The sequence below is a fragment of the Magallana gigas genome, chromosome 4, assembly GCF_963853765.1.
Source record: "Magallana gigas chromosome 4, xbMagGiga1.1, whole genome shotgun sequence".
Lineage (NCBI taxonomy): Eukaryota > Metazoa > Mollusca > Bivalvia > Ostreida > Ostreidae > Magallana > Magallana gigas.
Window position 1 is genome coordinate 14,560,537 of NC_088856.1, and position 137,910 is coordinate 14,698,446.

Below are 137,910 nucleotides of genomic sequence, written 5' to 3' on the forward strand. Positions count from 1 at the left end.
CTGGGATATATCAAGTCAACGTAGGTATGGAAATAACAATTGTTCATTGATAATGCGTCGTCGATAGACCTGAAAGTTAAGTTGAAGGCCACAGATAGTGATTTATTTTTTTCACGTACATGTTTTTGAATAAATTCTGCTTCATAAGAATACAAAAATAGCTCTGTTAACAATGCGGCACAATTGGTACCCAGGGGAATTCCAACAGATTGTTGGAAGACTGTATTTCCAAAAACTACGTAGATTTTGTCTACCAGAAACTCAAGCATCTTTTTATTGTCAACTTTAGAATACTTCTGTGTGCAATCAGAATGGTTTTAAACAAAATAATTTTTTAGATTTCCAATGACAAGGTAAGCATTTTTACAACATCCATTTTTATTGAAGAAACAACTGTCAATGCTATCAAAAAGCCTAGATTTTAGTTTGTCAAGGGGAATGGTTGCATAAAGCGTTGAAAAAATCATACGTTTTGATGTTATTGATTTTATTAAGTTTTTTTATGACTTCAAAGTTTCAGCGTTTTTAAGTATCCACATCTGATTCACACCACTTCTGGGGTATATTGTTGTACAGAATTCTTGAAGTTTCTCCGTCACTTCTGTAAAAATTTTAGTAAGTAAGGACTTTTATGAAGTTTAGGAATCCAGTACAAATAAGGTAAATCAAATTTATTTTGTTTATTGGGGATATTAAAGATATCCAAAACTGATTAATGATTTTGACGTATAATTTTATTGGGAATATTAAGGACATCCAAAACTGGTTCTTGATTTTGACGTATTTCCACCTTTGAGAGGCTGCTATGGGTGTAAATAGGATTTCCAAGTGTAGAATTGAAATCTAGTTCTTCGAAAATGCAATTGATATAATGTGCCTTACAAACAAAGACAATGACAAGGTATCAAGGTCTTTTTTTCAGATATTGCCAATCGTTTGGCGTAATCTTCATCAGAATTCATGATGTGTATAAAATTACAACGCCATGGGAAGGATCTAGGCTCGTTATTTATCGAACCGAATATGGATTTTTCAAGATGTATGTTAAAAGAGGGCCATATATCGGTCCATTCGAAAATAGTTATGTGTACTTTAAAAACACTGTGTAGTGTTATGCTACTGATGTTCCTGATTTAAAATCATTTGAGCAGGTTGGATTTTAACAATTTTTGTTGTTCTTAAAAAGAAATAAAAGGAAAAAGAAATTGTTGTAATTTTGCTATGTGTAAACATGTGTAATCTTTAAAACACGTCTTTAAAAGGTGTTTTCAAAATGTTTATGCTCTAAAAAGCATATTAATACTGGTTTAAAACATTTTCAATTGCAATCCGAATTTTGTGTTAAAAGTATTAACGTCGGGCGCGAAAATTATGGATCAGTCAGGTTGTCTATGGAAACACAGTTTTTGGGGCCTATATATTTTTTTTAAATTATCTTTTATAAGTATTTCTTTTTTGGTATTTATTTTGTAGATAAAATTCTTTGGGATGTATCATTAATTAAGTCTCCCAAACGAAATTTCTTCGTCTTTTTCGTCTTTCTCTCCTCTGAACGTGTCCATCGCGTTTCTTAAAGATGGCTGTACAGAATTGCACAAAACTCTAAGGTATGATATCTAGTTGTGCATTCTGGGTTTTTTTTAATTTGGGGTTGGTCAAGACCAGACGTTTTGAAAACGGACGAGATCCCCACCCCTTAACCATCTACATGTATGTTTTTGTTCCTTGCGTTAAGGGGAAATCAAATGGTATGTATGTTATGGGCTCCGAGGATGGTCCTCACCCCTTCGAACAGGAAGTGCCCAGATAGTCTTGAAAAAGGTTGAGATTCCACCCTAAACTATATATATTCTTGTTCCTTGTGTCTAGGGACATCGAATGGTATATAGGTCATAGCCCGGGCATGGTCCTGACCTCCTTTGAACAGGAAATGCCCAAATATTTTGAAAACAGTTGAGATTCCTACCCAAAAATCATATTCTTCTTCCTTGGGTCATGTCAGTTCACCTCATATACAGTAAATGACCATTGGGGAACATCGTCTAATTTCAGTAAGAAAAATATTCAAGTATTAAATCTTTTTGTCTGTAAAGTATGACCCAGGTAGGTCATCTTACCCCCAATGATGGCCTCACTCGTTTTGGAGACTTTATAATCGCCCCGATTACGATTACATCTTATCTGTACTTGTAAATTAAGACATTTGCATATAAACTTCAAAACTGCTTTTACCTTTCGTATATCAAACGTGTGATGCCCGTAAGCTATTATGAATTTATCTGACAAATGATTATTGAGAAATAAATAGAGAAATAAATTAAACACCTATCAGTTTATATAAACCAGCCCGGAATAGCAATATCGAGAGTATGGTATTGGACAAGCTTTGGCAGATCCAAGACAGTTGTAGTTTTCATTCAAATATTTATATGCTTGCGATGAATTGAAATGGAATGATTTCATAAAAAGTGAATATATTTCCTTGAAACTTATTTATGGTATACATAACAATTGGGATTTGACGAATGATAAAATAATAAAATTGTTTCTTGAATGCGCGATTTTAGTTTTGATGAAAAGAACGTCCCAGGACGGGAGTGCCGAGGAACGCGGTTAGACTATACGTCATGGTGAAAAATGAAGGGCACGTTTAACCATTGGGCAGATACTTTATATCTGACAACTTTGGTTTCAAATACTAGTATGCAAATAAATAGAAATTTTTAAATATTGCACATATTGTGCCAATATCAACAAATGCTGTATGCATTAAACTGTTAAGTTAAAAGGGGAAAGGCAATTTTTTCTTCAAAACAAAAATTATCAAAAAATATGATTCTATATATTAAGCGTTGTATCACTTTATTGTGTAAAGTGTTAATTCCCTCGCTTTCGCAGGTGTTTATATATATATATATATATATATATATATATATATATATATATATATATATATATATATATATATATATATATATATATATATATATATATATATATCGTTTTATGCCTAACGAGGTGATATTTCAATTTCCTCCATTCGTCCTTTTGAAAAAAAAATAGACACTGAAGTATGCACAAATTGTTGTATTTTTCCAAATATTATTGTAGGACTTATCAACCTTAAATTAAATAAAAAGTCATAAACATTAATTAGAAATGTCTTGATATCTAGTTACTTACAGCGAAATGTTTCGCTGATAATCTATTTATTCATTCCATTAAAAAAAAACCCTATTAAGAATAACGTTTTTGTTTCCAATTTGATCACTGTTGAATGATGTAGGAAGAAATCCAATGGCTACATGATTAATACGAGCAAGACCTGAATTGTACAGTTTCAGCTTTATAAAATATTTCGCCGTTTGAAATCAGGAGTCCGTTATTGTTTGCCTGATTGCATATCTGTCCCTAGTTTGTATATGTTTATTTATATTGTTGATTTGAAATATATACATACATGTATATTATGATATTTATATATTTGTCATTCACGACAATCTTACTTCTGTATGTTTAAATAGGATAACGTTAACAGGAACTAAAACTAGCCCTTAGGGGAAACACATATATAGGCCAATGTAATTATATGATCCCAGCATATTCAAGGAAAATATATACGTGCTCACACGCTTGTGTTTTTGTTTCTTTTGTTCGTACTTGTATAAAGGAAAATGTTTGCTTTACTGACAAGATATCCTTTCCTTCGTAAAACAATAACAATAATGAAGGTGTTGAACCTCCACATGTTTTTGTACAATAGTCTAAATTTAGCAGTCAATATCACGTGATAGATTGATATTCATAAGGAGGCATTACTCTCCTGGCAGGAAAATGAATATTTTTTATTGTGTAAAATTTGTTACTTGATCAAATTGAGCATTGATTTATAAATAACAGGGTAACTTTAATAAGTAATCAAATACATGCATTTTCCCCGTTATTCAAAATTTACGCATATTTTAGCGTATATAGCTTTAATATGAGTCAAAAGTCTATAGCTTTTCATAATCCCATTACAATCGTGCAAAATATAATCGTAACGTTAAGCGGATTGATACACCATCGACATATAAACATGTTTTATCAAGTGGCCAAGTTTTGATCTATAGTTGCTTTTAAATATACAAATGCATCAACGTTTCTCGAAATTCAAATGCCCCTTTTATTTCTCATGATCAATTTTTTAATGGCATACACTCATGGTGCTGAACAATTTCTTTACTACATTTGAAACAGGTTTCTATTAATCATACGTAGAATGGTTTGAGACAGTAATAATCCAACATCATTAGCAGGTTGTTGAGCATGAAAAATGCACATGGATAACCTTCAAATGATAATCATATCATAATGATTGTGAAAATCCGCTTTAGATTTCTTACAAATTATAATAAAAAAGTAAAATGATAGATTTACAAGGAACATGTTTTATTTAAATGTGTTACTTTTATTCTAAATCCCTAAAACATAAAAACAACATTGAAAAAACGATTTGGTCTTAACTGATTGTGATAAGCTCATGTAAAGAATATATACACAATAAATAATACATGTATTATTCATTAATAAACATTTTTGATTTACGAAATAGCGTAGTCGCTATATGTATTAGTTGAAAACATTGTCTAAGGCATTCAATTTTACAAATTAGTTCAACCATTGTAAAGAACATACAACGTTCACTGAAAAACTAATATGAAACTCATGAGTAAAGAAATGCACAAAATTAAAGAAAAGAAACAACATGTACATGCATATTACCACATCAAATTGTTTTGCTCAGACGAATCATTTTTACCAGGAATACACACATTATAGTTTAACTATAAAGGAATGACTGTTATATCCCTCCACGTAGCAAAGAATGTTTACAATAGTTACTTTACGTGCGAAATGCAGATGCCTTATAAATGATGATTTTAATATGACAGACAAGGCAGCCCAAAATAGGTATGACATGTAGCAATTGATTCTCTAAGCATTTTGTATTGTGGGGGGGGGGGGGGTGTCTTCTCTATTTTTCATCTGCCTTTTTTGTGGTTTTTGTGTCATTCACTACCACACTTTTGAATATATTATATATTTTCCCTATTAAACATAGAATGAAAATTAGTAAGAAAAAAATGCAAAGTTTATCATCCAAGTAAAGCTTCATTTTCTTCCAATCCTTGTTTTGTTGCAAACGTACTATCTCTGCCTTCTTCTGCTGGAATAGCAACATTTCCTTCCGATACTTGTTTTCTTACAAACCTGATATTAGTGCCATCATCCTCTGGCAGAACTTCTACACTGACTGTTTTACCGTGGTAATTTTGTAAAGCTTCCTTAATTTGAGCTTCAATATACTCATCATTCGATTCTTTAGCTGCGGTTTCTAAATATTTTTTTCCAAACCCCAATAACTCATTATATTCGTTTAACAAGAAGTTGACGATGCTTCTGTTTCGGTGTTCACATGCTACTCCCAGCACAGTGAGTCCATCGACTGTAGTAGCATATAAATCTATTCCTCCGTGTACTAAAATAGGAATAAGATTTTTTTCTGTTCCGTCTTGCCTTTCTTCTACGGCGACGTAATGAGCAGCCGTCCAATTTCTAAATTCACCCGTGCTATTAATAATGGCTTTATATGATTTTTGATTGCATATGTATTGGCAAATTTCAACTCTGTTATTGATGCAAGCTATATGTAAAACTGTTCGTTTGTCACGTGTTGTTTCGCACAGACGCCCTTCAAAGAAAGTTTCCATTTTCTTAAATATTTCTAAATTTCCTCCTTTTGCAGCATAATGGAGCACATTCCAATCTTCATCATCTTTGTCATGCACCATTTCCCCAAAAAACTCTAATATTTTTTTACAGATATCCTCGTGTCCATATTCACAACATACGTGCAAAATAGTTTTTTGGTTTTTAGTTTTTAACATTTTAATTTTTTTTGAAATCAAGTGATTAAATATGACTGTGTTTCCAACCATTGCTACAAAGTGTGCAATTGTCCATCCACATGCATCAGATTTATCTAATAGTAGACTCAAATCCTCACGATCTATCAGATCTATACACATCTTTGTGTTGTTGTGTATGCATGCAATATGAAGAATATTTAATCCATTTACCGTTTCCGTTTTAATGTCTAAATTTTTACTTTCTAGAATTTTCATTATATGTATGTCTCCTCCCATAGCAGCAAAATGCGCTGCATTCCAGCCTTGTACAGATTTTTTGAATAGAATTAGATCTTTATATTTATCGTCCAGCAATAAACATGTACAAAGAAATCTATGCCTTTTCTTGCAAGCAAAATGCAATACTGACCGACCATCATATGTTGTATCGTCTATATTTATTCTTTCATCAATTTCAAAGTGCTTATTCACCTCATCCACGGCCTTCATCAACGCATTCACAATATCTACAGAACCCCCTTCTGCTGCACAATGCAATAAAGAAAAGCCATCATTGTCACGTGTTGTTAGTATTTTAAGAAGATTAAGGTCATATACATTGTTTTTCTTCTTCATTATTCTCTGCTCCAACAAATATATGAAATTTTTAAAAGCACCATTTCGACAATGCCTCCTTAGCAGCAACGAGAGATAAATGTTGTCAAAGACAAGCTCGCCCTCAACTTTCTTTAACACTTGTAGATCATCTGTAAAAAACATTTTTATCGATTATTTATCAAAATGACTTATCGCTTAAAATGATTTAAAATTACATTGATAATATCTTGCACACTTACAGCGATCAATAAGGAGAATTCAAGGAGGTTGAACACACGAAAAACAAATGTGAATCAATTAAACAGCTAACAAAAGGTTTGAATAATCTTTTGTTTATATGTCGGTCATCGTTTTCTTGTTTCTTTGTTTATCTGTCTGTTTCATATAAGTCATTTTACTTGACAATTAAGTTACTATCAATAGACCAAATGACACGGTTTATGTTGTATTCGCTTCCATTAAATATTAAACATATAACCAATATAATAAACAAAAGCAAATTTCAAGAAGTTTTTATAGCGCAGGTTTGTGCGCATTCAAGTCTACTGCGTTTTTATACCTGCTTTTTTCTATTCCATTTATTAGAATAAACACAATAAAAATATATATATTTTTAAGGTCTTGCACTACATCAATTTTTGATGACGCAGTACACAAAAAAATACACTTCGTAGAACGTATTTCCGGGAACGATTGTTTTTGTCGGGGACGAATTGTATAGGTACAGCTCTTTTAAAAAAGAGGAAGAAAACTATTGAAAGAGATCTTAATCTTTAAAACGTTTTTGAAAGAGAGATTTTGATTACGAAAAAAAAAGAACAAAGTTACATTGAGAGCAACAAGACAGCAATGAAATATGGACACGCCCACGGAGTCGGCAAACAGAAATGTGTGTTTACTAACTTTAGGTGACATTACGGATGGACAGCTTGAGAATATAAGTAAAGAACATTGTTATAGCAGAGGTATGATGTGTATATAAAATAAGTTTGAAATTTTAAATAATTATAGGCACACAGAACATTGCATTAGTTTATTATAACATTTGTTACATTCAGAGACAACCATGAAATTTACATTTTGCTAAAATTCTATCTAGGTCTAAAACGTAAATACTTGGAACTACATGATGATGTAGATGGTCAACAAGAACATAACCAGTCTTTGTCACCAGGTAAATTAACTACTTTTGAATGCACCATGATTTTTGCAATTACTGAGTATTATGATAGACACAAAAATGAACTAAATGGCCAACTGAAATTCGATCTGACTGAATATTGATTTATATCATAGCAGATGATTGCTTTGATGACAACTATGATGCATGTCAATCAGAGATTGAAAGCGAAAAAGACGAGGATGAGGAAGAAGAGGATGGGGCTCTTGGAGGTCGCAGGATTGTAGAGTTGAGTGTTTTGGCTGCAAAATTAGATGAAGGCTGCAGTGAATGCTCTACAGATCTAAAACTTTCATCCTGTGTTGGAGAAACCAGATATGGCCTAGGTATCTAAGACATTAATTAGTTTTCCTCCTATTTATAATTATCTGAATATATGACAATATATCATTTAATTTAAAATATATCAATCTTTAAAATTATAAGAGAGGGTAGATAACTTACAGTTTCAAAATACACAAGTTGTTGAACATTTCTTTTATTATAGGCAGCCTCCTCAAAATTCACTGCAATAATTGCAATGAAATTAATAATGTACCTACTGGCAAGAGACATGGTCAAAATACATGGGATATTAATACAAAATTGGGTGCAAGTATTATATTAACTCTATTGATTGATAGATAATTGTTAAATTATAAAACATGAAAGAAAATTAATAATGGATTTCTAATATCAAATCTTGAAAAAAAATGTTATTTTCATTGCAGCTGTGGTATTTTGTGGACTTTGAGAAATGACCGTTAACAATTTCCTTGCTGCTTTGAATATTCCCACTGTAACTGGGAGAGAGGGAGGTTGGCAGTATTTGTGAAGCTGTTGCAAATGAGACTTGTAATGAAGCCCTTGCCGAGGAGAAAAAAAGGTTCAGTAGAAATGTTTTTTTACTGATTTATTTCAACATATGATATTTTTTCAGTGACTTGATAGGTTGAAGATTATTTATAAATTGATACAAATTTCAACATAGATCACAAGATGCCGAACAATTTTCTGTGTCCTTTGATGCTGGATGGCAGACCAGAGGTAGCGGTCGAAACTATGCAAGTTTGTCAGGTAACATCCATCATTCATTTTTTATATTTTGCATAATTAATCAAGCATCCCAATGCTACATAAAACCTAACAGTATAGCAGTTTTTGTATTTAAAACAAAGTAGTTCCCTTAAGGGGAGATAATAAACAGTCTTGTAAGTAGGAAATACATGTACATGTATACTGTTGGATTTACTGGTATTGAAATATAGCAATAAGACAAAGTGTTGTTGCTTTTTAAGGGCATGCGAGTATGATTGGAGAGAAGACAGGAAAAATTCTGTCATATGCTGTTCGGTGCAAGAAATGCAGGTAGGGCTTTTAGTGTGCTCTCTTCTCTTCTCCCCCTCCCCTCTCTCTCTCTCTCTCTCTCTCTCTCTCTCTCTCTTGATTTAGATGTAATCAGATAAAAACATGTACTGATAAATTGATTTCTTTTAAATACAGATTCTGTGATAAAGCACCAGTATCAGCAGAAGTGAATAAACATGATTGTAGAAGAAATTGGGAAAAATCCTCAAAGGCAATGGAACCAGATATGGCTTTAGAAATGTTGCATGACTTAAAAGCGCGTGACTTCCATGTAAAACATCTTATAATGGATAATGACTCAACAACCTTAGCCAAGGCAAAAATGTCTTTTGATCCAAATATCCAAAAAATTTCTGATTTTAATCATACAAAAGAAAATCTGGCAAGTAAACTCTATGACATCAAGAATGAGAAAAAGTATCCTCTTCTAGGTCCAAAATCCATACAACATTTACTAAAATGTTTTTCATATGCTGTGAAATCTAACGAAGACACAGACACTTTAAAGAGAAATTTAGACTATATTCCTGTCCATGTATTTGGAAACCACAAGAAATGTGAAAAAAAAGTGGTGTAAATATCTACAGGACCCAGAAAATTATAAACCCATAAATTTACCATATGGAAAATATCTTTCTGGAGTGGATTTTCTCAAAGATTTACAGCATCTGTTCAGTGATTTTGCTAAAAATGCAAGTAAACTTTCCAATATTGGAAGCACTCAGGCAAATGAAAACTTCAACAAAATAGTGGCCTGCAAAAATCCCAAAGCATTACATTACAGTGGATCTGAGAGCACATCCTTTAGAGTAGCAGCTGCTGTTGCACATAAGAATATTGGACATCTGACAATTGGAAAGGTATATCAGATGTTACATAGAATAATTACTATAGTATATATCATTATAACAGCTAGTTACAGAATAAGAAATGTATGCATGTAATATGTATATGAAATGTAATTATTGCTCTCTGTATATTTAATTTAGTTTTTCATCAGGTTTACGATACTTTGATGCTCTCGCCAGGGATGCACACAAATGTACATGAAAGGAGGGTTTCTCGAAAGAGAGAAAAAGAAAAATTGCGACAAAGCACTGTTGAATGCAAGAGACGAAGACATGAACTAAAGAAATTGAAATCAAGCCAAGTAAGTTGAATTGTTCTTATTTTTTCTTGTTAAGTGTAAAGATTTAATTTCTTTTTACAATCAATTAACATTGTTATATTCCAAACAATCCATTAGCAATGTCAAATTAACTCACATTGTAAAATTTTATCAATAGATATCAACTTCAGAAATAAAAGAAGGAACAACCTATGAATCAGGTGTTGGATTGTCTTGTGCTGATGCTGTAATAGAAGAAATCCCAGATTGCACCCCTGCTTCCAAGCCTGTTTCAGTGCCTACCCATACAGACTCAAACCTTCTTTATTTTGACCTGGAAACAACTGGACTAGGTTTGAACAATCATTTGTTTTAACACTGGAAATGACATTTCATGAATGAATCATGCAGACATATTTTACTTATTATTATATGTTCATTGCATTAAAATAATACATGAATTTTATTGTTATTGGGCACTTACAGTTAAACAAAATTTTATCAGCACATGTGAACAGTTTGCTTTAAGTAACATTGCTTTTTATACATTATTTATTGTTAAAATTTAATTCAAGGAAGCATAGCTCGTATACTTCATTGTAATTAATTTATTTCATAGGTACATCAGCAGAAATAACACAGCTTGCTTGCATATTTAAAGAAGAAACCTTTAATAGGTATGTTCTTCCCAAATCCCCCATTTCTGCCAAAGCAACCGCAGTTACAGGTCAACATGTTGCCAGTGGACAATTGTTTTACCAACAAACAAAAGTGAACTCAGTTGACATTCAGACTTGTTTGACAGAGTTTAATATATGGCTGAAAATTTTTCCAAATCCTATCCTAGTTTGTCATAACGGAAAGGTATTTGATTCTGTAATTCTAATGAGATCTGTTATGCAGTATCCAGAGAGTGGACTAAAATCAACAATAGCTGGATTTGTTGACAGTCTTCATGTATTTAGAGAAATATTGCCAGAACAACACTCCTATAAACTACAGACACTGGTACAAGATACTATGGGACTGGCTTTCAATGCCCATTCAGCATTGGAGGATGTTAAGGCCTTACAATCTTTGGTTCTACATCATAAAGTTTCATATGAAATTATGCTGAAGCACAGTTTTGGTGTAGACTTTATTATTTCTTCCATTGAAGGCAAGAGTAAAACTAATGAATTGATTGCTACACTAGCTCCCCTCTCTTCATGCATATCTCCCTACATGCTTTAAAAAATTACCTTGTCTGGACTGTCTTATGACCATCTTAGACTTGCTATTGAAAGGGGTGGTGCTGATGGTTTAAAGATGGTTTTAGGAGAAAAGACCGAGCAGGGCAATGTTAGGGTAACAAAAAACAAAACTGTAGTTGGAAAAATTTATGATCACTTTTGCTAAACTTATTTTGATAGTTATGGCTTGTTCTGAACATTGATTTTAATAATATATGTAGAATTTATTAATGTATAAATATTTTTTAATTTGTTCCATAAATTTTTAGATGTATTATACAATTGCAGATTTTAACATGTTTAGTGACATCGTTGAGGAAAAACACACTATTTGTAAGTATGTCGATCATGTTGGTTTGAAAAGCTTGTGTTTCCATAGCGTATCAACTTGATGTTCATCATGTAAGTATTATGTGTGGTGTACTGTTTGTGTTCTTTGTGTCTGTGTCTGTAGTACATGTTGTTGCATGCAAGCTTTTTAAATATAAAATATATATCAGTATTTTTATAATTCCTATTTTTCTTTTGTATTGTCCTTTTTTTCTGTTGTATTGTCCATTGCATGCATTTGTGTGTAAATTTATGTGAGTTTTTTTTTAGAATAAAATTTTCTTTAATAATTTATTAACTCATATTATTGATCCTTCATTGTACAATAGTTTGCAAAGAGTACTTGCTGAAATATGTAAGTAAATTTCTTTTAATGTGTGAAGGATATATATATATATATATATATATATATATATATATATATATATATATATATATATATATATATATATTTATATATATATATAAATATATATATATATATATATATATATATATATATATATATATATATATTGTTTTCTTTTCTATTTTCTATTACAATCAAAAGGTTTAATTTCTAAATTCAATTACCAGTAATTTTCAGTTTATACTTTTTATTTATATTCTAATAATTAAACAAAAAATGCAGCAAATTTACATTATTTCAAACAAAGTATTGAAAATAGTATGTTTTAGACATGAAATAGTCCCATGGTGATTCAGTCCGTAGAATTAGGAAAGATAACTCTTACAAGTGGATCTTTCATACCATATTATTTTTTGAAAAATTATTTCAATTATTTGTAACATTTTTCATTCAATTTTTTATATTGTATTCATTTTGTTACACTTCTTTACTATTTTTAACAAAATTTCTAAATTATTCATTCACAGATTAAGAAGATACGAACATTGATTGTTTTGAGGAAAAACACAAATAATTTTAATAAAAATATATTTGAACTAGAGCAGAGCTCGTGGCAAAGCCACGAGTAGGTCTTCCGTTGTTGCTGCGAGTTGAAAATATATGTGATATGGTGTCAAACGATTATAATTACTAAACTTTCAGTTCTGCTTTTGTTATAAAAACGTGTTGTGATTGAAAGCCTGCATATAAAACGTGTTTTGAGAAAGAAAATAAGAAAATGTTTTAGGAAAACTATTTGTCGCACACAGTTTATGTAATCGTAACAAACATTATTTAAAAAATGAGATATTTAATGGCGAGTTAAATTTTCAGAGGGTAGCAAGCATTGTAATAAACAGTATGTACTCATGTGTCATGTCAGGAATTGTGTTGTTTTTTTTTAAACCGAACCCGTTTACAAAACACGTAACCTTTTCTCTAAGATAACTTCTTTATTTAAATATTTGTAAATTTTTGAAGACAATGTGCAACTTAGAATTGTTGCGTGCTGACAAAATTTACAGACCCTGAAACGTACTACTATACAACAACAAAAAAGCGTGCGACTTACGTGCGAAAAACGTTTCGTAATAACCGTTTAGCGTTTCGTGTGAATCGTGAAGCGTTTCGTGTAAACCGTTTAGCGTTTCGGACAAAGCGTGCAGAATTTCGGACAATGCGTTTAAATCATTTCGAACAAAGCGTGCGAGAACCATGTGAAACGTTTATCAGATTTCATTCGGAACTCTCTGACAATTTGTTTCAAAATGGAGCCCGTGTTTTACATTACATGTACTTTAAACTGTTTGTGATTGGCAAAACTCTCTTGTAGGTATTTTCATGAAAAAAAAATCTAGAAGAAATGATATACTTATCTTTTAACAAAATTGAATTTATTTTTAACAAACAAAAGAAAGGTATATGTATTAAAAGACGACTAGTTACAGAGTACATGTATATATAACGTTTTTATACGATGTTTCAGTACTGGTACAGTTTTACCGGTAACGAATATTTGCCAGTATCGAATAATTTTTAGAAAAATTATTGGTGGAAGACAAAGTTGAGGTTTTAAAAAATTCTAGCTAGGTGATTATAACACAGAAATAAATATTATATCAGTACGTGAAGTTGTTTGCCATTTGCACGATTATTTACCGAATTGTTTACAAATTAAAAATGTGCCCCAGATATGAGCTACCGGATGTTCAAAGCAGAAAAAACGAAAGTGTGAAAACAATTAAGCCTTACTATGAAAATAAGTTTGTTATTGATCCCTATTTAGTGAATAATTAGTAAATATAATTCATTTAAAAAGATAATACATCATATCAAATAATAATGGATCTTTGAATGAAATTACGACTTCAAATAGAACCACGTGTAGTTTTCCTAGTTACGGTTCATTGCGACAGCAGTATTATTTGGCTGCAAAAATTGATAGATATACGGGAAAAACAAAGGAAAATGGCAACTACTTATCATCAATTACTATTATAAAGTGTTTTTATGAAACGGAAATGAAAACTGTTTAAGTCCAGTTTCAATTTGACCGGAAAACGGTATGATAAAAATAACGATCATATAATTTGTTTAAATGACATATTCCCACAATCGTTTTTCCTTGTTCATTTATAAGTCCATTAACATGTACCTCTAGAATATTTTTGAAATTAATTCGCCTCAAAATATTCGGTCAGAAGTGATAAAGGGCGCTTAATTCGATACTGGGAAACGAATTCGAAACTAGGAAACTGGAGGGGGTGTTGAAATTACTGTCTCCGTAATTCATCCTTTATATTTTCGGAAGTTTGATACAGTTTAGAAGGACAAAGAAACGCGATTTAAACAAAAAATAAAAAAAATTGGAATTTTGATAATAATAGTTGCATGCACGAGAAACCGCATACTGATTCGTTACCGGTAAAATGACTGTACAATATTAAAATTCGCTATACATAAAAAATATTAAATACAGTTAGCAAAACATGATTTCTGTTGGAACAAGCCTTAATCAACTTTAACTTACACGAACATGTTTTGATAAGCATGTATCTTTTTTTAATTTATTTACATCGATAACTCTTATTGAGACCACTCGCGGCACACATAACCTCGGACATCGGGTGAGACCTGCACCTGGCTGAACCTGTCAATCAAACTCTGTGTATTTGTTTTCATTGGATGGTCAAGCGTCTCTTTTTTTGTCAATAGCCAATGAAAAAATTAATGACTTCAAGGTAATTGGAATCAGTATCTGATGAAGCACACAATTTAAATGATAGAAAATTTATTAATTATTTGAACAAAATTAAATGTAAACATAGAAAGAAAACATACTGATCATTTCTATGAATTGCGGGAAGTAAGTTCTTTAGAATCCCGATTATAGATATTTTTACAAGTAATTATTTTAATTACTTAAACCACTGTTAACGGAAAACAAGACGTAATTAACGCACAGGGATTTGCCTACAATGTACACAGTCATGCAATAAATTATTAAGGGAATCTTTACGAATGGAACTTAATTCAAATAGATCATGATAATCTATATACACTGAACGCCGTTATACATGTAAGGAGCGCCGGTAATATATACGAAGATTGAGTCAAAAATTTAAATCATTTTTATTTCTTGTTCTTTTCAATACAATGTTAAATTACTTTGAAAAAAATCCGAAATAGTAATTACAACTTTCTTTTTTGTTTAATCATTTGAATTTTTTCTTAGGTACATGGATATGTACAGAACATATTTATTTACGCGAATGATACGACATAGGAAAAAAATTATCGGATGTTTGTATAACATTGTTTTCTAACGAATGTGACTAATTTAATTTTAAATATTTTTCAACATTATCAATGTAAATAATATCAGATTTATTTACTGTTTGTATTTTTACATCGTATTCTCTGAAACCAATAAAAATACTAATGTTAGAAGAAAAAATCAAATCCCGCCGAATACTGAAAAACCGATTTCAGTTTGTAATCATACGGATTTTTATTTTTGGTATTGACTATTGAGTTACGGTAACATTTTTTCTGGATGATTTTTTTATTTATATTTTATGTAGTAAAAGCACCATTCCAACTGTTACTCAATTACATAACAATTGATGACCCGGGGCTATATATGTTCTGAGCTGTGTGCGCTGAAGCGACACAAAATTCTCGGTCGCACGTGGCGATTGAATTAACACAGACTGACCGAATAAACAAACGGTTGGGAAAGTGAAACAAAATGTTACACATAAGAAGAAGCCACCAAAAATGATTTTCGACAGATCTTGATATCGTTTCGCCCCCCCCCCCAAAAAAAAATACAGCGCGAGCTCCTGTCAGCGGGGCAGGAGGAGGGGGGGGGGGGCAGCAATGAGTTCGCTTCCGTAATGAAACGAACATGTAGAAAAACTACAGAAGTGATTAATATGTGACCGACAGAATCTAATCTAAAGTTGTTTAAAACTCATGTGAATATTCTTTTAAATAATCATCGAATGCCTCAACTCAGGACATTCTTTTATCGTGCTAGCACCTACCGCAAACATGTAACATGGAACTTTGATTATAATTTGATTTGATTTTTAAACTACCTTGTACGCTATCGTATACACCAATGCTTAATCAACTGTACGAGTAAAATAAATTTATCTTTTCATCTTAAACCAAAATAATAGTTGAAAACATAATAAAATATAGTTGTGTCCGTGCAAAATGCCAAAATATGAAACATGAACGCGTGATAAGGTACAAGATCACGAACCGACCGCAGATCACTTGTCCAATCGTGCCGGATCTCCTCAGCCATGGGCGATGGATGATCATCATTTAAATGTTTAATATTTAGGGGGGGTTGTTGTTGTTGATTTAAAACATTATTTGTACAGTTTATAAAACATTTTATATAAACAAACCAACCATTAATTTATGTCTGACGATGTTTCCGATTTGGGTTAATATCGTTCATTAATATTCATTTACACTCAAATTTAATTAAATAAATACAAAATGGACAAACTTTTATAACATAAAATTTAAAACAGTTCTTGTATTTACGACTATATTAACTCAAACACGTTCATATGCATGGAAGTGTGCGTCTCGGTGTGCGAATCTTGTGTATAAATAACCGCTATGTAGTGCAGCCGTGGCTGAGATCCTCGGCCGTGGGCGAACGATAGATTACGTAAAGGTACAACGCACAGACCCACACAGCTCAGAACCCAGTAAGCCTTGAAAATTGCAGTATAATGACCTTACTCTATCAAATAGAAGTTATTTATTTTAAACTTAAAACCCACAATTTATCTATATCTATTATTGCTTTAGATTGAGAATGACATTGCTTTTATTAATTAACTGAACGATTTCTTAATTGACACCCAATCGTTTAATCCATAAAAAAACATGTGTAATCAAAACGAAAACAATTCTTGGGTTTGCGGATAAATAAAATCATATATGAGAGACGCAACTCTCGTGTATTAGATAACCCCTGACCGCTAGGTAGTCCAGCCGCGACCATGGTGACCGATTTTCTCGGCCGCGGGCGAGGGAGAGCTTACGTAATGGTACACACCAGCTCTGAATCAAGGTAGATTTTAAATGTATGGAGTTAATAACTAAAATGTAATGCATAGATTTTTTTTAATTCCATATTTTGTGGTTTACTAGAAAAGAAAAACAATGATTTGTTTTCCAAATCCCGTTTTTAAGGGTTGAGTATTATAAGAACTTAACAACAATGACTTAAACTCCTAAAAAAGCACGTATATTCTAAAAAAAAACAATTCTTATGATTTAATGCCGTTTGTATAAACCAGCATACTTTCTGCGGTGACTTTATGCCAGTTGTACGCGCAAAGACTTTCGTTAACTTGTCAAATGAAAAAGGTACATGTTAACATGTAAAGCTTTTTACACTCATACTACACAAATCACATACAAAATAACATTGTAGCAACCTTTATGAGATCCCAACAAACAACTTTTCCAGCGACAGCCATATCAAAATCCTAACCGTTTTTGAGTTATTAAGCAAACTTTTTTAGGGGCCATTGGCCCTTAATTTAAGGGGCCAGCCCTTTTTTATTGGTGTCAAATGAAAGCCCTCTATATTTTGCACAACTTTTATTCTACATGTCTTAACAAAATATTTTTCGTTTAAAAGATATAAAGGAAAATATGTCTAAATTTTCGCACTTTTTTTAATCCTGTTTTTTGACCCCCTACCTTTTCCTAAATAATAAACGTAATCTAAATACAAAAACAGATGTGCACAAGTACAATGTCTCTGTTATTCAAATTCGTTGGATTCCCATTCCCTGCTATCATAGTCTCGGAGCCTTTGTCTGGAAACAAAAGGCCCTAAAAATTTTTAAAAGGGGAATAACTCTTTAACGGAAAGGGAATTCTAAATTTTATGAATTGCTTAAGATACTGTTTTGTAAAGTACATTAGCCCTGAAAATTTGAGCAAAAACCGTTCAGAAATAAGCAAGATATGAAGCCTCAAAGTTCGCGTCTAGGAAGAAAAAAAAAAAAAGAAAAATAATCTTTCCCGCACAATAATAGAAAGGTCTTCCGTTGGAAACGGAAGACCTTAATGATATGAGGTGTTGTATTTTTTTTTAAGTGTCTTAGGAAATGACCTATCTTTTGAAACAATTACTTCTTCTATTTTATTGACTATGTACTGGAAATATTTTTTAAAATGAAAATCACAAAAAACATTAAAAAATTATTTTAAAATACTTAAGACATTACTATCATCACATGGATATTTGATATCTGTCTAACTATTGGTACTGTAATGAAAAATGAAATAAAATGTTGGTGTAGTGAAGTACCTTAAATGATTTTTCCGTTATTTGGTAGTTGAGTGTAGTCATTGTGCTTTTATGGCTTTACGATAAAATGAAATTTTGTATAATTCGCTATAATTAATAACATAAGGAGAAAGTAAATATCGTACGCCTTCGAGATTTTATACACAGAGTAATGATATCTTCAGAGTTATTTGACAATTTTCATTAGTAATTATGTAATTCTATATTTTAAAATATATTGCATTTTGATATTTTGAGATGACTCTTAAAAACGCAGACTACAGAATATTTCTTTAATATTAGGTAGAATATGCATACCTCTAATCTCATATTACACTTTAAGGAAAATTGCCAACGTAGTGTTTTTTTTAAATCTGCTTCAAAGTGTGTAAAATGACAACTTTCTATATATAAGATTTTATAGATTTCTAACCTTTGAATTTATATTAACTTGTATGAACTTTATCAGATTTATTTAAGTCTATATAAATAAACATAAAAGATTTTGTTTCATTCAAAACTAAAATGTGCTTTTATTGTTCTTCATAAAGGTTATTGTATAAAATTGCAATATTTATATTAATATTACGCGTTTATTCGCGAGAGTTTAGAGTAAAATCGCGAAAGTTTCGTGTTATATCGCGAAAGTAACGTGTTTATTCGCAAAAGTTAAGCGTTTATTCGCGAAAGTAACACGTTTATTCGCGAAAGTGACGCATTTATTCGCAAACGTTTCGCGTTATATCGCGAAAGTATCGCGTTTATTGGTGAAAGTTTCGCGTTATATCGCGAAAGTTATGCGTTTATTCGCGAAAGTTATGCGTAAATTTGCACAAGTTTCGCAACAGTTCGCGAAAAAATATTTTTTTCCTTACGAAAATAAGCTCAATGGGCTTTCGTAAATTTTAGCTATTTGATTTAAGGACGTTGTTTTCTCAGGGTTTGAGTTTTTTAAATTCGGATTGTTATCATAACGTGTTATAAAGTTATACCTTTCATGATTAAGATATGTTCTAAGCACAAAACGTATTAATGAAATGAATTATTATTGACAAACCATTCGATATCTTTACCATATTACGGCTCAAACAAAGTTGGACTTTTAGCAAAACAGGAAATTCGGACTAAAATTTTCAGATTAAGTTTTTTACTGAAAAATATTTGGTAGTGCTGTAATATTCACCGTTAAGATTTTATTTGTTAGTCGACATAATTTTGTATTTTGTCTGTTTGGCTTTATCTCACTTTTTCGTTTAGATATTCGAATGGCACATACTACAATAATAATGAAAATGCTTAAAAACGATAAAACACACCATATCTCAAAATTTTGATCATTGACCTCATATAAGGTTTTATGCCTGCAGAGAAAGGTCATTAAACTACTTTTTTGAAAGTGAAAAATATCACTTCCATGATGTGTCTTTAACAAAAAATAGATGGTTTTCCATTATCATCAGTGGGATTTTTTTTTCATTTTGATTAAACGTATACCTTAAGCGAAAAAAATTATTTAAGTAAATGTAAAAGGGTTTATCACCTTCAAAAAATGGAAAAATATACTCATGGCTAAAAAAATTATTTTCTTTAGATTTGATAGAGCGTTTTAATTGAGATGATATGAAGGAAAAGCTAAATCCTGAAATGTCAGGCTTTACTTGGTGTGATGCCAAAAATGCTCCATAAAGTCGAATTGATTAGGCATATTAGATACATTGTTCCATTATGAATTAACAAGTATGAAGATTGGGAAAGATTGGGAGTTCCCTGGAACTCACTCAAACGGAAGTGAAATGAGCTACCATAGATTTCTACAATTTATTAAAGATATAGATAATACAAAAATAGGACCGGGAAAATGGAAATGAAATGTCTTTTATCTAATCTCGAAAATGAAAATTATAAAAAAGGAATTAGAGACATCATATTTATCATATAGTCAGATATCTAATATAAACACTTTTTTGTAGTACGAAATTCACTTCTATATTGAGCTGATCACAGCACAATATAAAATATATTAAACAAGAAACCTTTGTTTTTATTAGTCAATTTTGGAAACCAAAGGCTTTTAATGCTTTTTTTTTTACTTTCGGTATCAATATTTAAAAGCCCGCCATAATGAACATCATTTATCAAAGTATTACGTTTTATTCGACCTGTTTTATCCCAAAAAAGATTGTAAACTGTGTTAGCCGTTGAAGATTTTGAATACATTCTTTGTCAGGAAAATTAAGTATTGTGGCAGCATATGTAAGTTAAGATATAGCAAATGTATTGACAATAAATGATTTACCAACTAAAGCCAATTTTCTTCTCCTCCAGAATTAAAAAAAATTTTCGATATCATGGTAAAGTTTCATCCAGTCATTATAATAGCATTCTTCTTCATCGTGACCATTAAAGATTCCTATAGCTAGACCCCTGCCTACTTTACTTGTAATTTTAACACAAAAAGTTCATCATAGAGATTCTTTAGAGTTCCTAATAAAATGCACTCTGTTTTTTTCACAAAATTCATAAGGTATGTCAATAGCGCCTTCAATTGAGATTTTGACTTTAAAAGCTAAACTTAAATCATCTGCATGATGTATGTTATTAATAACGCTGTTATTAATTGTTATTCCTCTTATATTTTGGTTACAGTTTATCTTAAAGGGACGTAATGAAGCACAAATCCATGATTTAGCAAATATCGAATTTTTACACGATTTCCACATATTTTATATCTTATATAAAAAGATGAACGTTGGGTCAGCATAAAAATAATGAGTTTTTCTACCGCTTCATAGCCACGCAAGCGCAGGGGAATGCAAATATTGCAGCGTGACATACATCATCCGGCAGAAGCCTCTCATTGAAACATGATGTTTTCAAGAACTGTATATTTATTAAGATGCATTCTCTTTTATGCATATTTCTCACCACAGACATCGAATAGCTTCAAATTCATATTTTTTCAGTGTGTCAATCCCACTGTAACTATTTTTAGACAGAAATTGCAATCACGTGACACCAAACCAATGTCCAAAACAACTCGGTTTGTTTACATATGCAATTTTCGGATGAGTTTTAATAACTTGTATATTAATAAGTGATGCCCTATCGTGCGTGAAACCTCCCGTATGAAGAAATATTGAGTAGCTCTTCCTATTTCCGTTGTCATAATCAAAAATTAAAACATCTGTATTGAGTCACCGTGCCACTTAAAAGATAGAATTTCCGCGATAAAATCAATAAGGTGATTTATGGCGAAAGCTGAATACGTTAGACTCGATCAAGTAAACGCTAAATAAAATCCCCAAAACGAAACAAAATTTCAGCAAGTTGAATTTCACACAATACAGCATTATATTGTGAGACCATAATTAATTACTTGATTTTCTACGGGTTTTTCCGTTTTCCCGATTACGGAAAAGAGCACACGGCGCGTGTGACCGGTGTCGTATATTTTAAGGTCCGCCCCGTAAAATGCCGGACCTTTAATGTTAACATTTAAGGTCCGGCTTTCCCCTATAAAAAAAGGTCCTACCCGTAGTCACTTGTTAAAATTTCTCTTAAAGTAATTGTCCTTTTTGCTCGTGTACTTGTATTTTAAATATGTCTTTGTTTACAGAATCCAGTCGGCCATTTGCGTATTACTTTGTGGAATATCAAATATTCATAGCAGATTAGATTTTGACCAATTGTTTAAGAATCTGAAAAAAAGAAAACCAAGAGTATTTTGACAATAATTTGTACACACCATTTAGTCCCTTTGTTTTTACATCTCTTCCGGTGTATATGTATTAGCAGAGGGTTTCATGACAGGTAAACACAGGTAAAAAAAAAACAAACCCTGCAGGCAATCACAATTGTGTTAATCAGAATACACCCCTTAACTGAGAGAGAAAAAATGTCTCCGCTGTAGTGTTCTACGCAATTAAGATTGGCTTTTTAGCTTTTGCTTTGTTTAATTTTCAGTTATCAGAAACTTATGATAATTTACTATTAACTTATACGTCTCTAGGTAGATTTATCACAAGTTTAAGATAATTAATAAAAGGTCGCATATGTGGATTACCGTAACAGAGGGTATACGTTGACAATATAGTGTATATACATGTACGTACTGTGGTACAGTATTCGATCACCTCATTATTCTAAAAGACTTATTCCCTCTTTCTTTCATCAAACTTACAATACTTTTATATGTATATAATGAAGCATACATGTAATTAAGCAAGGATTTAGAAAAAAAGTAAACATTAGTCTTATATTATAAGTAAATCCGTTTCCATCGATAATGTTTAAATTCTATATCACAAAGCGCTTTAATGCAGAAATATATTTGTAAACTGCCTAAAAAAATCCTTGTATGCGTATCTAAACGGAGTAAAATATTGACGCCCTTATCAAATGGATAGTGTCTAGAGTAGCAATCCTGCATTGGTATAAATCAATAACTCCGAAATGGTCCGCCACGTTGAAATACTGAATGCAGATAATTAATATCCATATGATGAATATCCGTATAAATGCTTGTTTTGATTTATCCCTATAATATTTTAATTTAGGGCTAGGACCTAATATTATGGCACAGAAAAAGTCCACTTGTTGAAATACCCAATGCAGAAAATTAACATTCATATTGATACTTGCTTTGATTGACCCCGATGTTCTTTTAATTTAGGGATAGGACCTAGATGTAATATTATGGCTCGTTTAGAAAAGGTCCGCCCCATTGAAATACTGTTTGCAAAACATTCACAGTATTTTGACCCGATGACCTTTCATTTTAGAGGTAGGGCCCAATATTATAGTTCAAGAAAAGGTCCACCTCGTTAAAAGAACTGCATAGTCATGCATGAATGTAGTGAGTTTGTTATAGATTTTTATTGTAATATCTAAAAATTAAAGGAAAATCAACGATAAATGTACCCCCCCCCCAACCCATTGCATATGAAAATGAAAAGATCGATATGCAGGTTGGGGTTGTTTTAAATAAATCGGAGCCTGTTGTGTACATGACTTTTAAGGAATTTCTACCAAAACAGTGTCAACTACCCCAGGGGTCTAAATTCAAGGGGGGGGGGGGGGTCCTGTCCTCAAGCACCTGTGTTTGAAAATCGGATCCCTTAAAAGTATGTCTTTAATTTCTTATAAACAAATCCATTCCTTTGGATACTCCCCTTCCTTGATTATTATAGTCCGATCCAAATATAAAGTTTCAAATAGAAAGAGGGATTGAAGAACTAAATAATTTATAATAATTAGCATAACTTTCACTTAATAATATGCCCTAGTCACAGGGGCGTCGTATCTCTCTCTCTCTCTCTCTCTCTCTATATATATAAATGTATTATTTATATATATGTCATAGAGAGAAGAGTGGATACGATGCCCCTGTGCCCTAATGCAAAAAAAAAAGTAGCAATGATATCGCTTGCATGTACCGTTGTAATTGAATTGTAAAGAATATTTGATTTTAAAAAGGGCAACGTTTTTAAGCGTGTATTGTATTGGAAAGATGTGGAAAAAGAGGACTTTGGAAATTTCCATTGTTTACATGATTATTTCAAACAGTCAAACACCTGAAAGTGTGAACCCCTCACACCTGCAGGTTGGTTCATGCCATTGTTTAATTAATGACACCAATCAGTTTCATTACCTGTTTATATATGATAGACCGGCAAAACTAAAGTTGAAATGAGAATCCAGTTTTAAACAGTAATAATTTTTGTGATTTATTTGTGTTCACCAAGCTACATGTATAAGTATTTTCATTAAAACTCTGTGCTAGATATTTACTGACTCACCTCGGGTAGGCACTCCTTTATAAGAATTACAAAATTATACCACTTACTAAGTATTTTGTAACAAATAAGTCAAAATTTAAAAAAATATAAATGAAGAAATATACCCCGGACCTTTAATGTTAGGCGGACCTTTTCTTATACGGGCCGGACCCTTTTAGAGGAAAGGCGGACCCTAAATGTTAACATTAATTGTCCGCCCCGGACCATTTTACGGGGCGGACCTTAAATTATACGACACCGGTCAGAAGAGGATGCTCAATCCTCCTTGGCACCTGATCCTACCTTAAATTTTTTAGAGGTCCGTGTATGCTCTGCTCCACTTTTTATTATCACCACATGCTATCTATTGTCCCGATATAATAAGAATATATCTGATTAAAGACCATTTCCGATAGAAATACAGAAACATTCCTCTCTTGTATGTTCTGTTATTCCCTATGGGAAATATTTTGAGGAAAATCCTATAGGATTATTAATATTTCATGTAAGTAAATATTCATTCATAGCAGTTATAAATATCTATAAGCTTATTAATTTTGAAAGGTGTGAGACCCGCGAAAGAAAAAAGTGATTTAATATTTTCTAAGCAATTTTCTATCTTTTTTGGTTTTATTATGATTTTTACAAAACTGCACGCACATTAATCAGCTTAAAAATGCTACCTTGGCATTGGCATAATTATCAGGCACAGTATTTTAACGTCCAATGAAGCGAGAACGTTTCAATTGTATTATGCTATATACTAAAATATTTCTATTCTTTTTTTCAAAGTTCTGAAGATCCAGTAAATGAGTTGATTGTTGTTTTAAATATGTCGTATCATTACTTTACTATAGATAATAAATCATGTTGCTTTTTTAACAAATAAAGATTATCTGTCCCTCCTGTTTAAAATTGCACATATAGTACTAGTCAGACCCAAGCTTACACAAGAACAGACTCCAACTAAACACCGGGTTTACTTTCGGGGTTTACTTGAGGTATGCTTTTTTAAAATTGCGTCAACTGTGGGATTATTTTGGGTTTACTCGGGGTTTACTTTGGGTTTATTCAGAGTTTGCTTTTGGGGTTCAGTTTAAACACTGTAAGTGAAGTAGACCCGTCTTTTATGTTACGATTGTATCAGCTGCAATTCACACCCCTCGTATATTTCAAATACACATGTGGTGTCTGCTTTCAGGGCTAAACCTCTGATCGGAATTTACTCTCTGTGTCCACTCTGCAGGGTTAACTGGATCCCCCCAACCCGAGGGGGGGGGGGGGGAGGTGGGATCTCTGGGTTAACTCTGGGTCTTCTCTAGATAACCCAGAGTAAACCCCGAAAGTTAACTCAGGGTTTGGATGGTGTCTAATCTGATATGGTGGGTCTGATCATTACTGCATTAAACTAGCCCAGCTTTCAGTTCATTCAATACTTGGATTTTATCATAGATTGCGCTTTTACGAAGCTTTAGGATTGCGAAACAGTGTTGGTGAAGCGATATAAAGCGTTTAGCGTACACGCTTACATTTTAAAATTGAAATAAAAAGATTTTAAGGAACTCTTGTTTTATTATCTGTTATACACAAACCATTAAAAACCTCTTAATTTCTCACAGTACTTGGTAAAATAATTCATTTAATCACCAGAGACTTTGAGACACATTCTTTATATAGATACTAGTAGTCTTAATCGTTCTGGCATTGTATTATCAAGCCGAACTCCGGTGTTTACATACTGTTTATTTTTTTTCTTCGGCTATATTATGCATTTCAACTTGAAAGATGTTGAATACTTTAATTGGTTGAGACAAGATTGAATTCTTTAAGATTTTATTGTTGTATATTATAAGCCAAAAATCATTATAGGTATCATAGAAAACTTTATATATGTTGTCGTCCATATATTGTATTTTTTTTTAGTTTTAAAGTAAAAGCAGGCAAAATTTACAAAACGTTGCACATCTGCAATCTGCAAGGCATCCTAAAGTTAGTTTCTTAATTCCAAAAGATAATTTGGCACCGTCGTTAAATAATAAATTCTTGGAGCCATGGTCTTGAAGGGGAACGCCATTTATATATATATATATATATATATATATATATATATATATATATATATATATATATATATATATATATATATAAAAGCTTAAAGACACCAATTTTATAACACGAGATGGTTTGATTTCTGTGGAAATACATATTAAATTTGGAAACTATATTTTTGAAGAATAAGTTCATTAAAGTTATTATTATTATTTATATCTAGATGGAAATATATTATTTTTAAAAATTGAATCATACTACAGGACATCCTACATTTCAAGAGATAATTTGGCAACATCTTAATCAGTTGAAGAAGGATTCTAGACACCGGGTTTTTCGGATGAACAAAAATTTGCTTTCCATTCACTATTTAACGCTAGGATTGAATTGTAGAATTATGAAATTGTATTGCGCATTTACAGTATACAATATGTGATAAAAAGCAAGAGGAGTTTTTTTTAATTAAGGTAAAAAAAAAAGGGAAAAAAGAAAAATACTATTTACCCGATATGCCAACGTCTGGTTTCTTTTCAACTGAAAACGTAAAGAACTTATTTAAGTTAAAAGGATTGTTTTGGGAATAATGAACAATTTCAAAAATATTTTGACCTACATGCATTTCGAAGCTATCACAATAACGAAAAATAGCATAATTTAAATATTTATCAATAAATACCTTATTTACAAGTGTAGTTAAACCTAAAGTTATAAAAATTCAGTCATTTACGTCTACTGCGTACACATTAACACTATGCTTTTTTTCTTCCTTTGATTTATATATTAAGGCTGCATTTGTCCGATTTTATGTCAAATTTTGTTAACGATTTTAACCGATTGTTATGCTTGTATGTGTATTATAATAAACATTGCGGTAGTTTTCCCGGTCTATAAATATGTACAATTTTGTAAACAAAACAAACATAAAAAGGGTATCGCATTAGTTCGCCTCATTTTAAAATCGCCCCCGACGACGAGGTGGAGATAGTTGTATTATGTCTTTGGTATCGCTTTAAATAGAGTCTAAATATAGGTAGTTTTCCGGCAAATCAAAAATTAACACGTGTTTGCCGTAGATTTCCTTCGAAAAAAAAGTGCAAACACCAGAACAAACGGCAAACACTACCATGACAATGCAAGTATTATTGAAAGGATAGAACTCCCTTCACAATATTTTGTTTTACAGTATTGATATTGTCTTGATATTGTACTCATCTCTGTTGTTCTTTAAACCTATTATTTCTGAATTTTGTTTTGCTTACAATCTATGCATAACATCCGGTTAAATACACCCAATCATTCGGGGAACGAAACCAAACGGTTCTCTTTTCTAAACATTCCCCAGATGCATTTTGGTTTGTGTTTTTGTATGCCCATAAAGAAGTATTCTTGTCAACTTTGAATATTTTAAACTTTGATAAGAGATCAATTTTGCTGGTGTAAATAGACGAATGTCTATAACTTTCTATAATAATCGGTTTAAATTGAAAATGGCTAAAAAAAAATTGGACTATGCAGCTTTAAGAGTATGACGTATTACTGAATTGATTATTCCCTGGCAAAAACAGAGTAGAAGTGCAAACTTTATATATTTACCTTTATTTTCCTGTTCTTTGTAAGCTAAATCTGGAATAAGTATAAAAGATAAAAATAGATTGTTTTTTGCTGAGAAAATGAGTAAAATATAAGATCAACAGAACTTATCACAGCTTTCTGTTATTCTAGTGTCTTCTTAGGAGATATTAACAAGTTTTCACACAATGAAATTTGAAAATAAATACAAAATTTACGTTAAAACACCTGCACTGGCAAAAATCGACACTCACTGCAAATTTGTGTTTATTATATTCTTTGTACAAAGTATACTTTATATAACCTGTTTTGTTTTTCTTTTTAATAAAGCAATAGACTTTACATCATAAGCATAAACTTGGAAAGGCGTCACGAAATGTTCATAAAATCCTCGTGTTTTTTTTTTTTTAATTTTCTTTCAATTAAAAATATTTAAAGAATGATGAATTTCTTGAACAGTAATCACTGTATTTAATCACATTTGATAGCACTTAATTTGAATATTGAATTATTTTGTGTTAAAGTTTCATCTAAGAGAACGTAGTAACTCTTAAGTAAAAATCTGTGCCCTGGCCAGTTCTTTTGAACACAACCTGACAACAAAAAGGTTTAAAAAAAACTATGAACATATCCTTGGGCACAGGATTTGCAACTTCATCCTTTATGTGATAATCATCGATAATTTTGAATCACAAAAGAGAAAAACAAGTTTAATTACCTAATCTGACAAAAAAAAATTGAAACATTATTTTTTAAATCCAAAGAAATATTTGGAAGAATTGTGACATTTAACTTATTTTGCTTTCATTACGTTCCTTAGAACAAAAACATTATGAAAGTGATGTTTTAGAAAAATCTACACTTCTTTTTTTAAAACCACATGAGATGAATTTGAAAGCCATTTATAAAACTGATGGGATTTTTGGTTATAAATCTTCATTTGCATCACCATAAATAAAATCAACAACTCGTTTTAGCAATTTCAATGAGAGAGAGAGAGAGAGAGAGAGAGAGAGAGAGAGAGAGAAAGCTTTGCCAACTTTGCAATTTTGCAATTTCAATGATAAGAGAGAGAGAGAGAGAGAGAGAGAGAGAGAGAAAGCTTTGCCAACTAGTTTTCTTTATTCTCAGCTGTTAACGCCACACATCTTGATTAAAGAGACAGTACATAAAAACACATGTGTAAATAACTTCAGATTTACCCATTGTATCGTTAGGAAATAAGAAATAACGTTGATTGTAATAGTTGATAGACATAAAAATCCCTTTCACATACCTAATATACCTAATAAACTAAATTTCTGAGCCTCCGGAAATTTAAGGGTCGTTCTAACCGGAATAATCTTATATCGTTTATTTGTACCACGTGGACTTTGATTGACAATAAATGACACGAGCTCAGAAAACTACAAGATCTTCGTTCGACTACAGTCATCATGGTATACAAGGTTAAAAGGACTCTCTAAACGGAACACATCATTACTTTCTCGATAATTTTTTGATGGTTTACCAATCTCGACTCATTTTAAAATGAACAGACATACATGCAAAATACATGCTAACAAAATATTAATTGTGGTTATTCTAAAAACTTGGAACAATTATTACCTGGGAGAAGTAGAAATGACATATTTTTATCAACAAACATGTCCAGGAGAATCTTCGCGAGCCCTGCATGTGCATTGTTTACAGTAAATACGCATGCATATTAGTATAGAAGACTGAACCCCGTAATACGTTGCGATGTTATTATATATATGTTATACGTAATTATTAATTTTAATGAAATAATTAGATTTATTTCATGGAGAACTTTGTAATTTTCTGAAAGTTTATACATTCATGAGTAGTACAAAAATATCGAACCCGATCGGAATTTTTTTTTGTTCAAGTCGGTTTTCGATAAGATGCGCCGTACTGTCTCTTTAAGAAAACGTCATGCAAATATAGTCAACATTTTTTTTAAAAAATAAAAGAATTACTGTAATGCTGGATAGTTAGAGAAGCGCGGGCAGGGTTGAAAAATAAATATTGAAATGGATGATAAATATATGTCCGCGGCGTGGCCTTAATTATTCTTGTTGCAGCCGACTGTAAAAAGAATAGCAGCCATTTTTTTTAAAATTTGAAACCAGTGAGTGGATATTCAGTGCTTCGTATCACTAATTTTTGTTCTTTATGTCACCATAATTTTTATCATTGTCCCAAATAAGAATTTCAGATAAAAGATGTTTAAAAAATAGGATACCCCTTCCCTCCCACACCCTTCCAATTTAACTTTTACGTTTTATGCATACACCATTTTTTCATATAGACGTAGAGCACAATTTGTCCATTGTTAGGAAATTCATGAATAAGGTTTGCTATCAATCTGCCGGGGTTCAAAAAATGAATGAAATTAAAAAACGCTAGTGTATGCATATTCATTTCCATACGTTGTCAGATCCAAAATATCTGCCCGATGCTTAACTCGCCCTCCACTTCCGCCATGATGTTAATTAGTCCTGGGCAACATTTAGTCCTGGGCACCGCGTACTGGAAGGTTCTTCGCATCAAAACTAAAATCGCATTAAATTGCCACACTTTATAAATAAACTTTTCTGTATTTACGCAAGATGTACGATCAAATGTATTTGCTCGCGATGCATGATGAACTCGTCCTACACTTTTCGGCATGACGTTAATTAGTTAACCCGCGTTCTTGGTTACCCCGTTCTGAAAAGTTCTATCCCATTCCCTCATCAGAGGTCCTGCTTTCCAAGCGAATGAGTTCTTAAATCATGCAATTTAGAAACAAATGGTCTTTTTTTCAACATTTGTCATATTCTAATTTTCATGTACACTCTAAGCAAGTCCCCAGTGAATATATTCACTCTCTAAGTAATCATTTAATATCATTTTATTGCAAATATATACATATGTTTTGATGCAAATTCCCACTGACTTGGATCCGCCGAGGCGTGTCCACCACTTTACTCTCATGTTTGCTATCTCGGGGTGGTTAATTAAAAATTAAAGTAGGTATTTACAATAATTACTTCTAAGGTAAATTCAAATATAGCTTACGGATATCGTATCGTACGAGTTGAAATACCAAAGTGTTAGCAGTAATGCTGGTGCAGGCATTTTTTTTTTTAGTTTATTGGAAAAATGTCTTAATTTATAAGTATAGATACTTAGAAGGAGAAACCATGCATTTTCCAATTAAAATTTTTTTTAATTACCTCTCATTAACCATTTAATCTTTTCCTTGTATTTCCTTCGAAGAAAAGTGCAAACAACAGAATAAACGGCAAACACTACCAAAAACAATGCAAGTATTATTGCAAGGGCAGAACTCCTTTCACAATATTTTGTTTTACAGTCTGGATGTTTTACTCCTCTCTGTTGTTCTTTAAACCTACATGTATCAAAATATGCAATAGTTATTGAGTCTTCAAATGTCAAAAATTAAAAAAATCATATAACTTTTTATTTTAAAATATTTACTTGATATTTCAGGAGAGAATGTTTAATAGATATACATGTACATATCAAACTCACTTTGAAGTTTGAAATAGGTCAAAGTTTATATTTTATGTGAATATCAATAAGTATCTAAATATTTTTAATTATTTCTAAGCAAACTCTTTTTTAAATTGTAATTGATTATAAAAAAGAAAACGAGTCTTTATAAAGTTCACAAAACTATTACATGAATACATTAAGATTAAAAGATGTCAAAATGTGAAATGCCGAATTATTTGTTCCATGACTTTTTAAAACTTCGAATGCCTTTAAAAAATTTTCTAAAACAAAAACTTAAAAATGCATATTCTTTTTTAAAATATTTACGACGACTTATATCGATTTCGTAAATCTAATCTTTACACCTGTATAAAACCACAAACTGTATTAATTAGTATTAAAATCTAGGAGTTTTAAAACTCAACAGTTTTTAGGGAAAAATTATGCTACCTCTAGTTTGAAAATGATTTGTCCTTATACATGTATACACAATACCACTGTTAGAATTAACATAATAGATTTATATTTTTTACTTAATTCAAATGTTCAGATATTGTGGAAACCAGTCGTATAATAACACCGGCACTAATTTAATCTTTAATGCCAAAAGAACGATAGCCATATATTCTTTACTTCAGCAAGTCTATCAAAACTTACCTTTCTTGAAAGAAAAAAAACCCAGTGAAATTTATTTGTTGACAGATACAGCAATGCGATAAGAAAGTTTGTCTTAAGCCACTATACACAACCTTACTATTTTACAAAAAGCCTTTTACCAGTGGAAATTTAACCACTTAAGCGATGATTCAATATTTTTTTCTGAGAGCTGTGTCGATAATACTCTATATACTCTTTTAAAATGTAAAGCATTCAATACTTTTTATCCAAGCATTTGATGTCCGAAGTAAAGCACCGGAAAGCCAAACTTAAGCAGAACGGGTCTGGAAAAAAAAATAAAGCATATGTGCGTATCTAAACCATTATATCTACAATTGCTATCAAACTTAAAGAACGTCGACATAAAAGTTAAAGCAAAATGTAAATAGAGACAATATTTTTACAAATTGAACGTACACTGAGTTGTACAAAAGCCCAAAAAGGCTCATTTGAGGTTTGAGATTCAAAATACGAGATTCGAGATTCAAGATTCAAATTTCGAGATTCTTATCTAAATTGACCAATCGGATCATGCATAAAAATCTGGTATCTTTGTGAAATCAAATTGTTCTAAATAAAGATCTCTCGTACGGTATCTGATTAATAAATAGATAGCGTTTTATCTCATATAATGGTTATAAAATGGTTAAATTACCTTGAGGAATTATCACACTCAGTATAAATTTGATAAGTAATTATACCCTGTGCTTTGCGATTCTTAGTGGTCTTTCTCGCCCTTGGGTGCATTCGTCCCGATTGTGTAAAAATCGGTTCGCAAGAATAGATAATATTTTTAAAATATGTTTTCATTTAAGGTAGCTCCATACTCGTAAAATTCTCTGAGGAAAGTTGAAAAACCGAACTGATTTCGACTTAATAGACTTAAATGTCATCAATTGTTAGAAAAAATATACATGTCATTACACTTTTTGAGATGCCAGATAAACATAAACTAAAGTATATTTTAGCATTAGAAAAATGTATTTTTTTTCTGTTAAAAGTAAAATCTTGTAGGCAGAAATTTGTTTTTCTTGTTTAATTTTAATGTCAACTTTATCAGAAAACTAAAATAACAAAATTATTTTAAAATCAATCGTTGGAATAAGAAAAACTATAGCATTTAGACATACAACTGAGAGAAAAGTCAGAAAAAGAGTTATTTCCCCTTTGCATAGATAAAATATATAAAAATTTGGAAATTTAGTATAAAATTAAGTGCGAAAATATCTTTAACCTACCAATAATTCTAATTACATCCATGTGATTATATTCACATAAAATAAATAAAACTATCTTGCACAATTTTTAAAGAATTCAAAGTTTTACAAAAAAGTGTGACGTCACAGAACACTGGATCTACTTTAAATAATGAAAATTATCAATGTGGTTTAAGCTATGAATCAAACTGTAAACATACATATGATAAACATGTACCGATTTGATAAGTGTCGGGTGAGTTATCAATATATGAGTTCCTTTAACAAAATCAGTTTAATACTGCATGTATAGTTATAGTTGTATGTAGTAACTATTGTACCCTTGAATATCTCAAACACTGATATCTCGAATACAATGGATATGTCGGAGTGATTTGTAAGTTTAAACCACTTATGTTTTTACGTATTTCACCCTCGATATCTCGAATACTCCGATATCTTAAACTATTTAAACAGTCCCATCTAGTTCGAGATAACGAAGTTTGAATGTAATTGACATAAAATGTTTATTTCTAAATGCACTGTAACTTACATCATTTTGACTACTGCGAGCGATTAAAACAAGTTTTAAAGCATTTAATTATACCAATCTTTTTTTTGTTATTTTTTTCTAGATTTCCAGAAATCGCCACACTTCAGGAATTTATAGTTACGTACATAAAATAAACATATTACATATCTATTTGGCTATTCATCGCCTGCAACGTTTTTTTGTTTTTAGCTCACCTGAACCGAAGGTTCAAGTGAGCTTTTTTGTTTTTTGCATCGATGCATTGATTATTTGAGAGAGAGAGAGAGAGAGAGAGAGAGAGAGAGAGAGAGAGAAAGAGAGAGAGGGTGTTATACACAAACAGAAAGGCGGCCATTAATTATTTAGTTAACTGTAAATTGCTCGCAAAAATGAGGTGTAATTTTGAAAAATTTGTAATATGTTAACATTTTGTGGTGTTGTATGTGTGTTCTTTGTTTATTTTTTTTTGTGGAAGGGGGGGTGTAAGTAAAATTAAACAATGGGACGCTAATTTATGATGACTTTTGTGATTATGTCCATAGCACGTAAAAAAATGTAACAAAGATATAAGATGTTAGAATTCTGTTATAACTTTGACACTGAAAATGTGTAAAGACTGCCATTGCCGCCATGCATTATCCACATCACATGCATATGGCGACAAAGTGAAAAGCACACTATGTATAATTTTTCTTACAATTTAGCGCTTTTGAAGACATCAGGCATTTTAAATATTATGAAATATTAAGTTAAAATATATCTAAAGAAACGCAAATCACAGAATTACCAGGTTAAAAGAGTCTTAATTATCTTACATGACATCACTCAAAACTTCAGGTTGTGTAAGGATACATAGAGAAATAGTTAATATGCAATACAAAATTAAATTTCTAAGCATTTAAACCACTTTAAACAAAAGATATCCGTTTGAAATTATGTTCTACAGGTATTGTATTAAACGTTTACAGTGATTTGATTTTTGTTTAACGTGATCTTTGGATTGAAATTTAGTAATTTCTTAAATTAGCGACTTTTCTTACACATTATTGTCATAGCCTAATATATTGGAAAGAAATTCTATAACTCTCGAGCATGCTTGGCTTAGTGGTAACGCGGAGGTCTTTTTTATTTGCGGTCGCTAGATTAATTCCACCATGTAGTAAAATAATGTTTTTTTTTCTTTTCATTTAAAACCATACAAGAGCGTGTTTATGGAAGCGTATTAGTGCCACATATGCACTCTACATTTTTATTTCCTACACTTCAATCTGTAAAATTAATACTTTAAAGTGTATAACTCCCACGTTAATCTGTAATTTAAAATTCATACCCCAATCTGTAAATTTTACATTCTGAAACATTTACAATTTCAAATGAAAAATTCACATTTTCATCTGTAAAATTTACAATTTTATCTGTAAAATTTACGCTATGCGGGGGTGTTAATGAAGTATACCGTCAATTTAGTGTCTTATCTTAACAGTTATATTCAAAATCGTAAGATAAAATAAGTGCTTAAAATCAGATCAAAAACTTAATGTTATCCCTTGAAATAGACGTCAATTTAATAAAATCCGGTAGTACATCACTGCCACATCGGTGCATTATCACGTGACAGCTAGAAATAGCTTACATATATTCCTTAACATAAAATAAGATAGAACAACACTACCCTGCGGTTTACACCGAGTGCACGGAAAAACGGTACGTTGCATCAAAACATCACCTAACACATTATTCTAGCAGCACATTTCAATTTAAGCATTGATCAAACTATCTATACCTGTAAAATTTGAGGTTCAATGCATAGGCGGTAGTGTTGTTTAAGTCGGAGATTTACATCATAAAGAACTGGCCGAGATATGGAAGCAAACTTACAAACCTTTTCGCGAATAATTGATAAAACTAACATCTCTCCCAGTATTGTTCTGTTCAATTCTCAATAAATTACACCAAAATACTTTATTAGAGTTGTTAGATTACTTATATTTGGAATCTGTTTACCATGCTTTCCGATCTTTACACGACATTCAACTTTCAGTCATGACGTCATCAATGTGTAAATATACGTAATACAATTTAATTTGTAAAAAAAAATTGTCTCCTGGTTTTTTTTTTTTTTTTTTTTGGTATACGTTTCGCTGCTAATATTCTTAATATTAATATTCATAATAATGAAGATTGGTGATTCCACGAAATAACATGTTACATTCCATATCCTACTTTTACACCCCCGCGCGTATATTCTGTATTTTTTACACTTTAATCTGTAAATTTTACATTTTAATAATGACAAATTTTGACTTTTAAGTAAAAAAATTACACTTTAATCTGTACAATTTACACTTCAGAGTGTTAAATTCCCAGTTTACTCTGTAAAATTTACAGATCAAAGTGTAAAATTCACACTTTAATCTGTAAAGCTCAAACTTTAATATATGTGATATTTACATTTAAAATAAAAAAAAAATTAAAAAGTGTAAAATTTATACTCCAATCTTAAAATTACCACTTTAAGGTGGATCTCTACACCAAATAAGTGTAGAAGATTTTTGTTGCATGCATTTGTTACCAATACTAGGCACAGTATTCAACAATAATATACCTCAAAATACAATACACTATTTTCTAGAGAATTTTTAAAATATCAGTCTGGTTCCAGATAACCCCTTATTTATCAAATTTTTAAACATTTCTGTTTTAAAATTCTTATGAAAGTGAAATGTTATTAAGTTTAGAAATGAAAAACAAAAAAATCATGAATAAAGTTTGTATGATTTTTATTGGAATCCACATAGATATGAAACTAAAATATAAAAAGATTCTGTTAAGGCAAACTGCTGGACAAAATCCCACAAAAACCTGAAAATATAAACAATATTCGTTGGTGAATGGGATAAAGAAAAGAAATTGAATGAAATTGAAAAATTAAAGGAAATACTTAATTATTGCAAAAATCTTGGTATGAAAGATCCTGTTTAAGAGTTGTCTTTCTTTATTTTACATGGTCTCAAATATCTTGGGATCAATTTTTTAATTAACAAAAATCACGAAGAAAAATTAAAAAAGGAACAAGTCTATGCTAAATATGTAGATATAGGATAAGTAGTGCTTATGATAATGTTTGAAGCTGAAAAATTATATTATTGATGAATGCATTATATATATTTAACTCTTCAGAACAAAATATTAGTAGTTAATTATATCATAAATTGCCTTTTACTTTTTATATACAATAGCAATTATAAACAACAACCATACGCATATTAATACATATATTAGATGTCCATAGTGATACACATGCATGTGTGGAAATGAAAAACATGCTCCTTTTCAGAATCCTGTCTTTCCCCCATTTTGCTTGCAAATCCGGGCTTCCACTGCTATTGCTACCTAGCTGTATCTATTTAAATCAAATACATTAGTTTAATGTCAAAGTTTCAGTGAAAGTCTTTTACTGCAAATTTTTTTTTTTAATTTGGGAAGTTAGGATCAATTCAAGAGATCGTACTACGGTACTTTCGTTTTATATTCATCATACATATATAGTTTAAATGAAAATTTGACATCTGCTTACCTATATCGATAATCCGCCACATATGTATGATCGTCTGTTGCAGATGACATGACAAAAATGTATTGCCAATAGCAGCAGAGCAGGGAAACGGTATATTATTTAGAGTCCACGTTTTCCGTACAAAACAGCTGATAATCAATGTTAGTTAAAAGCTTTAAACAGGAAGAAAATTGACATATTTTCTAAGCGTTTTGGTGATTTCAGTCCAATCTCGTCTCCTTAGTTAGAAGAGTTCAATTAAACGGTGTATAGCTATTTTGTACCACGACATAATGTTATCAATCCGGAACACAATGGCGTTTCGAACGGAAGTCAGACATGTTTGTGACGATGTAGCCTTCCACCTTAATCAGTAAATTTTACATTCTATTATGTAAAATTTACAAGTTAAAGTGTAAACATTACACTCAATTCTGTAAAATTTAAGTGTACACTTTCATCTGTAAAATTTACTGATAAAAGTGTAAAATTCACACTTTAATCTTAAACTTTCACACTTTAATTTAAAAAGTTCACATTTCAATCTGTAAATTTTAAACTGAAATTTTCATTTCAATATGTAAAATTTACATTGAAAAGTATAATATTCACAGTTTTATCTGTACAAGAGGTATAGCGCCTTTTCCCATTATTGCGCTACACCTGTCTTTGTATAGAAGGTACCAGTTACTGAAAATAGCCTGAGGTACTCAGCTGTCGCAATATGATTTTCGAAACCTGTATACAATGTACTGATTTTATAAAAATTATGTAACATCTGATTTGTCATAAATTCGGGAAACTCTGTGTATAACAGTTGTTGATGTTCTAAACCTTGATAAGTTCAAGCAAAATGCAATGGATCTCAGTGTAAATAGAGTACATGTATAGTGTTAATGAAGAGATATGTTTATATTGGGTATGCTCGTAGTCAGACTGAATTAAACGAGACAACTTTAAAAAAAACCCAGAAGAATAGATACATTAACTTAACCTGTCTATTCTGTTTATGTTTTAATTTAAGTGAAAAAAAATACTACTTAGTGGATTCGATCCAGCGACCACAAAATCAAAAAGACCTCCGCGTTATAACTAAGCCACGTATCTAACATTTTCAGCTGATACACTTTCAATATATATGGCTATATACATGATTGTATAAGAAAAGACACTAATTGAAATATTTAGTGTTCAGTACAAAGACCACGTTTAACCAAAACTAATTCAATGTAAACTTGTACTACAATACCTGTAGAACATAATTTTAATCGGATGTCTTTGGTTAAAAGTCGTTCAAATAGTCAACTATCCATTTTTTTTATCGTATACAAAATACTTTCTCAAATATTCCTAGCAAAACCTGAATATTTTAATGATGTCGTGTAAGATAATTAAGTCTTAGATCATGGTGTTTGTGTCATTTGAGTTTCTTTGAATATATTTAACTAAATATTGTATAATATTGAAAATGTCTGATTTTTGCAGAAGGCTGTATTTGAGGCCAAATCGTATAATAAGTGCGCTATACGTCTTTACACTTTTAATTGTAAACTTTACATTTTATCGGTAAAATTCTGTAAAGTTAAAACTTAAAGGTGTAGAATTTACACTTTAATCTGTAAAATCATCAAAGAAGAAAGAATATTTTCTACAAATGCCACAATACATATATCTTTTAGATTAATATAAGTTCACTAATAAAAAAAAACAGTCTATGATGCTTTAATTAAATCATCATAAATTATTTAAACTCTCGAATGTATGTGTTTGTGTGCCGATATTACAGTAGAGTGGAATTTTTAAGCTTTAAGGTATACAATTTACAGATTTAAATGTAAATTTTAAAGATTAATGTGTAAAGTTTAAAGATAATTGTATAAAAGTTACAGATTTAAGTCTGAATTTTACGGATCAAAATGTAAATTGTCTAAAATTTACAGATTAAAGTGTAAAATTTATAGATAAAAGTGCAAATTTACAGATAAAAGTGTAAAATTCACACATTAAAGTGTAAATTATACTGATAAAAGTGTAATTTTTTTTACTAAAGTATATATTTTATATTTTAAATTGTGAATTTCACAGATTTAAATTGAAAATTTACAGATTAGAGTGTACATTTTACAGAATGAAGAGCAAATTTGCAGATTAATGTGTAATTTTATATACTTAAGTATGGTGGCATATTTCTGCCCTACAAAACCTCATTGAGCTCATTTTCGTAGGTAACATTTTTTTAAATAATCGTGTAACCTACGCGAATAAAAGCTTTTTTCGCCAAAAAATGCAAAACTTTCGAAAAACGCGCAACTTATGCGAATAAACGCTAGTTTCGCGAAACAAAGCGTAATTTTCGCGATTGTACGCGAAGTGAAACATTTGCGAATTAACGCGTAAGTTTCGCGAAAAAAAGCGTTACTTTCAGGAATAAACGCGAACTTTTCGCGAATAAACGCAAAAACTTTCGCTATATAACACTGAACTTTTTTGTCAGGAGTCAGATTCTAGCGCCATGCTGGCTTTTGGTCACCTGAAAATAAAGCTTAGGTTTTTTGTGAAGATGGTGTGCATTTAAATGAGACTCAGGGCTAATCTAAGTATTACAACAGTGTCAGAGCACCAGTGACTTTAGGACTTTATAGTCTCTAGTTTCATTAGCTTGTTGAAAATGAAAGCTCGGTGCTTATAGCCGGATGAAAATAGTATATAAAATGTTACTTACATAAAGGGTTCGAATATATAAGTTTAGATTCACAGTTTATATTCGCAGTTTGTTCTAGTACGACATGAACTGAACATACGTATCATGCTAGGGTTAAATTGTTGTGACTTTAATCATATTGTTCATGTTGTTGATACAAACTTTTTCACTTTAGGTAGGACTCAGGTGTTGTGCATGGTCCATTGCTATAGGCTCGATTGTAGGTTAGTTGTTTTGGCCAATATCTGTATGTGCTAAAATATATGATGAACGGTTTAGCTCCAGTACTATTGGGTGTTGTATGGTGATATCCCCCCATGGTTGGACTATGATACTTGGTAAACCAAATAGCCCCTAGTTTGTTGGGTGCTATGTTATGTAATATCCGGTATGCTTGGATCATGTGGTAGCCGTTTAGCCCCTATATGGTTGGGTGCTATTTCATTATGTCCAGCATGCTTGGATCTTCTGGTAACCATTTAGCCCCCTTATGGTTGGGTGCTATATTGTCATATCCAGTCTGGTTGGATTATGATATACATGTGTATGGCTTACCAAAGAGCCCCTATATGGTTGGGTGCTATGTCGTTATGTCCAGCATGCTTGGATCTTCTGGTAACCATTTAGCTCCCTTATGGATGGGTGCTGTGTTGTTATATCCAGTATGGTTGGATTATGATATATGGCTTACCAAGGAGCCCCTTTACTGTTGGGTGCTACGTTGTAATATCCGGTGTAGTTGGGTCAGGTTTGGCGGTTTACCAATGTTGTCATATCCAGGGTGGTGGTGTTATGATATGTGTTTACTTATTGGTCACCATATGGCTTAGTGATCAGTTATCATATCCAGTGAGACTAGTCTACTGGGTGTTGAAATGAATAGCTTCTACATTGTTGAGTGTTAGGTGGTTACCTTAATGTGGGGTGAGTTATACATACCTTGCATGCATATTGAGTTTGCAGTCCAAGTTTAGTTAGATGCTTTGTGAACATAGACATAGAGATAGGTTTAAATTATGAGTTCCTTTATAGTAAGCTGCTAGGTCTACATGTATGGTATAGATGTGAGTTATCAATTTCTAAAAGTTTGATTAAATATTTATGTTTGGTTACCCTTAATTTAAATCATGGGGTACATGTATGTGTTAACGGCATATTTGGCTTAGCATATTAGTGCTTGGGATTTTAGGTCAGAAACTTGTGGTTAATGTAGACAATGTACATGCATTTGCCATTACTTTTGTACTAACATTACATTTTTCAAAAGTTTAAGTCATTCATGAATGACATAAAATGTGTGATGTTTTATAAAACTTAGGTTTGAATGGTGTGATTGCAATTGTAAAAAGGCATGACTAGGCACTAATAAATCTATAAATTTTAATCTCCGTTCACACAATGGAAGGACTCACTGGGGTTTAGGATAAATTTCAAGTGTGGTATTTGTTTATTGTGAATTTTAGATTCTGTAGAAATTTACTGTAACAGTTATTGATTAGGCAATGTGTCAAGATTAAGGGTTAGTTACATTAAGTCATTGAAAACTTCTGCTGTAGGGTACAGTTTTTTACAGCATGATGTCTAGACCAAAAGTTTGTGTGAGAAGAAAAAGAGCTGGTTCAGCAGAAAGAAAAGGAGGTCTGATCATCAAAAGGAAACTTTGGTAGAGAGAGTGACACAGGCGGTGTTAGAATCATTAGAGGACAGAGCTGTCCCCGCCATTCCAGATACGAGCGAGACCCCCAGAGTTTGGATGGTCAAAAGATTTCTGGAGGTGTTGTTGGGCAGGGAGGACAAACCAATAGCCATACCAAGCCACCTTTTGCAGCTATCCAAAAGAAAGGCTGTTACCTTGATTGAGGCAGCTTTAGCCTCTAATACAAAGATTGTCTACAAGCAGGCCATAAATTGTTTTCAAATATTCATGCATAGTTATTACAATACATGCAGTATTAAGAATGTTTCCCTTGAAAACATTCTTAGTTTTGTTTCCTACTATTTAGTATAGGCAAAGCACCAACCTCGATAACAACATACTTGGCAGCGCTGACATATTATTTCAAAATGTCTAATATTCCAGACCTTTCAAATTGTTAAGTGGGGCAAAGCGTCTTGCCAGCTCTCCTGACGTGAGGTAGCATATTAATATATAATATCCTGGAGAAACTTTTAGTAGCAGTGCCTCATGTAGCAAATTCTAGTTACCAAAGATGTTTGTTCATCGCAGTACAGTTAAGGCGGCCAATAAAAATATCGGCAAATTTTTGTGATGAAGACACATATGACTGCCGTCATGAAAAAAGGGCCCTTAAGGTCAAAATTTCACAAACTCACTTTTTGTCAATTTTGATTAGTCATCTCTTTCTGAATACAAATATACAAAGATATCCAAAGATCTTGTGCGTTTTAAGCGTTTCATGACAATTTAAGTAAGAGATGTTAACACGATTTTGACGTAGCTCGACGAAAACGTCACGACGTCACGAACGTCAATTTTTTTTTGCATTAATTTTTTCTTCTATACTTCCTTTCATCGTCTTAAATTGTTTGAAGTAGAATTAATTAATAATTTTCTACTATTCTAGATTTTTTACAATTTAAAACATTTTGAATATCCAGATATATCACTAGTTCTGCACACTTCTGATGACTCCACATGCAATACCCCCCCCCCCCCCTTCCCCCCGAACATAAGATAGATAGATGGATAAATGGTATCTAAGGAAAACAAATATCAAACTTCCCCCAATTTTAAAATATATCAAAGTTATTTAAGCTGCCGAGAAGCAAATTAAATAAGCAAACATGTTACAAACATAAAGATTGTCAAATTCAATGCCTATGTTTCCACAATTTCAGGGCACTGTCAAATTGCATACACGAATTTATTTTCAAAAAGATAAATATTTATTCTTTTTAATTAACCTTTTGCACGGAAATTTTATCGCATATTTACTCATATCACTTTTTAAGTATCTTTGTAGTTCTGAAGCAAGTAAAAATCAATTATAGCTGTTTTTGAAACTCGGATGTTATATGTTGTTTAATTATTGTCAGGAATTTTCTTCTCGTTTATACGTTATCAACACTTAATTCTAATAAAACTACCGATGGATAAAAATCGGATTTGACTGTTCACTGAAAAGTAATTACAACTACAAGAATGTGGACTGTTGATTTGAGAGAAACGATTTCAACAAAAATGGCATCTTATTTTTATAGATTAAGATTTACATCCACAAAGTATGATTCCTTCTATTTCGTACGAAAATTGATTGTAATTCACAGCTGTATAGAAACAGACAGGACTGAAATCAACTTGGTCCAGTTCTAACCGTGCAGTTTATCGATCGGTCGAAACCTAAGCAACCTAAGAAAAATCACAGATAGCACGAACTACATGTGTATGATCATGATGATGCAAAACTCAAATTCCCATATATAAGACGCTTTGGCTACAGCTTTCATCCATCATTCTGGTGTACTTTAACAATTATTTAATGACCTTTACTTACTTTTTACGATCAATTCAATTCATTAATTTATTAAATGAAAGATGTAAATATAAACTGCTTTATTCGGAGATATATGCAGGCTATAAAGATAGCCACATTACAGAACGCGGGTTATGTTAATTATTTTCGGTATTGATTTCTACTTTTTGTTTATGTTTATTGTTTAAATATACTCGTACACACCATATTAGGTGTATCAAATACGACAGACCAACAAAATACAAAAGCCACCCCACGTGCTGAATCTACACCTCTATTCAATCTCTTTGTAAGTTCACGCATACCGATGTATTTTTTTGATACGATTTTTATAAACCACAGTCGTTGAAATAATTAATTATATATGAGCATTATTCCCTTTTTTTCAAAATGCAAGATTGCAAGTAAATTTCAATAAGATCTCTGCATTAATTATGTCCATTCTTTTGCACTAATTGGTAGCACTGTGCCGATAGACGTAGCTTATACTCAGTGAGAAGTAACATTTTTACATGTTGACTACATTTAATTTTCTTATTATCGATGTTACACGATGAATGAATGAATCTCTCTCTCTTTCTCTCTCTTCTCTCTCTCTCTCTCTCTCTCTCTCTCTCTCTCTCTCTCTCTCTCTCTCTCTCTCTCTCTCTCTCTCTCTCTCTCTCTCTCTCTCTCTCTCTCTCTATACAAATATCAGCCAGGTGATTATCAATTTTATACAAAATGACAAATTAAATGATAGACGTTTATAGAGTTGCATACGGTATCCCAAAGTTTTAAGAAATATCGCGATTCAGGGATATTTTTTATTGCTGTACATTGCAACAAACACACATAAAATTAACTTTAGTATCATCGAAATTTGTTTCTTGTATTAGAAAGAAAAGTGAGAAATAATCATATATGAAGGTGAATTGTACGTCCATGCATGTTATTAATTGTCAATGTCGCACATGTAGTGTTTATATTTATCGATAAACATGAATTGATTTATAAAACGGCAATTTTATCGACTTGATTTCATTATACTTTAGTTCAACTGGCATGTTCTTTTTAAAATCAATAACAGTAACTCAAATGCAATATATTTCTGAAATATATATATATAACAGTACAATATTTTATGTTCATAGTCGTCACGTGATATGGCAGTCGCATGGTACAAGCAGATGTATTTATGGTTTTGAGGTCATTTAAAAAAGTCAATATTGCAAGGGCATAATCATGTCAAAATTCACAACTGAATTATAAAATAACTTGATGTTATATCGTAGATTTTGAAAAACGCTGCAAACTTTCTGAGATAAGATTATTTGTTAGTGGAAACCGTAGGCTAATTTATAATGCATATGTTGAATAATTTTGAAGGTCACAAGGTTAATTTCATTAAAAAATTAATTAATGTGAAAGATTTTACAAGGATCGTAGAAGTTTTTAAGTTACATAGTATATTTTAATTCACATGTAAAAGTTTGTCATGATCAGTTAAGTTGATGCCCTTGCAATTAAGTGATTTATTTGAGTACATGTACTCAGCTTTTAAATATACGATATTTTACACAAAACCGATGTTGTCTCTTTATACGATGCATACTTATAACAAAACGAAAATAAAACTATATAGGTAGAATTCTTCTAATAATGATGTTAAACAAAATATTCATTTATAAATTTCCATTAATCTATGACATTTATTTTTCTTCGCTAAAAAACTGCATGATAGCCTTCAATGACTTAACTTAATGCGTCATTTTGAAGCATATGACGTCATATTTTGTAGTACAGCGAGAACGACATCTCGCTTGTTTTTCAGTGTGTACGATATAACGGACCTCAAAATTGTAAGTAATAGCATTTGTTCTTTTCAATTAAAAGATTAATAGCATAAATAAATTTTGCTAATTTCCCGAACTTGTTGTCTGAAAGGAATATAATGACAGCCTTAACTGTGCTGCATTGGCTTTGTTTATATTTTATGCTTTCCTCCGAGAAGGAGGCAGGCAATAACAATGTATTTCATTTCACATTGAGCATGCATGCCAAAATTAACACATTGAATCTCTTTTTCTGTATAGTTAATTATTAAAAACCACTTTTCTTAATGTTCTTAGAAAATATTTTCATAAGTTGGTATAGACTGATTTCTGCATTAAGTTTTGATTTCTTTCTAGAATATTTACTGTTAAAAGGAGCACATTTTTGGGTGGGGCGAGGTACACTTCTCATGCAGTTCAGTGTTCCTCTAGTGAGTTTTATTTAGGCCCCACCTTCTGCTGCATTGTTGATAATTTACTAAATGTCTGCAGTCTCACATTTTCATGTTTACATTTAGTATAACTTCATCTGGCTTTTTTAATAAATGCTCTTCACACAAGCCATAGTTTTTTCTTTATCAAGGTAGCAACAGAACAGAGCTTCAAATGTGCTTCAGGTTCTATTCACCAGTAATAGTAATGTAGGGTTTACCAGTATTTAAGAGCACATAAGAGTATTTATGTACATGTATATAAAGGAATTTATGTGATCCAAGTACCTACAGTTTTATGTATCATATTTTACTATGTTACAATTTATCATTCATTTCATTATAGTATGAGGATTTAAAGGGTCTTTTTGGGACTTTATATTCATCCCGCTATGAGCATTTTCAGCGCAATTCCTTCTATCCTCCTTATTATTTTTTTAGTCAAATGGATAACTTCCTTTTGTAAAAGGTGTGGGTTATTTTTTGGGCCCAACCTTCTGCTGCATTGTTGATAATTTACTAAATGTCTGCAGTCTCACATTTTCATGTTTATATTCAGTATAACTTCATCTGGCATTTTTAATAAATGCTTTTCACACAAGCCATAGTTTTTCTTTATCAAGGTAGCAACAGAACAGAGCTGCAAATGTTCTTCAGGTTCTATTCACCAGTAATTGTAATGTAGGGTTTACGAGTATTTAAGGTGGCTCTATACACCCACAGTTTATTTCAAATCTCAATAGAAGACCACAAAACATATACTTATCAAATATTAAAACGATGATAGGGATACTATAGGTATTTTTAAAGAATTTTTTTAATGTTTTTTCGTGTTTTTGTAAAATATTTTTCTAAAAGACAGCTATTAACAAATTGAGAGAAATGTTTTTGTCATATAATGGATATTTCCTTCGGACACATAAAAAAAATTATTACACTTCTTAACATTCCAAAATGTTATTCTTGCAATTTTTTTAGTATTTCCCCAAAACAAAATTTTTCATATTTTCTTACTCTATTGACAAATCATCTGAAAAAGTTGCTTGATGTCGTAAGAAAATGTATTTTAATAAATGTGACGTAAAAAATTGAATTAAAACCATTGCAAATAAACACAAAAAATATTTTAAATTTTTGTTTGGTGTGAAAGTTTCTCAGGTTAGGGTTATCGTACCTAAGTCCCAAGGCCCAAACACGTCGGGGACTTTTCATTTCTGAGTTGAAGAAAATTTCCTTAACATAATGTTGGAATGATAAATACATACATATTTCATTATAGACTTTGCCCTGTATAAGTGAATATATTCGCTTTAATGCAAAACTAAGTCAAATAAATAAAGGGGAACATTGACTAGGCTAATAGGATTTATGTATCCCAACCTGAGAGAAATTCAAAGCAACCCAAAATTTTCGATAAACGCACAACTTTTGCGAATAAATGCGTAAGTTTCGCGAAATAAAGCGTAATTTTCGCGAATAAACGCGAAGCGAAACTTTTGCGAATAAACGCGAAACTATATAACACTTAACCTTTGGAAATAATCGCGAAACTTCGCACACAAATGCAAAGCTTCAATATAAACAGTGTCAATTCGTAAGAACTCTTATGAAGAACAATGACTAAAAACAAATACATTTTATTTTCAGATAAATACTGAAATCAATTGAAATGTTGACAAATGAATGTGAATCAATTGAAATGTTGACAAATGAATGTGAATTTAAGATTAAAAATTAGACAAAGAACAATAAAAAAAAATGCTTTATAACCATGTCGATATCCATATGCTTTAATTTTTCGGGAACCTATTGTGAAAATATTATCGAATGAACTTCGCAGGGTCAGGGGTTCTTAAATTGACATCACTGAATTCTGAATATAGCTGTAGACGGCACATGTAGATCGACATTGACAGTTTGATATAAATCAAAAACAAAGAGCAGTAATTACTTTATAACAATTGCAATTTGTATAAGTATTTGTAATTGTAGTTAGAAACATGTTGTATGATCTATATTTTAGCAGTTCTTTATGATCTTCTGTTTGGTTTACTCTCCAATAAACGTGTGATATGAGTTTTGAGACAGATACATGTAATTGAACAATAAAACTACATGTGCCCCTTTACTTACATGTATTATATTACCCCCACCACCAAAAGATATTAACCAAATCTTCGAAACAAAATATATAATAATTGTATTTGCTTTTAAATAGTACTATGCATGAACTGATACCATGGGAGTTGCCTTTTCTCATGATCATGATTTGCTGCGAGTTTTTACCACGCAATTAAAGAAAATACTGACATCAAACCATGGTAATGAGAAAATGCAACGCTCATGCAGTTAGTTCATGCATGATAGCATTTGGTATCGGAGTAACATGATGATTTCATTGTAGTTGAGAGGGTTGGTGATCATCCAATAAAATTGATTCAAGATCGTGTAATATTAATTTGAAGACGAAGACAGATTGGTGAAACATTTTTTAGGCTCATCGATGGGAGACCGTTGTTTCAACGGGATTATTGAATCATGATCATAATTTGAAGGTAGGACTGCTCTTGTCTACTACCCCTAACTACGAATACAAATGTAGATATTTAGATGTTTAACATTATAAGAAATATCTGAATTTTATTTTGGATTGCATTTCATGGAACCAATACTCGTGGATTGTTTTTTCCCTAAATATATTAATGGTAACATGTGTATCCTACAGCTGGATTCAGAAATAGGTGGCACACCATCACCCCCCCCCCCCCCCCCTCCGCGAAGCTCATTCGATAACAATATTATTTGCCATATGTTTCCAAGAAATGAAAACATATATATGGCTATATACCTATAATGTTTATATTTATATTGTTCTTTGTCAACATTTCTTTCTCGCTATAACTTAAACTTACTCTTAAATTATCATTTTTAACTCCGTATTTTGTTAAATCGATATAGCAGATAGCAAGAAAACTGATCAATTACAAAAAGGTTCTTTAATTATGTTAACTCACCTCGATATAATGCAAGATATTTGCATAATTAAAACGACATAAGAGTTTATATGTTGATAAGACGATAAAAACAATGTATAAATTGTAACACAACAAGTGTAGGCCCTGAGACGCTTCCGTATGTAGGGGGCAGAAATATGCAACTATACTAATATACAAATTTTGCAGATTAAAGCGCATTTTGCTCGATGTAATCACGGCTCAGATAATCAACTGATTATATATTTCCTGATTTATATAAAATGTTAAAGAAGCCATTATAAATCATTACCTAGGTTTCGAAAATCACATTTCGACGGGTAGTTGTATCTATTTTTAGCAACAGGTACTTTTCTTTTTAACAACGACGTAAGCTAAATAATGTGATATGGCGTTAAACCTCTTTGCACCACTAACCCCCTTATAACTATAATATTGATTGGATTTTGTCCGGTTATATGATATGTAATTGTATAAATACAGAGATTTTTGCAGTGCATGTTTACATTTCAAGAGAATAACTTCCATAGAAGTATATCTAAATGATTAATAGATATTTGTCAAAGGCAGGGTTTTGGAGGATTTCGAAACTACAGAAAGATTCAACAAACATTGACATATACTGTGGAATCATTTAAATTCGTGGGGGTCCATTTTCGTGGAATGTTGGATTTTTGCTTATTCGTTGGGATATCATTTCGTGGATTTGCCGGTTTTTTGTATCAGTAAGATAACAAACTCTTTCAAAATTTGTTTTCGTCGAGGATGTAAATTTGTGGGGGAGGGCTACCTACGAACACCACGAAAATTGAGTTACTACGAATTTTAATGATTCCACAGTATGCTTGTCCACACTGTAAACAAATAGGCACCCTCATCATCTTTATATGTTCCTTTATTTTAAAAACAATAGCAAAAGTTTGACTCGTGAATAGCTCTTTCATAGGAAGCTTGATGTTGCTAAGATACAGGTTTTTTTAAATTCATGATTAGATTGGTTGCTTAAGATATTGAATCTCGATTTTTTAATTTCACATCTCGAAGGAGCCTTCTGGGTTTTCATATGGTCAAGTGCAACTCAATAGAATTTGAAATTCGATTGAAAGTGTTAAACATTTTTTAATAATTTAATTCTGGTTGTAACGCGGCATTTGATTGGATAGAAAAATTTAGTTAAATTTGTATAACCTGGTTTGCACGTCACAAGACACGTCACAATGCACCAACGTACTAATTCACTTGACGTTACGTTTGAATTTTGAACAGATTTATATCATTTTTAAAAGTAAAACGAACTCAATTTGTACAGCAAACTCCAGAAAATTAAATTATAAGGAATGAACTCAATATCTACCCAAGTTATACTCGTATAACCTGGGTTGGAGCAATTTACGCTTTTTTATAATCCGCTTCGCGGATTATAAAGCGTAAATTGCCCCAACCCAGGTTATACGAGTATAACTTGGGTAGACATTGAGTTCATTTCTTAAATAAGCATGATGAGTAGATTCTCCGTTTTCCTTTTTCTAATTGAAATAAATTTACAATAGATTTTATTCACAGATTGTTGAAAAAATTAGCATAGTTTTGTACAATAAGATAATGAAACTTATTACTTACATCTGTATATTTTATCACTGAAATAATGTTGGTCTGGACATCCTTTGGTAAACTCATGGCATTTGACAAAGTTAAGAACTCCATTCGCGGCAAGTTCTAGACAATTCCCTTGAAAGAAACAGTGCCAATTTAATGATAGTAGGAGAAAAAAAGAATAAATTGGGGTTTTTTTTTCAAATAAATTCTTGATCATTTTTTATACCTTCTTTGAGCAGAAATCATTACAAATGCGAACGGACAGAAATGGAGTCATTCTTTTATTCAATCCTGCTACACGACCTTTCAATTAACATTATGTAATTCAAATGGCAAAAGTTCATTTTACTTTTTTTTTTGGCTAATTGTGTAATATTACAAACAACGGCGCCAAAGATTTGTTACATGTTTTCCATGAGAGCATTTGATAGATTCCAAAAGTTTACTAATCAAAAGGTTCTGTCTCTAGCCCAAATATTTACTTGCCTGAAAGCATACTTGTCCCAAACATCACAACTTCTAAGGTTTTACTCTACGTCACATTTGTTAGTTTTTGACCAAGAGTACTTTATATTACATATAAAACATATTTTAAAAAAATTTCAAACCTCCTTCTAATATTTTTACACCCGCCTCTTTAGGCCATTTCTTTATCTAAAGCTACTTCCACTTCCTCAATATTCGGAAAATAATTCGAGGGGGAAAATAATACGTAATAGAAGTTCTTTTTCAATTCATTACAAAATTACAAATGTGTGTTAGAGTGAATGTTTATGAATTTGAATCTTTAGGTGTTCAAAATGTCTTAACTTCGCAATATTAAACACAGACAATTTTAGGAGTAGCAGTTAACAATTGCCTTAGTGTTCATATACTATTAATGTTTATCAATATTCAATATTGATATGATATTGAATAAAGAGCTGTTTTATTCAGTCATTAAAATATTTTTTAGAATCTTTGTTTATTACCAGGAGCAGCTTTGCTTACAAATTCAAGACGACGCTTTGGGCGTTATGAAAACTTGTATTCGATAAACATTTTGTGTGCTTGTGTGTTTGTGTTACCCCTTAGTCTCCGAAAATGCTGATAAACTCCAGCTAAAAATTCACTTACTTCTAGCTTTGTTTACTCACTTCTAAAGCCTATAACGTTTAATAAGACCTGAATGAAAATGATAAGCCGAAACACCTTTGTAATCATATACCATAATACTCGTAAAAACACATATTTTAAGGTTGAAAACGATTAAATACTGTAATCCATTTAATTCAATAGGTACATGCATTTTGTAAAACAAAACCTTTAGTTATATTATGAAACAAATTATTTTAAAAATACTAAATTTGCGGTAACACTACATTTTCATTGCATTTACTAAAAAGATTGTTGTTATAAATAATCTATGATTATTTATTAGATAAGAAGGAGTAAATAAAAAATGTTGACTGAAAATACATTTATAACCGAAAACATTCTCCAATCAATTTGTTGCTTTGATATCAATGATATCCTCCAATCGTTTAGATGTCTTAACCTTTCAACTAAGACACTGTAGATTTAATTTTACTATGTGTTACATTACAAGACATGCAAAGAGAAAATTAAAAATTTGTTATAAAACAGAGATTCGAATATTTCATTGTTAAATATTAAAAATAAAAAGTGTTTGACTTCAAATTTTCATCATACTAACACTTGTTTTGCATTCGTCAAAATAATTATCTATGCGATAAACCCTTTTCTCGAGAAGAACGATATATTGAAGCAGTAAATCGCACGCAATGATGCTTACAATCTTTATGTAACTATTTTTAATCAATCACTTCGGATTTGTACACATTCGGCTTTTAAAACTTTGGATTAATAAACCATACACTAGAATCGAAACATCATTCAAATGTGTTATTAAAGAAATGACGGTCCTTATCACCCCGTGACGTTTACTTTTATGACCAATCTGATTAAAATAGATCTTTGTCACGCTCCGAAATATCTGACACCAGTAGTCGCTATAATTTGTGTAGCGACATCAAATTTGTCGGAGCAGAGATCTGATTTAAATCAGATTGCTTGTATAATTCATATTGCACTATCCAACTATGATCTCTTGAAGCTTAAAAATTACTTCCAGTATCATAACCCATTTGAAAATATTTTTACACACACACACACACAAACACACACCACACACACACACACACACACACACACACACACACACACACACACTCTCTCTCTCTCTCTCTCTCTCTCTCTCTCTCTCTCTCTCTCTTGTATACATGTATTAATTAGTACAATAGTTTGGACTGATAGAAAATACAAGATTCATGTAATTTTTTTTATTATTGCCTGAGCCTCTTAAATTTTCACACCCGACAGGATGCAGTTAAAAGATGATACCTGTGAAACTGTGATGATCATAAAGTGCAACAGCAATCTTGTATTAGTCATTAAATTTGAACCTGATAGTGAACATGTACCTGTAAATATGTTAAAGCATGTTTTATTTATGGAACATTTACAAAGACTCTTTATTTATAGAGCTTTTAAATTACTTTTTTAAAACTTTAACTTTTAACAAAGTAATGGTAACGGTAATGGATTTCTTTACTCATGTAATGGTAATGAAATGCATTACTTCAAGAAAATTAAGTAATGGTAATGGTAATTTAATGCCCTAATTCATGAAGTTATGGTAATGTAATGCATTATTTTACAATGTAATTCGCCGCAAGCCTGGTCTATATACCTATAATGTATACATTTACATTGTTCTATTTAAACATTTCTTTCTCGCTATAACAAAAACTTACTCAAATAATTTTTTTAACTCCGTATTTTGTTGATTCGATAAAGCAGATAGCAAAAAAACTGATAAATTACAAAAAAGTGATTTAAATTATATTAACTCACCTCGATACAATGCAAGATATTTGCATAATCAAAATGACATTATACTTTATATGTTGATAAAACGATATAAAGTATGACAATGTATATGTTATAACACAACAAGTGTAGGCCCTGAGACGCTTCCATATGTAGGGGCAGAAATATGCCACCATACTAAATTACCTCATCACCCTTATATATACCTTTATATTAAAAACAAATGCAAAAGTTTGACTCGTGAATAGTTCTTTCATAGTAAGAGGAATCGTAAGATTTTGAATTTCGTCTATTCATATTGTCTGCAAAATACACTTTAATTTAAGTAATGCTCATATTTTCTGCGGAAACCGAAATGATATTTTATAAGGATTGTAACATTTTTCAAATAGCTGTTCAAACAACTTCAATGCGCGAATTAAGACCTACCCCGGCCACTGGTCTAGAGCCACACCCTCCGCTCCCCCGGAATTCAAATTAGTTACATTCATATAAAAAATGTCTAAAGATAGACTGGAAAAGAAAATTATTACTCGGAGCGCTTCCTTTAGAAACAATACACTAGATCAGCTCATGAATCTGTCTCAAAAACCCGCACAGGCCTAGGGGTTTAAACGTACATGTAATAGGGGTACAATAAACCATCGGTTTAATACACATCAAGATATAATACATATAGGGCTAGCAAAATAGATTCACAAACACCCTTTATTCTTACTTATCTAATCATATGTTCTGGTAAGAAAAAATTTGATTAATTGTTTACCCGATATAAGATAGATGTTTTGTAGGAAAGTGTATGCACGGATGATCTTTTTGATGTTGCTTAGATATAGGTTTTTTAAATCCATGATTAGATTAGTTGCTTAAGATATTGATTCTCGAATTTTTAATCTCACATCTCGAATCTGGGCTTTCATAGGGTCAACTGCAACTCAATAGAATCTGAAATTCAATTGAAAGTGTTAAAAAAAATTTTAAGCATTATGAGTAGATTCTCCGTTTTCCTTTTTCTAATTGAAATAAATTTACAATAGATTTTATTCACTAATTGTTGAAAAAATAAACATAGTTTTTTAGGAGCAGATCGAAGACCTGATTCTAATCAGATTGCTTGTATAATAGTTCGTAACAACATGGCAATGTCAACCAATTGTGAAACTGTTAGCGTTAGGCTATCAAAATCTCTGTAGCGCAATGGTTATAGGTGTAACGAAGAATATTGACCCGGGTTAAGAATTGACCCGGGGTCATTTTTTAACGATGAGAATTGATCCTTCAACGTTAAAAAATGAGACCAAAAGTAATGATTTTTCAGTGGCTTTAAGAATATTTTTCTAAGCTCTGGTGACCTCACGAACGTGTTAAATATTCAATTTGACCCTGTTGATAACTGACTCCAAAGGCAGATTTTGAACTGTATTTGAACACGAACTTGTTCTACACAAATCTACTTGTAAATTTATATTATACATTTATTCTTTTAAAATTCTAATATTTCATACTGTCCGATACATCTGCGAAAGTATTTGATTTTTTTTAGGTAGCTGATTTGTCCGAATACAATCGTTTAATATTAAGACAAAAAAACTCGGCGTCTGTTATTAAACAATGTGAATATATGTAATAGTTAACTAAGAAAGTTACTTTTGCTTTAAATAGGAGTTGGAGTAGCTTTTTTAAGATTTAGAATTGAATTCCATTTCTTTGTGTGGCAGAATTTTAAGTTTGCCAAGAACAGATAATAGTGTCAGAATGTCTGGTACATGTAACTACATGTAACTATACAAGTTATTTGTCCACTAAATTGCAAAATAATGTCGTCGGGAATAAATGTTGGTTTACAGTAGCTGAATTTTGAGATTATTTACTTGACAGCTTAATGTAATGAACAGTTGTCATACCTTTTATCTGAGTTTATCTTATTTATTCGACTTACAAATGTTAAAATAATGTTTTATAAACCTGTCAGATAATCTATTTCTTAAGCATCAACTTTCTGCATATGTATAGTTCTAAAAGATTACAATTAATCTCTATTATTTTTCAGTGTTCAACTTTATTCACTAAATGCATATTTGAAACTGTACAAACATCTATATAGTAAGGCCTTTCACCTATCCCGACCCGATCGCAAGATAGTTTAATTCATTTTCATGTAAGATTTTTTTACTATTCAAAAAACTATTTTACCATGTCAGTAACAAAAACAATGATAATGATTTTGTGATTATTTATTTCCACTATAAAGCAAAACTACGTTATCGTCAACCTCGTCTTCGCTAGCCAAGGGTTTTCGGTCCACTTCGTTCCCCATAAACTCTTGGCGGATTTCATTACGAAAACTCGGTTACAAGCTCCCTTTTATGATTGGCTGCAGCTGCGAGTAGCTAATCCAATAGCAGTGCTTGTAAATATAAACTTGAAAAGAAAACACACGTGTGATCTTTGGTAAAACATTCGGTGCTTTTAAAAAGTTGAGACACAAGTTTTCGTGTACAATGCCTCCCCAACGATGGTCTAAACAGATCGCTTTAATTACCTGTATATTTTACTGGGATTGAACATCTAGCAAATATTTAAAAAAAACTGTTTCACTGAATTAAATAGTTTATCATCTAAACATGTTTACCATTGTTCTAATATATATATATATATATATATATATATATATATATATATATATATATATATATATATATATATATATATATATATATATATATATCGAAGTAAAAAAAAAATAATAGCGCTAATCGCAAAGTGTAAGCGCTTTTATTTCTTCCTCAGACGTTTCACAATGCATTTAAAAACAAGTGACGTTAAAATCATTGACATTATACAAACAATACTATGACGTCACAATAAAGTATAATGAAACAGTTTATGACGTTCATGTTATTGCATAGTAACATTCTACTGTGTTTGTCCATTAAATTCCGTGATGTTTAAATGCCTCTAAATGCAACACCTTTTCACTGCGTGTGAATTTACATTTAAATTACATAAGTAGTTCTCAAACAGTGATTTCTATGTTATCGGTTAAAAAATGTATTTCATAAATGTTGTCAAAACACCATGTTTTATAATTATTCAACAAAACAGTTGACTTTATTGTTAACAGCAACATTTCAATAGTTATTTTTCATGGATTATATTTTCATGCTCGTCGATCTCTTCTCAACGGTCTCTGTGATAACCAGTTTAAATCGGTTTTACAAATCAGCTGTTCTTGCTGTTACTAATTTACCCACTCCGTGATCTGCAATTTATGTTGATTTATTTGTTAACAATTGATTTCTTCAGTAAGGGAATGTAAATATAAGCATTAACTGAGTTATTTTTGACGTCGTCGTGTCATTAACTGCCGTCAGGGGAGCAGACAAATTATCATAACGCGCGTTATTCAATATGTCTGCTCACCTGACGGCAGTTATTGACTCGACGACGTCAAAAATAAATCATTCAATGCTATAGTAAATTCAGGTATATTTTTAATTTTGGCTAAAATGGCCTTTCCCGCAAATATCTAAATGTTCGCTACCTTTTAGTTTACGGTATTCTGGATGTTGAATTAGATATTTGCGGGAAAGACCATTTTACCGTTATTCCGCTTTACAAGTTTTATAGCGACAACGTAGTGGAAAGGAGGGAAAAAGGAAAAACATTTTAAACAAACTCTTAAACCATCTTTGAACAGTGATTTAGCCAAAAATTAAAATACATCTGTATTTACTTTGCTTTACTATGCAATAACATGAACGTTATTAAGCTGTTTCCGTATACTATATTGGGACGTCATAGTATTGTTTGTTTAACACCATTGATTTTTACGTCACTTAACGAGTCCGAGTACAAAACGAGTACGCACGCTTTCGCGCAGCGTTTCATTTATATTGTGACGTCATCTGTTTGCTTTGTTAACGCCATGGCGTGATGGTTTCAACGGCAGATATTCAGCGAAATTTGTTGTAAATACTTCGTTTGATGCGTAAAATTGATATCATATTGTGGAATCAAAAATTTTTCGAAGTATAAGCTATATTTTGGCTCGGGTAAAAAATGTGAAGAGGATTCAGCAAGCCTAGATCTCTGTCACGCTTTCTTAACCTGCCTAAATATAGCTTAATTCATATATTTTAAAACAGTAACCATGTATTTTATATTAATGACCCTTAATATGTGATGCAATATATTTATTTATTACTTTAATATGTCTGAATGTTTAAATAATACTATAAAGATCACCATTTTGTCTTTGTCAAATAAACAATGGCATTTATCTGACAAAAAGGGAAATTGGGCAGACAAAAAATAACTTTGATAAGACCCCTGGAACAAACCAGGAGGTGAAAGGGTATTTTTTATTTGACAATTTGATGCCTTTTAGCAACAACTTTAAAGGGGCATGGTTACGATTTTTGTCAAAAATTATTTTTTCGATTTTAACGTTTACAACGCTTCAGTGAGGCATTTTTACTAGGCAACCAAAATTTAAGTTGAGTTATAAGCGAGTTATAGAGTTTATAATTCTTCGCTATGTAAACAAAGCTTTTGTTTACATTTTGAATGTTGAAGTGAAAATTCCAGTTTTAGACCTCAACTGAATGTGTTAACCGTTAGGAACTGTTTATTTATGCTTAAAATGAATAAGAAGATAGACAAATCAGCTTTAAACAGATTTTTATCGGTATATTGAACCTATGTAAACAAAAACAGAGCACGAGCCTTTTTTACATGACGAACAATTGTATGTCCTGTATCTTGCTTTAAACTCATCGACTTGCACCCAAACTTTCTTTGATAATAAGAAATGCATTTTTGAAGCATTGTAAATAATAAAAACAGAAAAATAAAATTTGACCAAAATCGTTACCTTGCCCCTTTAATTTGTAGAACAGGGAAAAAAATCCCTAGAGTAGAAGTTTAAAAAAATTGTGAAAAAAATGTGCGAAATTGATACATTTCAAGCAAAATTCCATAGGGTCCTATGTTAAAAATTAACATGATTAATGTGGTTTTTTTAAATGAAAAAACAATATGAGAATCAGAAAAATAATCATCGAAATGTTCCATTTTTTCGTGCATAAAAATATAGACATGTAAATTGTAAAGAATAAATATGTAAACTGCTAATTAGATAAATTCAAGTTATAAATATCCATTTGTTAATTTGTCCTTCTTTGCTGTTGAATAAGAAACGCATTCATTCAACACATAAGTCTCAAAATTTAACGTTTAAAAACAACCCCTGGTAAATTTTTAATTCGGGTCAAAATTCTTCGTCACTGAAACATTTGAGTTTATGAACAACGGTGCATTTTAAACATATTTTTTCCCATATTCGAATATTTTATCTGTCATTTTCAAGTCGAATCCATCCCTTGGTGCTATATTTTTAATGTATGTTAGAATTTGGAGTTGTATTTGAAACTTTCCCAGTCGGTGTGGAGGACACCTAATGTATAGAACTTCAGTGCATATTTTTTAAAAACAGTGTACTTTAATACAATTAGTGAAAACATGTATACCAAAGCTGATAAGAGATTATTATGGTTTTGATATGTTTATATATCATATATATTAAATATGTATATCATGTATATTGTCAAATATTTGAAATAATAAGGAATGTAATGGTATTAAATGTATTAAATCAATATTTCTTTTAATAACAAAAACACCATACTCTGTACCTTTAGCTACAAAAATATGTGTTTTGTTGTAGCAGAATTCAATGAGCGATTCATGGAATTTGTCTGGAACACAATGGTATCCTCGTGAATCACTACATCCGATTCTGGCTGAAGCAGCTTGCCATTCTGTCTCGTTCACTGGACACCTATCAACGAGCCGTACTTCAATGGCATAGTTGTACTCCTCCTAAAATAAAGTTTTAGTAATTAATTTTAGCTATTGTGTGTCGTATGACGCTTCCATTTTTTTCAAATTAAATGTATATAAATGGTATAGGAAGTTAAAGATTCGATCTGTGATATTGATAATATATATGAACATGCAATGATATTTAAGAGGGCGTTACAGTTCCATTGCTATTTTTACCGAAAGGAGTTGCAGATAAAATGGAAAAATCAAAGTTACATTTTTTCTGGGGAGTTTGTACTTACTTTCAAATAACCATTAAGTAAATTTGAAAATGGTTACAAAGACAAATGTGGCAGCTGTCACGCTTTATAAAAGGAGAATCCTCAGTGTTGTGTAAAACGTGCTTCTTTGAAGCATATTTAATTTAACCTCAACTTAACGTTTAGAGTCCAACAATTCCTTAAAAACTGCCTTCTCCGATTTTTGTTTCCAAGAGCAAAATTATTAAAAATCTATCTTTTAGAAAAAAATATTAATACCTATGAAATCTAAGAACTGTTTTAATTTCCGGTATAAGTTATGTCTAGAGTAGAAGAGTGGTTATGCCGTTATCGCCAATCTACCACGAGAGTACACGCAACGGCCAATGAAGCATTGCGTTAAATGATGACACTTTCTAATCGGTGTGTATTTCAATTGCGATTCGCAACAAAGATTGTGGTCTGCGCATTTATATACACCCGCCCAAATGCCGGAGAAAGAAACTTACTAAGTTGTACTCGCAGGTTAAAAAATATTACACACAAAGTTATTTGAGAACAAACGAGGCGACGTTTACTTACATGTATAAATAATGTCAGTGAAAAAATGTTTTCTTAAAGCAGGGACGAGCGCATTTAGATTAAAGACACAGATTGCACTTCACTCTTCTAAAAACGCTATTCAGTTTATTGTGAATAATTCGTGAGAAACTGTTTAGTGAACATAATTATATATATTGTACGTTACCGTTTATAAATTACCATTTGTGTGAGTTAAACAGACTATTTTTCCTCACAAAAAGTTTGCTGAAAAATGTTAATCCACAGAAAATATCAGGTTGAAACGCCTTGAAATCCATTAAAATTTTACAGCATAAATCTTCACTTATTTGTTTTCAAAAAACTGAACGGAAAATCTTTGAAACATCGTTCCTAGCTTCGAATTCGTAAAATGAAGAAATGTTTGGTTAGTTTATGAACATGTAAAATTGTAAAATGGCGACTCGATCTGCACGTGAATTTTACAATCCAAGGTCGATTAGCGTGTTTGAGAGAAAGTCGGCAGCAAAAGCGTCAACATCAGTAAATATTATCTGATAAATATTGAGGTACATGTAATAAAATTAATGTTTCTACAGACTGGCAGAGTTACAAAATCAGGTTTATTTTGTACTTGCACTTAACAAGAACAATAAACACCAACAACAAAAACAATATTTATTTTGTGAATTTGCGTTTTTGCATTACAGAAAGTCACTCACACAGAAACATAAATATTTAACGTCAACTATTTCTGAAAACTGAAGTTTTCATTTGACAAGCAGCTTGTCATTTATGCTCACGAGCACATTATCATTATACCGGTATGCTCAATAACAACCTTATCAAGTACTGACTACCACCATCATACACTTTAAACTTTCCAGTGCAAATCTTGAACGCCGGAATGAATATATATCAAACACGACTTACCGACAAAACCTTAAGTCCCGCCCCTTACTCTTATTGACGTTTCCAAAAAAGAAAACAATTTTTTTTGTAATGTACCCTGTTCAACCCAAATAAATTAAATTTATCACAGATCAGTCTAAAGTTGAACACATTTTTAAAATATGTGTATGCACACTTATAGAAATAAGTGTGTCATCGATCGGTTGAATTCAATAAATTGCAATTTATGTAATATTTATTTTTAGTATCTATGGTAAATTATGTGGAATAATATGCTACGACAAAATAAATACTGCCTCAACTTGTATTGATGTGTTAAAATGATTAAATGCTAAACAAAAAGAGGAACATGTTTAAACAGTGTGGTTTGACAATTGATTACACCATAAAAAAAGAAGTGATAGTTGTGAGAACTCTTAATCAATTATTTCAGTGATTAAGCTTTTGTAGTCTTAATACAAAGTTTCGAAACGACAGTACTGGCATTTGGTGCATAAGTTATCAATATCGCGTAAGCAGGTCAGAGTGGGCGGGTACTAAAACGGACAATGAAAATGCTTGTTTTATAAACTGCAATTCGCGATTCAAATTGTTAACCTGTCACACTCAACGCATCAGTCCATCAGTCGCAGCGTAAACACCATTGCTGGTTTTGCAATAAAATAGATTGTTATTGTCTCCGACTTTGAATCCCGAAACAGTTGGAATATTTTATACATATTTCCTTTAATCGCATGAAAAGGTTATGTATATTGTTAATTTAGGAATGTCAGAATATAGTTTTTTAAACGCTTGCTAATGTAATATTTTGCTTGCGTGCTTAATTTTTTTTCAACATTACTTCAACATTACTTACTGTAGAATCCCAGTTATAAACTTGAACTATAAACATTCGTTCTGTACAAGGAATTGCAAACTATGTCATGCCCAGAAGTGCTTGAGAACAGGACCCAGCCCCTCCCTCCTACCCAACCTATTTAAACCTCCGGTGTTGTTTTTCATCTTGAGAGAAATTCCTTTAAAGTCATGTACACAAAATGTTCCATTTTAAATTTCTAAAAATTTGCCACTCCTGTTTGTTTACATTACTACCCTTTCATCATTTGGGACTATAAAACATGTATCCGTTATGCCCCAGTCACACATTCACGGATCAAGTCCACGGTTCTACTACGGAATATTTTCCACGGTTGACACCGGAAAATCAAATAATCGTTAATGCCCCAGTCACACATTCACAGATCAACTCCTAGGTTCTACTACGGAATATTTTCCACGGTTGACACCGGAAAATCTAATGATACGGAGTTAGTACGATACAAATTGATACTTACGAATTACTAGGGATTTATACAGAGTTAAAACGGACTTCTACGTTCTTAAACGGTTTAGTAAGTTTTTCTAAGGAAGTACTACGGTGGTTTCATCCGTAGTGGAATTTTGAACATGTTCAAAAATTGTCGCAGCTATACAAGTTTTGCTACGTTTGGATACGATAACAGACGGAAATGCCGCGGGTCAATACATATCGCCACGAATGATTCCGGATCGCTTCCGTAGCTAATCCGGCATTTAATCCGTGAATGTGTGACTGGGGCATAAGATATATCCAATTAGCACGGAATGGTATTATCGCAGTAAATATACATCTTCCTCATTATTATTTTAATATGAATGTATTTTTTTGTAAACCTACAATATCAGGTTAAATGAGTTTTTCGCATACAAGCTAAGTACATGTAACTGTGATAAAAGTCGACAATTTTCAATGACGTAGTGTACGCTCATGAAGAATAAATCTGAAGAGTCTTTTTTCGCGCCAATAGAATTAAATCGATTTTTTTTTCGGATGTTATCGTACCAAAATGACAGGCAGATGTTTACTTCCGTCACAATTACCTAGTTGAGTGAATAACCTTTCCTCTTTTTATATGAAGGTTTGGGTTGTTTTTTTTATAAATTGTTTATTTTCAATTAATTTCAGATATTAGATATGGAACATGCTGTGCATATGAGTTGAAAAGAAAATCTATCAAAAGTGTCAACTACCCCGGGGGTCTAGATCGGCGGGGGTCCTATCCTTCAGCCCCTGTGTGTAATGCTGTTTTCAAAGATACATGTACAAATGTACGTATTCTTAAAAGCAAAAATATTATTTAAAAAGTATGAATGTGATGAGGCAATAAGTTAATGAAAATATGTAAGAATAAATACGTTGCACATTTTGTTGCACCTAGGTGTTTATCTTATAGATACTATAGAAACATGCAACAGTTACAGCTCTGACGGTTTGAATAGCCAGAATAATAATAATTTATGTGTTATTTCAAACACGCCGTACATCATAAGGCAAATTGATATGCATTGTACATTAACATTGAAATACAGAGTAAATGGTCATCTTCTTAACTGCATTAATGAAAATCAAAGGGTAGTTGCCGTGTTCGAAATAAATGCGCGTAAAATGTTTTGAATTTTTTTCCTGGTTACGGAAGATACCCGCTATGTAAATGTAGTTGCCTACGTAATGTATCAGTATTTAGAAATGACTCTTCTTAAAAGGTCCTTTCCACGTTAGGAATAATCCCTCCGCTTGTTTAACAAAACCTTCTTTTCAACAATACTAACCTTCAGATTTGTTGAAGATGTTGGTGATCCAAACATAGATAAAATACATCCCCAACAGAATAATCCTTCAATGTCAAGAAAATGAAGATTATTATTACATTATGTAACATTAATCACAACTTATACGAAAATTTCAATAACAAAATCCATTTTCTGTCTTTAGGTCACATAAAACTAAAGGTTTGCGCGAGGTTTTCAGTTTTTCTGGTGTGCGTTGTTCGACCGTCTGTCTGTAAACTTTTCACATCCTTTACTTCTTCTCTAGAACTAATTGGAAAAATTATCGTCAAGTAATGAACGGTGCCTTCACGTTGATGAAATTCAAGAAATAAAATTCTTTTCATGAAAATGAAAAATCATGTTTTAAACAACAATTTCCAATGAAATATGAAGGAGAAACAAAGTAACAAATCACGGAGTTTTGTCTATTTCTTGACGAATGAAAAATATTTGAAATATCTACAGTCTCTCCAAAAACGGCATTAAACAATCTCTTGACCTCCTCTTTAAAATGATATCAAATTGATTATAGGTACCGGGATTACTTTTCCCGTGATCAGATAAAGAATGTTAAAATATTGGGTTTTTTCTACATAAATCATTTCAAGCCGTAAAAAACGGGAAAGAATTATCAAATCAATTATGATGTCATATTACAGGATGAATCTCTGCCATTTAGTTTACTAAAATGTGACTGAATGATTACTGAAAGGTGACTGAATGGCATTGCTATGCCATTCAGTCACCTTTCCAGACTATTCAGTTAACGTTCAGTTTACTGAATGGCATAGGTTCATCCTGTGATCATAATAGTTCCAGCATCAAAAAGACAGTCTGGAATAATTTACTAGATCTTTACCTTAAGCCAAATTTTGGCATAATGCATTTTTGTGGTTATACAATCACTAAATCACGTTTCCAATAATGTTAGAAATGTATTTTTTTACACAAAAATTCGTTTGCTTTCCATTGTACGTTTTTACATACATTTGACGGTTCTCAATTGCCTTTAATATTTGTTGATTATTCATATTTAAAAGATGTCGACGTTTTTTAAGCCTGGAATCAACAATTTTATTTAGCTTATACTTAGTGTATTGCATTTTATGAATATTATAGAATAAAATATTATGAAGCATACACTGTAAAATAAAGTAATATATATTCATGTACATGTATTCCTTCTCTACGAGGGTTTTTAGAAAAGTTTGCGGACATGTTCGACTGTGAGCGAACTATTAACATGATATCTGCGAAACTTTCCAGATTTAATCCTGACGTATTTTCTAAAAAATTTGTAAAGATTTGTTTGTTTTCAATGCACTATAAATTATACAGCTTAGTTATTTTTAAGATATGCTTCATGGAGAATGTCAGTTTTTAATTTTATATATTGTGTACGCAGTTTTTCTTATAAGGGAAATTTACCGTTTAAGTGCATTAAAATAAATGACATTTCATATGACATCACATTAACTTATGAAGGTAATTTGGTGAAAGTTTCAATTAAATTGAAGAATTTCTAAATGTTTTATTGCCGAATTTTGGCAAACAACGCTAAAAAAATGAGTCAAAAATTTTGACGTCAGTGAAAATCTTGGAGCACCGGCCCTCCTTTAATTTTGTGTGCATACAGGAAAGTCTACGATGGAGACCAAAAGGTTCTTAAATGCTGTAATTTTTATAGGACAGAGGTTTACAATTAAAAATTACAGAGTTTTAAACATAGAAGAACCGATTTTTTAGCCCTTGCAGCACACCCCCTCCCCTAAACAGCCCGGATCTTGGACCTATTGATTATGGGTTTTTTCTTATCTACAGTCAAAACTATGTGGACAGAGATTTTTAGACATATGATTTACGATATGCTACAGAGACATTATACAAAAACTTGACAAATATGGTAAGAATGTGCATTTTATAAATAGGTTAAATGACTTGTGTGTGGAACTGAAAAGTGTTTACTTTTAAAGAGTAACATGCTCGACTATTAGTTGTTTGACATCACCTGGCATCGTGGAAATATGAAATTATGCTTCGTGAAATTCATATGATTTTTAGACGGGGTCACGTGACCCCGTCTATTAGTTTACTGTCAGCCGAAGTCTCAAACCGGAAGGCACGCGTAGAACACATGAATTTAGTCTACGCGTAAGAAAATAGTGCAGAAACTTTTCATGCATTTCAGTGAATATATATCATAAAAACAATTATTAAATTGTTTAAAGTCCTCTTTGTATTAACCAAATTCTATAAAGAAAATAATCAAATAGCTTTATCGATCAAATTATTCTTGCTCGGGTTCAACAGTTGTAGTGATTTTTGGAATGAGTTACGTAACTGAATGCACAACGCCGTTGACGATCCAGTTAGTGGACGATCTCATTTATCTATAGAAGAGGTTGAATGTTGAATCGAAAGTAAAGTTCCCAAACGCAATGTGCCATTTTTGAAAAGTTGTGAATTTTATTTTAACAATCTATCACCTGAAAAATACCGAACTTCATGCGTGAGCTGAGGTTAACATCTGGACTGTTTATACACATATGTCTTACATATTAAATAGGTGTTTCATTGGCTTCCAGTCTACTTGCGGTATGACTGCTTTTCATCCCTAAAGGAATTTTGTACATAGAAATTAGAAAGAAGTCTGAATTTGCCTTCTCGTTCAATGACTCTTAAGTTAATTAAACTGAATTTAGATTTTGAACAATGCATTGTAAGCATAATCTATATAAATGACACATTTGGGGTGACCAAAAGATCAAATAATATATACAATCTTATCGATTGAAGAACCAAGTTAAATGTTAATGTTGATGTTGTCCGGATTAGTTGGAATATATAATTATGTAATTTTTTTAATGTTAATGTTATGAGACATAAGTTTACACTTTTTTCTATACTTTATAACGGACAAAACCAGTTATATTCATGATTTAAAAGAATTCTTCATCAATATCCTAATGTCTCCCATTAGAAACTTAGCTGATCTTTCTCCCATCGGTATATATCTCGCACCAATATTAGACCTATGAATTCAGAGATCAGATAATGCATGGTTGTTATGTTTTAAATTTATAATTTACCGTGTGGTAGTACATGTAAATAAATACATTTAGTACTTGTCGCAATTTTAGGAAGATAAAAACTAACAGTTTTTATCGTAGTTTTAAAATCTGATTTACAACTCCTTTATTGTAGCTCTTCGGAAAAATTGAAATTAAATCGCTTTCAAAATCAACTTCATTGTTTTCCAAGACACGCATGAAAATGTGCGCAGTAGCAACCTCTAATGATACAACGTCCACTAATGATATAATGTTGCATTAGTGGTCAGAGTATTGACCACTTATGATATAATTTTATCATTAACGAACAACCTAACCGTCCGCTAATGATATGATTTCAGATTTATATCATTAGCGGTCAAAAACCTTAACCTCTAATGATATGAAAAAAAAAAGAGAAATAAGTACGATCTTGACCACTAATGATACATTAAGCATACATTTTCAATTGCATTAGTGGATGGATTTGCAACCTTTAATGATATAATTTAATGTAATATTTTATATATATATATATATATATATATATATATATATATATATATATATATATATATATATATATATATATATATTTATTCGAAATGTTAAATCGTATTTAGGTATAACTGCGCTCTATACTTACAAAAGCAAAGTATCAAGGAAAAATGACGATGCTTACATTTGGAAAAAAATTTTGCTTAAGTTACGTCATAGATAGACAGGTCAGTGACAATGATGACTAATGTTAAGTCTAATATGTTAGACAACCTCTGTATAACGTTGGATAAAGATTTGATTTTGATACGATACTACAAAAAAATTGGTAAAAATTGGGGGGGGGGGGCAGTTATTTGATCATATATATAGTGCTTAATTGTGCTAATTATTTTCAGTTGAAGAAAGTTTGAAGAAAAGCAATTTTACGGTATTAAAAAATTATTGTTAAACTTTTAGCGGAATCTTATTTGCATAAGAAAGGTCCAATTCATAAGCTATTTGCTATTGCGGTCTGTAGCACAATTGAATCACTAATCTGTTGTTAAGTTGAATTTGTGGGTTTGTTAATTATATATTAGAACAACAAAGAATTTAATTAAAGATGGCTGAATTAAAATTACTTCAACAATGGTGAATATGTCGGTGTAACAAAGAATGTTAACCCCGATTGAAAATTGACCCGGGTTTGATAAAATTATATCATTAGTGGTCAACATCCCGACCACTAATTCAACATTATATCATTAGTGGACGGTGTATTATTAGAGGTTGCTACATACCACGTTTTCAGTCTTATGAAATATTAAATGCTTGAAGTCGGAAAAATCAACCTTTAAAATGTCAAATTACCCAAGACGGCAAATATAGCGGATAGTATGAAAGAGTTAAAGTTTTGAAACCGAAACTTTTAAGTACACACATGTACAATTAAACTGTGAAAAGCAAGTTACACTTCTGTTCGAAGACAGTTCAAAACTCTGAAGTCGGAGTCAGTTTTCAACAGGGTCAGGTTTAAACGTGTCGATGTCATTAGAAGTTTGAAAAATATTTTTCAAGCTGTTGAAAACTGACCCCAGGTATAATTTCACGACTTTTGGTATCAATTTTTCAACGTTGAAAAATGATACACTCTCAGTAATTTGATTTTCATACTTATTTTCATTTGGTAGTCATTTAATAAAACATACGCCATCCTTCAAAGTACACAGTAATTTTGCCGTAAATCACTTTGTCCGCGAACTTTTCTAACAATCCTCGTATATTGCAGTTTTCATTTTTTGGTTAATTAATATTTTTTATTCATGACTTTCATAAATTTTTTTTACATACAATATACATGCAAGTATAGATTTATAATAATTCACTATGTTGTGATTTTTTTTTTGTAGGTAAGAGTGAGAAAAGATAGAACACCTGGGTGAAATAAAATACATATATACAAGCACAAAAGAAAAAAAACCAAAATCATATAACATGCAAACAAACTTATAATTGATAGCTCTAACTTAAGAGAGTTTCAAATGTGTGATTCTACTATACATAAGCAACAGCATAGACATAATATTTAGCATGTACATGTATATTTTTATCTATGATAGAGAAGAAAGAGGGAAATTAAAAAGCTACTGGGACAATTGTTGATATGCGGTAAAGCTGTTCTTCAGGGTTTGCTTATCTAAAAGATTAATTATATTAAAGAACATCGCAATCAAATCGTTTGAAATAAAAACAGAACAAAAATTTATGATTTAAGTGATTGATTTTTTCTTATTTACTATGCGTGCAGGCATCTTTTTTTCTAAACCTTGATGAAAAACTTACTATTCAGAAGTGTATGAAAAATTTTCAGCTGGATCATCCTGAATAGGTATTGCTGCTTTATTCTTAAAAGTCCTCGAATGAATCTGTAAATGTTTCCCAATAGAAAGATGATGTATATGTAGATTAAGATATACCTATGCTGAAAAAAATATTTAAAATTATCAAAATTCAGAATAAATGAGTTTTTATGAACAAACCTGTTAAATATTTCCCAATAGTACTTTCTTTTTGATGTTTAAACTTTGCATAGTCATGTCCTTTAAAGTCGCAGTTGGTTTGTTTATTCATGCAGAAAAAAACTGGTATTCCCAGTTCTTTTAGTTTCGATACTTTTTGGTAATTCACTATAGCGTTTTAATGAATCACAATCATCAAATTTTAACGATTTTAAAAATTACTCGTTTTAATGAATTTAAGAGTTCGTTGAACTTTTTTTAATGCAAATCAAATCAAATAAAAAATATAAGCGGGGACCAATATTTTGCAATTATAATATATTGAATCCCCTTGTCATAGATAATAAGGTGAAAATGCCGATTAAAAAAATTATAGTCAATTGAAATCAACAATAATCATGTGTTTTTGTTTGTTTAGTTGTTTTAGTCGAATAGTAACTTGGTTCTATTTGAATTCTTCAGCACGTTTTTTAATAAGCATTGCAGTAATTACTACTTGGATTTTCATACAAGTGTGTCTAAATATAGAATTAAACATGCATTGTTAATCAGTAATCTAAATATTTCGCTTTGATGGAAACATTATTGATTGCATCTTTTAAGATGAAATCCTTTTGTACAAAGGAACAAAATAACACTGGTTTAATAGATAAGGGATTTTATAGAGTCTACGGCAGTACCGGTTTTATGTTTAAATTGAATAGCCAATACTATTGTGTAAAAGAGCTGTAGAAGAGCCTTTGTCATCAAAGGCAGCAATCCAAGGGTTTTTTTCCCCATTGTTTTGAGTGTCGGGTCACCAGCTTATTGAACTCGTCGTTGGAATATAATTATACTACTACAAAAACTCTTATCGGAATGACATCTCTAATCAATATTTAACATTTTGTAATTAAACAAAACTATTGAAGTTGTGAGACCATTTTTTTTAAATTGTAATACATGTACAAAATATTTACAAAAATTCAAACTGGATAATGTAATAATTTGTTTATATTTTTTAAATTACAAGACTTAAGATTAATTTGTTGTACAAACATTGTCTTGCTGCAATTGTTATTGTGTTGATATGTTATTCAGTTGTACACTGTACAATCGAATTAATTGAGAAATAGGACGTGTGCTTAAAATACACCGAACAACAGATGTATCACATCAGACGCAACGATTTGTTGAAACACATATTAAAGTTGAAAAAAATGACAGCCAGTGCAAAGACAGAAAATGTCAAATTTGAAATCCAAATCTTAACATTTAAACACAGATATTTAAAATCTTTATTACAAAGCATTTCCCTTTGTTGTAATGGTTTGTAATCGCACTTCACACTATAAAAGATTGTCGGAGACGTCTTGGACTTTAAATTTTCAAAGATAATGTTTTTATTGAGTATTGCATATTTACATTATCGTTTTTGTTTTGCTTTGTTGTTTGTGGGTTTTTTCTGCCTAGCAGAATGTCATTTTTGTACAGTTTGTTTCGTTTTAAAACAAGGAGTCGAGTAAACTTGTGAGAAACTTTAACTTTAACTGTAAAATTTAAAGTTAATTACTTTTGTCCTTTATCTCTAATTTTGCTGCAACTGTTTAAGTTAAACAGCTTTGTTAATCACAAGTAGAAGTTATTTGTTAATTGATCGAAAAGCATAGTACATGTATGAGTAACTCATTATTAAATGATTATTAGTGTTTATTAATTCTTTTTCTTATGTTGTAATATCTTAAAGTTGCTATGTTTATCTGTAAGCTTGTGGCAAATTTACCGCAAACAGTTTGCCGGAAGCTAATTTGCATACGAATTCTGAATTTGCTGCAAATTTGCCGCAAACAGTTTGCCAGAAGCTAATTTGCATACGAATTCTGAACTTGCCGCAACTTTGCCGCAAACAGTTTGCCAGAAGCTAATTTGCATACGAATTCTGAACTTGCCGCAACTTTGCGGCAACTGTTTGTCGCATATTTGCAGCAAACCCTCTGCAAATTTGCGGCAACTGTTTGCCAGAGGCCTTATATTTTGGTAAGGGTTAGTTTGAAGAGGAGTTAATATCGATTTCATTAAATGCTGTAACAGATATGCAACCTAGCTTTCCGAGAAAATGGTGGATTTTTTTTATTAAAAATTACTTTCTTTCTGTAGTCTTTTATCATGGCAGTATAAACATTTTTCGTGCGTTGATTGGTATCATTTTGTTCTGCAAGTTCTCCAGCGACTGTTTGTAACAAAGAACAGTCTCATGCACCGTTATTGTCCTGGTAACGGCCGAAAAAAAACAACGCGACTTTTACTACCTGTTATATTTCAGGCGAAGCTTTCGCAAACAAGCGCGATATTCTTTTCATTCTAATTAATTTTAGACGAGGTTTTATGAAATTTAATACGTACACTTAGTATTTTAAGGTAAATCATTTCACATATATTTTTGTTCTATGATTATTGAGTGAATACAAGCTTATGAATTTGTTGTTTGAAAACGCTTAATCTTGTATAGCGTTACGTTATGACGTGACTGTGTTTGTGGATGCCCCGATTTATATAGAATTTTCCAACGACCATTAGAAAGAAACCAGAGCCGCTGGAATGTTGGTGTCTGAAATGTTCTTACCACATAAGTCTTAAAGTACTTTTAAAAAAAAATCTACTGTTCATTTCATCCTCGATATTGCCATTGATTGAATATTCCGAACTTCTGTAAATTTAAAGCGTGGGTCACACTTAAATAGAATAATTTGAAAATTAGTAATAAAATGATATGACATCTTCAAAATTGGGTAGCTGACTTCTCAACAATAGCACATGTGAACTAAAGCAATACAGATTGAAACTGCTAAATACTGATCGAAACCTCGAAACAATTGACATTAAATAGTCTATAGTACTGTATTAGTTCAAATGCAAAAAACCCCGATTTATATAGAATTGTACAACGACCATTATAAAGAAACCAGAGCCGCTGGAATGTTGGTGTCTGAATTGTGCTTCCGACGTATGCCTTTCAGTACTTTTTTTTTTAATCTTATGTTCGTTTCATCCTCGAATTTGCTCAAAATATTTAGCAATCACTATAAAAGTTATTTTAGCAAAGAATTGTATCAATAGTTCCACCGAGAACCAACAGCAATTCGAAAGCTCTGGGTAGGGGGGACTCAACCGAACCAGAGGTATTCATGATATCCACCAATGGTCCAGGTCTTTGGTCACAACCAGGGATCATGATAAGAACTTTGTTTTTAATCACATGAAAGTTAGTTGAAAATCAGCCACCAAAACAGCAAGCCAAACTAGTGTGTTAATTTCATAGGATCAATACATTTTATTGAGTGAACAATTAAATCTGTGGTTCAGTGTATATCTAACTGTTCTAATGATTTCACATTTTCTTTTCATAGTTTCGTGTACATTATAAAATATCGCGCGCAATGACAAATACAAATAGCGATGTCACACTTACAGAGATATCACTCTAGGTTATTTTTACGTTGTTGATATCTGAAAATGTCAGAATAAGTCGAAAAGTTTATTGGAACTAAATTACAGGGAATTACTTCAACCATTTTTCTGGTTTATGGTTTATCTTTAGCCTCTGCACAAGTTTTTCAAATCGAGATTGCGAACACCACAGTGGAGTATGGGTCAACAGATATTAGCATTTCTTGTGTGGTGACGAACGGATCTACGTTCGGCACAGTGTTCGCCATCTCCCTTAAAAAGTCCGATGCTTCAGTTGATCAATACGTTACATTTGGTGAACAATTACATCTGTGGTTCAGTCTATATTTTAACTTTTAGAATGATTTCACATTATTTTTTATATAGTTTCGTGTTCATTATAAAATATCACGCGTAATGACAATAGCAAACTATGATATTTTATTAAACAATTAATACAGTGTGTATTTTCACATTCACAAATTACGTATACGGTAGTCAAAATAATTAATCAGTTTAAAATTTTAAAAAATTTACGAGGTGACTTAAAAATAACGATGTCCTATATACAGGAATAACAGTCTAGTTTATTTTTTCACTATTACATGTAATATCTGAAAATGTCAGAATAAGTCGAAAACTTCATTCTGACTAAATTACAAGGAATTGCTTCAACCATTTTATTTTTCTGGATTTTATTTTATCTTTAGCCTCTGCGCAAGTTTTTCAAATCGAAATTGCAAACACCACAGTGTAGAATGGGTTAACAATTGTCAGCATTTCTTGTGTGGTGACGAACGGATCTACGCTCGGCACAGTGTTCGCCATCTCCCTTAAAAAGTCCGATGCTTCAGTTGTATCCATAACTACATCCCCCAACGAAGTCAATTCATAGCAAGACACGTCCCTGCAGAACCGTAATGGCGTCACAGCCAATGGATCCTTAAGTGACGTCAGCAAGGCGCACCTTCATCTTTACATTCCGAGTTCCTCGGTCGTTTACACTGATGATGAAGGTACTTACCAGTGCACCATGTCAGGGTTAGATCTGATGAATACTCCGGTAACCGAAAATTCGGAGTCAGTGTTTCTTAATATTACAGGTAAGAGTCTTGGCATAGGACTTCGATTTTCTTGCAATATGTTATATATTGGTGAAAACTATCTCTATTTATAGTACTAGTGTGAACTATTATGTTGAAAGATTATAACATAGAAAATTAAAGTAACCAATCAAAATTTTGTGTGATTTATCACTATTAAAAAATCCCCATTGTATTGTTCGTTAAAATTAGTAAAATTCACTCGAAACCAATAATATGGATTTTATAATAAATATTGACGTTGTGTGTTTTAGTTTTATTTATATTCTGTAGGATATATTGATACCACTAAAGGTAGGAGATATTCTGATATCTTAATGGGCCATTTTCCTGTCTTACATCTCTCTCTCTCTCTCTCTCTCTCTCTTATTTTATTATATTTATTTGTTTTGCAGCTCCTGATTTGTCGACAATAACAGTTCCAAGCTCAACAAACCCAGGTAAGGGGATAACACCAGTGACAACATAGAGATTTGGGCTCAACATTCCGCGCAGTTTATTCAATAAAAGAGTACTTTCCCTTTTCCCTTTCCTTTGCATATTCTAGCGGCACGTGAAAAAATCATACCCAAAAGGTTTTTTGAAAATAAAACTTACAAACAAAAAATGAAAACAATTTCTTGGAGAAGTTTAGGTTTAATGTATTGGCCAACACTAAATATGAATAATTTAATGCATTGGCTTACACTGAATATGATATCCTAGTTAACAGTTAAAGCAGCAATATTATTGTAATTGCAGCAACACCTGTATCTACTCCGTCTTCATCCTCAGGTAAAAAGGCATATTAAAGTGTAATCTTGCTGGTGTACATATATAATACCATACTGTTCAGCATACACTATAATACCATATCGTACAGTACACAATATAAAATACCTTGCCGCACACATCTAGTTTATCTATCTAAATTACATTTACTCTGCACTGAAGAACGTTCCATGCTTTGCCGAATTGGCTGTCTTAAAAACTTCACAAGTAAATCATGATTACAGCGTGGACCATTGAACAGATAACTCATTTATTGGATCTCAAAAGATAATTTTCATGATTGCAATTTTAGCAGAAGTTACCCCCCGTTGGCTTCCATGTTGTGGTTCAAACTGCCTTGATTCCTTCATTATTCAACCAATTTCAACTTGCCATAATGGGCAATTTGACGCAGATACATGTAGCGCTATTCTTTATGACATATATATAGAGGCTTGTTAAAGGTTCCCATACCTTATATTTATTATGCTGTTCTGATTTGCCCCTTTACATTTCTGCCATACTTGTTTAACTGTGGTTGCTCAAAAAAGGAAAATTCACTGCTTTTACCCACAAGATGGCGGCCAAAGAAAATAACTCATGCGGAATGGGAACTATTTATATATTATACCTTTTGAGAGCGATATGCATAAAAAACTAATTAAACTTGATTTTGAAGTAAAGCATATCATATCTATGTGATTTATATTTAACTTAATCGATAACGCAATACTACGGTGTATTACATCTATCTATAAAATCTACCAAATGACTGTAGTAAAGTAGATTTATAATCTGCAAATCTTGTTTGGCGTATGGTGCGTTATTGATGTTCGGTTTTTATTCATGTTTGTACATGTATGTAGTAATACGTGGATTGTTTTCTGTTTTTACTAACAGCATAATAAGTAAAAAATATTCGTTAATCATTATTCGAATCAGTATGCAACATGCTATTACGAATTCAAATGTTGAATATAGCTTTTAAAAGAACTTGTAAGGTTTTTTTTAACATTGATTTCTAAGCATACGGTTTTAAGTTAAATATGCGTTAATAGAAATGTGACCGTTTATCAGTTATTTCAAGCAAAACTATTATTTTCCGATGCTTTCATAGAATATTTGCAGCAAAAGTTAGATAGACACTGTAGAACAATTTATCTGGTTTTTAGAGGGTAAAATAAGAATATTGTGAAACATTTTTAGGTCACCTGAGTAAACTAAGTTCGTCGTCGTGCGTCGTGCGACGTTCGTCGTGCGTTAACAATTTTACACTTTTAACTTCTTCTTAAAAACTACAGGGCATATTATTACCATTTTTGGTGTGAGGCATCTCTATGGTAAGAGGAATCTAAATTATGAAAATCGTGGCTCTACCACCCCCGGGGCACCACAAGAGGGGCCAAATATGCAAAAAAAAAACCCAAATTTTTAAAAATCTTCTTCTCTACTCCCACAGATGTGAGGAAAAAACTGGTTGCTTGGTTATGGTTTCCATGAAGCCCTCCACCACATTTGTGAAATTCATGGTCCCTGGGTCAGGGGTTCTGGCTCTAGGGTGGGGCCACTATGGCCATATAGTAAAAATGTATTAAATCTTAGAAAATCTTCTTCTCTACTCCCATATATATTTTAAAAACTAAATGTATGATTATGATGTCCATGAAGCCCTCTACCAAAATTGTGATATCCATGACCCCTGTGTCAGAGGTTCAGGCTCTAGGGTGGGTATGAAAATATTGTATAATGAACTTTGCTAAAACTATTATTTAGAAGACAGTATTAAAGTAGAAGGCACACTATTTTACATATTAGAGATTAAAATAAAAACGTGTGAATTTTAGTCAGGCACTTTAACAAATAATAAATCACAGAAACCATTGAAAGTTGGACAAGTTAAATCCCGATTTTTCAATTTGTCCACTCATTTTATTATTAAGTACTAATTAGTGCAGGGTTTTTTTAAGGCTAAACAGGGAAATATTGTCAAATTAATTTAATATCCATCTAAAAATATTTGTTTTCCAATTATTATCGTTTCTACATCTTGTGAACAAGTGTCAAACCAGGAAGGAAATACGAATTCGTGTCATTCAATTCCAGAACGGATGTAGACATTTTATGCATATCCAAAATAAAAGCTTTTTTCCCATAATTCTACACATCTGATGCAATATATGTTAACTGTACTTATTATAAACAATATGAAAGGGAAGGGAATATTCTTTTTTTTTAAATACATGCAAAGCTGTGAGTAAATCTACAACAAATTCCGTCAGTCTATGCGAATTATTGAATATGTATAGTGAACTCAGCATCAACACATAAACAATTTTTTTCTTCTAACATTATAAAGTTTCTTTCTGTTTTTGTTACAGGTTGTAAGCTGTCCAGGGGAAGTATACTGCTGATGTTTCTGACTATTCTTGGATGTACAGTGATGCGAAGATTTTGAGTTTATTTTTAAAAGATAAAAAAAATGATACGAGATCCAAAACACATCAAATTTAACCCATTTCATTTTATTTTTCATAGCCTTTAAATTACAAATGCAACTATGATACACCTTTAGTACTTATTATGTTATATTATAATCCCTTGAGGAATTCATGTATATAAATTTGGTTTTGATTTATAAATCGCTAATTAAAATTTATTTTACTTAATCAAGTTTGTCTAATTTATATGAAAACAGATATTTAGTTTTTAAAGGCATCGATAAGTTGATTTTTTGTGATGAGTGGAATATCTAATTATGTTCTCTGAATATGTTCACCAAATACTGCATTGTCTGTCTTGCGTGAACAAATAAAATCCTCAATTTACTTTGATGTTTTTTAAATAGATATGGTCGTCGTTTTCCTTCTCTAATTGTATCGATTGATCAAAGCTTTGCATTTGGTTTTAAGTTTTCGATTTTATACACAAACAGACACTGGATATCAGATTCATGTTGTAAGTTTGTAAGTTTTTGAAGTTTGTTTCCCTTCATATTCATGATCCCAACTAGAATGGGATATATATAAGTAACCCTTTTTCAACTTTTCACCAGTCACGTAGGTCACGTGGTAAAAACCATGAAAACATACATGTTTGTTATTGTGCAATTTATAAACAAATGTAAGTGTAGTCGTAAATAAAAATGAAAACTAGAACAGAGGAAATACATGGTCAGGGATCATTGTTGCTCTGTAAAAAACTACAAAGGTACATTTACATTTCCAAACTGACCCCTCTAGTCTGAAGTTTTGTTTGGGAAAAATGTGCTGAGTTCTGGATGCCCTAGAAAGAGACAAAGTTAACACATCAAAATTTTCATATAACAGCTAGAGTTTATACTACTTGGAAAGGTTTAACATATACACTCAAACATACTTTTTCTTGACATTTGAATATTTTTTTTTCTTATTGATAAACATACTGTACCTGTACATTTCCCTACAGCCTCATATCTTCAAAGTGGTGAAACATCGTTAGTAAAATGCGCATGACTGAAATCATTTTCTTATAAATACTATACTGATTCGCATTTTGAATCAAGAATTGTCGTTCCACGTCCTATGCTGCAAGAACGACCATTCGATTAATGATATATGTCTTTTATAACAAATTAGAAAGATATAAAATAAAATATTAATTGAACTACAACAATATGCAACGATCAATTTTAAAAATCTTAATGATATGAAAAAACCATTAGCATTTATACAAAACAGGAAACTTTTACATAAGCACATAACTATAGAGTTAAACGTAATATTTATCATGACAATATGATAACATCTTTCATGGTCTTCAATCTTTAATACCACTCAGGAAATGTGCACTATGGAAAAGTGGTCGATTTAAAAATATTGTAAGCTTTTTGTCTTTTCGAGAATTTGAATGGAAAAATAATATAATGACACACTTTAGTTCATGAAAACTATATTCATCTTCATGCAAAAATGAAACAGCATCAATAATAAATGTACATGAAACAAACTTTAAGAGGCCGATCAAGCAAAGTTCAGGCAGGGCTTTGCAAATGCTACGTCTTGGATTTCATTCAATTTTTTGGTAACACTACATTTTAACGTGATTGTAATAGATGTGCAAGAAAAAGTTCATAGTATGCCTAACTAGGCAGAACAATGTCTATATTTGAATTTGAATTTGAAACATATTAAGTGCAAAAAAGTCACAAAGGTTGTAAAAATGTTTGGACGTTTGATAAGTTGTACAACCTTTTAATTTTATAAAAAACTTTTTAACAAATGTATTACATAGTTTAAACACCCTTTATACTTTAATTTGGAGTGCTTTTAAAGTATAAATATATTTCAAACAAAAATATATGCCTTGTCAAAGTTGGTGCATATATTAAAAAAATTCTACTATTTTAATGTAAATTTGAAATTTCAATAAAATCCAAATGAATACATTTTCACGAAAGGACAAAATGAAGCATCTTTATAAACCTGAGCGATGAAATTTTGAGAAACAAATATAAATTCAGTGGGAAAAGCATCGGTCTCGTAGAAGCAGTTGCACAAAATTACCTATTTTAAACATTGAAAATTAAGTTTTTCCATGCATAACATGTATAAAGACATTGAGTGACAAAGTTAATGTCACAAATGTTGACTATATTTCAAAAACAAATTACTAAACAAAGAATTCTTCATGTACATTTTTTTCCTAGGCAATATGACTTTATGAAAGTAAAATAAGTATCACCAGCTTACCAATTCATGAAACTAAGAAACGAATTACATTTTTTTTTTCTTAGGGGGTGGGGGATTGAATTTTTTTTTCAAAACTGCTCTGGATACTCAAATGTTTGGAGCAATTTTGAAACCACAGGGAAAAAACCCAAAATTGAAAATAAAACCATTATTATAAAGTGAATTTTGATACTAGTACATGTATTATTTATTAGATTTATAGCGATGGTAGGGTACAGTACCGATCGTACCCAGCCTAACAGAAAGTAAACCCCAACTAAACCCTGGGTTGATCCAGCTTCTTTACAGAAGGAATAAACTCAAATTTTAAAAGCTATATATTTCTTCTGTGTTTTTTTATTGGTTGTTGTATTTTGTAAATTTGATTTTATTTTGCCTCTTTTTTTTTTTTTGATTTTTTGATTTGTTTTTAATTAAATTACATGAATTTATAGCATAAAGTACTTTTCATAGAACGAGTTTTTGAGGTGTATGATGGTTTATCTGTTGATAATAGGGTGGATTAAAGTACATTATAATTGAAATATTTTCACCGGTTAGAATTTTTAAATTTTTACAACATTTCACCAAAAAATTCGTTTCAAAAAGTTTTGGAAAGGCAACAATTTTAAAATCCCCATCGGTATTCGAAATTATGATTTACAAATTCGCAGTGAACCAGCTACGCTGTTAGGTGACAATGATAGGAAAGAAACTATTTATTATTGTTATACTTTCATGTTAAATACTGAAATCTGATTGGTTAAGACGCAGTTAATAATATTTACTATTACCCTCAGCGTTAGCAACGCACTTGGCAACGGGTAACATTAAAAAATGTTACATGCGCGAAAATTATGCGCGTACGGTTCGCTGTAGAATTCACGTTATTCCTATATAAAAGCAGTAAAATTTTCTTAAAATTTTTAAAAAAGACATTCAGTATAACAAAATAAATAGTGCCTGTTTGGGAGGATAACAGTTGAAATTGACACCCCTCGAAAACCATTGTCAACCTCCGCTTCGCGTCGGTTGACAATGGTTTTCTCGGGGTGTCAATTTCAACTGTTACCCTCCCAAACAGGCACTATTTATATAATATTACACTTTATTTATTATTATATTTTGTATATATATAAATATGCCACCTTAAGGGGGTTTGATTAAAAGATAAAAAGAGTAATATTTTAACTTTTTAGGTCTAGCATGACTAGAAAAAAAAACCATATATATTTCTTACAACATTTACTAATATAGGTTAAGATCACGATGCTAAAACTTTTTAATAATTCTACTAATAATTGATTCTGTTCTTGATATGTATTAAAATAAGTTTTATCCAACCAATGTCATTGTAAGTTCTAATTGATGCACATGATCATAAACTTATTTTAAGGATGTGTGCACGGGATAAAAAGAACGTTAGGTTATCATACCTGCTCTGTTTAATTGTAAAAACTGTTTGGTATTCATTTTGAAATTTCTGTCTTTCATATACTGTTCAATGGAGAACGATGTTGTGAAACCATGGGCTGAAATCGTTGTTTTGTGACGTCCTAACAAAACAAAAGCGCATTACATGTATATAAAACTGATTTTTAACTATCAGTTTGAACAAAAATGTCACAAAATACGACCGAAATCATCATTTGTCAAATAAAGCATCACATATTGTAATTCCAGTTGTTTTAGAACTAAAACGAAAGGATACAAAAACAGTTTAGCTAAATTCCTTGTGTTCGAGATGATATCTTGATATCAGCCAAAATATATCGAAGGCTAATGTGCTTTGAAAATATGCAACACCGAATACAATTCTGAATTAAAAAAGGTATCATAATAGTTTGAGCTTTTAACAGCCAAAAGCTGTCTACATAGTTTCCTAGAGTATTTTGAGTACTAGGTGGGCCCCTACTCAATTGCAGTCATCATTGATAGTTCAGTATACACTTAATTAAAATATGTATTTATCGTTACTGGAGAATTACAGAATTATAATACAGACCATGAGTTAAAAATTTTGCATCAGTAGAAGATCATTATGTAATTCTCAGCGAGTTTAGAAGTACTATTGGTACTGCACGCTTCAAAATAATCGTTGTTCGTGCATTCAGTAGTTATCACATGTAATGTTCACACACTTTTAATAAAAATACTAGTTTTGTTACATGGGTATCTCCTAAAGATAAAGACTTTTACTAGTTTTCAAAACATAACAACCAATTCACTTTAAAACGTTGGAAGAAAAATTGATCCGTGACATTTTCCCCCAAGATGAAGTTGTTGGAGCGAAATGGGGGTATACATGTTCTTTAAGATGTAAATGTAGAAAGAAAATAAGCATGTTAAACTCTATTTTGTGTAGCTTTTCAAGTGCAACAGATATAAATCTAAAACTCTAAAGAGAAAAATAAGCCAATTAACCATTTTATTTTAATAAATTGTCGATATATATCAAGTTCTGTTATAATTTGTATTTTTTTAAATTTGGTATTTTTACCCAACAAACTGAACTGTATGGCTGTATAAGTTAGAACTTTAGTCTATAATAACTTTGTAATATTTTCAGCTAGTCCACTATTTTGTTTGTAACAGGTGTTGAATTCCGCCTTTTCATCAACAGAACACATGTTTGATTTCATATTCAGACATTTCTGCGTTTTGGTGACATTGTTATCGACACCAATAACCATATATATATTTCTGTGACAACATACATTCGTTCATGTGGTTTTAATTAGGAATCTACTCACACGTGTTCTACAACACACTTGATAATTAAATACTTATAAACCGTTCTTAACAATCTTTGCTGTTACAATTGATGAGAACGACATCTAATTTAATGAGTTTTGTAACCAGCACCTAAAATAAGATACCTATTAAAACAAAAGATAACTTAATATCATTTTTTTTTGGTTTCTAGCTCTTACTACATTCAGTGGTAAACATATATGTTCTGAAGAAATTAAATCAATTTCAAAACTAAATACCATTTAAAAATATATCCTGTTCTAAACAAACCAAAAACAAAATTTGTGTATTTCAAACTTAATATCATTTATTTTTTGTTTCTAGCTCTTACTACATTCATTGGTAAACGTATATGTTCTGAAGAAACTAAATCAATTTCAAAACTAAATACCATTTAAAAATATAACCTGTTCCCAACAAACCAAAAACAAAATTTGTGTATTTCAGTTTCATATAAAGTCGTGCTAATTAAAATATGGACAAAAATACATGTTAAATATTTTGAAATTAATAGCAGTCTACAAATTCATTTTTTCCTGTATTTATACGACTTTGAACATTATTTTTTTTTTTTTTAAGAAAAGCTCACTTTTTAGTTAGTATATATAAATATAATAGTGGAACCAATTTTATTATGATTATAAATTTATTTAACCGGAAATTTACGACACTCAAACACTACAGAAAACTTGACTATTGAGGAAGATGATATTTTGTATAAATTGTTATAAATTCATGTTTAGTGGTTATAAATATATATTTTGATTTTAATTTATGAAATATATTTTGATTTTTATATAGGAAGACATCAATGGGATCTCAAGCACAATTATGATGATAAAAATTCAAATTATACAGATGAGGTATATTATGATATGCTAAGATTCAAGTATAAGTCTCAACATCGAAATTGTTTAAACATATCGTTAATACTAGTAATAAAATATTTTTTCTTTCTATTCCTAATAAAATTTGCATCAAATAAAAATATGAGAAAACACGTATCTTTTTGTGGTAACACACAATCCTCAGAACGATTAGATACCTAACGGGTCTTTTCCTATTGTTAGAAAAAAATGTAAATTTAAAAAGACATTATTAGGAAGTCCAAAAATTAACATGTTTGATAGAGAATACAACACTGCTATTTTAAAGTGGGAGGGTATGGCGAATTGCGAGTGGGTGGGTATGGCGAATTGCGCATGCAACTATTGATAAGACCACCGCGTCAAAACACCCAGTTTTGTAGGTAATATCGTTTTTGTTTTATTTTAATGTGTAAAACTCATTTCAGATGCAGGTTCAGTTTTTTAAAGTTTCCAAACCATGGATGACACTTATGACTGTGCCAGAGTAAACATCATTTGGAGTTTGTCACAAAGAATGTGACCCTGATTAAATGACCAAATATTGATTTAACTTAGTTTTCTTTATTCTTTTTATCATTTAAAATTTTCAGTGCATTTGTTTTATTGATTGGTCGAAAAAAAACATTGAAATTTTAGCCGGATCTGCTTCTTTTTACTGCTCTGATTTAAACGCAAATTATAGAATGCAAATTTACACTATACAAATTAAACACTGTTAACAAAATGATATGATCTGCTTTTTTATTGTCAGCAAATCATAGATATATGTAATTAAAAATGTACCATAAGGCTTGACAGATGAACAGTACACGTTAACTAGATCTCGAAACAAAAAATTTAATATGTTATCTAGACTTCGTTAGCTATATATAATCAACATCATCATTGAGGTTGAAAATCCAGGAAACCTAATATTAATTCTTGAAATACACTGTCGAGATAGCACTGCTGGTCATATTTTTAACGATGAGAAGGTTTAGTTTAACACACTTTAATTATTCTAAATAATCGGCCATCACAATAAAGCTCTCGCAGTTACAGATTCCTCTCCTTCAGCGTGTTCAAATTGTAAGCTGCAGATATAACATTTATGTACCACACTGGCAATAAAATAACCACAACATTCATTTGCCAAAGTCGCACTTACATTCATTTCTTTGTCGACATATCAACTCTCGGTCGTCCACGACCGTGTGTATCTCCTTGCATTATGTTTAAGCCCAGCTGCATATTCCACCGGTCAAACTCACTATTTCCAGTATTACCGAATCTTGCTGCACAGTGAAGAATAACGTAAGCCATAGCATGTATTTCTTCTTTTCAATTTTAGCAGTTTTGATAACTAGTTTCATTTCATGTTTAATCCATTTGATTCAGCTTGGTATCTCTGCATCCATTAAAGGCGTATCCATTGGAAATATTGTTTTTGTTATTGTTTTTTATTACTATATGTTGCGTTACTATGCGTTAATTAAAAGAAAAATAATGAATTCTACTTCTAAATTACAAACAGAAACCCTAGAACATACGATGATTGGATTGTTGTCATAACAACCAAATGTAATATTTCTATATAAAGCGTTTGGTCTAATAGCATCAAATAATTTTCTGTTCAAATCAATTATCTATGAAAGGTAAATACTTTTACCTATTTTCATCAGCAATATGAATCTTTAAGAAGATTATATAATTAAAAAAAGATATATGTATGGGAAAACCAAAACACATCATGAGAATGTTTAGAAAAGAAATCGTTTGGTTTCGTCCCCCGATTGATAGGGTTTATTCACCCCGTATTTAATTCATCTATGGTATAAAAATATACACAGGTTTATTTTGATTTGTCTTAACATTTTTTAAACTTTCTTTATTCATAGCGAATGTCAAAGCTGCAATACAATCGTACTCGCCTCGACGCCAGGGGCAAACCTTGATAAGGGGCTAAAATATATTGCACCCTTAATTCTGACCAAGCATCTTAAAAGAACATTTTAAAATGTCATTAGGCCAACTAGAACAAACAGAAACAGAGAAAAAAAATCCCACCACAAAACAAAAATGAAGAAAACATACAAAAAGCAGGCTACACACTGACTAAGATTAACCAAAAAAAAAAAAAAGAAAATAAAAAAACATGCCTTGAAATACTGGTATTTTTTAGGGGAAGAGAAAATACATTTTTTGTAAAGGTAATACCACCAAATCCGTTGTTTTTTTTCCACTGGAATTGGTAAACACTGGTTAAATACGGAAACTACTCGGAACACATTTTTCATTGACAAAATATTCGCAAATGACTACTTATTAAAGTTATAAATCAATTTTCTACAAACTTTGAACATATAGATGTACTACAAAAGGAAAGTAGATTCTGTGCTAAAATTGAATTTTGAAAACAATCTTATCCAGTGAATCTTTAATTCGTTGCAGACTTGTACAAACGTATTTCACGGATGATAACAAATGCAAAGATACACGAAATAAAGGACCCTATAGAAATCATGACTGCTCTATATGTTTTTAAAATTTGTGAAATATTATCATCCGAAAAGGCTTTTGTTACATTATTTTCCAAAGTCACCTCTGTTATATTACTTTTGAAAGTTCCTTCTGGTTCAGACTGTTCCGTGGGGAAAACTGTTGTGAAGTCAGGAGTAGCAATCGTTGTTTCACGAAGCCCTAACATCAAACAAAAGAACATTGAGTGTTTTAATATTAAAACTTTCTTTGTCATCGCCAGTATCAAACATACAATGATTAATTTGTGCTAGTCATAATATATTTTTTAGATAAGGAGTTCATCAAATAAATTTGCATGCACAGGTTCTTGAGGACAGGATCGACCCCTCCCCCCTTCCACCCCCCCCCCACCAACCACCAAGTATCTAGATCCCCGTGACGTAACTCAATATTTTCTTTTAAATAGCCTTTTTCAAAATGTTTTAAGTAATTTTGTGCATTGAATGTATACATTAGAATATAAATGTGTCATAAAAGGATAATTTAAAGAAAAAAATAAGTAAAGTCCTGGGGTCTAGATAGTTGGGGGGGGGGGGGGTCATGTCCTCATAGCACCCGAGTTTGCATACGGTTTTAGAATTTATACTAGTCTTACCAAATCACACATTGTTTAATCACGGAATTTTAGTCAGTCCTAAAAACATTATTGTGACAGAAGTTCCTTGTTTTGGTATTCTTACTATATTACTTAGATATAAGTAAGATATAAGTGGGATAAGTTTTTTCGTACATGAATATGTTGAAGCTACAATTGTTACTCTGTGTATATGAAATAGAATATACCTATATACTGGATATGTGATCAATAGCAAGTTTATTTTCACCCGAGACAAGAACTCTAGTTGCTGTCTAGGAGTACATTTAAATTGCTATGTTCGAATCGTCAGAAAAGTATTTTACTATACTGAAGGAAACTATTTCTCTGCGATGTAGGATTGTTGCTGGTTTTGTTAGAGTTAGATCTATTAGACTTTGAATTTTAACGTATCTACTACAATACATGTAAAATTAAAGGTTTTCCGAGACTCAAAGCGAGGGAAATTGACCACTACTGATTAATAGTTTTGATAACCATTCACTGTTGTAAAAAGCATGAATTTTTGTTTAACGGTATACCACTTATATATGAAGAAACAAATTTACGTGCCTTAATTTTTATATAGAAAAATATAATATAATATAAGAAACAACAATATTCTATGCGAAATTTAGATTTAAAATTATTAATAAATTGATACGACCCCATGTCCTCTGGATATCTGACAACTGTCTTTGAGATCTCCAAAAGTAAATCTTATAATCTATCATTTCTAACTGTTGCATTGACATTTCTTTTGTTTTAGTCTGATATTCCCTATTTCTTCGTACATGCATGGGTTTGTACTGACCTGTTATATTCACAATCAGAGAGGGATTGTTTACCAATCCGCCGTGTGAGTCTTTAGCGGCCAGAAAGCACTGATACGACCCAAAGTCCTCTGGATATCTGACCTCTGTCTTTGAAATCTTCAAATGTAGATACGATGACATGACATTGCTAACTGAAGCATTGACTGTTACCCCGGATGTATTTTCCAATGCTGCATCACTCAAGACGACTCCGGTTTTTGATACAGTCACAACTCTTGTATTTGATCTAATCAGTTGGATACTGTAAACCTTAGACAGGTTGGTACCATCAACAATACACCTGATGTCTATAGCTGATTTATCAATCTTCACAACAGGAGATTCAACCTTTATAGATATGGCACTAAATGCTGCAGAAAAAAAATCCTTTTTTAACTTTTGTTGAAATTAAATAATGATAAATGCTTTTAATCAATGAGATAAACTGTTTGCTTTACGATGCTCCAATTTGCTTTATCTATTTGAATTAAACAAATTAAATTTAATATTAACACACCTTCTCTAACAAGCAGTATCCACATATAGAGCGAAATCATTGTTGTTACAATTAATGAGAAACATATCTCATGTGATTATTCAGGTAATCAGCACCTAAAACAAGATTTATATTCAAGAAATAAGTCATTTAATATCATAATTATTGTAGTTTCATTGTTTATATCAAAGTTCAGCATAAGGTTTACAGTACTTCATTTATTTATATGGTTAAAACATATAAATCATATTAATTTTTATGTCATATATGAAGTCGCAATCAAGTCTCAATACCATTTAAAATTTAGACTGACCTAAGCAAAACCAAAAACTAGAATAGCAACATGTACAATCTATATTGATATATTATTTGATTCGTTTTTTGGTTAAATATTAAGCTTATAGTTCTTACTTTCAAGTTAAATGTACTCACATTTGAACGATTGCACTTGTGTGTCCGTCTAAACTGACATGTTTGCGACAGTTATACAAAATTGGAACTAATTGCATTTTAATAGTAACATTGAATATCAACCGGAAATCTACGATACTCGTGAACTACACACAACTGAGTGCGTAACAAGGTCTCAACCGGGACTTCAACCCAGGGTCTCTGGCGTACCGTGCCAGCGCTCTTACATGTACTACTAAGCTATTGAGACCTGATATATTGACTGACACTCACTCACCTGAAGAAAGGAAATGTTACGAAACATGTTCCGAAGTAGTGTCTGTGGGATTTGACCGTTGTGCGCCAGATGTAACAAGAGTCAAGTCTCAACCGGAAAAATATTTTTTTATAAAATATTATAGATTCATGTTTATAGTTGTTTGAAATTTTTTAAAATTTATTTGAAAATTTAGTTTGAATGCAAGCTTGAATACAATCATGATCAAGATTTTACGTGTGTTAGTATGACACCTTAGTGGCAAATGATGAATTTTTTAGATAAAATAACAATCCCATCACCATTGAATATGTCTCAACGTTAATCGTTATTCATAAATAGTAACTCGTTTTATATATCTTTTTAAGAGCATTCGCTTCACAAAAGATAATATGAAAAAAAAATCCCTTTTATTATTACATACAATAAATCATATTATTCTAAACACTGCCAATATATTCTCCCCAAAACAATTGCAAATTAAAATGAAACTAATTTTTCAGTAGCCTTAACCATTACTCACCAATTTGTGCCTCTTTTAGAGACTTTGCACTTTACGTTCTAAATGGTTTAAGGCAATTGATTCCTGACCTCGCAGTAACTTCTTGAATGAAATATAAAAGAGGTCAGTATTGGTAAACAAGATAATAAATTGATTGGTAATAATTCAGTTCAATGCTCACAATTCATACTTATCCATGCCTCCAGGCGGACAGTTACCCAAACAATGGAAATATATTTTTGCTTAAAAATTCTCAAAAGTAACAGTGTTAAAACTAACTTTGATTAGGGTTGCTCTTTGAATGATCCATTTTATAAATATGAGAGGTAATTATGTAATGATGGTGTTATTGTAGATTTAAATGACAACAACTTCAACGTAGGGTTCTCGATAAAATATATATTACTGTATAAGCTCTGAATTATTCAACAATGCATATATCACATCAAATAATTTATCAATATCACATCATCATAAAAATAAAAAAGATCACAAATAATATATCATTGCAATATATAAGAATCAAAACATCAATTTCATGATTTTGCCAAGCACAGTTTACAATCAAGAGTTACTCCTCCTTATCGCAGTGCTAACTGATATCTAAAGAGTTCAATAATATTTATCCTGCGTAATTATAAATAAGATAGTTATCAATGTTTTAATAAATAAAACATATTAGATTAACTCAGACAATTAGTATCAAATCCGATATTTATACACATATATATGCATATCTATGTGTGACACAAAGCCTTTATCTGCATCTGTATGCTCAATTCATCAGGTATGGAATCTATATACATTCAACTATACTCTTAAAACTACATTTAGCTGATATGGCTTAAAGCAGGTAAAATAACTGTTATGAGTATTGTGCTGTCTATAGTTTAAAATTTAAATTCTTCAGAAATATTTTTGTACAAGTTAACCACTCTGAGTTTAGTATATCCGGTAATCCTTTTTGGTACAAGTTAACTACAACGTATATCTGGTCAATCACTCACTTCCTGTCAGCCTTACTGACCAGTCCGGTCTCACTTTGTCTATCGGCTTCAATCTTGTTAGATGCGTGCCTCGAGCCACTAAGTAAGTCTTTTTTATTGAAGTTATTGCTTAAATCTGTCAGTATTTAATTGTATTTTTGAAGTATAGTTACAGATGGAAATTTTATTATGCAGATAAAACATTCTCAAAAGTATGGCACGCCATTATGGTCTTTAAAGTAATTTACATATTTTTTCTATGTATGAAGTAAGGTTCTATATTTTCCTATTTAGTAATTTGTTATTTCTATTTGTTGTAGTTTTTTACCAATATTATTCACGACGGCAACGTTTTCCACACAAAATAAACTATGAAACCCGTGTGACTTTTGTTTGCGTTGTGCGTTGTGCAAGGTTAGCTATCTGCCTGCACCAGGCAGAATAGTAAAAAATTAGTGAATTCGTTTGGCATGTCTGCTGCGGATCGACGGATACGGAAACTCACACCCAAAGGCCTCGTCATGTTCAACGAGCAGTGTGAAAAACTGAAAAGAAAAACCGATGAAACCTGGGCGGAAGTGGAGGATGCTCTTGTAACATCTGAAACATGCGCAAAGGACTTCCACAAAATAAGAGAAGTAGAACGTTTAATTTCTGTGAAATTCAAAGATTTCTGTATCGCTAGTGAAGACTATAAGAAATATCTACTTTCTCAAAATACAGAGGAGGCGGTCAACTTGTTAAATGAATTGGAAGTTTCAATGAACAAATGTTTTTCAATTGTAAAAAGAACAAGTGATGATTTGAAGGAAACCAAATTTGAACTCCTTGAAACACTAAGTCATGTGTCGTCTAATGTATCAAGTTTTCAAAGAGCTAAAGCGCAAGCTGAAAGGGCGAAACTAGAACTGATCAAGAAAGAAGGTGAGCTTTTAAAACAAAAAACTGATATCGAAACAAAAATTAGTATCGTCAGACAGGAGAAAGAAATCATCTCAGCAGAAGCGGACTTCACAGAAGAAGAAAAGATTGATCTTCCGATCTACTCAAGGGAACAGATGACGAGTTCGTTTATCCTCAAACACGACCATAACCCATCAAATACCGAGGATGGCCACATTCAACAAAATCAACCATATTTTGAACAGAATCCACCAATCAGTGTTCAACATCCAGAGGCGGATGGCCGACATCCGGGATATCTAAATGCAGTTAATCAAGGTTGTGTTCCTTCAATTCCAATTCATCAAATGCATCAATTGTGTGCGCCTTCTAATTCAGTGAATCCAGTTTGTTCTACCTCGATTTCAGTGCCTCAAGTCTGTGCTTCTCAAAATTCAGTGTCTCAAGTGAATGTCCCTCTAAATTCAGTGTCTCAAGTGAGTGTCCCTTTAAATTCAGTGTCTCAAGTGAGTGTTCCTTCAAATTCAGTGCCTCAGATGCGTGTTCCAAATTCAGTTGATCAACGGAGTGCTCCATTGAATGCAGCTTCTCAAGTGTTCGTTCCCTCGAATTCAATGCGTCAAGTTTGTGTTACTACAAATTCATTGCCTCATGTAATTACCGCTCCAAATCTAGTACCACCACGGACCGACAACACTTCGACAATGGCCGACTTTTCAAAGTTTTTGCTACGCAAGGATTTTCTACTCACTAGATTCGCCAACTTTGATGATCGTCCAGAAAATTTCAATTCTTGGAGTTCTTCATTCCGGAGTGTTACACTTGAACTTGGTGTCACAGAGTTTGAGGAAATGGATTTACTTGTAAAATGGTTGGGTCCAGAGTCCTCAAAGTTTGCACGCACACTGCGCTCCGCAAACACCCACAATCCTAGCCTAGGTGTAAAGCGTATTTGGGATAGACTGAACGATAAATATATGGGAGACCTGAGATGGTGGAACATGCTCTAAAACAGAAACTACACTCGTTTCCAACCCTCACAAATAAAGATCATGCCAAATTGTATGATCTCGTGGACATTCTCACCGAAATTGAATCGGCGATGACTAATCCAAAATACGAAATTTGTCTGAGCTACTTCAATTCATCTACTGGAGTACTACCCATAGTTGCCAAACTACCCATATCTCTACAAGACAAGTGGACCTCTCAAGCAGCTGGATATAAAAAACGGAATGATGTAGCATTCCCTCCATTTTCCTTTTTTGTCGAGTTCATACGTGAAATGTGTGAAATCCGTAACGATCCTGGACTTGTATGTCAACCGTCCACAAACACAAACATGGCATTCAGCAAACCTAGACCTACTGGCGCAGTCACTTCTCGGAAAGTTGAAATTGTATCATCAACTCCGTCAACACGTTGTCCCATACACAAGGCTGGACATTCTTTGAACGAATGCCGTGGCTTCAAAAGAAAATCACTACGTGAGCGTCAAAACATTCTACGTGATAAGAAATTATGTTTCCGATGTTGTGCCTCACAAAGTCATGTGTCCAAAAATTGTACAGCGGACATTAAATGTGATATATGTGGTAATCCTTATCATGTCGCAGCGATGCACATTGGTTGTCGTCCTTCAAAACCCGAATCCCCTACACCAGTCTCAACAGCGAAAACTGCCTTAAGCAATGGCGGGGAGTATGAAGAAGGAAAACATGGGAGTCGTTCATGCGGGAAGATCGTTTTAGTGGACGTGTTTTGTCAATCAAATCCTGCGAAAGTTACCCGTGTTTATGCGACAATCGATGACCAGAGCAACCGGACGTTGGTGTCCCCTTATTTGATAGATCAACTCGGCGTTACAGGAGAATATAAACCCTACACTCTTACGTCATGCTCCGGTGTAACGACAGTCCCTGGACGCCGTGTGAACGGATTATGTGTCAAAGCCTTGGATGGTACAACTACATTCAACTTACCGGAAGTCATTGAATGTGATTCTATTCCTAGTGAGCATCTTGAAATACCTACTCCCAAAGTCGCTCAATCACAACCGCATCTACAATGCATTGCACCTTTCATACCACCCCTAGATCGCAATGTGAATGTTGAACTGCTCATAGGACGTGACTTACCCGATGTACATCATGTGCGCGACCAAATTACTGGCAGCCAAGGTCAACCCTTTGCTCAACGTCTTCCACTAGGATGGGTCGTCATTGGTGAAATTTGTATTGGTAAAGTTCATCCTCAAAAGGAAGTGAATGTAAACAAAACGCATATTCTTAATGACGGAAGGTGCACCACCTTTCCAGTGTGTCACAACAATATCAATGTCAAGGACAATGATGATGACATATTCATACGAACACCATTTGACAACAAGATTGGACCTTCTGTTGAGGACCGCAAGTTTGTAGCTCTTATGGACGCAGAGTTCCACAAAGACACTGATGGTTTTTGGTCCGCACCATTACCTTTCAAGGAGTCAAAACCAATGATACCTAACAATTATTCACAGGCCTGGAAACGTGCTTTGATCCTCAACACAAGTTTAAAGAAAGATCATCACAAACGTCAACACTTCTTTGCATTCATGTCAAAAGTCTTAGCTAGTGGGGCAGCAGAAGTTGCTCCTTCCGACATACCTGGGGAATGCTGGTATTTACCCCTTTTTGGGGTGTACAATTCGAAAAAACCGGATCAAATCCGAGGAGTATTCGACTCGTCGGCTGTGTTTCAAGACGTTTCATTGAACAGTGTGTTAATGTCTGGACCAGACTTAACAAACAACCTTGTTGGAATCCTCATGCGTTTCCGTGAAAATGCAATTGCTATCAGTGGTGACATTCAGCAAATGTTTTATGCATTTCGTGTTCATGAAGATCATCGTGATTACCTCAGATTCTTTTGGTACGAGGATAACAACTTTGAAAAACCGTTAATACAATACCGAATGAAAGCTCACGTTTTTGGTAACACACCATCTCCAGCTGTTGCCACCTATGGACTTCGAAAAGCATCATCTGTTGGTGACGATGATGTTCGTAAATTTGTTTACAACAACTTTTACGTCGATGATGGACTGATGTCGCTTGCTACAGAATCAGAAGCAATCAACCTGATGAGAAAAACACAAGCAACACTGAAAAACAACGGAAACATTCGTCTCCACAAAATCGCTTCAAACAGTGTGAATGTGATGAAATCATTTCCTATAGATGACCTAGGAAGCGATTTGAAGGAACTAAATCATTGTGCAGACATATGCAACTTACCTGTACAACACAGTTTAGGAATGCAGTGGGACTTAAACTGTGATATGTTTGTGTTCAAAATCTCTAATGCTGAAAAACCTTACACCCGCAGAGGCCTTCTATCGACAATGAACAGTATCTTTGATCCAATGGGATTTATTTCTCCAGTCACTATCAGTGGAAAAATTCTACACCGTGAACTTGTATCACCTGGATGTCACTGGGATGAACCACTTACGGAGGAACATTTGAGAAGATGGCGAATCTGGATTGATTCATTACAATCTGTTAATAACTTCAGAGTTCCCCGAATGATTGTAGCCACTTCCATTTCTTTGGCTCATCAAGTGGATGTTCATGTCTTTTCAGACGCGTCAGAACATGCGATAGCTGCGGTGGCATATCTTCAAGTGACAGATGAATTTGGAGAAACTTCTCTTGGATTTCTAATGGGAAAATCTAAACTGGCACCTCTGAAAGGTCACACAATACCGAGACTCGAACTGTGCGCAGCAGTTCTCGCCACAGAATTAGGAGAAGCAGTTTGTGACTACTTGAAGATTCCTCAAGATCGATTTCATTACTATACTGACAGTAGAATCGTCTTGGGTTACATTTGTAACAAAACCCGTAGATTTTTTGTGTATGTTACAAACCGTGTGGAAAAAATTCACAAAGTCTCGACTCCGTCTCAGTGGTCTTACGTCTCAACTGACAAAAATCCAGCTGATGTTGCAACAAGATATTCACATACAGCAATTACCACATCTCTACAGCGCTGGATAACTGGACCCCAATGGTTGAAAAATTCTTCGGATATGATCAAAACTGTCTATCCTCTCATCAATCCTGAAACTGACAAAGAAATCCGCCAAGATGTTATTTCTAGCAAAACTCAAATTACAACTGAGATCGTCTTTGACTCCCGTCGTTTTGCTAAGTTCTCGACCTGGAAAAATCTCGTTGTGGCTTTTAAGACTTTGAAACGTTTTGTCAGAGATAAATTTCAAGTGAGCAGTGAAAGTGAAGACGAACCAGATATCTACAGAGAAACCGAAATGTTCATCATTAAACAAATTCAACAGGAGTCGTACAGTAAGGAAATAGAAAACCTGAATAGTGGCCAACCAATTCCCAGAAACAGCAAAGTGTCACGACTTGACCCATTCCTTGATTCATTCGGAGTTCTGCGTGTTGGAGGGAGACTTAAACTAAGTCCTGAGTTATCTCTGGGAGAGAAGAATCCAATCCTCATTCCAAATCAAAACTATATAGCAAAACTTCTCGTACTCCACTTCCATGAAGTTATTCGTCATCAAGGACGCCATCTAACCGCCGGGGCCATCAGAGCAGCAGGATATTGGATAACGGGCTGTAAAAGACTTGTGTATTTCATTCTATCCAATTGTGTAAAGTGTCGTCGACTTCGTGGTAGCCTTGCTTCACAAAAGATGGCAGACCTACCTGTGGAACGACTTACCCCTTGTCCTCCATTTACCTACGTTGGTGTCGACTGTTTTGGACCTTGGGATGTTGTCACGCGTCGAACACGTGGTGGTTCTGCGAACTCTAAACGATGGGCCGTATTGTTTGCGTGTTTATCATGCCGTGGTGTCCACATAGAAGTAATTGAGGAGATGACTACTTCGTCATTCATCAACGCCTTACGTCGCTTTACATCTATTAGAGGAAAAGTGAAAGAGTTTTATTCAGACAGAGGGACTAATTTCATTGGTGGAACTCGTGAACTTGGAATAAATGCTGTTTTTGTAGAAGACCCCTCGATTAAATCCTTCTTACAGTTGCAAGGAGCAGTTTGGAAATTTAACACTCCGTTCTCTTCTCACATGGGAGGCGCTTGGGAGCGCTTAATTGGTGTAATCAGACGAATCATTGATTCAATCTTACTGGATTCTAAGCACACAAGAATTACCCATGAAGTCCTTAGCACGTTTATGGCTGAAGCGACAGCGATAGTCAACGCCCGTCCACTGGTACCTGTATCCACCGACCCTGAAGCACCTTGCGTTTTGTCTCCAGCTGTTTTACTTACTCAAAAAACCGTTGATTCAAACGAGGATTTTAAAAATCTCAGTGTCAGCGAAGTTTATAACATTCAATGGAAATTTGTTCAGTCTCTAGCGGAGAAATTTTGGTGTCGTTGGAAAAATGAATACCTGCAGAGTCTACAAGTGCGACGAAAATGGAAAGACACTCGAGATAACATCCAAGTTGGTGATATCGTTCTTTTGAAGGACAGTGATGCACATCGCAACCATTGGCCGACAGGACTTGTTGAAAGAGTGTTTCCTAGCAAAGATGGACTTGTGCGCAAACTTGAAGTTCGTGTTATCAAAGATGGACAGTCGCGTATATATGTGCGTCCAATTTCTGAAATTATATTTTTGTGTCATTCCATTTAATGCTTATTGTGTTGTGACAATTCACAAAAACAGTTTCATGAACAACTTTTTGTGAACAGAGTACGGTTTATGCATTTAAGTGATATTTTCATATCAGACGGGGAGTGTGCTGTCTATAGTTTAAAATTTAAATTCTTCAGAAATATTTTTGTACAAGTTAACCACTCTGAGTTTAGTATATCCGGTAATCCTTTTTGGTACAAGTTAACTACAACGTATATCTGGTCAATCACTCACTTCCTGTCAGCCTTACTGACCAGTCCGGTCTCACTTTGTCTATCGGCTTCAATCTTGTTAGATGCGTGCCTCGAGCCACTAAGTAAGTCTTTTTTATTGAAGTTATTGCTTAAATCTGTCAGTATTTAATTGTATTTTTGAAGTATAGTTACAGATGGAAATTTTATTATGCAGATAAAACATTCTCAAAAGTATGGCACGCCATTATGGTCTTTAAAGTAATTTACATATTTTTTCTATGTATGAAGTAAGGTTCTATATTTTCCTATTTAGTAATTTGTTATTTCTATTTGTTGTATTTTTTTTACTGATATTATTCACGACGGCAACGTTTTCCACACAAAATAAACTATGAAACCCGTGTGACTTTTGTTTGCGTTGTGCGTTGTGCAAGGTTAGCTATCTGCCTGCACCAGGCAGAATAAGTATTGTCTAAACTCTAAGTTTTCACTATTGATAATTTACATTAGAATATATTTACATTTCACTTTATCATTTACTTCTTTAGCAAATATAATATGCTTCATTAATAAGCAGTAATACAAATAGCATAAAATATAAAACAATTATTAATAGTTTATAAATTTTTTTAGGTCTTATAATAAACACATCTGGTCAGTTTGAAGATCAGATAAAAAAGGACAAAGCAAAAAGAGGGAATTTAAAGGACCAATGAAATTGAGAATTCAAAAATAGAAATGAACATGTGATATATAATTGCCTGACGTTTTACCTGACGTCATGACGTCATGCATATCTAAGGTTTAAAAGTTGCCTTCACCGAAACAGTGCAGACAATGGGAGCAAGCAATATCAAGATTTTCAACAAAAAGAACCCGATGCATATTTTATGTGTCGGCAATAACATTGACAACTGATGAAAATGTTATATGGGATGTAATAACACAGTGAGCAAGAGTTTTCAGGTTAAAGGGATGTACACCATGCACGTGTGTAATCCTGATTTAAAAATAGATTAGCCATATTTGAACGGGGGGGGGGGGGGAGGGGGGTTGCAACCAGTTGTTACATAATGTCTATTACGGTACAATGTAGGTATAGTAATTGGTGTTGGGTTATCATCATTGCCAAAGAATCATCGGTTTGGATAAAATCATATACATATTCATATAGCTGGAATGTTTACTGAAGAAACTAAATCACCAAAGCGGGTGTGACCCAAATTTCGATCGATTGGGCGATTTTATTTATCTTGAAAAGGGTACATAACTCGCGTGTCTTATTTATGTACATTACTAATTAAACAACCACTAGATAGCAAGGGACAGTTTCGAATAAAGTACCCCGTCAATATTTTTGTAAAATTGAGAGTTGCTGTACTTGAAGGCTTATGAGTGTTGCTCAAATTCAGGTAATGATTTTTAATGATTATCATTAGTTAGAGGGATGTCTGTTGTTGAAATTGATATGCAATATGTAGGCCCCTTATGTTAGGTACATGAGAATCAGAAGTAAAATGCGAAACCTGCGGCTATGACTGTTGTGCTGACTTTACACAGTGAAATTGCAAGTTACAGACGGGAGGTAAAATAACACGAAAAGTAAGTGGATGGGACATTGTAAACTATACACCGGTAAGTTTCTGACATGTGATAGTGCAACATGCACGTGGTACGGAAGGTCAACCCTCTGCAGGGAGGTCTAAAAAGCTGAAAATCATGAAAAAATAGCAAAATATGAAAGGGTCAAAATCTCATAAAAACCAGTATGTAGATATTTTTACAGGTTTTGAATAATAATTTTCTTCAGAAATTGGTGATTGTCCTTATAAAGAGTGAATTAAAGGTATTTGTGCTGAATGGGAACTGATGAAATTCTAGTTACAGAGTTCCGAAGACATGCATCCGTTGGCTACAATGAATTGTATAAAGAAAACTGTCTCCTGCCATCTTAGTCTAGTGTGTGTGTTAATTCTCTTCAAAAACATTCGATCCAAAGTATAATATATGTTGTTGTTACAATACAAATGTCAAACAATTCATTTGACCCCTCCCCATTAATCTATGCCTTTAAATCATCAGATCAAGATCTCAGTCGTTGCGTGAATAGTAAAGCAGGACGCGAGCAGGACTTTGCACCATAATATCTCATTCATAGTTTTTGCGCACCCACTCCAGAACAAACCATGAGTACACATCACAGGCACATATCATCGGGGGTGGGGGTGTGCGGGCGGTAACAAGTGAACTCGGCACCTGGTGAATTTGGCACCTGCGTAAATAGTGAACTCGGCACCTGGTAAACTCGGCACCTGGTAAACTCGGCATTAGGAATCTGGTGAGCTCGGCACCTCATTTTTTTTTTCTTATCAAAACTATAAATAAATAAATAAGAAATACAAAACCTCGTTATTTTTTTCTTATCATAACTCAGATATAAAAAAACATCGAAGAAACACAAAACCATTATGCACTTATGACAAATAAAAATTTCACGTATTCCTTTTTTGTAATGAATGAATAAAAGCAGTTAAAAACAACTAACTACAAAGAGTATATATACATGTATATATGATTAATATAATAATTAAATATAAAAACGAAGAAATAAGGTAGATTTGTAAATATATTAATTTATTTCCCATATAGATCTGCATTGTATTTATAATAAACAGTAATATAATTACGTATACACAACATCAATTAAAGGTACTGTACTTAAGCATGTGTTATCCAGTGTGTACCTTGTTTAAATTGCTAAAACAACAAGATGACAGCGGGGTATTCCTAGTATACATAGAAGGGGCTATGAGGTGCTATTAGACGGTGTATTACCCGTACACATAGAAGGGGTGAGGTACTAATTATGAGGAGCTTAATGAGGAGACCCTGTCAACACATTAATTTTATGATCAAGGCACCACATCAATTGATTTATTTTAAATAGCTGACATTAAATAGTGTATATTATATAAAAAAGAGTTTATACATTAAATATATACAATTTTAAATAGAAAGTTTATACTTGATTCCCATTTCTACATGTATGATTATGAAACTTATTAAGACATCACCAATAGATTCTTACTATTTATTGAGTATTTATGAAATATTTAAATTATATGATCAAGGCACCATTCAATATTACTAGTTAAGATAACTAAAAATAGGAAAATATATAATTTTACACTGTATAACCCAACTTTAAATGCTACTGAATTTATACGTCTTGTAATACATTGTATTAACTTTCTGTAATCAATAATACTTTTGGAAAAATACATGAAATTTTAAAAACTATTCAACAATCAATGAAAATATGTTGAAAACAACTGATTCTCAATCTTCTATCTAGGAAGTTAACCTTTGTCTTGATACTTATGCTGCAACACAAAAATACTTGTCAAAATAAAAATCCTAAGAATGTATTTTATCATCAGATACATAAATTTGTAGATGTATTACAGTTATACATAAGTTTTTACAGTGAAATTCTGACAATTTTGATTTTAATTTTCTTTGTTAACTTATTTTTCAAAAAACGATTCTAGACTTTATTTTATTTGTATGTGTTCCAAACCTTTATTATTCAATTCAATTATTTGTTCCATTTGAAATGATCCTTGCCGGGGTATTAGTCCCATTAGGACAGTTCTAGTTTGTTCTAAGACATATTAGATTAAATATTTAAAATATATGCAAGGAAGTGTAAAAAATAGAATGAATTATTACAGTCTATTACAATTTCTCGATTAATTATGGTTACCCCATGCCTGAGATAGATAGATAGATAGATAGATAGATAGATAGATAGATAGATAGATATATATATATATATATATATATATATATATATATATATATATATATATATATATATATATGATTTCATTGGGATGTAACACATAAGAATACACAGTCCTTACATGTTGCAGTTCTTTTATTCTTGATAGTTTATTATTTGGTAATATTGACAGTGGTCCTAAAATAAACAATATAAATAATTGAAACTGATAGTCATACATCAACTGACATGATTTCATAAAAAAAATGTTTATGACCTCTTGCTATCACTCTTTATCATACAACATAACATCTAAGTAAGAAATAATATGGAGTATAAATAATGTAATAATAATGTACCCAGTTCACAAACCTAAGTAAGGAATGATGTATTAGGGCTTCCGGTCACTGTGACTGTGACGTCAGCATATGAGGACTGTTCAATATAAATATATCAGGTCTTACTTCTCAATTTATAAAAACTAAACATATTTGATAAGGAACCACTATTTTAATAAAAACGTTTCGAATCAAACAATCATTTATAACATCGGGTCATCTATTACTTTAACCTATAAACATACTTATACACAACTGACTAGATGTCAACATTACATAAATTCTCTGACTAAAAATAAACAACTTTCGATCTGTTAATTACACAGAACTTAATATTCCACAAAATATAGTTATAAATAGAATAATCAATCACTTGTAACATAAGTATCTGATCTAATATGAATGTAAGACAAAAATATCATTACTCACATCTATTAGACAAAAAGGTCTTTCCCTGTCACAATCTACGATGAAAATGCCGCCAAAAGATGGCCTCAGTCAATACCGTAAATTGACCAATCAATGGACAGATTCACAAGTGTAAAAAATTAGTAATAAAAAATTACTTACACCGAATACTGATATTATAACAGTTATTCAATTAAGATATAAACATAAAAATACTTTTTCATTACCATCTCGAATCTCGAACCCGATGTTAAATATACTTTGCCCTCTTACACATTTCCCCCTTTTTGTCATTGCTTTCCAAAGCAATGAAAAGGTTGCATAAGAACATAATAAAAGAATTTTAACTAACAAAAAGTACAGGTATATATGCACAAAGCAATGAAACTATATAATTTCATCTAATTTTGTAACTACATAATCACATCCGATTTTGTCTTGCCCACGAATCACTTGGAGTAGCACTTAATGTAGCACCAAAATTCACAATCGCATCACTGAGTTCCTTAAATTTTGACGGTTGGAGGGAATTTGATTGCACGGTACAGTACTTTTAGGTAAGTTGAACGGGTTGGAATGTTTTCCTGCGGTCGTTCTCTTATCTTGTCGAGGCTGTGTCACGTCTACCGTCTCTTCCTCTGAATCCTCACTGCTAGCTGCAGGTGCACATTGTTGTTCTATCGCAGCTTCTTCTAAATCCTCAGCGATCGCGGAATGTTCTTGTTCGTCTTGAATTTGTACGGCCTGTTCTGGAATATACTCAAGATCCGATCCTTCAGAACTGGAATATCCATCACTCGAATTCACTCGTTCACCTGTGTCTAAGATCTCTTTCCTTGTCACATTCTTGATCGGGCCAGATCCATCTGCCAGCTGTATAGAATACACATTATCACAACTTTGTATGGAGTGGAACACCAGGTATCTTGAATTTTATCCCTTCCAAGGGTGCGGTTTCTCGTAAGAACTCTTGTTCCAACTGGGATGAATGAAACACTGGCTTTCTTGTTTTTCTGATGATTTCGCTGCTCTGCAAATTTTTCTGTATCTGACAATGCTAACTTTAATCCAACATCTTCTTTTTATGGTCTTGAATCCAGTCATCCACATTTTTCACTGTCATCATCTGAGGACTTGTATAATCCAAGCATCAAGTCAATGGGAAGAATAGGTTCTCGTCCAAAAAACAAGAAATGCGGAGAGTAACCGGTGGATGAATGAACAGTGGCATTGTAAATATACACCAAGTATGGAAGATATTCAGGCCATTTCTTCTTCTTTTCCGGAGGTAATGTCCTCAGTCTATCATGCATGGTTCTATTAAATCTCTCACACTGTCCATTCCCTTCTGGATGGTAAGGTGTTGTGCGGAATTTTTCAATGTTGTAGTAATTACACAGTTCTTGAATAATGAAACTCTCAAAATTACTGCACTGATCACTGTGAATACGTTTAGGAATTCCATAATTCACAAACCAGTCTTTAACAAGAATTCTTGCCACAGTAGTTGCTTTCTGGTCTTTACACGTTACAGCTTGAGTAAATTTAGAGAAATGTCTGTCATTATTAATATATTCTCACGTCCATCTGATGATTTTTCTAATACAGTGAAGTCAATGGCGAGAATTTCTTGCGGTTTGTAAGCTATTAAATTACTCATTGCAGGATTAATGGCTGGAATAGGGGCTTTCCCTATTAAACACCTTTCACAAGATTTACACCATTTCTGGACATCCTGTAGCATCCTTGGCCAAAAACATATTTTCTTCAGCAAAGAATTAGTTCGCTCGACACCTTGATGAGCTGCATGGTTATGAATATTTTCCAGAACTGTTTTCTTTAAGACTTCAGGAAGTAATAAATGTCTCTGTTCACCGGTCTCATCTGTGATCTTCCTGTACAAGACACAATTTTCAATGAAAAGTTTATCCTTCTGATTAAGAAGTTTTCTCACATCTTTGTGCTCCTTTTTTCAAGTCATTCACTGAAGGTTTACGATCTTCCTCCATCCAGTAACGAACTCTTTTCAACTTCGGGTCATGGTCTTGGAAGTGCTGCTATATCTGCAGGAATATACTCTGGAAGCGTTGTCATGGCGATCACTGTCCGCATTTGAAAGTCTGACATCTCTTCTGAACTCAACTGAGTCAGTAAACGTCTATCTAACATCTCCAACGATGTGCTCTGAGTAATCCTATTTGAGGAAACTTTCACTTCTTCCAGTGAAGTAGGTCTACGGCTCAACACATCCGCGTTGCGATTAACATTACCAGAACGGTATATCACTGTACAATCAAACTGAGCTAGCTCTCCTATCCATCTCATCGTCGTTGCATCTACTCGTTGTTTTGGTTTGTTGATGTAACTGAGCGGATTATTGTCGGTATAAATGACAAACTTCGATCCAAGAAGGTAATCACGAACTTTTTCACTAACTGACCACTTGAGTGCCAAAAGTTCAAGCTTCATAGAGCTGTATTTTTCCATATTCCTTTAAGATTTTCTAAGTGATCTTGATGCGTAAGCTATCACAATCTTTCCATTTGGTCTTTCTTGAGATAAAACTGCTCCGAGTCCTTCAAAACTTGCGTCTATTTCCAAAATAAACTCTTGTGAAAAATCAGGAAATCCAAGAATTGGAGGTGAAATAAGTTTCTCCTTTAAGGCGTTGAATGACTTGGTACACTCGTCAGTCCATAATTTTTGAAACTGCTCTGCTTTCAGTTTGGTATTCTTTGGTCTTGATAGTAATGCATGAAGAGGAGCTGCTATGCTAGCAAATCCTTGGACAAATTTCCTATTATAACTAGCTAGTCCGAGGAATGAGCGGAGTTGCTTTTCTGAAGTTGGAATAGGCCATGACTCAATAACAGCTGTTTTGTCAGGATCTATAGATACACCTTTTTCAGAGACTATATGTCCAAGAAATCTTATTTCTTTTTGGAAGAAATGACACTTTATCGGTTTAATCTTTAATCCATTTGATTTAAGTTTCATAAACATTTGATCTACTCTATCAATATGTTCTTCTATTGTCCTTGAAAACACTAAGATGTCATCCAAATAAAGAACTAGTATGTTGAAATGTTCATTCCCTAAACATGCCTCCATAAGTCTCTGGAAGGTAGCTGGGCTATTACACAAGCCAAACGGCATTCTGACATATTCGTAAAGTCCACCAGTACCTACAGGAAATGTTGTCTTAGGAATATCTTCTTCTCTTACTGCTACTTGATGGTATCCTTGTATCAGGTCTATGCTACTGAAATATTTGGCTCCATTTAGAATATCCAAACTGTCTTCAATGCGCGGTAGTGGATATGCGTCTTTGACGGTCTTTGAATTGAGTGCTCTATAATCTACACAGCGTCTTATGTTTTTGTACTTCTTTCTGACGATCACAACAGGTGAAGCGTATGGACTGGTACTCTTACGAACAACTCCTTGGTTTAACAGTTTTTCTATATGTTGTTTCACTTCAGAAATTTGATTTGGAGGAATTCTCCTATGATGAATTTTCACTTGTTGACTATCTGTCAGAGTTATAGGATGAGTTACAGTTGTCGTATAACCCAAATCTTCATCACTTTTCGCAAACACATCTTCAAGCTTAGAAAATAGTTCAAGCAGTTTCTGTTCTTGCTTAGATGTAAATGGAACATTTCCAAGATCCAGTTTAGATGTTAGCTCGGAATTATCAGAATTTAAAGTTTTGGTCGACACCGAGACACTACGAATGTCCAATTCTGTTGGTTCAATATCAACTGTATATTCTTGGTCTGAACTCTTTAAAATTTCTTTATGATGTAGAGTTCCAATACGAGTCTTTGGTTGAATCCAAACATCTTCTTCACCAATGTTTAACATTCTTAATGGAATTCTTCCACTTTCAACAACACTAACAGTATCCAACCCCAGTATATTTCGAGGTAGAGATCCATTCTCACTAGAAATAGGTTGGACGGCTGCTACGTATGGGTGTCTTTTCTTATTTTGTCGTGTTGATCCCACTATCGTTTTCATAGAGTTTGCTGAAATTCTTATTGTTTCTCTTCCTGCCACTTTGACAAGTCTAATCCTCACATCTACTTCGTTCTCAGCTAACGCTAAGACAGACATAACATTGTTCCATATAGGGTCTTTCATAATAACATTATCACATTGACAGGCTATTCTAATATGTTTCAGCACATTACATCCAAGAATCACTTGTACAGCATTTGGATCTTGAGTTACAGTTTCAACTAACATTCCCACGTCACTGAATAATTGGTCTTGAATCTTCAAGTCTACTTCAATGTATCCTAGATATGGTATTGTGATTTTGTTAGCAGCTGACAGTCGTAGAAATTTTCTCGTGTCTGTAATATCTTGTTGATATAGGAACTGTTTATAAAACATTTCAGATATAGTAGAAACTTCTGCTCCTGTATCGAGAAGGCACTTGATGGGTTGTCTATTTATTTCAACTATTGTAGTTGGACTGTCTTTTGCAGCATTTTGTATTTTCTCTTTAATATCACATGAGTCTTTTTCACTTCCCTCTATCAGGCGACTATTCACTGTGAAGGTGTCACTTTTGGGTCATTGTTCAGAAATTTTGGCCTTGACTGTTGATGAGGTCTTCTGTTTTCTTTGTTTTGTGAGAGTTCCTTTTCACGGTTTGCACATTCTGAAGCAAAATGTCCTTGCATGCAAAACAAATAACTTGAGCTGGTCTTCTGGTTCCTTGGTTGTGTACAAATCCTCTGTTCGGTCTGCTTCCTCTTCGATGAAATCAGGTAATGAGGTTGTTGAAATGTTTCTAATGTTTGTGCAAGAGTATCAATCTGTTGTTGTTGTTTTTCTAGCATTGCTTGTTGTGTCTGCAACATGTCTGTTAAAGGTTCAGAATTATTCACAATTGCTGATGCAACATTCACCTGTTTATTTTCACACGGTGGATTATCATCGACCTACTTTAGCATCCTGAGTCTAAACTCTTGAAATGGAATGGTTGATTGTTCCACAACAATATTCCTCAGTTCTTGTCGCACAACTCTGTCTCTAATACCATCTATAAATCTTTCGGTTAGATTGACATCAGTTATCTGCATCTTCTTATCAACTTTCTTATTAATGCGCTCCTGCATTTGCATCAAAATACGTGAATAGTTCTCTAGGGTCTCACTCTCATTTTGATCTCTTTGGTAGAATTTCTGAAGTAATTGTGTAACAGTGTCCTTAATCACAAGAACACGTTCTAAAATGTTAAGTATTTCTTTTCCAGTACTTCTTTGTTCAATTGGATGTAAACGGATTTCTGCCTTGGCATTTCACGTAGGATGATCCATTTCGAAGTCAGTGTGTCTGTCTTTTGATGTCGTTCCTCTGATGTGTTCTTTCATCTCTGAGATCCAGTCTATAACATCAGGATCTGTGTCTTTTTCTGGGTACCCACCGAAATTAGGGAATTTTCTTTCCGATTTCACGTATACTACAGGTGTGGGTTTTTCTTTGGACTCGGTAGATTCTACTAAAGTTGAGACCTTTTTCTGTAGATGTTGAATTTCTTGACGCATCACCGCATTCTCCTGTCGATCTTGGTCTTCTTTAGTCTCCAAGATTTTAATTTTGTCTAATAGTCCTTGGATGAGCTGTTCCATGATCACTATAATACTGCACACTGTCGTAAATCACAAGAATCCTGTCCACGACGCCATTTGTAACACATAAGAATACAGAAAAATATCATTACTCACATCTATTAGACAAAAAGGTCTTTCCCCGTCACAATCTACGATGAAAATGCCGCCAAAGGATGGCCTACTGTCAATACCGTAAATTGACCATTCAATGGACAGATATCAATTGACAAGTGTAAAAAATTAATAATAAAAAATTACTTACAACCGAATACTGATATTATAACAGTTATTCAATTAGGATATAAACATAAACATACTTTTTCGTTTCCAAATTTTAAAATTTATAGAAAATGTAAATGTGAATCTCGAACCCGATGTTAAATATACTTTGCCCTCTTACAGGGATTAATCCGCTAATTCAAATACGATTTCCGCCAAATATCGTACACGCTAAACGTTATACGTTTACAGTAGTTGCATACTGTTAGGTTGTACATAAAATTGTTTATATTGACAACTTTGATAGTAAATACCAAAAACTCATAATTATTTTTAGAACTTTTATGTAATTATATCATGATAATGAAATGATGACTTAATTACTATAAAATATCCCCCTATTACAATTAAAGTGCGATTTTTTGTCGATTTAATTTCTGATAATTAACATTTTGCGAAAACTGCCTATAAAAAGCTTTATCAAGCTATTCTGAATAGTTTAAAAGTTTATTAAGCTATATAGTGTTTTTTTTCAACTATAGCCTCTTTCTAAAACTAGGTTGTCTTTCTTGAAAAATCGAACTCTCCTGTGTTATGAGATTGCACTTTGTGAACTTCCGGTAGGTACAAAGTTCCGAGTGATCTCTGGATTCAAGTAGATATATCAGTTTATGATGGGTAAATTATATTGCTGTGCTACAAATTGTCATAATTACAGCGGGAAAAGTGTTAACAACCGAAAGGTGACTTTGCATAGATATCCTGTCAATAAAAGACCCAGAGGTATATGGAAAAATCGTATCAGCCGCAAGAACTGGAAACCAACGAGTTGTTGCGAGCATTTCGTCTCTCTCTCTCTGGCCCCACAAAGGAACACCCATTACCATCTATCTTTCACCACAAAGTATTTAAGACTAAAAACGTAGGTGGTTTTTGTTTTAACATCGCATATGCATATGTTCACAAGTATAAAATAAGTTTATTACACATGTGTAATTAGGGGCATATACGTAATGTAGTCTGGGATATAAATTAATCATTACAGAGGTGTACTGGTTGAAATAACAGTTCTCAGAAGTGTGCTTTCAAAGTATAGAAGTATTATTTTCTGCATTCTTGTTTGTGTACCCCCTTATTAGTATATATGGCGGTATTAAATACTATCTCAACATGAAATTTCTTAATTTTTTTCCCACTTTAGAGGATGATCTCATGTTATATAATTAGGAGTAGTACAATTTATGGTTATCAGTAATTTATATCACAATTCTTTTGGACAGATTATGTCAGTTATTGATATTTAAACAGATTATGTCAGTTATTGATATTTAATATGATCATTTACAGTTTGACCACACACCAGAAGTTTTGAAAGAAGTAGTCGATAATCAACAAAACATAAGGAGATGGGTCAAGTTCAGAGACTTCGCAGTCAGATTCTGCTGAAACATCGAGCTTCAAAGTTAATTCAAACCAATCAGTGTTGGACACATCGATACTATTGCATGGTTACTGTAGCTACATTGACACATCAACATCAATTCACACAAACTGATGTTCTACAGAATAAAAGTGTTGGGATTCAGACAAGTGAAAGTTACAGTGACGTTTCTGAAAATAATTATGTTTCTTCAAATATTACATGTGATAAAACAACAAGTACAACCTTTTTACCCTTTTTAACCATCGAGGACATAAAACAGGACATCTCATTTTACACTGGTTTACCTAACAAAGAAATCTTTTATTTATTGTTTGAACACCTTTCCGTCTATTATAAATGCGAAGTGTCTGATGTTCTCGGAGGAAGACCAAGAAAACTAAGAGAAGTTAAATAAATGAATATTGATGGTTTTAATGCGTTTAAGACTAAGACTCTTAATTCAAGATTTGGCTCAAAGATTCAACCTATCTCCATCAACCTGCAGTAAAATATTTAATGAATGGCTAAACTTAATGTATGAACATCTGGAATTTTTAGTAGCATGGCCAGACCGAAATGTCATCAAAGAAAATATACCCGACAGCTTTAAACGAAAATACCCAAATTGCCGTGTCATAATAGACTGCACGGAGATCTACACGGAAATACCTCAATCATTATCCAACAAAGGAAGAATGTATTCAGACTATAAATCACACACGACTTGGAAAGTCCTTATTGGAATCAGCCCTAATGGTGTTATTACACATGTGTCGGATTTATGGAGTGGGAGCATATCTGACAAGCAAGTAACAAAGTTATCAAAACTTACTGAAAATATGAACCCGGAGATGCAATAATGGGTGACAAGGGATTCCTTATAGCTGATCTATGCACTCCAAATGGAATCCATCTCATAATACCCCCTTTAAAGAAACATGGACGGCTAACAAAATGTGACGTAGAAAAAAACAGAAGGATTGCGAATTTAAGAATTCATGTGGAACGAGCAATGGAGCGAATTAAATTTTTTAGAATTATTCAATGTGTAGTTCCAATATCACTTCATGACAAGATGTCCAAAAGAGTGTTCGTTGTTTGTGCTCTTTGTAATCTCATGCCACCTCTTATTCAATCATAGTACAGGACAGTCAATCTACATGTATCTCATTTGGTTTCTCTATAGTATATACTAAATGTCATGAATTTTCCTAATCTAAAGGAATCCTGACTCCAAGCAAATAAGTGGTAACTGCAATGTTATTATGATTTCACTGTTTTATGGACATGTCTATTCCTTAAGAATATGAAATAAATAATAATTCCATGTATAATTGTGTTTTTTTTTCATCAAACATGATCACAATTTAAAATAATGAATACAATTTGCAAAATTTTGAAATATCTTATTTGCAAGGTAGATTCAATGTTTTATTGCAATTTTTTTAACATATTAATAATATACATTATTACCAGTACATAGATCTTCGATTTTTGTCGTGCTAAGATTTTAGTGTTAACAGAGTTATACTTAATGCAACAGAATTAAGAAAACTTCATCCATCACTAGAGTGTTGTATATTAAATGCATTGAAAAAATACACAACACCCAAGAAAAACCTTACTAGCTTGCATATGAGTAAAAAAAAGTATGGATTAACTGTCATGGCACAGTGTTTACAATTTAAGACCCCGTTTAACTCTGTCTGAAAAAAGTTCAGGTAACACTGTAGAGCAAAAAAAAGTATTCAATTTTGGTAACATAACATTTTCCCAAAGTTCTTCATCATAGAAAATTGTTTCAAATTCTAGACCTTTATATGTCCATACAATAAAGTGACACCACTTTCTTTGTGTAATTGCCATTTCCTCTTGGACCTGGTAATAATATGCATGGTTTTTCTTTAGTCGTAACTTCTTATTTTCATCTAAATAACAGAAAAAAATGTCACTTAAGGCTGCTTTTTTTGGATACACATCTTTAAAGCTGTACAGACACTTCACTTCAATTACACCATGGTAAGGGTTGCAATGCGAACAGTACACTAGTCCATCAGGGCTTGCACCTAGGTGGGGGAGTGCTTCCCAGATAACTAATTCAGTCTCCTGATGTGTGAGGGGTGGGTGCAACTCCCTCGCCTTCGTAGACAGCTGTCCATAGCAACTTTCTCGTGCTCTCTTCCCCATTCAACCGCTGTATTAGTGAATGTTGGACAGTATCTACGAATATATTTCAATAAATTATCTGGCAATGTTTCTGATTTTCTACGAACAATTTTACCAAAGTCTGAGGCAGTTAGGCGTCCATGTCTTGCTTCTTTCCATTTTGGGTTGATGCTTTGACCTATTGTCATTTCATTTATGATTTCACACTCTTCTGCAGAAATGTAAAGAGACTCAAAATATTGCATAAAATGTTGTTGACAATTTTCTGAAATCAAATCAACATTGTCTTTGTAACAAAAAGATATGTGAAGAAGTTCAGGTATTGCTCTTTCAAAAACTGGTGCAGTTTGTATTTTTGAGAAGTTTTTAAGCCACCCAGCCATTGGATTAATTTTTTCCAATTTTTCTTTAAATTCTTGAACAGATGGTAAGGTTAGGTCTGCACTTTTATCACTGACACTGTAAGATGCTTGAGCACTGGTGTGTTTTCTGTCTTTACTTTCTTAAAATTCATATCTTGAGCCTTTTGGGGGAAAAGATTTCTACAGCGTGGTTTAATCCACCCGCATGCTTTGGATGTTGGAGCAATTTTACCAGTGTGCTTTTTAACTGTAATATCCACTATTCCGTATAGCAATGTTGCAATATGGTTGCAAGCTACCCCTTCTCTAAAAGTAAATAAAAGAATTATCTTTATGAAGAGAAAGTATGATAAATAATTAAAATATGATCTACATGTACACATTTGCATAGTAAATTTCATCCTTGATGAAAGATATGATGAAAGTTTTTGTTATTATATGCTCAGTGTCATGTCAAATTAAAAAAAATGCTTGTAAACACTAATTTATAATTTAATGTTGTATTGATTCAACAAATATAAATACACCATGCGATGCTTTTATAGTATATACCATGCAGTCATGGTTTATGCACACTCCTAAGAAAACTCGAAATTTTACTTTTATTAGTTTTACTTACCTTACAACACCATTGCATTCCGCAGTGTGGACTCTACCAGTGACTTTTGACAAGCACACCCAGGCTCTGTATGCTGGTTTCTTGTTTTTATCTTTGGTAGGAATTGATGGTAAACAGTTACATTTTACAATGCAATGTGAAGAGTCTTTCGAGACTAGATTTAATTCGATATTCTGAACGTGGCCTTCATCATAAAAAATTCTGGCTTTTAATTGACGTCTTGCAGACTGTTAGTTTGAATCAAAGGTACGTTTACTTAACACAAGATAGTTGTAAACTTCGTTTACCGTTAGGTCAGGGAAATGCTCACAGTCCGTTACCCAACCTTCTGTTAGATGCGATGGAACCAGTAAGTTTTCACCGAGCGGCGTGATTATTCTATCCTTTAGCGATACTATCAAATTGCCGCTAGGCCTATCGTTGTTCAGATCCAATCCCAATTCCTTCGCTCCCCTAGCTCTTCGTACAAGTTCCGGTTTATTTCCAAAAGTTGGTTGCCGACACTTTTTTAAAAATTCAATCAGTTGTTTTTTTGTCATTTTATCAAAAGACTCCATATTCTGTTTTTTGTATACACGTACACTGAATGGCGCCAGCGACTTTACCTACCGGAAGTAAGTACCTTCAATATTAGAGAGTCAAATAGGGGAAGTAACTTGGTTATCGAAAGAGGTTATATAGCTTAATCAAAACATTGTGCTGGACCTGTAAACAAAATAATAAGTTAAAGACACCAAATTTAAATAAGATTCTGACAAGTGGCTCGTTTCAGTGTGCATACTGATTATTTAGTAATATTTGAAATATCCATGACGTATCCATTTTCTTCCAATTGTATTTCAATAAAAGTATGAATTAACTTTAAAAAAAAGATAAATCTAATAAAGGAAAACTGGTTTTTATATATGATATTATGGCTTTCCTTAGTCATCATTACATCCTTATAATATTATTTGATGACTATTTGTTTATATCCATTATTTTGATGTTATTAAAACACATTTAACATAAACACAACGAGAAGTATTAGCACATGTTGCCTGATCCTCCATTTGTTAACATTTTGTGTAACTTCCTGTTTAACTTTCGTATTACGAGCCGCTTTGTGAGGAATCAATCGGTCAGTTCGATAAAAGTTTTTGATTTTCTATTGTCTAGTACGAGTATAAAAGGACAGTCTTGTCCATTTCTTGGGGAGTTGTCCAGAGATAACACTCCACTCAGGTACTGTTACAGCACCTAACTCACTTTCTGCAGCTTTTTGGCTTCTTTCACTTTAACTGTGAAATTTGATTAAGTCATTCATTGACTCATTCGGAATTTATTTCTTAAAAGTTTATTTCTGACAAAGTAATTTATTTTTTCCTTTGGAATAAATATTTTTGAATTATATTTTCTTATGAGAATTATTTAGAATATATTTGGAGTATTTTCCCACTTTTGGAGAATCATGCAGGCCTTTTTATAAATATTCCTGGAAAATATTTATTTTCCAACTTTTTCCCTGAATTTTTTATATTTATATTTCTGCCGAATATTCACATGTTCTGATTTTTGTTTATTTAAAAATTATATATATTTTGAGAATATTATTATTCAAATTCTTCATATTTTGAGTTTTTCATTTACAACTCATATTTATGGCCATAGTTGTTATCTCATATTGTAATTGTTTATCTTGAATCATCGTATCATTTTGTTATATAAATCATTTATCTTCAATTAGTCTTTTGTTGTCACCCTCTTCCAAAGCATATCCAGATCCAGAGATTCGAACTGTAGCCTGTAAGGAAGTCCTTGTTCAAGCAAATAGCTAGTGAATAATCTGTAACACGGCCTTATGGACAGCAGATTGTTTACTGGTTTGCAGGAGCGTGCACTCCCTTCCTTACTACACTAGCAAAATTTATATGGCAGTTGCTTATGTCATTTTAAAAAAAATATATGTACATTTAAAGGCCGAGCATTTTTACCAGGTATCTATGATGGTAATAATATATATATATATATATATATATATATATATATATATATATATATATATATATATATATATATATATATATATATATATATATATAATAATTAGTCAGAATTCATCTCTGATTGAATATCTTACTGTTCTAATTGTCTACGAGTGACCCTTTGGCAAACAATACTGAACACTTTAAATCTGTCATTTATTCATTTCTTGAAACGGCCGAAGCGCAATGGACGCAAATGAGGCAAATGCCTCACATTTGAACTACGATCAATGTTTTTAAAAAAGTATTTTATGCCAGGGTGTTAGACCAGACACGGGATCGTAAAAGTTAGAGGAGGCGAGCTGACTTTTTGACTCAGTCTAACTTTTTCACTATCTATTACTTTTTTTTATCAGTGAGACTGAGGTCAAAAGTAAGCACGTCCAACTTTTATGGGACACTTACATGGGAAATCCAAGTAAAATTTAAAGTTAAGATCAGCTATAGGAATTTATTATTGTGTTTTAATTGGATTATCATTATGATGTCGACCAATATAGGTAAGCAAAATACATGTAGTAGCAGTAGCACAATATAATGAGATGCCAGCATACATAAGTTCTACTTTCACTTTTTAAATGTGATCTCCCTTTGACAGCATACCGTATCATCATCTTTTAATATTTAGATAAGCTTATCATCGTTACCTATCCTACTGCATTTGTAAAGTTTCTGTCATTTTAATTGCAAAAGTTATTTTTTTTTTCATTTAAATGTCTGACTTGCAATATTGAGTTGACCCCATATTGACCCTGTATTAATAATTTTGTATTAAATTTGTGTATTACATGTAAGTAAGTGTAGACACTTATCATTTTTATATGAGTTATAATAGGAAGGAAGGAGTATTTCTTTCTTAATGTATTATAATGCATCAAATACAATGTAGGTCATGACCTTATGGGACTGTTCTGACCCCATGGGGGGGGGGGGGGGAAACTCTTTGTTAATTCACCTTTTCATATGTAAATTTAAGAAAAGTGTGCTGAAGGGGGTAGTCTCGTCCCCACTGCCCCTGCTCTACTCTACACACCCCTTCCCCACTCCGATGTTAAGTGTCTGTTGTTTTCCTGTAACATTGCTCTTTAGTGTTCTCTCAAATACCAATATTTATTCAACATTTTAGTGTAAATCTAATGTACACAACATTCCTATCACTTTTCATAAACATTTATAATGTAAAAATAGAATTATACTTTTTTAAATTGCGCAAATATCAGTTCGAAGTTCCTCCAGAGCTTTCAAATTTCCTCCCAAACGTTTAAAGAAAAGTTGTACATGCATGTGCACATCCTGGTTATAATGCCTGGCTACGTCATTTAAATATATATATATATATATATATATATATATATATATATATATATATATATATATATATATATATAATAAAGCCCTTCGAGCTTTATTTGATTTGAACACGTCCCGGCCAAAATCACCTGTGACTAGTAATACTCAAAGAATGATTCCTTATTCTTAAATCAATTCTATTTGAGACCGGTATTTTTTTTTAAGTATGGCGTAATCTCACAGTTTGGTGATGGTATGAGATAACAGATGAAGATATATGTCAATAAATCAGCATGCTCATTGATTGATAGCATTAATTTAACAAATTTTTGGAATTTTGCGTAGAAACCCGTCGAAACAAATCTGTATATAACACTGTGCCTGATAATAGGGTCTGTAAGTCTCGTCAGCTGACCAACGAGATTTGACGAGATTATTAACTTCCGGGTACCTCGAGCGATATGGCGTTATCGATATTGTATTGGGCAAACTATGTTGAGGGTTTAACAAAGATTAAAAGGAAAAGTGAAGCTGCAGTTGAGTCTCAGAGGGTTCTCCGTTTCGCGTTTGACGAGTTGCGTGTCATTACTGCCAATGTTCAAGCATCAATGAGGGACACATCATACAAAGTTCAGGTGCGTTGTTGATTTGTTACTCACGTATAGGCTTATTCTCTTTTGAGAAGTGGACAGGCATAGCCTACATCTTAAAAGAGAATTAGTATAGGCTTTAACATATCTTTTACTCTTTTGATAAAAAAAATCATTAACATTTCGAAAGATTGCTCCTTAAATGATGTAATCATACTTGAAAACAAAACAAACCATTTTTCTAACGTTATCGTAAATGCATAAACAAATCTGCAAGCAAGCACAGACATACCTATATATCTGATTATTGGATAATTCTATTGTAGCACACGTGTATGATTAGATTGTGTGTATGAATTACAACAGATTGAGAAAGATTAAATTTTTCGTCTGTTGACAAGTGTAGGTACATGTACATGTATTGTATCTCTTTTTAATGTTATAATGCATTGCAATAGATATTCCTTGAATCTGAAGATAACGGTGTGGTGGAGTCATCATCATGCGAGTGTCCTATGGGGAGGTATAAGTGTCATCATGTGGCAGCAACTCTCCTTTATGGGCAAGTGTTCTGGTATATCAATATATTATTGTAAAATGTGGTTAATGTTTGAAAATCATTGGACAATCTGTTCACTTTTGATCATTTGATGTGTATTAGATGTCAACTCAAGTTAGTAAATAATGAGTGAAAATTCTTCAGATATCATTATAAAATGCAACATGCATTTCTCATAATTGCTGTATATTCAGTTGTTTTTCCATCAAATATTTTTTACCATAATTCTTTATAAATTGCAGATATAAGAAGGCAAGCAAAACCGACATAAAATGCAGTTGGTTAAAACATCCAAAGTCAGCACAGCCAAAGATGACAACAACCATGGAGGAATTATTTCCACCAAAACAACCAGGATACAGGTACATGTAGTTTTTTTTTATTTTCAAAGCAATGTTTCAACAAAAAATACTTGATTTAAGTAAAAATTGTGGATATTTATATATCTAATATCACACACACACTTATAGAGCCTTAAAACGTGTGGTGACGGATGAAGACCGATTATATTTTTATAATCAACTTAGCCAATTAGGCAGATTTACAGGTTCTCCCAGTTCATGTTCAATTTCTTCCCTTTTAATATGTTCTCACGTTGGATGTATTCATTGTCTTTTTTTTTTTAAACTTGATTTGTTGGGGGGGGGGGGGTGTTGACTTTTTTTTTTTTTTCAGATTTATCATTATAAGATACTTTTTTGTGTATCTGGAATTTTGATATTAAATGTACTTTGATATTAGTGTTATTTTTTGGTTGTATTAAGCCATGGCTGTTATAACAATTTACTAAAAATGAATCAGACAAGCATATATAAGTGTATTGACACAAATGCTTGCAGTATATTTAATTTCAATATTTGTAATGTCAAATGTCAACGAACAAAAACCGAAGGTTCTTATTTAACAATATTCTCATAAGTTAATGCCAAGCAGAAACATGCACTTTGTGAATTTTATTTCAGACCAAAATATTTCTGATTTAATTTATTTGTACAGCAATGCACTGGATTCTGTCAAAAGAACCCACAACTGAAGATAGTCCTGTTGTCTTGATACAAGAACTATTTCAAAGTAAAGATTTCTTGGATGCTGAATGCAAGGAATCCTTTTTAAGGCATGTTTAAACCTAATATTTTGACAGCACTTTTATATTGCACTGTATCAATAATATTCTAATCAAGCCCATGATACATATATCAGCTTTTTCCCTTAAATATATCTTCTAACAGAATCACTATCTAATTAAAAACCATGATTATAGGGAGAAGCTTTCAATGTCCCCAGAGCAAATTATCCAGACTGCATGGACCACAATAGGGCAGAGGGAAAATACCTTGTGGGCCAAAGTTCGCAAGCTGCGTTTCACAGCATCCAATTTTGGACAGATTGTTACAGCTGTTCGAAAAAACAGGTATGATTTTCAAAAAACCTCATTAGTAAAGATGCATTACTAAATATTTAAAGATACTTAGTTTAAAGATATCAGTTTTTCTGAATTTTTAAAATCACACACTATTGAGAATATGATGTAAATTCTTCAACAGTAGCCCTGAACATATTTGAAAAAGCCATATATCTTACTTCGATGATTTCTTCATTTTAATGATCTACTTGAAAAAAATAAAAATAAAATTGACACCATATTGTGCTATTCAATAAATGATAAAACTACAGTAGCTTTATTTTATTTTAGAGTATGTTTTTTAAAATAACAAGATTTAGATCATTTCAAAATATTTTAGGTTAAACATGTCCTTGAAAAAAAGACTACTGAGTGCATACAACTTGGAAAAAAGAGCACCAATCCAATGGGGACTTGCCCATGAGAAGACTGCAATACAAGAATACTGCAAGGTCTTTGAAGTGAATGTTTTAGAGACAGGTAATTTTTTTTTAAGGATTTAATAGTTTATTGAGTTTGTTTGAAATTGTCATTATATTTGTGCAATTATAAATTGTTAAAAAATATGTTAAAACATTATTTACCATTAATTCTAGATAACCTAATTATTGACGACAATCCCCGCCTTTATATGTTTAAGACACATCATCTAAAAGTACTAAAAACTAAATACAGCAATGCATGCATTGTTCCCAAACACACACAATTCCTTTAATAATTTGAATAACCATTATTAAATATTGTTGTAGGAATTTGGCTTCATGAGTCTGGGCTACTTGGAGCCTCTCCAGATGGCTTTGTTCAAGGAAATCCAAAGAACATCACTGAACGAGTCCATCAACAAGAAAAGAACTCAACATTGCTGTCACCTGACATTGTTGAGGTGAAATGTCCATTTTCTGCCAGATCAATGACAATCAAAGAAGCTTGTTCAAATGTGAAGGATTTCTTTCTTGGTAAGCTAGCTAAAAAACCTATAAATTTATATTGTATGGGGATTTAATCTTGAATTGTGCACATTTATTAATAAATATATTGTAATACAAATGTACTTATATGAAAATATACATGTATGTGTCCTATTTGAGCTTTATTGAAGATTCATTGATGAAATATTATCAAAAATGTTCATGGTAACATTTCAATAACTTGCACTTCATTCTGAATATTGAAGTACTTTTATGACTAAACCTCTTATTTACATGCTGTCACTGCTATTCTACATGTAACCAATATATGAAATGACACTTCCCATTTCTAGATTGTAATCCAAGTGATAATTCACTTCACCTCAGAACACAACATGATTATTGGCACCAGATCCAAGGACAGTTGTACCTGACAGGAACACAGTGCTGTGACTTAGTAGTGTGGACTCAGGCAGACATTCAAGTTGTTCGTATCGAGAAAGATGCATCATGGTCATCAAACATCTTGAACATGATCGAGTTTTATTATAAAGTGTTTCTGCCAAGTTTATGATTCATTTTGTCTGTTATTCTTTGTCTGCATGTCTGTGGTATAATAAATAAATAAAATAAATGAGAAAATGGTTCAGTAACTTTTGTTAATCAAACCACAAGCCACGATACAGAGTTTGCATAGTTTTTTTCTTATGACATGATGTACATATTGGCTTTTGTTTGCGACGATGCTATACCAATAGAATTAATTAAACAAAGAATCTTAACTTTATTATCTCACATGTACATATGCATAGAAAATATAGTACACTGTGTTAACTAGAGGGTTGCAAATTCTAGATATGCATTTATTAACATAAGCATTGACCTACTGAATAGGTTCTTCAATGTCATACTTTTCTGCAATCTCTTTCAAAAGGGGAGCCTGTAAATTAACAAGGGCCACACAAAGTTGAAATATTTTAGTGGATAGGTGTCTATACTGTGACGGAATATGGCTCAGAATTTCAAAGTTCTTTATTCTTTCATTTGCCCGCTCCACATGGATTCTGCTTCTGCCTATTTTATAGCACAGTTGAGCTTCTTCCTTAGTGAAATGTGATTTGCTAGTGAGGAAAGGCGGGATATTTAGGGTGACACCATTTGGAAGTTTGTCAAAAATGTTGAATCCTTTGTCAGCCAGGATCATATCACCAGCTTGCAGCTTCTCTAATATGCCACAATGGTCCACTATTGCGGAGTCTGAGGTTGATCCAGGATAAAGATCGGAACAGAACACAAGAGCAGCATTAGGTGCAACACAAGTTAAAGCCTTTACTGTGTGGCGACTCTTGTAGTTACTGTATGCCAGTGACTGGCTATTCATATCTGTTGGGATGTCTTGTGTCACTTCTGTGGCGTCCATTGCAATTCTAGCCGATGAAAATTCTTCAAATGACTTTGGCATGGATCCTTGGCATTTCAGTTGACTTGGTATTCCGACAGCTTTCATGACCCCTTCAAACAAAATTTCATGCAGGGCATGCACAAATGTGTTGATAATATTGGACACAGTAGCACGACTAGTGTTGAACCTCTCTGCTAAATCAAGGTCCCTGCAGTTGAGTCGTAACTTCATTAATGTCATCAACAACTGATCGCTGACACTAAAGTTCACCACAGTCCAACCACCATAATAATTGAACGGGCCCATTCTCTCCACGAGGTTCTCCAAAATGTAAAAGGTATCTGCAGAAAATGATGTATACAGCAGCATCTGTACAAAAAGAAACCAACAACAACAATCACATTTATGTTATTAAAATACTGTTGAATAAAGTTTTTAAATATGCAAGCCAATAAGGAAATCTTTATACATGTACTGCAAAAATCTATAGTTTTCATTGTAACATACCTTTTCAGGGTCATTAATTATGTTCCCAATTGTCATGGACGGTTTTTTAAGCTTCAGCATGTAAATTTCTTGCTGCAACTTTACTAATTCCTCTTCCATATGTTTAAGGGATGCTGGAAGAATAACAACTGTTTACAATATATAAAGTCCCTAGTATACATGTTTATAAATATACAAACACATAGAAACACTTTGCTTGGAAGCATAAAAACACCGATAAAGGAGTATCACATTTTCTGTTTAATGTAAAAGTACTAAACGTATATATACATTGTACATGCATTTGTATCTGGTTGTGATAACACATTTTACACCATGTCGGTACCTTTATTATGTTGAGGACTTGAAGTTGCATACTCGTGATCATGAAGTACAGTTATGCTGTCTGGTACAGTAATATTGGAATTGGCCTCAACTTCAGCCTCAGCTCCCACATCTATGTTTGAAGCAGATATTTCCTCTACAGCAGGTTTCATAATTTTGCGTCTATGAAGAAATAAGAGACTAGCATATTACATGATCTGCCTTTTCACTTGATGCTGCTATAGTATTGCATTTTCTTCTTGTGAATTTTCAGTAAAATATTTTTTTAATGCACGCACCAGTATGTAAAATGAATGTTCAATCAGATCATTATAAACATACAATATTCATGTGCATATTCATTGTAGATGGATAACCTGCATGTACTTAAATCCAGAGTTTTTGAAATCTTTTTTCCACTGTCAGTCATTTGGACTGACAACCATCAAAAGTTTGTCAGTCCAGACTGATTTCTATCAGTCCAAACATTTTCAATAGAAAGATGAAAAACTACATGTACATGTATATTTGCCTTATAATTTCTCTCTTTTTTCCTTAAGTGATCTGATTTCTCCTAACTTTCACATTCTGGCTCCTGAGAACATTCTTATTTATCACTTCATTAATTATTTTTATTTCCTTCCCTCTCTCATTATCAACTTTCTTCTTGTTCTCTTTCTGCACATCTCATATGTAACTAGGGCTCGGTTGTCAGATAGCGGAGTTCTTATACCCCGAAAAAAATTATAAATGATTACATTGGGATTTTTGTGTGTATTTCTGTGTATTGCAATAAAAACATTCACTGAAAACCCTGTTTCGATGTATGCAATGTACATTGAAAAAACGTAACGAGACAACACTCGCCATCTTGGATTTATAGGGGGCCCTCAGTTCACGCTATGTTTAAAACAAGTTCTCCAATTTCTCCCATGATTTCTGACGACATCTAGGTTGGAAAATGATTGAAAGACTTATTCCTATTGTCTGACTACATCTGTTAGCTGCTTTATAAACACACCGTATCAATATGTACGAAATACTCGCCAAACTTATCGAAAGCAACGGAAGTAATAATTACTGAGGTGTTCCGAAAATGTATAATAAGTCTAGAGAGAGCGAAAAAAACCGCGAAAAACTCCTCTGGATTTATTGTATGTGTTCGGATCTCCTCAGTGAGTATGAAAATAAGTTATATTTTCGCAAGTTACTCTGTCCATATCTACCGGTCATTTGGACTGACAGGCAACCTCAAGTAATCGGTCCTTGGTTATTTTTATTGGTCTTGCCGACAGGACCGAAAGATTTCAAGAACTCTGTAAATCTGACATTATATCTTCACATTTATCTTTTGCATTACAGTTTACATGTAAACATGTTTTATAAATACATATAATATATGATAACACAATCTGTCTCCTAAATGTAATCATACATGTATGTAGTATAACTGGTAATGAAATATTTGTATTTTGTGGAACTGCGGATTTTCTGATACCTTTTTGGTATGGCTACATCTGGAAAACATCCAAAGTTTTTACTATAACTGAATATAGTTGGTCCATTCTCTTTCTTGCCATCGAGAAAATGGCAGCTGCAAATCCTGTCATTTGGATTATAATCTATGTCTGCTCTCCTAAAATTACGTGTTTTAACGATAAGTAAAATGTTTAGGCTCAAGTATTCTTAATTGTGCATTAAACTCAAATGAAATCTTTAATCAATCATTTATTTAAACCTTTTAATCAATTTAATAGGGTTTTTTTGTTCGGTAGTTTTGACCTGTTGACGTCTGCAACTCTCTTTGACTTTTCAGATATATATTTTGTTATGATTACTTACCTACATCGTTCAACCCATCGTTTCCTTTCCCTGACGTCGGTCGGAAATCGGTATAAATTGCACTGCAACTTTTTACCGGTCTTGTGTGTGCAACCGATGGCAAAACAATATACCATATTATTTCTCTATTTGTTTACCGAGTAGAGGTACCCGGAAGTGGTAAAGCGAAAGTGAAACCAAACGAGACTTACAGACCTTATTATGCCAGTGCCAAGGTGGCATTTTTGCACCCGCTTGAGATGCAGTTTCGGAAAAATCCATGTATACCAAATGATAGACCATTGTCTAGAGAGTATTAAACCACTTTTGTTTTTAGTGTGTTACACCTGACAGGTGAGATATTTACCTTTGAAAATTAAAATCCCATCGGAAAATGATAATTCCCATAGGAGAATTGATTCTCCTACAGGAAATATTGACAATCCTATAGGAATTAATAGTCCTATAGGAGAATGGTATTTCCTGTAGGATTTGATTAAGACATGAAGTTTTCCTATAGGATATAAAATTTTCCTCTCGGATTTTATCGAATCCTATCGAAATTGAAATTCCTATAGGAAGTTCTTGTATTCCGATAGGATATTTCAAATTACCTATAGGAATATTGTTTTTCCTATGGGAAAAATTATTTTCTATAGGAATTTATTTTTGAAAGGTAAATATCTCACCTGACAGGTGAGCTACAATGATAACAAAGGTGGTTGTTAACTCTTTCAGCAATGGTCTATTATATGGCATATTTGAATATTTCGATATATGCAGCTTAAGCGGGTGCAAAAATGCCACCTTGGCACTGGTATAATTATCCGGCACAGTGTTATATATTGTATTTTTGGTGAAATTGCATTGCTACAAATATAACAGTTTTTTAAATATTTTGTTTCTATCTATGTAGGAATTCTAGCAAAGCCGATAAAGTAAGATGTCTTTTGGAATTGTTACATCTGTTACCATGGTTACAGCAACAACTGTGACAATATGTTCCTCCACTTTTGTTTTCACGCCAGTTTACTTCATTGACCATTTCGCCGTTTAACGCCGATAAATTGATCGGCGCATTTCTTCGTATGCCGATATGGAACAAATGAAGTCCGCCCCGTTTAATCTGTTCCCCAAAACATGAAATGTGTTACCACAAATTGGATGAAATAGGTTATAACCGATTTTAAAAAACCGAAATTGCGAATTAAAACTTTGAAATAACGAATTCAGAACATCAAAGGTAACCCCTGCAGTACACTTGTATCTTAGTTTGGACAAGAATGCACGATAATTATGTATAAATGCATGTAGACAGTAAGCTCATAAGGTCATAGTTAGTGTATCTAACATTTAGTAAAATGTACCCCTAACATGTACTAAATCTTGTAATGTTTATGATCATTAAATTACATCAAATTCAAATTCAAAACAGAATGTATATACCCTCAAAATGCATCTTGTTAATATGCCAATCAATTAAATGATATATAATACATGTACTGTAACTTTTAATAAATTGTTTCGAAATGCATCGGATTTAAAGGAACGTGCATTCAAGAGAATCGTAAAAATATGCATGTACAATGTACAACATTTGCCGGTTAGCTGCAAAATGTGCTGGGTATGTATGCCCGCCAAATTCACAAAAATGAGCTAAACACTGTTTCACAGTTGATAAATTAGGTTTATCGGCTGTAAACTATAGTTTACGAACTGCAAACTATAGTTTACTGTTCGTTAATTATAGTTTTCATCTGTAAAACTATATTATAGTTTTCGAATGATAATTTAAGTTTATCTGTCTGCAAATAACGTTAACAATAGATTTTGCTGATGAATATAGATTCACATCTGTTCACTATAATTTACATTCTTTAACTATAGTTAAGATTTGTTAATCATAGTTTCACAATCGTGAAACTATATTTATCAGATAAACTATATTTTACAATAGCAAATGGTTGTTTTAGTTTTAATTATAGTTTTACGCCTCTGAAACATAGATAATCGCGTTAACTATGGTTTACAAATGTGACATATAGATTAACGTCTTTACTAGAGATCTCGAATTACACAACTCGTTCCCACAGATTATCTACTCGTTTTCTCGGATTGAGAATCCGTTATCACGAATTACTAACTCGTTCCCACAGATTATTAATTCGTTCCCACGATTTTTACAATCCGTTCTCTCGGATTGTAATTCGTTTTCTGTGTTTAAAAATCTTATCAAACGGATTTGAATTCGTTATTACGTTTTGATGAATACATTCATCTCTCGTATCCCTCATATCAATCAGTAGCTAGAACAGGCATTAGAATGGAACATAAAGTAAGTATATTAATTAAAGCGATTAAAGAGTAATGTTGACTAAAGTAATATACATTTATGTGTACACCGTTAGCTAACTACCTTTAATACTTTGATTCATAATGTATATATAAATATATTTTCTTGCAGGAGAAAATCTACAACTCAATTCACCAGCATGAAAGCACCTCCATTTTGACTTGCAATACAAAGACATTGTAAACGTTTTATTTCTAAAACATGGCGTCGTGATGTCCACTCGTCAGTTAAAAAGACACCTTAAAGATTTGCATCTTACAAAGAGAAATGATTTCTCCTCTAAACAAATCGATTTTTGAGTTTTGTATACAAACAGTTGGAATCATCTGGACATCATCATGGCAACAGATGTATGTATCAAAAATGTAAGTTAAGTGGTTTGAAAGTGAAAAGAGAAGATATTAGAAAATTGCTGAAGGTGATTGTTCCACATGCCGTGGATATCAGATCGAGAAGGAGATTGAAAAGGCGAAAAGGCGAAACTATTGGTCTAAAGGACCCAATAAGTACGATCAATTTAAAAAAAGAAGAATGATCCATATACATGTGTACATGTATATCTTTTAAACGAAGTAGCACGTGTGTGAAATGCTCATTATCTGCAATCCATAAAGAATGAAATTAATATTCGATGATGTTCTTCTGATGTATATATTTTTCTGGAACTGTTTGAAGTTCAAGACTATATTTGTTCGATCGATGTAGAAGTTCTGGAGCTTTGTCGACGAGAATGTACAATCGAAAACGTACTTCCAGGTGAATAAGAAATATTTGGATTTGGTTGCATTTTCATGGAGAAACTGAACTTTGCTCCACCGTTAAATATTTTTTAGGAAAAGGACCCTTACATAAATAATCATTCCTTGATCATGAATATGCTGTTGTCTTGTGATTTTCAAAATACAAGGAGATAAAATCGGTGTAACATGTGGTTTTGTATATAAGATATATGACAAGTTAAGCCCATTTAAAAGATTTAGTGCTGTTATGTCGATTACGAGCAAAAACTTAATTTAATATATATTTTTTCAAACGTTAATAATGGTGTTGTTGTGTATATATATATATATATATATATATATATATATATATATATATATATATATATATATATATATATATATATATATATGGGCCATCGCGAATGTGTTATTCAACTAGTAAAGCATTTTCAATGTTGATCAGTCTGCCAATTTGAATAATATTCGTTCGAACTCGGCGGAAGGGAAAAAGTCGAACGGGCCGGCTTACGACATGGCGGCTGGCTGCTACTAAAATTTACATTTGCATACAGATATACTAGGCTTGGGGCCAAAGATAGAAATGTTGCCAAAGCTGAAGGCGGAGATGATATATTTTGTCTTTAACTCTAACAAATCAGTTTTGGGAGTTGATTTTAATAAACCTGCCAGAGTAGTTACTCTGGCAATCCGGAAGTGAAAAAGTGTTTTGACCTATGCACAAATTAATACCGTTGACAACACTTAGTTCTTGAAAACAATCGCTAAATTCGATGTAATGTATTCTGAAGCATTGTTTTTAAGGGAAACTTATTTATAAATACCTTGAAAATAGTCAGATTATAGATGGTACGAACAATTTCGATATTTTTGTAGTCGTATGTATTCCTTCGCTAGAGTTCAACCAGACGCTCGACTGTCTCCGTAAATATATGACAAGAAAGAGTCTCTCTTGCTTTCCGGAGATTAACGGAGACGATTGAGCCTCTCGTTGAACGAGACAAGAGTTCAATATTGCTTGGATCTAAATGGCCATATTGATGACGTTAAGATTAAATATGATAGCAACGAGCTTATACTCAGTGCAGCGAGGCTCTAATAGTAACAACAAGGTATAAAATGAATTTATTCCAATATAAATTAAAATTTATTCCTGCTTTTGGACACTGCAAATATGGCTCTAATTTGTTTAACAAAGCGAATTAGATCATTAAATTGCTGGCGGCCATTTGTGTATTTTTATGAGGAGCAATTTTAGTTTTGATATCATCAGGTGGTATGACATGTATTTAGTTAGTATTTTATGTTTAGATCACTCATTGAAAAAGGTGTTACGAATAAACTCTGTTAACAATTAAACTCTGAATTCTATTTTGACCGTTTCTTAATAGGTGACGTCATTTAGTCAACTATGTTCTGGTGATAACATCTACTCGAAAGTGTGATATCATCTTTTAAAATGAGATGTCTCCTTTTTGAAACGGGAAGATATTAGACTGTTGCCCTATTTCATTATGTGATATCAATTATTTAAAAAAAACCCTGAAAACATATTCAATATGTAATATCGCCTTTCTGATATAATTGATTCAAACAGGTGATATCACGTATAGAAATAACAATATCTTTTTAATCACGTAGAACTGCTTAGCTGTAGACTTGCATTGAAGTTTTTAAAATCTCAAAATCTATGAAAAGAAATCATTGATGTCAATTCTACATTACAACTACGTGTTAAGAACACGGTGAAACAGTTAAATTGTAGTACTGTACCTTTAGCGACCACCGTTTTGGTAGTTTTTGCAAGAATAAAGCAACAAGTTTCAAAATAAAAAGACATTTTCTGAAAAAAAAACTGTGCCATAGGTTAACCGAATTTCTTATGAAACGTCAGGTACACAGTTTCATATTATGCTCAGTATCACAACCTTGATGTATTTTGAGCATTTAAACATGATTATACAAACACTTTAATATAAACTAATCTATAGAGGTCAAGTCACATGTATTTATACATTATTACATGTAGTTCACTACATATCAAATAGCTTACAATATTTCAAGAACTCTTTGTTTGTCGGCCATCAAACTTTACACAAAGGATGTTCATGATGATGGCAACATTTTAAAAACAATCAGTTTACATTTCCCAAAACATCAAAGGTAACCCCTGCAGTACACTTGTATCTTAGTTTGGACAAGAATGCACGATAATTATGTATAAATGCATGTAGACAGTAAGCTCATAAGGTCATAGTTAGTGTATCTAACATTTAGTAAAATGTACCCCTAACATGTACTAAATCTTGTAATGTTTATGATCATTAAATTACATCAAATTCAAATTCAAAACAGAATGTATATACCCTCAAAATGCATCTTGTTAATATGCCAATCAATTAAATGATATATAATACATGTACTGTAACTTTTAATAAATTGTTTCGAAATGCATCGGATTTAAAGGAACGTGCATTCAAGAGAATCGTAAAAATATGCATGTACAATGTACAACATTTGCCGGTTAGCTGCAAAATGTGCTGGGTATGTATGCCCGCCAAATTCACAAAAATGAGCTAAACACTGTTTCACAGTTGATAAATTAGGTTTATCGGCTGTAAACTATAGTTTACGAACTGCAAACTATAGTTTACTGTTCGTTAATTATAGTTTTCATCTGTAAAACTATATTATAGTTTTCGAATGATAATTTAAGTTTATCTGTCTGCAAATAACGTTAACAATAGATTTTGCTGATGAATATAGATTCACATCTGTTCACTATAATTTACATTCTTTAACTATAGTTAAGATTTGTTAATCATAGTTTCACAATCGTGAAACTATATTTATCAGATAAACTATATTTTACAATAGCAAATGGTTGTTTTAGTTTTAATTATAGTTTTACGCCTCTGAAACATAGATAATCGCGTTAACTATGGTTTACAAATGTGACATATAGATTAACGTCTTTACTAGAGTGTTCAGCCTAAACTATAGTTTACAACCGTTAAACCTAGTTTAACGGTTGTTAAATGAATCATGATTAGCTCATTTTTGTGAATATGGCGTGACATAGGTATGTGTAACACTTTAAAATTCCAGTCTTATTTATTTTACTTAATTATTTATTATTAAATTAATTACCTATCATTTTCCTTATTTTCAGTCACCCGTGCTACTTTTAGAATTGTTTATACGCAGTCACTCATAAGGAGTGATGTCCCGTTGTTTATACCAGATCTCTCATTAGGAGGGATGACAATTTACTATATATATATATATATATATATATATATATATATATATATATATATATATATATATATAGCGATAATTTAATACAGGGCGGTGCGTTTTTGACTCCGTTTGGACTACAATGTGATATTCTTTGGATTTATTGTTTATTGTGAACTTTGTTGATTTTATATATCTGTATCGAGATTTAACTGTTTATAAAATGTAAACAAAACATCGGACTTTTTATTCCCAAGGAGGAAATTTAATCTCCTGGGGGCGATCATTGCCTAGAGATTAAGAAGCTACCTGGTGGAAAATTGGTTTAATCAATTACATAAAAATTGGACGCGCGTTAGCGGGTTATGTAAATTTTTTCTGCAATGATCGCTACCTTCATTACCCGAATGAATCATCAAAGAAAGCATTTTATTGTTTATATTAACATCTTTCTTTTAGCCAATTGATAAATTGATTATGAGAAGTAAGTAAAATTCACTAAATTACTGTTAATGTACGTAAGTACGTTAACTAAAAGAAACAGCCAAATCGTCTCCTGTGAGACTTTGAGTCTGACGTCGTCATGATTATTTCGTGCAGTCCGTGATTTTTCCTAGGTAGTTGTAGGTCTCGACCAATCGATAAACAGGGCGTGTCAAGTTTGGCCCTGTCACTTTCTTGTCAGTTTCAGCCGCTGTAGATTTCGATCATTCAATAAACGGGCGTGTAAATTTCAATCTGGCTGTTTCTATAGAGCTATGAATCAACTATAAGTTTCCGTAAGAAATAGAGGGAATAATAATTGGTAGATGTAAATATACTGTAATAAGAGAATTCTACTTTAACATGTTACACTTGTTACATTACACGTCGCTGCACATGCAATAAACGTGGTGTTTAATTATGATCTCATTTCGAAAAAAGAATAAGCAGTGTTATATAAAAAAAATTTGACATGAGTACTAATGAGACACAAATGTCACAAAGCTGATGATTTAATGAAAGCAATCGAAAAAGTAATATTGCATATTCGAATGTGTGATGTCACTAATCCGATGTTATATTCAAACATAATTTTAAATAACAACTGTTACTAAGATGATCGAATGATGTTTCGATCTCTTTGACATTCATTTGTTGTTGGTGGTGCTCTTTAACAAATTCTATAAAATCTTACCAAAAACTTTCCCGTACAATTTTGAGAAATAAGTAGATTTAGTATTGTTATTCGTTTTGATCTGTTTTACGTTTTGTGTTGAAATTGTTTTGTTTATATATTTTAGAATTTAACCAGTTCAAATACATTTTAAACAAATTCAGAAAAAGCATTTCATTTTGTAAATAGAATAACAATACCATCTCTGTTGAACAATTACAGAATAACAAAATTGGTGTTTAAAACTGCAGTCTTGTTTATTTCTAAGGTAATGGCTAAAATATGATCATTTAATATATTCTGTAGAATTAAATGCAAATGATGATGATATGATCTACTCGTATATGTAATAAGATAAATTCAAAAACAAATGATATTGCTTAAATCACTTATTTGAATGCCATTGGATGATATCATTTATTTATTCAGATGTAATTACCTATTTGAAATGCAGAAATGATATAACCTATATGAATAAGTGACATTAATTTTCGATGATATCACCAAATTGTTTTCTAAAGGTATGATTACCTTTATTAATTAGTGATATCACCTATTCGAACAAGTAATATTTGACTTGCTTTGATTGTTCTGTTTGACAATATGCCGTTACTTTCTTCGATATATTATCATTATTGTTTTATGTTCCATGTAGAGCCGACGGGGTCTACAATAAGATGTACATGTAGATGTTACTCACTTATTAGTATTTAAACTTTTTAATCGGTTGTCGTATATGCTAAACTTTTTATGTCATGTTACCAACACCCAGAAGCTTCGGTAAGGCGATATCTATATTTAAAAAAACCCCAACATTTTCGATTTCTGATGGAAACGCCCGAATTGCTATGCATAATGACCAATAGTTACATGCAAGTGTGCAGGGACAAACATTAGGCTGACAAGTGAAAATAGTTCTTCTATATACAATTCATTAACAGTGAAAATTGTGAATACATTTTATAAAAACTGCGATAAGTATATAAAGTTAAAGGAGAAAGTTGTGTTACATTGCTTTGTGGCTGTTTTTCTTGTGTTTAATGATGTTGCGTTTACGTAGTAATAGATTATTTACAAACAAGATAACGTGGGTTGAAGATTAGTACTAAAGATATTGGTATTAGAAACAGCTTCAGATAATTGTTTGATATTTCTATTGGTCAGTGCGTTATCATAATAGGTTTGTTAGTCAAACAGTTCTTGAAATAAAGTTAGCTTTGTAAAAAAAAGCCACATTTGCATTGTTCAAGAGCAAGAGTAAATTTTGATTTATATTGGAATAAATTAATTTTATCCCTTGGTGTTACTATTAGAGCATCATTGCGCTGAGTATAAGCTCGTTGCTATGATATTTAACCATGACGACATCAATTTGACCATTTTGACCAGACCAGACCAGGTCTGCACAAAAAGAACGATTTTCTCTTCAGTAGGTTTATATATCGAACACATATATATATTCTAGTCTATATGTCCTACCCACAAAACAAATTGACTCCACTATTGTACCAATTCCAAGATTGGTCGATCTGCTGGTCTAAGATCGAAATTAACAGACTACAAAGACATCGCTACTTCACAGATATTTGAAATTCGACCGATCTGGCAGATCAAAAATAGCCGAAGGACTGTGCAATATGAATAGATGGTTGCTACTTGAAGATATCTTTGCAATTGTAGTGAAGGTTAAACCAAAACAGTTATGTTCAATTTGGATTCGGGCAACAGTTTATGACAGTATATGAGGGCAAAATAGGGTTCGTTAGATCTAAAGAAAATCAGAATACCGAAGTACTGACGGGAGTTGATTAAATCGATTATTATTCCTTTAAAAATCAACGATATGATATTTTGTATGGCAACTAGTTTCTTATATGTACTTTATATGACTTTTCCGACAAGAATTTCGAGACTCAAGTCTCGTTCAATCAGAGGCTCGGCTGTTTCCGTTAATCTTTGACAAGCAAAAGAGAATAAAATTTAAATCTACAAAAAATTTATTATTTTTATTATTTTCAATGCATTTATAAATAAGTTTCCTTGAAAAGCAATGCTTCAGAATACATCACATCAATTTTATCGATTATTTACAAGAACTAAGTGTTGTTTTGATTTTTGCTTAGGTCCAAAACTGATTCACTACCGGTTTGCTAAAGTAATTTCAAAGGAGAGTTGATTCAAATCAACTCCCAAAAACGCTTTTTGTTAGACCTAAAAACAAAAAACTAGTAATGCAAGTATGCAAGTAACTTTTTTTAGTAGCAGCCAGCCCATCCTATCGCAAACCCGTTAGACTATATCCGTTCCGCCAAGTTCGAACGAATATCAAATCAGGACCGTAACATCGTTTTTGAAAGGGGGGGGGGGGGCAGACTCATCCAAAAAATCTTGACAAGCCGAAAAAGGTTACTTTCCAAAAACCTTAAAATCCTAATCCGTAAAGGAGGGGGGGGGGGGGGGGGGGGGGATAAGTAGTATACCTTAAACTTCAATTTCACTGTTAACTTTCTCAATTCAATTTTTTACATGGTCCTCAATTCAATTTATTGTTAATACAAATTATTGTTTATACCATTTTTTGTATGTAAATTTCAGAAAAGTCTTTGTTGTGTATATATATATATATATATATATATATATATATATATATATATATATATATATATATATATATCTATCTATCTATCTATCTATCTATCTATCTATCTATCTATCTATCTATCTATAGTTTTAAATTACCAAAACTAAAACTCTTGGAAACTTGAAGGTTTTTTGTTTATTAATAACTTTTCAAGATATGTTTAAGTTCGTCATCAGCATAACAGCACTAAATCTTAAACTGGTGTGATAGTATCAAACATATTTCTATATGTATTTATTCGTTTTATCTATTTCATTATCCGTTTTTGTTAAACACAGTCTAAAATTTTAAATAACCGCCAGTTACACTGCGCAACTGGATTGAGTTGGCTCAGTAAAGTCTTTCGTTTTTCATTGGTTCTCTAATTTGATTGGTCTTTCTTAATTTCATTATCCAATAAATTTAATTTTCTATTTGATATAAGTAACCGTTCAAACTAGGCAGTACTTCATTTTCAACATCGTTGGTCAATCCAGCGTGTATCTGCTGCATCTTGGGGTCAATGCCTTTATTTATCTATTTAATAAATTGACTGAAATATCAACTGCCTCCTTTCTGCTCGGTTACATGGGCTTTATTTGTCATATATCATATAAACAAAACCACGTGTTTCATCGAATGTATCTCCTTGTAGTTTGAAAATGTTTGCAATTTTATCACAAGATTACAACATATTCGTGATCAAGGAACGATAATTTATGTATAGGTCCTTTTCCTCAACAACATTTAACGGCGGATCAAAGTTCTGTTTCTCCATGAAAATGCAACCGAGCTCAAATATTTCTGATTCACCTGGAAGTATGTTTTCGATATACATGTACACATGTAAATGGATCTTTTATTTTTAATTGATCGTACTTATTGGGTCCTTTAGACCAATAGTTTCGCCTTTTCGCCTTTTCAATCTCCTTCTCGATCTGATATCCACGGCATGTGGAACAATCACCTGCAGCAACTTTCTAATATCTTTTCTTTTCACTTTCAAACCATTTAACTTACATTTTTGATACATACATCTGTTGCCATGATGATGTCACAGATGATTCCAACTGATTGTATTCAAAACTCAAAAAACGATTTGTTTAGAGAAATTATTTCTCTTTGTAAGATGCAAATCTTTAAGGTGTCTTTTTAACTGACGAGTGGACATCACGACGCCATGTTTTAGAAATAAAACGTTTACAATGTCTTTGTATTGCAAATCAAACTGGAGGTGTATTCATGCTGGTGAATTGAGTTGTAGATTTTCTCCCGCAAGAAAATATATTTATATATACATTATGAATTAAAGTATTAAAGGTAGCTAGCCCGGGACACATTAAGACAATTAAAAGTTGCAAAGACATCCAACTTTACATATGCACATAACTTGCATTAATTAATATACTTACTTTTAGTTTATGTTCCATTCTAGTGCCTGTTCTAGCTACTGACTGATATGAGAGATGAATGTATTCATCAAAACGTAATAACGAATTCAAATCCGTTTGATCAGATTTTTAAAACCGAGAAAACGAATTACAATCCGAGAGAACGGATTGCTTTAATCGTTGGAACGAATTAATAATCTGTGGGAACGAGTTAGTAATTCATGATAACAGATTCTCAATCTGAGAGAACGAGTTGATAATCTGTGGGAACGAGTTGTGTAATTCGAGATCTCGAATTACTTTCTGCTTTTTAAAAAAATCAACATGTCCCTTCAGGGCTTTCGTATAAATGGGCTTCCATAATTTCATTATCAATATATATAAATTGTACGGACTACCATCAATTAATGAAGAGGCAAATTGTTCTTAATGCATTATTTAATCATTGAAAAGCTAGTATGATGAATAATTACATGATGTGACGAGACTTGATGTGATAACTGGATATACCAAAAAAATACATAAGTTTTGATGCTATGAATAAACATTCAAATCACACTCAGCATGTGACAAATATCACTCTAGTTAATATATGCCATTTGTCTCATACAATGTACCTGTGGTGTATATTACCCGTGTGATAAACCTTTGCTATATCAAACGAGCGATGCTTTATGATATACTTCCTGTCCGGACTATTTTTCACACACTCACTCGATTCAACGCTTCAGTGACCTATTTTCGAAGATTTGCTAGTACTTTCAACATAACTATATATACTACAAAAACTGATATAAAATGGATTTTGTCAAAGATTTAAATTACAATGATGAAGGAAAACACATTACTGCGAGGCATAGGCGTCGGAACCGATATTAATTTCACGAGAAATTCTCAAAAGTATTAAAAATTATTCCGATCAGTTTAAATTTTCAGGTTTTTGTGTAAATTATTGATAAGGACGTCATTTTATGATTTTTTTCTACCACATTTCACATGGAAATATTATTAACACACATACATAGTCATTTCATTTGACGCAGAACAAAGGAATTCAAATATTATTATCATTTATATAAAATTCCATGTCATTCGGGTCTTCAGTATTTCAGGTGCAGAAGGATAAAACGTACGCTCAACTAGGACCCCAGGTAACCTGCTTATTCACAACTACCAAATCTGTGCACTCCGCTACAAAACGTAGTGCATTGCAACCGCAAAGTGAAAGTAGAATTACTAGTACCACTACTTAGCATTTAGAAATGATATACAACAGGCAGAAATGTATTTTCATTAAAGAATACCCCTCTAAGTATTGGAAGTACACTATAGATGATAAAAAATTCAACATTGACTGTTATTTGAAAGATATATGATATACGTTATATAGACATAAGGTGACCTGTGGTCCCCCTAAGGATATATAAGTTAAATGTAACACAAAAATCCTCCTCATTAAAGTATCAAAGTACTTCACCTTCTTACTCTGTATACGTAGGTGTAGCCTGTAGAAAGAAGTAGTTTTGCCCCCCCCCCCCCCCCCCCAGCCACCCACCCATAGACTTTTTACTGATACTTTAATATAATTGTAATGATTTGATAATAAATTACATTAGATGACATCTGGTTTCCGTAATGGATGCATGCCAAAACAGTTTTGTATAAAAAAAACATTTTCGAGCCCGTTAGTGATGAGAACTGTGTGATATTTTTTTTTCCATACAGAGCTGTTTTCGGCATACATCGTACTAAAAACACTGCTATTGAATTTCATTGTTGAATTACCTGAGACAACCTGATTTTGAAGGATATCAGTACTGTAACCACGAGTAACGGTCTTATTTTAAGAAGCTCACTAATATCGGACTGTACATGTAAAATTTTAGACTGCTGGAACAAAGGAATGACAAAGGCAACCTTATAAACTTAATGCTCTAGCTAACATCTGGTCTTTTTATTGTCATTACGGAGTAGGTGTTCCCCTGTCTACAGGTGTTGCATGAGGGTTGGAGTTCACCACTCCCCCCCCCCCCCCCGCTCCACCTACCACTTCCCTGGACTGGATTTTCACTCATCAAATTAAAAAAATATTTAGATTGCTAAAATAAACATAGTAAATACGGACCTTTTGTGAATTGCATCTAAGAAATAAATGAAGACGAGCAAATCGTCACCCCTTTACCCCCCCCCCCCCCACCCCTAACTTCCTTTGACGACAAAAAATAAGGAATAAATGTGATCGAAATGTGTACCGTTTTTGCTTATTTATAAAATCAAATCTGAACTTTTGTGTTCAGTAGATTAGAGTATAATTTTTCACACACCACATTCTCAACCTCTTGTCTCCTTATAAGTTATGCAATCTCTGGTCTCCCCAATGATGGACAATATATGGCGAACTCTGGTTAACGTATTTATTATCATCTTTATGTGACACATGTTCCCTCTAACAATTATGTTCTCCTAATAAACAATATAAATATAGCACATGATTTTCGACTTGTAAAAAGACATAAGATAACCTCTGGTATCCGTATTGATTTTAAAAATATAACATTGATTTAGAAGCTAAGGTGACCTCTGGTCTCCTAATAGACATTGGTTTCTTTACAGTGGATGAATTCTGCATGGTAATTCTCCATCTTGTAAAAGAAGGTGGCATCTGGTCTTTGTATTAATGAACAATTTACTACAATAATTTAGGTCTAAAGGTGACCTCTCATCTCCTTATTGATAATTCATAAAATTTTATCCCTAGTCTCTCTACCGTGGATTACTTTGGTCTCTCTACAGTGGATTACTTTGTTATCTCCACCTTATAAAATGAAATAAGATGACCTCTGATCTCCTTCTTAATTAACAAAATTATAACGACACATATATATCCAAGACCTAAAACGAACTCTGGTTTACCTACAATAGATGATATTTTATGATTCTTCATCTTGTAAAATAACATTAACGGATCTCTTATCACCGTATTGATTTACAGAATTGATCATTATACTACATCAATTTCGATCATAAGGTGACCTGTGGTCTCCTTTTGGATATTCCACTTAAGGTGACCCTTGGGTCCCCTACAGTAGATGACTTTTTTGAATCTCCATCTTGTAAAATGACATTAAGTGACCTCTGGTCTTCGTTATTAGTTAACAAAAATATAACGACATATATCGATTACCAAAGGTGACCTTAGGTTTTCCTACAGTGGAAGGCTTGTTGGGAATCTCCATCTTTTAAAATGACATTATCTGACCTCTGGTTAACGTATTGATCTTTGAATTAAATCTAAACCTTTTTGAAACTAAGGTGACCTCTAAATTCCTTTTAGATATTCCTCTTATAATGACCACTCGGTTTCTCTAGATCTACAGTAAATGACTTCAGGTAAATGTCTTTCTTGGAAAAGAAGATGACATCTGGTGTTCGTATTTATCAACAAACTATTACATTGATTTAGGACATATCGCGACCTATCATCTTGAAATTCCATTCAAGCTGACCCATGATCTAACAAATGGATGACATCTAGTGAGTATACATCTTGTTTAATGACATTTGGGGACCTCTGGTATCCTATTGATAAACAAAATTATTGCTACATTAATGTAGGACATAAGGGGACCTCAGGGCTCCTCATGGATATTTTACTAAATGTGACCTCTGCTCTCCCTACAATAAATGACTTATTTGAATCTACATCTTGTAAAATGACATTAGGTGACCCCTGATTTCCGTTATTAATGGACAAAATACAACGACAGACATCGCTTTCCAAAGGTGACCTTTAGTGGATGGCTTCTAGGGATATCCATCTTGTTATGACATTAGCTGACCGTTTCTATATTAAAATTATTTTATTGATGAAGGACCTGAGGTGACCTCTGGTCTCCTTGTGCATATTTTTACTTCAGGTGACCCCTGATCTTCTACCATGGCTGAATACCTATCATGTAAATGACATAAGGTGACCTCTGGTCTCCCTATAGATAAGGAAAATAATTATTTAATTGATAGGGGACATGAACTGATCTCTGGTCTCCTTATGGGTGTTTTTCTAAATGACATACGTTGACATCTGGACTTCATGTCATTTTAAGAAAATTAAAACTACATTGTCTTTAGACCCAGGTTGACGTCTGGTAGCCTTTTAGATATTCACTTGGGGTAATCCCTGGTCTTCCCACTGTGGATGGTTTTGGTAAATCTTTACCTTGTATATTGATGTTTTGTTAAAACTCAGGCCTCCATATTGAATCAAAGAATTGCAACGTCAATCTAAAACTATTGGTGACGTCTGGTCCCCTTATCGATTTTTTACTTAAGGTGACCCCTGGTCACCCTACCGTGAATAACCTTAGTGAATATCCGTCTTGTAAAATCATCTAAGGTAACACCAGGTAGTCAAAGAATGGATGAAGACTGATTAATCTCCATCTGCAAAATGCATCTGCCGACCTCCAGTTTCCGTATTGATTTACAAAATCACTACGACATTTGTGTAGGAAATACATGTAAATAGGTCACTTCTCTTTCTCTCATGATATTTCAATTACTACAGTGGATGACCGGTAGCTCTCAATCCTGTAAAATGACATAAGGGGACACCTGGTCACCCTACAATGGATGACCAATGGCTCTCCATAGTGTAAAATGACATAAGGTCATGATGGGTGACTCTCTGTCCAGTAAAATGACATAAGGTGACCCCTGGTCACCCTACAGTAAATGACCGGTGACTCTCTGTATTGTAAAATGACATAAGGGGACCCCTAGTCACCCTACAGTGGATGAC

General features: G+C 32.4%; 5 protein-coding genes and 1 long non-coding RNA gene across 7 annotated transcripts; 3 read left to right on the forward strand and 3 right to left on the reverse strand.

Moving 5' to 3' along the window:
- Positions 1–4,984: 4,984 nt before the first annotated feature.
- On the reverse strand, positions 4,985–59,074 carry LOC136275121 (putative ankyrin repeat protein RF_0381). The gene is made up of 7 exons (XM_066083446.1): positions 58,892–59,074; positions 50,328–50,435; positions 32,211–32,274; positions 31,051–31,226; positions 27,851–27,880; positions 26,762–26,791; positions 4,985–6,658 (listed from the first exon to the last, which is right to left on the reverse strand). Exons 4-7 carry the CDS (start codon positions 31,055–31,057, stop codon positions 5,139–5,141), a joined length of 1,587 nt encoding a protein of 528 aa, XP_065939518.1. The 5' UTR covers positions 31,058–31,226; positions 32,211–32,274; positions 50,328–50,435; positions 58,892–59,074; the 3' UTR covers positions 4,985–5,138.
- Positions 7,325–12,011, forward strand: LOC105343599 (uncharacterized). Of its 2 annotated transcripts, XM_034472621.2 has the most exons (12): positions 7,325–7,474; positions 7,609–7,683; positions 7,806–8,015; positions 8,177–8,284; positions 8,400–8,554; positions 8,660–8,745; positions 8,967–9,036; positions 9,172–9,896; positions 10,037–10,186; positions 10,323–10,497; positions 10,764–10,821; positions 11,665–12,011. In XM_034472621.2, exons 1-5 carry the CDS (start codon positions 7,366–7,368, stop codon positions 8,420–8,422), a joined length of 525 nt encoding a protein of 174 aa, XP_034328512.2. In that variant the 5' UTR covers positions 7,325–7,365; the 3' UTR covers positions 8,423–8,554; positions 8,660–8,745; positions 8,967–9,036; positions 9,172–9,896; positions 10,037–10,186; positions 10,323–10,497; positions 10,764–10,821; positions 11,665–12,011. The 2 variants fall into 2 exon arrangements, with proteins under 2 accessions (XP_034328512.2, XP_065937482.1); XM_066081410.1 differs by lacking the exons at positions 7,325–7,474; positions 7,609–7,683; positions 7,806–8,015; positions 8,177–8,284; positions 8,400–8,554 and having other exon boundaries at positions 8,633–8,745; positions 11,665–12,004.
- Positions 59,075–81,967: 22,893 nt separating the features above from the next.
- LOC117682651 (uncharacterized) lies at positions 81,968–87,412 on the reverse strand. Its single transcript, XR_010712850.1, has 4 exons — positions 87,355–87,412; positions 86,944–87,038; positions 86,426–86,797; positions 81,968–85,196 (listed from the first exon to the last, which is right to left on the reverse strand). It is a non-coding gene; the product is annotated as an uncharacterized lncRNA (long non-coding RNA).
- Positions 87,413–91,082: 3,670 nt separating this feature from the next.
- LOC117692001 (uncharacterized) lies at positions 91,083–95,663 on the forward strand. Its single transcript, XM_034478952.2, has one exon. The coding sequence runs from the start codon at positions 91,083–91,085 to the stop codon at positions 95,661–95,663; it is 4,581 nt and encodes a 1,526-aa protein (XP_034334843.2).
- Positions 95,664–114,510: 18,847 nt separating this feature from the next.
- On the forward strand, positions 114,511–118,223 carry LOC105335642 (uncharacterized). The gene is made up of 9 exons (XM_066081411.1): positions 114,511–114,755; positions 115,169–115,272; positions 115,512–115,631; positions 115,740–115,816; positions 116,266–116,387; positions 116,535–116,680; positions 117,012–117,151; positions 117,421–117,627; positions 117,933–118,223. The coding sequence occupies exons 1-9, from the start codon at positions 114,582–114,584 to the stop codon at positions 118,151–118,153; spliced, it is 1,311 nt and encodes a 436-aa protein (XP_065937483.1). The 5' UTR covers positions 114,511–114,581; the 3' UTR covers positions 118,154–118,223.
- A 6-nt stretch (positions 118,224–118,229) lies between these two features.
- On the reverse strand, positions 118,230–120,082 carry LOC105319183 (uncharacterized). Its single transcript, XM_066081412.1, has 3 exons — positions 119,814–120,082; positions 119,489–119,601; positions 118,230–119,350 (listed from the first exon to the last, which is right to left on the reverse strand). Exons 1-3 carry the CDS (start codon positions 119,962–119,964, stop codon positions 118,463–118,465), a joined length of 1,152 nt encoding a protein of 383 aa, XP_065937484.1. The 5' UTR covers positions 119,965–120,082; the 3' UTR covers positions 118,230–118,462.
- Between the last annotated feature and the right edge of the window lie 17,828 nt (positions 120,083–137,910).

Excerpts from the sequence above, each read along its gene's own strand:
- LOC136275121 (XM_066083446.1), bottom strand. Across the intron at positions 26,792-27,850 it reads CAAAGAACAGGAAAATAAAG|TTGAAAAGAAACCAGACGTT; the intron begins GTAAATATATAA and ends TTACGTTTTCAG. Across the intron at positions 6,659-26,761 it reads ACCAGACGTTGGCATATCGG|ATGATCTACAAGTGTTAAAG; the intron begins GTAAATAGTATT and ends TGTTTTTTACAG.
- LOC117692001 (XM_034478952.2), top strand. The coding sequence starts at position 91,083 with ATGACTAATCCAAAATACGAAATTTGTCTGAGCTACTTCAATTCATCT.
- LOC105343599 (XM_066081410.1), top strand. The coding sequence starts at position 9,570 with ATGTATTTGGAAACCACAAGAAATGTGAAAAAAAAGTGGTGTAAATAT. Across the intron at positions 9,897-10,036 it reads GACATCTGACAATTGGAAAG|GTTTACGATACTTTGATGCT; the intron begins GTATATCAGATG and ends GTTTTTCATCAG. Across the intron at positions 10,187-10,322 it reads AGAAATTGAAATCAAGCCAA|ATATCAACTTCAGAAATAAA; the intron begins GTAAGTTGAATT and ends TTTTATCAATAG.
- LOC105319183 (XM_066081412.1), bottom strand. The coding sequence starts at position 119,964 with ATGAAACCTGCTGTAGAGGAAATATCTGCTTCAAACATAGATGTGGGA. Across the intron at positions 119,602-119,813 it reads AAGTCCTCAACATAATAAAG|CATCCCTTAAACATATGGAA; the intron begins GTACCGACATGG and ends TTATTCTTCCAG. Across the intron at positions 119,351-119,488 it reads TAATTAATGACCCTGAAAAG|ATGCTGCTGTATACATCATT; the intron begins GTATGTTACAAT and ends CTTTTTGTACAG.
- LOC105335642 (XM_066081411.1), top strand. The coding sequence starts at position 114,582 with ATGGCGTTATCGATATTGTATTGGGCAAACTATGTTGAGGGTTTAACA. Across the intron at positions 115,632-115,739 it reads CCAAAACAACCAGGATACAG|AGCCTTAAAACGTGTGGTGA; the intron begins GTACATGTAGTT and ends ACACACTTATAG. Across the intron at positions 117,152-117,420 it reads AGTGAATGTTTTAGAGACAG|GAATTTGGCTTCATGAGTCT; the intron begins GTAATTTTTTTT and ends ATATTGTTGTAG.